Here is a 116,691-nt window from a genome sequence, read left to right as displayed (position 1 = left end):
TGCAGGTAGTCAGCAATTGCATAGAGTGAATGGAAATAATAATAATCACACCCTCTAATACTTACTGCACTAGTTTCAGAAACCTACATCGAACTGACTTAAACCAAAAAAGCTTTGTTGGTTCATGATACTGGGAAGCCAAGGAATGAACTAGAGGCCACGGGCTCAAATAGTCATCTCTCCGCTATTTGTCTCTGCTTGGCTTTCTTCCATCTGCAGCTGTTTCTCCACAGCAGCCCAGACTGCCTCTCTCCTCTTTGAGCAACCTAGCAGTAAAATCATTTTACTTTCTCCCAGGGGTTAATTCCAGGGAACACTCTGTATTGGTTGTGAAATACGGTGTAGGTTGTGTCCAAGGTAGGCCATGTGACCATATGGGGAACCAAACACCATGATCACAGACCACATGGAGAGGCTTCCTAAGGCAGGCAAAGGTACATCCACCCTGGCCAGCATTTATCAGAACGAACTTAGTGTCAGGTTCTGAGCTCTGCGTGTCTCAGACATCTTCCAGCCAGGTGAGTTTTGGTTTGAGAGAGGGTCAGAATCAAATGGAGAGCTTGTTGGGGCCCAGAATTTACATTTCTAACAGGTTCCAGGTGACAAGTGGAAGGACAACCGCATGAGAACACTGCTGTATACTTTTAACTAGAGTGCAGCAGTAAAGATCAACAGGAAGCTGATGAGAAATGCAGGACCTCAGGCCCCACCCAGACCAACAGAATCAAAATTTGTTTATTTATAAGATCCCAGGCAGATTTACATGCACAGATTGAGCAACACTGGTGTAAGCCCCAAGGAGAGAGCCAACAGCACGCGCTGAGATGACGAAACTGACTAGAGGTCATCGTTTCCGATCCCAGACCTCACAACTCCAATTCTTTCCACATGTGGCTGCTGGTTGGTGGCAGGGGTGGGGGACACACAGGGCAGGAAAGGTCTAGACTGGCTGGAGTAAGAGGAAGGGGTGGGTGAGAACCTTCCTGATGGCCTCCCTGCCATCTCTGCACCCCCACCCCCAAGTCGCACAACCAGCTGCAGACAGAGCTGACCAGGCTGGGTGAGAAGGTCAAGACCCAGGCCTTGTTGGAGATATGTTTGTTACCTCAGGAGCTTCCTGCAGGACCTGGGCCAGACCCCTCACCTCAGCCCGCCTGGACTTGGCTGGTCGGCACAGGGGTTTCCCCTCAGGGCCTAAAGGGCTGTAGCAGGCCAGCGGAAAGAGCCCAAGGGGCTGGGGGCCTGGGCCAGTGGGTGCAGCAGCAGAACTGCTGGTGGAGATGGAGCAGGAGGCTGTTCCCCCTTGGAGTGTGGAGCCATCTAAGGGGAACCTGGGGCCAGAGGGGAGTTGAGAACTCAATCCTGATGGCTTTCCCTGGCTGTCTCCCCAGACCCTGGCCCTGCTGTAGGGTCACCCGAATGTCCTCTTTCCACTGGTCCCCCCCAGCCCGCCCAATTCCTTCCAACACATGCATGCGTGCCCATACACGCACACACTTTCTACAGCTCTGGCTGTTTCAGCCTAAGATCTGGTTCAGCCTGTAACACAGCTGGGACAGCAACTATTATTCGCTAACTTTCCTGGTGCACTACTCCATATAAATTGGCATTTTGTGACACCTATTTTATAGACTAGGAGACAAATGCAGAGTCATAAAATGACTAAGGTCACAAGGGAACAAATTCTGTCACCCCACTGCTCAGCCCTATAGCCTATCAGCTGCTTCTATTCCCTGGAGAGAGGAGCAGGGCAAGAACCCAGATCCTAAACCTGTCAACCTGACCTCTGCCGATCCTGAACACTTCCAGCGCTACAAGACAGCAACTTGTTAAAAAAAACCCCAAAATGTATTTATTTAATATATTCATCACAAGGGCTTAACCAGACACTTAATTTAAAAAACAGAAACAAAACAAAAATGACACCACAGGTAAGATACAGAGTCTTATACAGAAATCAAGGAAAGGACAGTCCATCTAAGGGAAAAAATGAGACGACGACACAAGGAGAGAGCTGGACAGCCTGGGTCAGGGCTCTTGGCTGGAGACCTGCTTTGAGTAGGTTTCTTGCAGGTACTTCTTAAAGGCTGGAAGAGAACAGGCAGGCTGGTGAGCGAGGGGACAGGGGTTAAGATTGACAAGAGGGCCGCAAGGATACAAACAGTGGGAAGAGTTTGGGGGGTGGGGGAGGGGTTTCTCAGCACAAGGGATTCTCCCTCTGCCAGGATGGGCTCTGCTTCCTTACTAGCAAGCAAGTGAGCAAGTCATTTGCACAAAGCTTTGCCTTCTACTTAAAAAGGCCTCCAACTGGCATTCATGTGGAAAGAGTTAATTTTCTGATTTTATAGCAAACAGGCAAACCAGAAACACCAAGGAAGAGGTGGAACTGGGTTACTTGGGTGAACTCCCCCAACCCTGCTGTCAGCAGGACAGATTCCCAAGTCACTGGAATCCTTTTGTTGTTTGAGGGAGCCTCTGAAGATTGGGGAGGGATGGCCTGGTGCCCTGAGGGTAAAGGACCCACCTGTGGGGTTTTTCCAGAGCTCGGCTGCATGTGTGTTCAAAGGGCTATCGATGTTGGGTTCTGCGGGTGGAGAGAAAGAGAATGGTCAGGTGAGGGTAGAGGAAGCTGGCCTGAGGGAGCCCTGACAGGTCCCCAGGTTGCAGGGGAAGGGGCTGGTCTCAGCAGTCACCTCCAAGCAGGCTCTGGATGGAGAGCAGGATGGTCCTGACGTCGTACAAGGCGGACCACTTGTCCTTCAGAATGTCCAGGCAGATGTTACCCTGGGTGTCCACGTTGGGGTGGTAGCAGGGTGTGAGGAACTTCACTGTGGGTGCGTTGTAAGGGTAGCCACTGGGGAACTCCAGGGACAGCTTATACCTCAGGTCTTCATATACCTTGAGAAACAGATCGGGAGTAAGCCTCCCAACTTCAGCCTGAGTTCTCAGTCCAAGCCTCACATAAGGGGCTTGCCGGGACTCCTGAGTTTGTCTGGGACTTGACAGAAGACAGAGCATTAAACTGGTCTGGTGCTTTCTCTCCTTTCTGGAGGGGACATCAGTGATCCTTTGGTCTAAGGCCCACAGGCCTAACTAAGTCCTTGACTATCCTTCATTCTCTTCCTTGCTATCTGACCCCCTGTAGCCATCTAAGATGGAGAGCCCTGCCTTAAACCCACCCTCTCACTCTGCAGAGGGAGATCAGGGCTACAGGCTCAGGGCACAGACATGGGGCAAAGACGTGGAAGCAGACCCAGCACTTGGGTGTCACCTCCCAACTCTTCCTAGACTCAGCCAAATCACACTTCCCATCCCACCCACACTTACCGTGCCAGCTGCTCCATGGATGGTCCCCACCCACTTGAAAAGGTTGTCTGACTCGGGGAAGGCAGAAATCCCTTTGTCACCAGACATCTGGGGAGGAAACACAACACTGCTGGGCTGTGTTCTTGGGGGTCAGTGGGTTAAACACCTCCTTTTAACCTCGTCACATTTTGATCCAAAATAAAGCCACCAGACCGAGTTGATAGGCTTTTCTGAGGGAGTGGCTAGATTCTAGGGGCTGAATATGCCCCTCTGGGGAATATTGGGATTAAGAGATCCATCACCAGGCTAAGGAGGGAGGACTGTGCAGGGACGCAGAGGGCAGCTCTGTACCCACAGTTTTGCTGGTTGCTGGGAATTCAACAGGACATTTTTTTTTTAATTCAACATGGTTTTTAAAAAAATTGAAGTATAGTCAATTTACAAATGTGTTAGTCTCTGGTGTACAGCATAGTGACTCAGTTATACACATACAGCTTTTTCATTATAGGTTACTACAAGATACTGAATACAGTTCCCTGTGCTATATACAGTAGTACCTTGGTGTTTATCTATTTTATATATAGTAGTTAGTATCTGCAAATCTCAAACTCCCAATTTATCTCTCCCCCTATCCCCTAACATACTATTGAGTGCTGGTTATATACAAAACCCAGAGACTATTCACAGACCGGGAAGATAAACAATATGCGCATTGAAGGATGTGAGTTGAAATCCAGGGTTAAGGTATAAAGGGAAAAATTTACGTAAAAAGGGAACAGTATTAGAAATATTAAGAAGAGTGGAGAGTTGGGTGTGGATAAATCTCAGGGCAGGGAAGTAGGGTCAGGCAGGACAGGAAGGCCTTGAATGGCTTCTGGGAGCTGTATTTTATGGGTAGCTTCATTGTTGGGGGATGGCACCTGGAGTAGAGACTGCTAGGAGAAAAGGTGTGTAGGTGGGGTGTATTAACTTCTTCCTAGCGGAGAGCAAACTGGACTCATCTTTTTACCTCCATGTCTATCAAAGACCCTGATAGAGGAAAGGAGGCTACTGATACGTGACCAGGAGGTAGGAGGGCGGACCAGTTGGTTGGGGATCTGGGATTTAGTCACTCACCATGAGGGTCATCAGCTCCTGCTGTAGCCTGCAAAAAGAGCATTCGGGGTCACCTGGGAGCCTAGATGGGCCAGGGCTCCTGGTGGTACATCTCCTCCCACCCCAATCTCTCTGGAGCAGCTGTCATGAGGCTTTCTCTTCACCCTAAGGTCGGACTTAGCTGGGGGCACGGTCACCCCCATTTCCACAGGAGAGTCCTAGTGAGTCCTCACTCTCCCTTAATTCCAGGTTCCCGTCCCGCAGGACAGCTCTGGCTTGTTCTTAACCCTCTCTTTTCTGGCGTTCTGTGCCGGATCTCAGCTTATCTCCTCTCCCCCGCCACCGCCTTCCAGCCAAACCACTGAGGGTTCCCGGCGCATCCTCATCTTGGCTTACCCTCAGAGGATCCTGGCAGCGTCCCTACCAACCTTCTTCGGGGGGGGGGGTCCTCTAAGAGCAGACGAGCTCCTAGTGTGTCCCTCCACCTCCCATATCTTACCCGCTCCAGGAGGAGGTGGGGGTCCCAGAAGTCTTCACTCTCTCCCTCAATGCCCAGGGCGTGCCAAGCTCGGAGAGTTTTACCTTCACACTACTCACCTCTTGCCCACGGGGCCCCGGGCGGCGCCCCCACTGGGCTCGGCTCCTTTACGAGCGGCGGCGACACTGGCAGCGGCTGGGTCACGGTTCTGGGAAGCCATCCGGACGGCGCTGGGAGAGAGACGGGAAACTCAAAGACTGAGACCACGGCTGCAACTGCGGGGCTGCGGGAACGCCCGCCCGCGTTTGAATTGTAACCCTCCTGCAGCCTGGCCAGTCAGCGTCTCGCTTGGGTTTGATCCAGCCAATAGGACGAGCCAGAGCGCTCTGTCACCACGCATCTGCTAGACCCACCCACCAGTGCATCGCTATTGGGCGGCGGGATCCTGCTTCTGAAGAATGATTGGCAAGAGACGCTGTCATTAATTAACGGACTTGTAACGGATTGGTGGCCTTTGGAAAACGCCGACCATTAAAGGGTCCAGGAAAAGTCCACGTGGGATGAACCCCTTTAGGTTGAACTTCCGGCTAGGATGCCTACTCCCAAGGGAAGGGAAGGGTTCCAATCTCGTGGCCCTGGCACTCTTCCCTCAAGCCAGAACCCGAACTCCCCAACGTATTATTAATGTCCTGGACACTCTGGTTAGTGTCTGAAAATTCAGGCAAGGGGAAAAACTAGGGGCTGATGGCCAGAGCAGGAGACTCCCTATTGGAAAACAGGTTGAAAGGCTGCATCTCCAACGGTTTGCTGTGTTACCTTGGGCACATATTTAATGTTTTAACCTACAAAATAGGGGTGATAAAAGTCACTCAACATTTTTCTTCTGGTTTGTCATCAACCTCCCATGGTGCCAGCCATCACATTCTGCTACTTCCATACCTTAGTTGGGTGAGGAAATAAAAAACAGAGGGACTGGGAAGGCTGGCAAGGTACAGGGTGTTCCCAGCTTCCTCACAAAACAGACATGCATGAGGCACTGGGCTTCCTGGGGCTAAGCAGGGATGGGGGAGGGGTGCCTCGTCATTTTTGCCTACACCCACTTCCTCCAGAGCCCTTGATGTTCTGTCAGCCCCCACAGGCAGACCGCACAGCAGGCTCACCATCTGTGTTTATTACAAACTGTTTAATTGCTTCTTATCCCAATAACTTTACAAATATAGAACCACATGCCAGTCTGGGGGTGCTCTGCAGTGAGTCACTACAAACTAGCCCAGGCATAGCTTAATGCCGCTGAAATCCAATGGAGCAGTCCCAGCATTGACCTCAGCCATGTGGGTAAGAGGGACTTGGAGGAGGGCTGCCAAGAGTAGCTGGGGATGTGGGTTCAGGTCTGCGGAGGTGCTTCAACAGTGCGATGCTCATTTTCTGTCCGTAGTGTCTCCATGTACTTTCGCATCTTCTCAACCATCCAGGAGGGTAGGACAAAGGATTTCAGTTCATCTAACTTCAAGTCCAGGCATCCTCTGGAACAGACAGTGAGGAGGAGAGTTGGAGCAAGGGAGGATACAGGTCCAGGTTCATCCCAGGGGCTACTGTGGGGCAGGGGGAGGGTAACGGACAGATCACTGGTTTTACCTATAGTCATCACTGGCAGCGAGGTCCCGGATGTCCTCCTCAATGAGAAGGTAAGCCTGGGCAGGAGCAAAGGAGAGTCATCATTGCTTGATTCATTTCAGTCCAATTCAACACTTTATCAAACATTTGCTTAATGTAAGGGCTGGAAGCGAGGGGGTGTAGTCATAGTTTATAATTTAGCAAGGGAGAGTAAGTAGGGGGAGACTGGGGAATAGTTCCCTGAGACAATCTTCCACTCAAGTAGAAATTTTATGGGTGGGAGAATGGGGAGTGGTGACTAATTTATTTATAGCCACTGCCTCTGTTGAAAAAAGACCCTGAGGTGGCTTAAAATGAAAGGGCCAGAGAACAAGCAAAATATACATGGAAACAGGAAATCAGGAGGAAACCATATGTGAACTCTCGAACTACTTTGGTTTTGAACTTTGTGGCAAAAGGGAAAACATGATAAATTGCACTGCTGTCTAGTAACTGGGCTGTGTTGTCCTGGGACCCACAGAACTGCTCTGGCACGATACCATGGTTTGCAGCGGGAGAACCCTCTTGTGACCTTACCATAGGGGGAGTGTGGTTCATCACAAGAGAGTCTTCTGTGGGAGAGACTTCTTTCCAGTGTTAGGGTCAGGAATCACTGTGTGTCCCTCGAGTCATCTGACTCTTCATCTTAGGGGCACTGTGAACTATGTAGCTGATTAGGTATTCCTGAGTAGGCCCTGGAGCTGAATTTGTGAAAACCTATAGAAGTGCATAGGTCTCCCAGGTCGGGAATTTAAAATAAAACTCGTTTTACAACAAGTCTTGCTTGTGGCTTAATTTTAGATCCTGCTTTTCCTTTTTTCCCTGTTTCTTATTTATGTTATGTGTCAATGGTAAGCTCCCTGAAATCTTTTTTGAAAGAGTATAGCATAGAGTAGAAAATACAATAAAAGCAGGGAGGGGTAGCTCAGTGGTAGAGTGCACGCCTAGCATGCACGAGGTCCTGGACTTGCCATTGAAAAATAAATAAATAAATAAGCAAACCTAATTACCTCCCCCCAACAACAACAAGAAAAGATGGCTTTCATTGCCAGAAAGGAGCTGGCACTCTGGTTTGCGAGGCCATGAATTCTAATAGGAGCAGTCCCAGTGGAGAGACTGAGTGAGTCTTCAGGTGGGGGACACTGCATGTGATGGACAAAGCCCTCCATGATAGTCCTGGAACACAGGCAACCATGATTTTCCTAAGGTTGTTGCTTGATATGGGCTGAGAACTCTTTAAGTAGAGGTAGGTGATTCTGGAAGGAGCTGCCAAGTGTGGAAAACAAGTTCCATCACATGTGCTAACTCCTTCCGAAAAGGGGTGCTGCCTAAAGTGCTGTGCTGACAAGGGTTCCACAGCTGCGTCTGGGGAAGAGTGCTGTGATCCATGAGTGGAATCTGTCAGTGAGCAGCAAAGTGAGGGAAAAGTAGTGCTGTGTCTTGTACCTGCTATCCTTGTATACAGATAATATAGTATGACTATGAGGGGGTGAAGTGGGAGGGTGAGGGGCAGTGTGCGGGAGACCGAGGGGCAGGGAAGGGAAGCGGGGATTACAGTCTGGTCTTCAGCACGAAGGGATGGGTCCTCTCTACCGTTACAACGCTCTCTTTCCATATTCGTTGGGCCTGGAGAGTCTCTCATATTTGGAGGTAAGCTGTCACCAGTAGCCCAAACCCTGGTCCCTGGGCTGGGTGGCTCTGTGGCAGTGGCATGTAAGAACAATGCTTACCATCTTCCCCCCTGTTGCCCGCATGTGATGCTGCTCGGCCAGCCAGTGCTTGTCCTGGGGGTCAGCTGCATACTGTGAGGAAGTCATGGGGGAGACATTAGCCTAGTGTGATGGGCTTCTCGCACTTGATCCCAGAATATACTCTCAGCCCTTGAGCAGTTCCTGCCAATAGGACCTTGTCTAGCCTGCTGGATGCAGAGCGCTCACCAGACTCTGCAGAGCAAGTGGAGCTGAGCCCAGGCAGCCAGAGCACGGGACCCAGTTTCCAGACATGAGTATATTTCTAATTCCTGCCTCTTTCCCTTCTGAAAACACAGCATCTCTGGCAAACTGGTGAGCACTGGTGACTATTATTTTAGAGCTCCACTCCTGTTTGCAGAAATGAAGTAACTTACAACACATGTGACTACTATGGAGACCGTATTTTCTAAAACAAAAATCATACTTCATGTTCTGGGGGAGGCAGAACTTAGTTTTGGGGTTCAGAGCTCAGCCTACATGGAACGTGCATGGCAGGCAAGGGTTGTAGGCAGGCCGCATACTCTGCATGCGTGGGCAGCCAATCCAGCCTGGTGGGCCTCTAGAGGGTGGTGTGTTAAAAAAAAAAGAAAAGAAAAGAAAAGAAAAAAACTTGGTTCAGAAATTCTGGTTTTTGCTACTTATTGAATGGTGTAAATCTGGGCAATAATTTCCTCGAGATACAGTTTCCTTATTTGTAAAACAGAGAGTATTAACACTGAGAGGGTTGTTGTCAAGAGTAAACAAGACAGTGCATAGAAGGTGGTAAATAAAGTAACTGACACATAACTGACTCAGTAAAGGTAGGTTTTACAAAATAAGCAGAACATTTGAAATGGAGACTAAGCTGGGAAATCTATATAGTTACTACCTTTTGAGTTTAATTATGTCACTTCCCATGTAATATAGATATTAATAAAAAAATTTTAAAGTATGTACTTTCTGACTCAGGAATCCCATTTACAGAGATTTATCCTTCAGAATCACCCATACGTGTACACAAGGATGTTTGGTGTAGCATTCTTTCTAAAAGCAAAATTGTTGGAAAAACCTTAAAATGTCCATAAACATGGGAACAATGTAATAAATGATAAAATATCTATTCTATGAATTCTACACAGCTGTTAGAAGTAAAATGAGGGAGACTTAATAACATGGACAAATCTCTAAGATATTATCCACTAGATTTACAGTGGTCAGGGCCAGTTAGTAAATATTTTAGGCTTTGCTGGCCATAACATCTTTGTCACATATCCTTTATTAAAAAAAAAAAAAAATCACCCTTTAAAAATGTAAAAACCCTGAGTTGGACAAAAACAGGCAACAGGCTGGATCTGGCCCACAGCCCATAGCTTGCCCATTAGAATGTAAGCTCTGTGAGGGCAAGGAGTTGTGTGTGTCTGTTTCGTCCATTGCTGTATCTCTGGCACTTTGAGAATGCTCGGTACTTGATAAATATTTATTCAATGAATGAATGAATCTTGGGGGTGAAAAAAAAGTCAGAAAATCAGAGAAATACATATATCGTATGAGCCCAATAACAAGAACAAAATATCACTAAAGGACCAAGAAACACAAACACGCACACATAGGGAGGGGTCTGAAGGATGCTACCATGTTGTGGGGGAGAGGGGAAGTGATCTCTAAAAGCGGAGAGCCAGAGTCAAGGGTGAAAGGGAACTTTGTGTTTTGCTCTCTATTAGCTTCTGTGTATTGTCTGACTCTTTTTATAACAAGAATGGATTTGTATATTATTTCTATAACTTAAAAAAATTAAAAAGGAAAATAAAAAATTGAATAATGCCTTTAGAAGGATAGAAAAATGGGCAGAAGTTATAATAGGCAATTTACAGAAGAAATACAAATATTGACTTTAAATGGATGAAAAGATGCTTATCTTCACTAATAGACAATTAAAAATAAAACAATGAAAAACATTTTCCCCCACTTAGTAGACTGGAAAGATTAAAATGAGAGGTAGCGTCCCCTGCTAATGAGAGTGTGGGCTGGGAGTGCATTACAAACGATGGGTCTAAGACCTGGGGTTTATGCTGCTAATAATGATGGCCGTTTGCTGAGCCCTTGCTATGCCAGGCGCTGTGCGCGGTGCTTTACTGCCCTGTCTTAATTCTGCTAACCCTAAAGGTTGGTTTGCATCATTCTTCCTTTACAGATGACAAGACAGGCTCAGAAATGTGCAGCCACTTGCCCACTATCACACAGCTAGTACCAGGACTGAAAGGACACTCTTAACTGTCATGCAACAGGAAGTGAAAGTGGGCCGAAGAGCATATCCATTTGGGGGATGATGCAAGCAAGGGTCTTGAAGGCACGCATCTTACAGGGTATCGGGCAGAGAAAAGGGTGAGGGAGGAAGGTCATCAAAGGGAACCACAGGAACGAAGACACTAAGAGAGAAAATTGAAGTAGCAGCAAGCAGGCCAAACTGGGTGTTGGGAATCCCAAAATATAAGACCAAAAAATTAAGAGGAAGTATGTCTGCCCTTCAAAGAACTTGAACTTGCACAGAATGTAGCAGACAAAGCTCATGATTCTGGGACCCCAAGGAGCTGTGTAGTTCTGGCAAGGGGCACCAAATCTGGAGTACAGGGGCAAAAAAACATGTCGTGAACACATGCACATTACTATTTTTCTAGTATGTTTGGACTGATAAAATACAAAAACTTTGAATTTATGCTCCCCCCACCTCCATTATTTTCTCAAATAGCGGTGACCAGAGCACAGCTCAGGAGAGGTGTCTTCTCTGAATAAGGTTAGGACTGCTGCCTTGCTCCAAGCTACTTTACAGACAACTGAATAACGCCATGGTTAAGAGCTCGGGCTTTGCTGAACACAGACCTGGATTAGAATCCTGAATCACCACTTATTAGCTGAGTAATTTTGGGCAAGTAACTTAGCCTTTCTCAACATTTGTTTTGTTTAATTTTGTTTTAAATTTGTAAAATAAGGATAACAATACCTATCTTAAAGGACAGTTCCCTGAGATAACATTAGCGGAGCACTGAAACCCTCTCTGGTACACAGTAAACACACAAGGAAGGTAGCTGTCATCATGGAGGCACAGAGGTGTTGAGTAAATTACAAAAGGCAAAGGTTAAGGGCACAGGGGCAGCTAGACCCCAGATGTCCTGACTCCTGGATCAGTGTTTATTCCAAGCTTCTCTGTGCCACCTACAGCTCCCAGTGCCACCGACTCCACTGCAATGGCTTGCCTAGCTCCCGGCACGGCACTCACCTACCTTAAAGAGGTGTGGGTGCTTGATGTAGATTCTTCCTCTGGTGCCCCCCATTCCCAGGGCCCTGAAAAGTAAGAGATGAGGGGTAAGCATTCCAGCAGCTGCCATCCTAGTGGTGGACCCCTGAGCTTCCCCCACCACAGCACAAAAGCTCTTTAGACTTACTTGTTGGCTCGAGATCCCAACACAAAGGTGGTCGATTCATTCAGCCGAGCTGGGTCCCACTATGCAAAAAATAGAGAGGCTCGAGGTTGAGGTTAATCTGGTGGGCAGGATAGAAACACTCCTCCCCTGCCCTCTCTGACAACGACCCTAGTCCATTATTTAACAAACAGTTCATTCAAGAAACTGAGTACTTCCAATATACGAGGCCCTGTGCTACATACTTGGGGTAAGGGAATGAGTAAGAGACAGTCTCTGTCCTCCAGGAGGCCTCAAACGTACATACAGATAATCTACCATCCTGACATGGGCAATGACATGAGGTGGGTGCAAGGAGTGAGGGGAGTCAAAGAGGCGGTAACAGGAAGAATTCCTTGAAAGGCTAATTCCTAAGTTGATTCTGAAAGGGTGAGCACCAGCTGGACAGGCTAGAGGGGAGAAGAGGGGGCAGCGTGAACAAAGGCTGGTTAAGAGTTGGGTTAGCTTGTTGGAAAAGCCATAGTGAGTCTGTGTTGCTGAAAGAGGGTGCAGGTTAGGGAGTGGCGACTGATGAGGCTGGAGAGGGAAGCACAGAGGGGCTGGGGCCCTACTACACTACGTGGATGGGTTTTATTTATTCTGTAGGCAACTCTCCCTCTAAACAGGGAGAGCCAGATGTGTGTTAAAGACAGCTCACTCTTCCGCAATGAGGCTATTGGATGAGAAGGTGCAAGACTGCAGGCAGGGCGAGTGGTTCAGAGACTATCGTCATAGAGCAGTTTTGAAAGATGGGGGCCTGAGCTGGGACAGCAGTAGGACAAAGGGGGGACAGGAACTGTGTCCGTAAGGTAGGGCAGAACACTCCTGAATCATAGAAGGGAAACAGAATCTATCTCATAGGGTTGTTATAAAGTTTAAATGAGATAATCCACACGAAAGATTTTGGGCAGTGCCTGTGCCATATTAATACTGAGTAAATATTAATGACAACTAGCTTTTACAGGGAGAATGCATCAGCAAAGACCATGCCTTCTCTGTTTTGCTCCTAATTCCAGTCCCTACTTGGGATCCTTCTGAAAGGCCAGCGTTGGCAGGTGGGGTGAGAAGGGAAAAATGGGACTGGACTGGTGTGCACACACCCTTCACCAGCCCCGGCCCCTTTCCCTCACGGTGGGGCCCACAGCCTGGGAGAGCGGTCACCGCCATGCTCACATGATCGTACCTTAGGGCCTTCCCGGCGAATTGGTTCGCAGGATTTTGGCTTCCATCTGATTGGAAGGAAAGAAGAAGGGTGAATTTTCCAAGGTCAGGTCGAGGCCTGGAAGAAAGCCTGCTGCTGGTGGGAGTCCCTCCTACTCCCTCAGTCTGGCCCTGGGCGTACTGCCTCCTGGTTCCCATTAGAGGAGGTCCAAAGGGAAGAAAGCACGGCACTAGAAGCTATTAGGACTTGCTCTGACATCGCCTAGCTGTGTGTGCAAGTCCAGGAACCAATCTGGGCTGCAGTTTTCACATCTGTCAAAAGGCGGTAACAACAGCAACTCCTTATCTTATCTAAGTTAGGAATGAACTTGCTTCAGGGAGGCGACAAATCTAAGGTATGAGGATTACTACAAGTCCATCTCCTAGGCTAGTGGTTTCAAACTATCTCCATCCCTCTTAACCAGACCAGTGTGGCTTTATCCGCTTTATATATTGGGCTTCCACATAAAGATCTGTTTGAAAAAAAGATTCTGTTGCTTAAAAAATCTTTGAAAATGACCATCCTGGAGGCAATGTAGTATATTTTGCCCCTTATTAGCTGTGTGACTTTGGGAAGTAATTCTGAGTCTGTTTCTTTATCTGCAAAATTAATTATATCTTCATTAGAGAGTCGCTGTAAGGATTAAAAGGTAAAATACTTAAGGTGTTGAGCCAGTTACAGCACATTTATAAGCATTCAATACACACTACTAATAAAAAACCAAAAAATAAACCTCTGGTGTTTAATGAAGCTGGGCTGAACTGTTCTGGGGCAAAACCAGGACAAGACAACCTCCTCCTCACTGCCTTCTTTCCCCGCCACTCAGACCAGAGTAACTCTCCTCCACGGGGACCGAACCAGATGGATCTGATTTCACCAGACACAGAACTCTGGCCTCTTCCTCTGGGCCCACTCCCTCCCTGCTCCTCCCTTTGGCTCTGTTGGCCTGTACTCACACCATGCCTGCGGCTGCCCGGTCATTTGACAGGATGTGTCCAGGAGGCCGTCCCTTCCTCTGCCACAAAGAACAGCTGTCAGAGGCCTGACCCTGTGGGAAGCCCCCATGCCACTGGCAGGTCCAGGGTCACTCGGTGGAAATGGTTTTCCAATGAGACCAAATGACACTTGCAAGTGAACGGGGAGGGTGACGGTTCCCAAGGTTCCTGCCTCTCATGCTACTTAGGCCCAAAGGTGCCCTGAGGAAGCCCACCCCTTCGGGAGCTGCAGGGCCTTTTCCCAGCCAGAAAACGAGGAGATGGTCTACCTTTTTGGGAACAGGGCTTCCTCGATGGGCACATTCTTCTTCTGTCTGCCGGCCACGCTGGAGGAAGAGGGGAGGGAGTCAGTGGGAGGCCAGTGCCCTGGAGCTGCGGGTCCCCTGGGGTTGCATAAGGCAGAGCCCCTGGACCACACCCTCTAGCCCTTCCCTAAGCCGGGACACAGATACCCTCCCAGCATGATGCTATTTGGACCTGGTCCCACAAATGGGCAGTTCGTGGAGCCTCCCCAGAACCACAGACTTTACCTGTCTCCCAGTCTAATCAGTCTCCCCCGCCAAGACCCTAGGACCCAGTGACTCTGACCTTTATCCCCGGAAGCTCATGGGTCAATCTGGGTATTACTTTTTCTCCATCTGAAAATAGTAGTTTAGCCTGAAGAGGAAAGACCAAGTGTTAATAGTCGTTAGCTTGGTGCGTGAGCCTCTCTGCCTCCATTTTTATAGACACAACTTCAGATTGGGTTAAAACTCTTTCGTGGTCAGTATAAAGGCACTCTGAGATATGCATATAAATAGGTACCTATTTTTAAAAAAGACATGAGTGATTAATGATCATTGTTGAAAAATTAGAAAAAGTAAGCATTAGAAAAAACTCAAGCCAGTCCTTGTGGCTATGGTTATGAAGAAATTTCCATCTCTGACATCTAATGGTTTCACAGTCAAGTACAGAATCTGGGTGATACTGACAATTCCTATTAATAACAGCAGCTGACACATGAAAACAGGTTCACTACTATCTTGAGAACACAGCCATTTCTAGACCTGATGTCATGCCTCCTGACCACACCTTGAGAGGCAGGGAGGCAGAAAGGCTGCTAGTTCTCGTGATACCAAAAGGGGTTATGACTACTTGGAGGATCAAGTCACCAAGCACTTGCAGAGGTGAGCCAGACCTTAGCTACTCTGCCTCTTGCTTGTTCTAAGCCACAAACTAGGCTTAGAAATTAGGGATGAAAACACGCCTTCTGCACTGGGTTTCTTCTGAGATGTAAATGAACTAATGCAGGCAAAAGCATCTACCACAGTACTTGGAGTAGCCACTTCTGTCCCGTTCTGTTGGCAACAGCTCCAAGCCTGATCTAGATGTAAGAAGCTTGCTGGGCCTCCCCCGACAACATCACTGATGATGGGACCACATTTCTTAGCCGAGCCCTGAGGGCCAAGCCTTGTGCCTACATCTCTTCTCTTCGGTCTCACCTGCTCCAGGCAGCTCCGACAGGCCTCCTGGATCAGCTGCTCTGCGTCCACTTCTTCCCCGATGTTGTCTCGTACGTTCAGTGCTGCTTTCTGGAAGAACTAGGGAGAAGTACGTACGATAGAGGACAAGGTCAGAAGTCCTGCTGATTTGCATCAAACTTGAAGGGAAGTGAATAGAAAAGAGAAGCTTTTATCCTACCCGCACAAAGAGGGGAAAGGTAGTTATGAGCATGGCTTTGAGGTCAGCCAGACCAGGTTCATATCCCAGGTTCTACTTCCCCACTCGAGCCTCTCTTAAGGAGAATCATCATGGATGTGCCCAAAGGAGGGTCGTTCCAGTGTTAATGTGTAGACAGTATAAAACTCAAAAGATAACCTAAATGTCCAAGCACAACTCAGGTAAATTATGGAATACCCACACCATGAAGAAATACAAAAATATTGGAAATCACAGTAAGGATAGTATAGGAGAACATATCTTTTGACATGAAAAGGTATTCACGATATATTGCCAAGTGGATGAAAGTTATAAAATAGACTGAGATAGTGTGAGCCTATTTATGTAAAATAGCAAAAAGCAAACACGGAGAGACAAAATAACTCTAAGAACATACTATATGAGAATAAAACAGGTGATACAGTGACTGTTTCCTTTTTTTTCTTTTGCTTACCCATATCTACTCAATTTCTATACCGTATTTCTAGAATGTCTTACTTCCATAGAAGAAAAATAAAGAATGGCAGTGCCCAAGATGAACACGTCAGGGTAGGCCAGAAAAGATCCAGAGAGTAGAAAAGCCTAATAGAATTCTGACTTTGCCCAATCTGAAAGAAACATCTGCATGGTGGGAGGAGTAAGACTTGGCCAGGGCCCCAGGATATCAGCAACCCCCAATGGCCAGGGATAGGGAAGGCAGAAGGTTCCTCCACTGGGTAAGAGGGAGAACTTGAGCCTGAAAACACCAATGGACAAGGTGATGTGAGGCCCCAAACCGAGATACTGGGAACACACTCATAATGCGAGTTCATGTCTCTAGAAGAAAGTGTCGGTTCTCTCTGGGGAATAGAAAAATCCTGGAACCTATAACCAGTGCTTCTCCTGCGGGAGACAACTATAGGGAAGTACAATCATTTTATATTTAGCAAGGTCAGACACCTTTGTTGTTGACATCAAACCAAGGAGAAGAGTGTGAAAGCACTGGATTGGAGATCTCAAGAATTCAGGAAGAAAATTCTGCAGGCAAAATTAAATGGAAACATCAGATGAGTTTGACTTCAAAACAAAAAACTAGAAACTGGAGATTAATACTGGTGTTCAATGTTGACTACTGGCTAAGTGACAGCTAGTTAAAATAATTTGGGTATTTTACAACCAACCAATGAGATGGGCAGCGCAATGAATATACAGGGGTAAGTGTAAGTTACTTCTTGACCTGAGGATGAAATCCAGTCATGAATAAGAAATTCTCAAACGCTACTGGCAGAAATGCAAAATGGCACCACCTTTCTGGAGAGAAATTTTCTTGAGGGAAGAATACCCCGACTCCATCTTCAGAAATTTATCCCCCAGAAATATTCTCATAGGTTAACAAAGATATACATTCAAAGTGTTCAATGTAGCATTGTCCGTAACAGAGAAAAATTATAAACAATATGAATGTTCTAGGGGCTAGCTAATTAAACTGTGGTATAGCCATACAACAGATTACTTTGCAACTATTACAAAAGAATCAGGGTCAGCTATCATGTGCTGACCTACAAATGGGACCACAATATACATATATATTTATGTACATATATATACACATATAAATATATATATTAGTATTTTTGCCCCCAGGGTTACGGACATGACAGGTCAGGCATTGCTGGTAGACTGTTTCTGCCATTCTACAGAAATCTTCCTGCCAATGTCTATTTACAAATGGAGTCATCTTAAACACACTATGGTGGGTGAAGGAATGCAAGGAGGTAAAAAGAAGTGAGGTTTATCAGGGAGCCAGGGGAAACTAAGACCAAGCAGCCTCTCGAGCCATGTCTCGGGTTTCCCAGAGCCCCGACTGTTTGTTTAATGGACAGAATGGACTTGAGCCACGTGTGCCATCATCTTTCAAAAGGATGCTGTGGCTGCCGTTGCATGTAAGTCAGTTAGGGAATCTCGCTGATACTTGGTTCAGTCCCCATTTTGATGACAGACAACACTTTACGCCAGGGCAGAGAATATCCCATCATTGCTGGAACACTTTGCATACATACCTGTACAGACACAAGCTGAAGAAGGGCTTCATGTTCCCTCTTATTTGACACACTTACCATGTCATTGAACCTACCAAACACCTACTTAGTTTTCTCTCTCTCTTTTTAATGAGAGAGAACACATTTTTGAGCTATTTCAGGTGCCCCCTCATCCTATATCGTATCTCAAAGTGAGTTCTAAGTCAAAAAGACTTTACCTGTCGTTCAATTTTTTGGCAAGTTTGTCAAAAATATCAAAAAGATTATAAAGCTCTTAGTCATATAGGCCACTGTGAAACAATGCCTCACTAGCCACAAAATATATTGTTAAATGTAAAAATCGAATTGCAGAACAGTGTGTGTAAAATGACCCTATATATTTTTTAAACATGCATGCCTGTGCACACACAAATAAATTCAGGAGACTATGGTCACTGTTAACAGTTTGGTATCTGTGGGAGGTGAGTATTAGTGACTTTTGATTTTTACTTTTCAAATATTTGTATTATTTTTTTCCCAATATTTTATGAAAAATTTCAAACATATGGAAAAGTTGGAAGAATTATTCAGTCAGTGACTACTAATACCTACCTACTTAGAGTCTATAAATAATATTTTGCTATATCTGCTATCAGATATCCATTTGCCCATCCCATTTATCCACCCATCAATCCATTTTATAAGCTACCTTACTAGACCGCTTTTTAAAAAGGGCATGTACTTAGTAATAACAGAAATAAGTCAATAAAATTAACAAGTCTTGGATGAGAACAGGTATTTCTAGAAGTTATTATTCTAAGGACTTTTAAGAAAATGGGTAGCTGGGATTTGGAAACATCATTAAACAAAGTCATCTGATGAGGTCAACCAAGAGTGCGGACTTATCTGAAGCTGTGATGTAATCAGGTCATTTATCTCTTGTCTAAAAACAAGTGCGGCAAGTCGGTATCTTCACAGACTATGTGAAGCTACAAACTGTTTATCCAGCATTTGTCCAGGAGAGAAAGTTCCAGAATTGTGGTATCCACTACTGGGACAAGCAACAAGGAAGTGCTCAGAGGCAGACAACCCCAGACTGGATCCTGGTCTAGCCTTTTCCCAGTGGCTTAACCTCTTTATTGCTGCATATGTAAAGGTACAGAGGCATGAGAATACATGGCGCATCCTGAGATGTGCAAACATCAGGGATAGGAATAACTAGGGTATACAGTGGGGTGTGGCTGGGGTCTGATCACAGTGGGCCATATACACCACGTTAAGGAATTTGGATCTCACCCAGAAGATAACGGAAAGCCATGGAGGGATTTTCAGGAGGGAAGCGGCACTGTTGGATTTACATTTTCGAGCTGACTGGCAGCCGTGTGGAGGGTGGGCTGTAAGAGGGGAAGAACAAGAGGCAGTGAGGGATTAGAGGGAGACTGAATGAGAAACCACGAAGGCCTGAACCAAGGCAGAGACAAGGAAGAAGGCACGCTGGACAGCGTGTGAGGCAGGATGTACGGGACCCCACGACTGGATACGGAATATGGAAGAGAGGGCAGAGCCGTTGGCTTCTGGTTTCTAAGTGAACAGTCATCCCATTCAAACTTGTTCAAAACCGAGCTCCTGATTTCCCTGCTCGTTCCCACCTTCCTCATATCAAGTCAGCGGCAATTCTATTTTTACTGTTGCCCCTGGCGAATAACTGGGGAGTTGTTTACCTCTTTTTCTTTTATTCTGCATAACTGAATCATTAACAAATCCTGTTGTCACCTTTAAAATACACAGACTCTGACTCTTTTCCATTATCTTTACTGCTAACACCCAATCCACTACCATCAAGCCTCCTCACTGGTCCTCTTGAAGACTATTCTCTATGTAACAGTGACTCGTTAAAAATGTTCAGCTCATGAACTCTGCTCAAAACTCTCTAAGAGCCTCTATTTTACTTGTAATGAAATCCAAAGTCCTTACCATGGCTTCAAAGTTCTGCCTGAGCTGAGCCCGTTACCTGCCTCATCATCTAGCCTACAACTCTTCTTCTGGTTCGGTCAGCTCCAGCCACACTGGCCACTGTGCTGCTCTGGAATGTGCCAAGCACGCCTGCCTCAAGGCCTTTGCCCTTGTTCCCTCTGCCTGACTGCTTCCCCTCTCCAAGTATCTCTATGGCTTGTTCTTTCCTCGCTCAAATGTCCTCTTACCGGCGGGCTTTCCTAGCCACAGCCTATGAAATAGCACCTCTGTTCCCTGTGGATCACTCTCATGCCCTTTGCTCTGGTATTCCCTGACAAAGTACACATTTGCTTAACGAGGGCAAGGACATTATCCATTTTATTCGCTGCTACATCCCTAGTGCCTAAAATAGCACCTGCATTATTGTAGGCGCTCCGTAAATACTTCTGGAATAAATGAATAAACACAAGAGGAAGAGATTTTGGAAGAAAAAGAGTTCAGTTCTGAATGTGTTCGGTTTGAAGCATCCACATGGGACATTCAGGGACAGCCACAGAAGTTTATTTATAGGTCTTGAAAAGAATTTCAAATAGTAACAATGGTGATATTATTAAACAAGTACTAAAAACACTTGTTATGTTTCAAGCACAGTGCTCAGTACATTAAAGTCATTTCATTTTCATAAGAGCTTGGCAAAAGAGGTATTCAAATTACTGCCAACAAGGGAAAAACGTTCTCAAGGGTTCAAGATTGGAAAACTTTACACAACATTGTAAAATGACTATAACTCAATAAAAAAGTTAAAAAAAAAAAGATTGGAAAACGTTAGACATCCATGTGCACTCGAGCCAGGGAGACTGTGCTACAGGAAAGGACTGCCCATGAATCTTTCTCCCTGTTAATTTTTTACCTTTTCTTCCTTCTCACCTTCATGTACTTGTTGAAGACAGTCTGGATCTCCTCATTGATGCTAGGCTGCAGGACAGCTCGGAGGAGATCCATGGAGATGGCAGGATCTGTGAAGCTGCATTCAGGAGGGAGACACAGGTCAGGAGGCATGTCCCAAACTTATCCTTTCCTAGTCTGCCCAGCCAACTATAGACATAGGATCCCTGAACAACAATAACAGACAGCTTTTACTGACAACTACCTATTGTCCAGGTTCTGTGCAAACCACACAGATGCACCACTTCATTTCATTCTCATAACTCTAGGAAATGGGTATTATTTTAAAAGTGCTCTATGAAGTATATTAGTCATGCAGATAAAGTCTATATGCTTTAACAGTTTTAGTGAACATTCATTTAATCACTACCCAGGTCAAGAAATATATATAATCAGCATCCCAAAGACCCATCCTGTGCCCTCTCTTCTCCCTGAGATGAATATTATTAGCCCCCACATTTTTCTTGTTTTCTTTTTTAATTGCAGAATAGTGGATTTACAATGTTGTGTGAGTTTCTGGTGTATAGCACAGTGATTCAGTTATACATATATTCTTTTTCAATATAGGTTATCATAAGATATTGAATATAGTTTGCTGTCCTATACAGTAGGACCTTGTTTATCTAAGCCCCACATTTTTCTTAACTTCCATGCTATTCTGACTCTTTGAAGCTTTCAAACACAGAGCCAGTGAATGTTAGGGATCTTAGGCATTGTTTAATCAACCTGCCCCCTCATTCTGTACATGAATTCAGAGTGGGAAGTGACTTGATCAAGATCACACATAGAATTACAGAATCTGGGTCACCTCTTTCCTAGTCCGGTGCTCTTTCTACTGGCGGACGATCTCTTCTCAGCACTGTGCAGAGGAGACCTAAAAGCTGCCTTCCATGCCAGTGCCTGGGAGGGAAGTCCCAACCAAGGCCAGCCTTACCTTGTCGTCATCTGTGAGCGGCGGCCCCTTCGCTGCACCTGCCGGTGCTTTATCATTATGTTCCAAGGGTTCTGTGGGGACCAAGGGGGCAGATGTCATAGAGGTCCGTGACACTGGGGTGAAGGTGGAGGGTGGGGATCATGTTAAACCCAGACATCCCCACCTCTCAGGTGCTGTCACTACCTCTCCCACCTTGGGGAGAGGGCGTTGGTGGGCAGCGGTTGGAAGGCCCTGACAGAGAAGAGGAACTAAGGAAAACTTTCCTCCCTCCAAAGTCCCAACCCCACCTTCTCAGGAACCTCTGGAGGAAGGGAACCAGTGTTTACCGAGGACCAACTCCGCGCCAGATGATGTGCTGGGCGCTTTACCGGCAGTTATATCCCTCCCCACAACAACTTTACGAGGCAGGTACTAAGCATCTCCATTTTCGAGAAGAGGAAACTGGAGCTCAGGGGCTCGACAGGACCGGCCCACGTCACCTAGCTAGGAGGGCGGCACCAGAATTTGAAGCCAGGTCGTCGGACTGAGACAACGCCAACCCCCTCGGCAGCACCAGCCACCACGTTCTCTCGCCCGCGGGCCAGGGTCCCCGGGAGCCCGAGGCCCTGCCCCGCCCGAGCCCAGGCCTGGCCGGGGCCTCCTCGGGAGCACCCTCACCGTGAGAACCAGCTGCCCAGCTGAGCCCGTGTCTCCCAGCTCGGGACCGCCCCGCTCTGCCCCGCCGGGTCCCCGCGGCTGCTCGGCGTCGCCAGTGGCCCCCATAGCGCCCCCGACCCCACAACTTCAGCGCGACTCTGCCACCGGCCGGAAAGTGGCCCTGTGACGTCATTGGAGAGCGCCGCCCGCCGGCCCCGGAAGCGGGATGCGGCGAGCGGCTGGGTTACCTGGGGAACCCAACCGCCGCGCCTCGCCTTGTCCCAGACGCTTAAAAGCCTTGAGTGTCTAGGTGGCCGGGCTGTCTCCAGGGAGCGGCCGCGCCTCGGGTGTGGACTGTTGGGTGTTCAGTCAAGGATTGTTCTCTGGCCCGGCTGCCCGTGGAGAAGCGCGGGGCAGGAGGCGGAGAGCAGGTTTCCACCGGCTGGGGTTGGGGAATGGAGGGCAGCGTTTCGTACCGTGGCGCCTGCATTAGTCTTTGAAAACGAGATTTTAATATGCCTGGCACTCAGCCCCCGGAATTGGATGGGCCTAACGCGGGGACCCGGAAACCCAACAAGAGGAGGTCTGGCCCATGCCATCCCAAACACTCACCCACCGGTCTCTCCAGGCCTTGACCCCAGCAGTTGCCTCTTGGCGTCTGAAGGCATTAGAATGAAGGTTGAAACTTGGACCATGTACCCCCTCAATCCTCAGGGAGCTGAGTTTCATTCCCCAGACGGGTGATTCTGGGATGGGCTGAGAATGCAGGGGTTTAACAGCTGTGGAGTTCCCCAGAACCCCTTTAGCTCTGCGTTAGAGGTAAGATGTCCGTGAATAGAATTGGATCCGACTTATTGATGGTAGAGAAAGCTACTCTTATCAGGTCACAATTGGGAGTAGTAGAAAGTGCATGAATTTTGCAGTTAGAAAGTTGAGTTCAAATCCAATGTGATATGGTGATTAAGACCGTTGACTATCGGATTGGGCTGCCTATCTTTGTTCTACCACTCATTAGCTGTGTGATCCACTTTTCCTTCTGTGCCTCAGTTTCCCTATCAATGGAATGGGGATAATAGTACCTAACTCATAGGGTGCAGTGAGGATTAAGTGAGTTAATTCATGTAAAGTACTTAGAACTGCGGCACGAGTAAACCTCCAAACAGTGCTATGCCTCATTTACTATTATTAAATTCCAACAGCCACTACTTACTAGCTTAAAGACCTAGGCACTTTCCCTTCTGAACCAGTTTTCTTACTTCTGCAAAATTATTATGCAGAATAAAATAAATAATGTACATAAAGCACATATTAGGTCATCAAGAAATGTTAATTATCTCTGTGCTCCAATATCAGCCTTAAAACAATAAGACAACTTCCTGGGACCAAACTCTTTGGCCCTGTTAAGGAGGTTTTTACCTTGAGTCTTGAATGTCCCCTGCCCTCTAACCTCATTAGGCAAAGCAATGCCAGTGGACACTATTTGGTATCATGGCTGACCGAAGTCATATGCAGGACAGATAAAGAAAAATTAAAAGAAATGTAGGAGGAAGCGATAAAGAAAGGGAGTACATATGGTCTACATTACTACTTGAGTCATAGCCACTATTCTTTTGGGTTTTGTCAACTAGCCTTCATACAGTCCAAGAATGACCTGTGTGGGCTAGAGGAACCAAGGTGTAGGTTTTTGGTACATTCGTATTAGTTCTGAGCAAACTCAAATACTGCCTTTCTGTAGTTTTTGGATAGTTTTTAAGTAGTCTGTTCCATCCTCTCTCTTCTAGGTTGCTAGGATGGACAGGGGCCACAGTGCGTTTTATTATCTTTGGCTGTTTTCTTTAGTCATGTCTCTAGTCCTTCCCTCTGTCGTTTTAGCTGTACCTGTGTCCTTACAAATCCCTTTAGGGCTCTCTTTGATCCTTTATCTGATGCCTATCCCCCCATTTCCCAGCCTCCCACTAGATTCCTTATCCTTGTCCAGGGGTGTTGTGTATTTTACAGAGTCTGATCATTTCCACCACATGTGTCTCTTGGTAGTGCCAGGAATTTTCCCACACACCAGCAACCAATCACTTTTCTTCTTGTCAGAAGAAGCCACCCTTGGGACTATTGCGAAAGGGAAGACTTTGAGGCTGGATTGAGTCTTAGCCTTTCCATTCCCTTGCTTGATACTCTGGGCAAGATGTACATGTCTGACCTGAACTGAATTCTCGTCTCAACTCTCAGCATCATCATCATGCTGAGCTGCCTCTTCCTCCTGAAGGCACTTCTTGCTCTTGGGTCCCTGGCATTCTGGGTGGCAGCAGGAGAGCATGGTGAGCTATCATTTGGGACCCCTGGCTAACAGTGACAGAAAATGACTTGAGCAGAAGTCATTCCTTGCCTCCTCCCAGAGTGAGGGTCTTCGTGTAGGGAGATGTTCTCTGTAGGACAGAACTGGATGCATAGATTCTCGGGGCAGTCAGGATAGGTCTTCCTGGCTTTCTTTATCTTCTCTGGATAAGGAGACAGGACTTCCACTCTGGCTTACTAGAGGTTCTGGTTTTTCCCTAGGGCTCTCACTGTGGGTGAGAACAGGATCACCCCATCCTTTCTGCCTGTATCTGCAGAATGGTTGGTCCTTTAATGGTGCTGGGTGCCTGTTAGGAGTTGTGTGGGAGGAGGGGAAAGTGGTTGCAGAGATATTATAGATAGGAATGTTGGAGTCAAAGTGCATTTGACTTCCATTCCCCATCTCTTGAAGCCTTGCCAGTTACCCTAACCTTTCATGATATCTCTTGCAGTGAAAGAAGGAGAATGCCCTCCAGATAAGAACCCGTGCAAAGAGCTGTGCCAGGGGGATGAATCCTGTCCGGCCGGGCAGAAGTGCTGTAGCACAGGCTGTGGTCGGCTCTGCCAAGGAGGCATCCCTGAGGGTACGTTGGCTTGAGTGGGCAAAATCCAAGTGTGCCTTCTGATCTGGCCTCTAGATTAGCTACACACAGTGAGCTTCCCGTCTCCTGGGTTGGCTCCTGAAATAGCTCACCTAGAGCACCTCTTCTTTCCCCTTTGGGGGTCTCTGCTCCCTTAATCACTCTGTGTTGTGTCCTCAGTTCTTTGCCTTCTAGCAGGAAAGGACTCACCATTGATTATCTGTGTCTTTTACTTCTGAACTCAGGGTTACTGTGAAAGGCTGGAGGGCAAAGTTGTAAAGGGAAGCCCATTTCAGGGAGTGATGAGAAGAGTAGATCTTAGAGCCAGATAGACCTTTTTGAGCCTGAAATCATCCTCAAGTGGCTCTTTTTAAGTGTTATGCTTTTAAAATGAGGATCATTGTTTATACCTCATAGGTTTGTTGTGAGGACCAAACAAAAGGTTCCCGGTATAAGGGAAACACCCGTGAATTGCTGTAAGTGTGAGCTGTTACCATTGTGGTGGTTGTTGTCTCTTGGCTTTAGAACCAGGATCCAGAGTCTTAAATGGAGCCTAGGGCTTCCTTCCTCCGATTTTTCCCCTTTGCCAGGCCTATGAGTGTCACCAGGCACCCTTACCTCTTTTTTTTGTGGCTGTTTCCCTTTTTGCTGCAGGGAGGAAAGGAGACTGTCCCAGGGTTGCTCAGAAACAATCCTGTGTTAAAAGGTGCGTCACTGATGAGATGTGTCCAGGTGTAAAGAAATGCTGTACATTTGGCTGCAGCAGGAGCTGCATCATCCCAATCCCTAAACAGAAGCTGGGTAAGAACCTCCCCCCATGCCCCACGCTCTGTTTGCCCTGCTTGTTTCTTTCTCACTGATGCACACACCATCTTACTGTTGGTCTTACTTTACTTCGAAAAACAATAATTAAGTGACTGCCATATTCTGAAAACTTTTCTTAAAAAAAAAAGGTATAAAAGGGGTACCCAAGCTGTAATGATTTGTGATCTATGGTCTAGGCTGGCAATTTGAGAGCTGTTGGATAATTCCCAGTTCCCATCATCTGTTTCAGTGTTCTCTATTCTGATCTTAGCTCGAGGGTCTGCAAAGAGATAGCAAAATAGATTCTTCCTACTCATCTGCTTCTGAGACTGTGTTCCCTCGGTCCACACATAGGACAGCCATCTTCTGTTGGAAATGTGTCCTATTTTATTCTGGTTCTGGTAGAGAGGTATTTGAAAGAGATTTCTTCTCCCTCTTACAAGGTCCCCATGACCAAATTCTCCATTTATATATACTTTCTTCAACAAATACTTACTGAATGTTGACTCTGCCAAATTCAGCGATGGACTCTGGGTATATTGCAGTGAACAAAGTGGATCCCATCCTGATCTTCATGGAGCTCCAGTCTAGTGGGAGAGAAAGAGGTTTAACCAATAAGCATGCAGATAAATATGTAATTTCAAATATGATAGGGACACAAGCAAGAATTAAAGGATGCTGAGAGATAGGATAACGGGGGACTCGCTTTAGATTTGGGTGGTCACGGAAGGCCTGTCTGAGGTAGTGACATTTACCCTGCAACCTGGGGTTGAGGTCAGCCAGGCAAAAGGTGTGGTGAACATTCCAGGAAAAGGGGGAAGCAAATGCAAAAGGCTGAAGATGAGAAGTTTTGCCACGTTTGGGAAACAGCAAGAAAGCCAGTATGGTTAGAGTAGAGATAGGGAGGAAGAGAATGAGTCCAGGCGAGGCAGAGAATGAGTCCAGGCGAGGCAGGAGTCCAGTTAGACTAGGGAGGTGGTGATAGGGAGGGAGAAAACGTGGCGCAGTTGAGGATTCGGAGGTAGAAATGGCGGAACTTTGTGCTTGATTCCTTGCCTCCTCCCTCGTCCCTGTGAGAGGCCCCCAAAGGTATTCTCATTTTTCTTTTGTTTCAGAATTTTCATGGCTACTTTTGCTTGTTTGTGTTTCCAAATATATTTTAGTATCATGTTGTGTGCCTACCCCTCCAATACTGAGGTTACTTTTATTGGAGCATGTATAAATTAAGTTAGGGAGAACTGACATTTTTAACGTGTGGAACCTTTATATCTTCCCATTGTTCAAGGGTATTTGGTGTATTTCAGGGTGTTTTATACTATTAAATTATTTCTTGATAAGTTAATACCTGGGTTATTTTAGTTTTTTCTTTGTTATCTTAAATGGGATCTGTTTTTCTTTTTTTTTGTTTGTTTATTTTTAACTGAAATATAGTCAGTTTACAATGTGTCATTTTCTGGTGTACAGCATAATGTTTCAGTCATACACATGTCTATATTCCTTTTCATATTCTTTTTCATTATAGGTTACTATAAAATATTAAATATAGTTCCCTGTACAGTAGAAACTTGTTGTTTATCTATTTTATATACAGTAGTTAGTATCTGCAAATCTCAAACCTCCAATTTATCCCTTTCCACCCCCTTTGCCCCTGGTAACTGTAAGTTTATTTTCTACGTCTGTGAGTCTGTTTTGTAAATAATTAAATGGGGACTTACATTATTTCTTCCATTCCATTTCCTAAAGGAAGTGGAACCATTCTCTCATCTGAGTGCACGTGGCTACATGTTACAGGGGGAGAGCCCTAGGTTTGATTGTCAGAGACCTGGGTTCAGGCCTGAGGCTCACCAGTTACTGGCCTGTGGGTCCCTGGTCAAGTTTCTTCCGCTTCTCTGAGCCTCAGTTACTTTGTCTGCAAAGTAGAAAGAATAAACCTTGGAGGCTGCTGTAATGACTCTAAGTAGGTACAGTGTTCGGCCCTGAGAGTACATTTGCTCCTCTCCCCTGGCCTCCTAGGGTGGGCTTCGTCAGGAGTACAGTTTCTAACCAGCCCCCTTTTTTATCGAGGACCAAGATTGTTTCTTCCTCCCCTGGTCACTTCCTCTCTGAGATCCTGAAACTCCACAGCACATGATAACCTTCTCCTTCCAGCCAAACCTGCCCAGGTAGCCGGCCCCTTCCCTGTACCCAGTGAGGCTGTCTGTGCCTGGCCTATGCAGCTCCCTTGGGCAGCCTGCCCATAGAAGAGAATAGAGGATTGTAGTCGGTGCCAGGACTCTTGAGGCCCCACTTTGGAACCAGAGCCTGGGAATCTGTCTCACGCGGGTCACTCACTGTCAGCTTGTAGGGCCTGGTACAATCTTCCCAGTGTTTGAAGGCAGTGGCTGAATTGCAGGGGCTGAGGGTGAGGCTGGCAGCCAGGCACGGCACCTTTGTGAGCTGCTCTGGGCCCTGGCCAGCCCAGATGGGGCTTCCCCTTTCCTTGGAGCTAGGCAGGCTGGAAAAGTGATCTCCCTGCATGTCTCCCAGAGCCCACTGGCTGAGTAGGGTCCCTAGTCTGGTGGGAAGTGATATTGGCTGCTGTGCTATGAGTTAACCACTTTTCTGCAGTTCCAGTCCTAGAGGAAGGCTGGGCCACTTACCCCATGGGACTGGCCGCTCCACCTTCTGCAGAGGAAGCTCTCCTTCCCGGGCTATGAGCAATTTCTGCTTTCCTGAAGCTCTGATTTGCCAGAGGTTTGCCATCACCTGTGCTGGTCTGTTTGGTCAGGTTTCTCAAGGGCACAGAGCAGACACTGGGACCTGCTCCCCTGAGGCAGTTCTGGTCCGAGTTGGGGACTGAATCCCGGCTCCTCTGCTGGCTTGCTATGTGGCCTTGGGCAGGCCCTTTCCTTTCTCTGAAGCTCATTTTTGTCATCCCTAAAATGGAAATAAGGATGTTTATCTTGTAGAGTGATAATGCAGTATCTGTCCACTTGGGCTGCGATATAGAATACTAGGCTTGGTTGGCTTCTAAACCGCAGAAACTCATTTCTCCCAGTTCTGGAGGCTGGGATGTCCAAGCTCAGGGTGCCGCAGACTTGGTGTCTGATGAGGGCCCGCTTCAGGGCTCAGAGGGCCCTTCGTGGTGTAAGAGGTTTGAAATTTCACTCTTCTGCCAGCAGCTGGTGTCTTCCCCTCAGATATAGTGGAGAGTTGAGCTGGGGAAACAGTGAAGACTCTATGTGAGTATTTCCTAGGCTTCGGGTTTTTTATTCCACTTTTTTCGTGGTAGCTCGGGGTCTTGGGATGGGCGCATGTCTGGAGGCTAAGGATGACCATCTCCGTTCTGGCCTTTATTCCTATTTCTCATCCTGATTCCTGCTGAGATAACTGAGATGACTGGAAGCCATGTGATATGAGGAACTGAGCTTACCTAGCCTGGCAAAGCCAAGACAGTGAAAGGCAGAGGATCCTGCCTAAAGGGATGACTCGGGCCACATATTTACAAGGGCTCTGGGGATAGGAAAAGGACCAATGGATAGAAGCAGATTTCAGTTGAGTATAAAGAAGGACTTCCTTACACATAAGGCTGTTTAGCTTAAGGGTAAGGATGGCGTAGTCTGGCTTGGAGGTAGTGAGGCGACATCAATTCCAGATGTTCAGGCTGAGGATTGGGGATGGTTTGGCAGGGGTTCAAGCATCAGACAGGGTGTCAGACTGTGTGGCCCTCCTGGGCACTGGTCAGAGGAGATGTGCTGTGACCCTCAGGGCATCAGCCTCTCCTCCAAGGGTCCCATCATTGCTTCTGATACTTGACAGAACCCTGGGGACCTCAAGGAAGCTCGGCCTTTGGTCTCTATGCCTGGTCCTGGGGGCAAAGGTAGCAGAGTGCTCCTGGCATTGCTTATGTCAGAGTCAGACCCAGCAAAATGGTGGAATTTGGGAAGTGTGGTACTCTAGGCCTCCACTTTTAGGGTGCAAGGTATAACTTCATGAGAGGTTTATGTGGCTGGTTATTTTCCCCCTACCGGAGAGTTTTTGTTTTTAATGCCCAGCTTTCTCAACGGTGGAATGAAAGGCTTTGTTCTTTGTTAGATGGATTTGAGTGTTTGTCAAGCAGGTGGGGAGGTGCCGGGTGGTACATCTGGTGGTTACAGGGACCATATTTTCTGAATTAAAAAAACAAAATCAAGACACATAGTTTAGATGAGGGCATAAAATATTTGTAGTAGGGGCTGTTCAGGGAAGTCCTAGGATGCCAGGTTATTGTACCTTTTTTTTAAAAAAATATTTTATTTACTTATTATTATATTTTAATTTTTTTTTATTTTGGGGGAGGAGGTAATTAGGCAATTATTTTTAGTGGAGGTACTGGGGCTTGAACCCAGGACCTCGTGCATGCTAAGCATGTGCTCTATCACTCGAGCTATACCCTCCCCCCAGGTTATTGTACCTTGATTGTTTAGCTGTGTGTGTTCTCCTTGGAGTCCAATACTTGTTTTTTCCATCACGGCAGACTGCCCGGAGCCAGCTGTGTACAATTGGATGTTCCTTCTCAGAGGCACTGGGCCAGTCCCTCTTTGGTTTTCTACAAAGCCTTTAATTGCCTGTCATTACCCCTTCCATTTAAAAAATTTGACATAAACACTGAGGAATGAGTCACGGTGACTGGGTTGGTTTGGTTATGACTTCTTGGATGTGCCTGCTCCCTCGGACCTGGCCTGTCGCCCACGTGTTTTAAGGATGGTGTAGTAGAAACAGTGCTTCATTGCAAACCGAGAGGTTAAATTTTGTCCGGCTTCGCTGCTGACTCACTCAGCAGTTCTGGGCCAACCCTTTTTCTTCTCTGAGTTTCGTTATCTTCGTGGTGGCCACAAGGGGCACATCAAGAATGTGTTCAGCTACCTGCAACAGAAAGTGAACTGAACAGGGGTTCTTCTTTCTCACATAAGAAGAAGTCCTGATGGAGGCACCGGGGCTGGTGTGGTGGCTCCGCAGTGAGGCTATTTTTCTTTCTGCTTTGCAGTTCTTGACTTTGTCCTCATACTAGTTGCCTCCTGCTTGAAAGAAGGCTGTTCTGATTCCCTCTGATATGTCTGTCTTGGGATTGGAAGAAGAAAGAAGCAAGGGGGCAGTTTGGCAGGTGTATTCCCTGACTCAACAATGCTTAAGTTTCCCCAATTTATGTCCTAGTTTGTGGTCACCCCTAGTTATAAGGAATATGAGGGACACAAGTCACTTTAGCAAGCTGAGCTCATTGCCTCTCAGAACAAGCCTGAGGTTCTGTTAACAAGTGTTTCAGTTATCTTTTTGCCACATAACGAACCATTCCAAAACTTAGTGGCTTGACAGAACAACAGTTCATTCTTTCTCACAGTGTGTGGGTTGGCTAGGCTTAGCCAGGCAGTTATTATACCCAGTGGCACAGCTGAGGTCCCTCCTGCTGCTGGGAGCTCAGTGGCGAGCTCCACTGTAGCTGGGATGTCCAGGATGGCCTCTCCTCCTCCAGGTTCTCTCTCCAGGGGGCGTCTCATCATTCCGCAGCCCAGCCCAAGCTGCTTTCCAGCATGGCGGCTGGTTTCCAAGAGGGAGTGTTCTAAGAGGACAAGCCCTGGTAAGCAAGTGTTGATCAAGCCTCTGCTTGCATCACACTTGCTGATATCCTGTTGGTCAAGACAAGTCACACAGTCAAGCCCAGAGACAGTATGGGCAGGGGCTACTCCAGGGCGTGAATTACAGCAGCCACCAGTGTTGATGTCCACTACAGTAAGCAAGGAGGGAGGATGAATGTGGGGGTGGCAACTGGTATGTTTGCTGCAATGGATTGGATCTCAAAGGTACTTTTTAAACTGTGAGTCTGGCAATCTATTTAGTAAAATAAATAAAATTATGGCCAGCATTAAAAAAAGAAAAAAATAGAATATAAAGTATCAGCACTGCATATACATATGTACATAAATATGTACATTTTAAACCTAAGTGTATATTAAATACACATGGGAAGCAATGGGAAATGTATTTTGTACTTGGAGTCCCAATAGAAATAACTGGAAGCACTGGGCTTGAGCACCTCTGGGCCCCAGTGCTCTGATTCTGTGGCAGAGTTTGAAGGTGAATGTCCTGCCGACCCACTTCCGTGTGAAGAGCTGTGTGATGGAGACGTGTCCTGTCCCCAGGGGCATAAATGCTGCAGCACTGGCTGTGGCCACGCCTGCCGTGGTGACATTGAGGGAGGTATGTCAAGCTGTTTGGGGAGGGCATCCTTGAGTGCTCCTTGGGTCCCAGAGTTGGTATGGGAGGGAGCCATCTGTGGCCTTCTCTTCCTGGGAGGAATCAGAGTTCTCACTCTTCCTGCCCTCCCAGCCCCCTAATCCAAAGCAAACCTCTTCCTAGGGCCAAGGGGCCCTGTGTTGGCATTAAAAGAACTAGGGGAAAGCTGTGTGGGGTAGCAGGAAACCCAAGCATATGGGGAGAGGGTGGTGCTCTGGGAGACTTGCTCCTTCTTCACCCCACCCAGTCCCATCCCCAAACTCACAGAGGTATCAAACTCCTAGGTATCTCTAGGGAACTCCCTGTGGAGTTTGGAAACCGTTAGCCCACATGTCCTCTTGGGGTCCTACAGGTGCTTAAATCTTCCAGTTTCAAGGTTTTCCAGCCAGATCTTTGGTTGAGATCTAAAGTCAAGGGTGGATTCATCTGGAGCCTCCCTGTCTAAGTTCCAGATGGGAACTTGGAGTCATTGGAGCTGACCGTTCTGTCTCTATACCTGTGCCTGTTTACCCTGCAGGGCGGGGTGGCGACTGTCCAAACATCTTGGTGGGCCTGTGTATTGTCAGCTGCAGGGTGGATGAGAACTGCCAAGCTGGGGAGAAGTGCTGCAAGTCAGGCTGTGGCCGCTTCTGTGTCCCGCCAGTCCTGCCACCCCAACTGGCCCTGAACCCCAACTGGACCATCCAGTCTGATTCTGAATTAGGTGAGCACAGTCCATCGTTACCTGTAACAATGGACTTAACTGCTGTGTACAAAGCCCTGGCTTAGGTGCTGGGTGGGGACTCCGGAAGGTCAAGGCAAAGTCTGTGCCCTGGAGAGAAGAAAGATCAGATGTCACAGATCAGAATCCTTGTATAGACAGTCCGGGCTTTCGGAGTAGGTGTAGCTTCTTGGGAAGATCCTTCTGCTAGAAGCAGGATTTGACCTGGACCCTAAAGACTAGGCAGGATGTGACAAAGGGAGGAGAGCAGAGAGAACCTGCTGGGCAGATGGTCTGGTGGCTGTAGCAAAGGCACAGAGAGTGGAAGGTGTGTGACCTGCTTGGGGAGCTGGGATGGGGGTGGTGTGAGAGTGGGTAAGGGAACAGACAGGCTGTTTTTATAACAGGAAATAGAAGGTTCATAACTGAATGATAAGAATCTTCCATGCCAGTTTGGACTGGATTATCTAAGAAGCAGGGAGCCATTTAAGGCCATGAGATCAATAAATATATGGCAAACTTCTCCAGGGTGGAAGGGAAAAAAAACCATGTTGGGGAGCTGGAGCCAGGAGGGCACAACGTGACTTGATGTTTCTTCTTCTTGCAGAGATCCCAGGGCCCTCGCTGTCCTGATATGTCCTGAGCTTCTTTGGTGACTCCAGGGAGCTTGTCCAGCCAGCCAGGAGAGGATGCTGTCCTGGGGCTTGTGACCCTCCCAGGGGCTTTCACTGCCCTCTCTGCTCTGCTTCTGTTCCTGCCGCTGCCCCGAGCATGGGAAACACAGCCCTGGGCTTGGGCAGTGGGGATGTGGTGCTTCTTTTCCCTAATAAAGGCTGGTGCTGACCCCCTGGTCTGTGCTGTTGGAGGGCTAAGACGAGGAAAGAGAGTATGGGGTTCTGACCATGGCTGTGGGATTATGGGACTGACTTCTTTAGGAAGGAGAGGGGACCTGAGAACATCGAAAATGGGCTGGTTGGGTGTGGCCAGAGAGGAGATGGGTGGAAGCCCAGGGTGACTTGCCACAGATGTCTAGTTCAGGCTCCAGGAGTGGGATAGTCAGGCCTCTTTTGAGACCTGCTGACCTTTCTTTTGTTGGAGAATGTGGGCTGGGGATGGAACTGGGCTAGTTTTTTTTTTTTTTTTTTGTAGTCTCTTGGATGTTCCCACCCTGGGCCATCTTCCTTGAGGGGCCAGCCCTTGGCTCCAAGATAGGTGGTTTGTCCTCTCCAGGTAGCTTTGCTATAGGGAGGGGATGTCTTTTGGCTCTTGAGACCAAGATAATTTTAAAAAATTGTATTTTTTTATGTATACAAAATGGATCATATTCTGTCTTGGAGATCTTTTATGTCATCACATTCTTTTAATAGAACTCGATGAAAATAACCAACTAGTTATCTCTTGTTGGGCATTAATATCCTTGAACATGTAAAAATCTTGGCCTACTTTTGCAGGTAAATCTGGGTAAATTCTTAGTAGTAGAATTCTAGTTTCTTAAATAGAGCCTGGCAAAAAGCCAGGCTCTCAGTAAATATTGGTTGAGTGAATGAAAAATGAATGTAATTCCCAAGACTAGCCCATGAGGAATTTGTTGGTGTGCAATTCATTGAAAACCCAACTGACAGTGGCGTAGCCAACAGAGACATTTAATTTTCTCATGTCTGAGTCTGCAGAGGCAGTGAGGCTGGTTCAGCAGCTCAACCACAACACTCAAGGCCAGACTCATTCCTTCCTTCACCATCCTCAGTGTGCAAAAGCCAGTGTGCTGGCTTTTGTCCTTGTGCTGGTCACCTCACAGGTGTGAGAAGGTTCCTTTTGATGTCACAGCAGGAAGAGGGTGTGTGTAGAGCACAGTGGCGAAAAGACCCTGACCTCAAACCTGCTCTCCGTTTAATGATGAAGGCTGTCTTCCCCAGAAACCCACCCTTCACACGCTTCCCTTGTCATTGCACTGGCCAGAACTCTTGCTGCAAGAGAGGCGTGGAAAGCAAGTGTCTGCCAACACCAATGGGAAGGTGACCATCTTAGAGGAAACTTGCATCATCCCTGAGGCTGAGGGAGGTGCCACATGGCTATAAATATCAAGGTTCTGTTAGGAAGAAGGAAGGGAATGTTTGGGGTATAGGTAGGTATTATACTGGGTCAAAGGACATAATGCATTTATTTTTTATTTTAGTATTTTTCCTGGGCAAATTTTCAAACAACTTTATTATATAATTTCTACACATATTTCAGATGTACAATTTGACGAATTTTGATAGATATATACACCTATGAAACCACCACCACAATCAAGATACCTAACATTTCCATCGCTTCCCAAGAGGTGCAAATTTTAAACTCCCGATTTATCCCTTCCCACCCCCTTGACTCCCGGGTAACCGTAAGTCTGCACATATGCATTTAAGATTCGGACAGAAATTGCTAAGGAGGCAGAGCAAAAAAGGTATCACTGCTCACAATGAATGCTGCAAAAATACTTTTTTGTAATTCCCAACTTTAATGGAAAAAGGTGAAGTATAAATTTTAAAAAATTTCTCACCACTGCTGGGGTTTTGTGTCCCCTTTCCCGCCTCTGTTTTTCTGCTGGCATGTGGTATTCTGGTTTCTGCTGGTCTAGAACATTCACCTCTGTATAGAGGAGGCATATTCCAGCATTTCCTGATTTGAAAAAAAGCAGCTGGCACGAGCCTCGCGGTGGTTGTCCAAGGGACACCCACACCTCCAGGCTCACGTTGCAGGGAGCTGGGAAGGATGGGGGACCATGTGATCGGCAGCTGAACATTTTGACAGCCCCTCCTCTCCCCTCCCATTCCATTGTTTTGCTTATCGTTTATTTGATAATGTTTATTTTAGGTATTTTTTTTAAATGAAAATCAAAATAATACATGCACTTAACTCGGTATGGAAAAGCTTTTAATGAAAGAACAGTCCGTGGAATCTTAAAATACTGTACGATGATTTTCAGCTGGATGGGGAGTTGGACTTGAGAGGGAGGTGCAGCTCAGGCTGAGCACGGGGAGAGGAATTCCTTCTAGATCTTTCCTTCGCATCTGGAGCAGCCTGTCTGCCTGGGAGCTGCTGACCTGCCTCGTGGTAGCAACGAAATGAGAGAGAGAGAACATGAGCTAAAAGGCTGAATTTGAACTTGGGATTGTGTTGGACCTGGAGATCAACGGCTGAGACGGGGCCAGATTCTACGCTTTCCCTCACCCCTCGCCGCTTCCAGGCCTTTCTAAGCAGCTTTTCCCACTGTTGTACTGTTGCAGAAAAATGTGTTACAGCTCAGTTGTAACAGCAACCTGCATCCAGCAAGAGACCAGCACTGGGAGAGTTGGAGAACACGTTTATTACGCCAACAAACCCAGAAGAATTAACACCTCAGGCTCTTAACCCCATTTGTATGGTTACACAGGCCTTTATAGGCTGCCAGTTTTACCCTTTGCAACATCATATGCAAATAAAGTATAACAGAAGTTGACCAACCAGGAACAAGCTTTGTAGAAATAGACCAATCAGGAGTGAGCTCCATGCACATGAAGTACTACAAATGGACCAATCAGAAGTTAGGGAAGTGGACCAATCAGAAGTAAGAGTAATAACCAATCAGGAGTGAAGGAAATAACCAATCAGAAGTGAGCTCAGGGAACCAATAGAATTCTAGGTGTAAGTTAGCCGCTTTAGAGGCAAAAAGTGAGATAAAGCCTCTGGGCCAGGGAACCGGACGGTGCTTGGAGGAGCGCAGTGGCCCTTCCTCGGGGTACTGCCGGTCTTTTTACGGGGATTCCCACCTCAGTACCCTAAACCAAAGGAGCCACCTGAGCCTTTTCTTTCTCAGAGTTCAAGGCCTCAGTGGACCCTGGTCCTACTCCCTAACCTTGCACCCTGAAATTAGCTTATTTCTGATCATGTAGAAAAGCCACACACCTCCCCGTCTCTGATCCCAGCTTCCCATTGGTTGACCTTGGGAGCTTCCCCGGGTGAAATCTGAAACCAGCCTCTCACTCCAGAGGGCACACAGAGGGCAGGGAGAGGAAGAAGAAAGAGGCAGACCACTCTCCTCGGCAGGTGGCAGTTTTAATAAGCAAAGGAACTGACACACGATGTTTATTTTGGGCAGCCCAAAGATGAGCGGACTTATGCACCTGCCTCCAGAAGCTGAAAATGTTACAGAAATCCCTTAACTGGGTTCAGATGTGCACACCGTGCACAAGGTCTCGACAACATTACTCTCTCAAGGCTACGTCCTTGGAACAGTTCCCACTGTGAAACTGGTGGGCAGAAGGTACATTCCAAGGACTAGGGAAGGGGTGGGGAGCCTCCCATGGCCCCCCAGCTCACGGGTCAACCAGCAGTCACATCCTCTCGATGACCTCTTTTAACCGCTTCTTGCGGTGGGCAGGAATTTCTGGGGCTCCGAAACTTGCAGTCCTCAAGTGTAGGTCAACCAAGGCCTGTTCTTTGACCAGAGCCAGAGGGGTCTCAGCTCCTCCCTTCTCCATCACTTTCCCGGCCATCTGGCGGTAGAAATCTCTGGTGCCCTCAGCCCCAGTGGCACCATGGACCCGTGCGTCTTCTCCCCGTTGCTGTTCTGGATTTCACTGCTCTCCGGTGGGGCACAACGTCATTGGTAAGTGGGGTATGTGGATGAGAGGGGCAGGAGGCTCAGCCCATGTCCCTGGCAAGGGGCCCTCTTGTCCAGGGGATCAGTGCACAGAAGGCCAGCCCCATTTAGATTCACAAGCATAAGTAAAGAAGGAAGCCCCCATAAAAGTTATCAGTTGACACTTAGCTGCGCATCATGTCCCAGGTGCCGAGCTAAGGAGTTTCCATGCACTATCTCATTTAATCCTGAGCGGCCCTGTGATGTTGCCGCGTGTTTCAGCTGAGGAAACAGAGTCAGCAAATTTAAATAACTTGCTCGAGGCCCTGGAGTAAGTGGCAGGGCTAGCTTGAACCTTGGTCTGTTTGACCTCAGAATTCTTCTAACTTTGATATTCTTTCTCTCCCTATAAAGTTGTGGTAGGCTAGTGGTTTGGGTTCAGCTGACAGTTTGGTAAGTAAGAAAAAGAGGGACAGGCAGGGGTTAACTCTGGGGTCTCGTCAGGATTGGCTGCATCATACTCTCCCTTTCACACTTTCCCATTCATACTCTGTCATCATGTTCCTACATACTGCCCATCAGATAACAGCTCTTGAGTTGTTTTCTTCCAACAACGACCTGGACCCCAGCTCCAGCCTGGACCAGGATGCCAGTGCACCCAGGACAGGAAAATGAAATGGAATTTGTGAAGGTAGGGGCAGAGCCCAGATACTGAACACAAGGTGAGGGTGTTCAGTGAGAGCTCAAGACCTAGTGGAGTTGGTGGGGGGCTCAGGTGCTTCTCCTCTGGGACCCCAGACCCCAAGATTTTGGCGCTGGGACTTTTGAGTGTATTCTTTGCTGGTGCTTTTATGCTCAGAAGCACCAGAGGGCAGCAGAGGTCTGTCAGAGACATTTCCACACAAGAGACGTGATGTTCTAGAAGCCTAGTTAAGACGAAAGTCTGAGTTCCTCCCAACTTTTTCAATCCACTTTGAGAAAAAGTTACCTAGCTGGCTACACCCTAGATCCCTATGGAATTACACGTAATGAAGTAAGACCTAACATTATGCTCTTCCTTTTCATGTGATGTGGAATGCTTCTGCACTTTTGGTGACATTTATCCACAGTGTTGTATCAGTGTTTCTTGTACAAAGCCATGGGGCATAGTCCTTGTGGAGCTGGAGATCAGGGCAGTTTCCCTCTCATGATGAGCTGTTGTGAGAATGGGCAGGGAAAGAACTTGTTGGACATCACTTATGTTGCCAGCCCCTGTGAAAGGTTCTGTCTAGAGGTGGTGTTTCATTTTGGTTACTAGGAAGCCAAGAACTTGGGTTGTGGAGTGGGGTCTGGGTTTGAATTTAGACTCTGATGCTTACTATCTTGGTGCAAAATGAATAAGGATAATAAAATTATCACATTGCCTACCTCAGAGGATTACTGGAAAGAGTCAGTATGTAAAGAAATGCTGAGCACAGAGCCTGACAAAATGCACGCTCAATAAATGTTAGCTATTGTTACTTGATTTCTTTAACAAAATTAATCTCTTCCTGTGACTCTCTTTTATTACTTGTCTCTGCTGTTTTTTTTTTTTTTCCTTCTTTACTCTCGGCTCAGTGATTTTCAGTTTCAGGCAATCAGTTTTATGGTATTAAGTTCCTCAAATCCTGTTTGAAAGAAAGTGGGGTATACATAAGTGAGAGGTTGGTACCAGTTAGAATTTTTAGGCAGAAATATCTGGAGCAGCACTCTCCAGTAGAAATATCATGCAAGCTACATATATAATTTCAAGTTTTCTAGTAGTCACATTAAAAAAGTAAAAAGTTTGGTGGTTCCTCAAAAAGTTAAACATAGAATCACCCTATGACCTAGCAATTCCACTCGCTGGCACGTACCTAAAGGAATGGAAGACAACGGTTCAGATAAAAACTTGTATATGAATGTTCATTGAAACATTATTTGCAATAGCCAACAAGTGGAAGCAACCCAAATGTCCATCGGTGGATAAATGGATAAGCCAAATGTAGCATAGCCATCTAATGGAATATTATTTGGCCTTAGAAGGAGTGAAATAGTGATATATGCTACAATATGGATGAGCCTGGAAGACATTATGCTCAGTGAACGAAGCCAGACACCAAAGGCCGCATATTCTATGATTCTATCCATGTGAAATATGTAGAATAGGCAAGTCCATGGAGACGGAAAGCCCATTAGCGGTTGCCTGGTCTGGTTTTAGAACAGAATTACAGTTGATCCTTGAACCACATGGGTTTGAACTGCACGGGTCCACTTATACATGGATTTTTTTCGGGTGGGAAACTCTATAGTGCTGGTTGGTTGAATCAGAGCATAGGGAGCTGTGGATACAGAGGAAATGCGGAGACAGAGGAACTGTATATGGGGAAGGCCAACTACAAGTTATATTTGAATTTTTGACTGCTGCGGAGGGTTAATGGGGGAGACAGTTAAGCTTATTTATTTAATGGAGTTACTGGGAATTGAACCCAGGACCTCATATATGCTAGGCATGCTCTCTACCACTGAACGGTACCCTTCCTTCTTCAAGTGAGCTCTTTAATATGCAGATTCCCAATCCCTTCCTTTCCAGATATTTTGATTCAGTAGGTCACAGCTGGGGCAGGCCCAAGAAGCTGCTTGTTTCTTTATTAGTAGCTATTTTTTTAAAAAGCTCCTCAGGGGATTCTAACAGGTGATCTGGTTTGGGATCTCTGAATTAGAAGTGTATGAGGGTTGGGAACTGATGGCACTCTGCAGGGTCACGGGGGCGGAAAGCATCACGTAGGCAGGAAGGTCATCTAGGCTGGGTCCTGGTGGTACTGCTGTGGGCAGTCTGCTGGGCGTGGCTGGCCCTGCTCTGGTTGGTTGCCAGGCCCTGCCTTGTGTGGAGGCTGCCAGCCCATTGGTGGGTGGGGCTGGGTCTCAAGGCAGCTGGCTGTCCGGTCCAGGGGATCTCAGGCCTGGTGGCAGCCTGCTAGTGGGTGGGTAGCCCCTGGAGAGATGGGGGATTCTGAAATGGTGCTTGCCTCCTGGTAGACTGAGCTCCAAATTGTGGCTGCTGACAGCATCTGTATCCCTACAGGGAGTCCCAGTTGCCTCCTGCCTCCTCTCCAGGAGGCTCTCCAAGATCAGCAAGTGGGTCTGACCCCGGCTCCTTTCAAATGACTGCTTCTGTGCTAGGACTCAGAGCATGTGAGATTTTGTGTGTGCCCTTTAAGAATGGAGTCTCTGTTTCCTGCAGCCCTCTGGCTCTCCCGTGGGTGCTCAAGCCCTGCTGGTCTTTAAAGCCAGACATTCTGGGTGCTCATCTTTCTGATGCAGGACCCCCCCAGGCTAAGGAGCCTGATGTGGGGCTCAGACTCCTCACTTCTTGGGAAGAACCTCTGTACTTGTGACTATCCTCCTGTTTGGGTGTCACCTTCCTGGGAGTGGGGGTCTTGACTCTCCTGTGAGTCCGCCCCTCCTACCCACCTCATTGTGGCTCCTCCTTTACATCTTTAGTTGTGGAAAATCTTTTCTGCCAGTATTCTGGTCTTTCTCATCAATAGTTGCTCCACGAATAGTTGTAATTTTGGTTTGCAACGTGGGAGGAGGGAAACTCAGGGTCTTCCTATTTTGCCATCTTGGCCACACCCTCCCCAAACCTTCACCCTCATTTGTGACAACCAAACACGTCTCTGGATGTTGACACATGTCCTCTGGTGGAGAAATGGCCCTTGGTGGAGAACTTAGGTCTTTAAAAAATTAAAAAAAATTTTTTTTGTTGGAGTATAGTCAGTTTACAGTGTTGTGTCAATTTCTGGTGTACAGCACAATATTTCAGTCGTATAGGACCATACATATATTTGTTTTCATATTCTTTTTTTACCATAAGTTACAACAAGATATTGAATATAGTTCCCTGTGCTATACAGTATAAACTTGTTGTTTATCTATTTTATGTAGAGAACTTAGGTCTTAACTCAAGTGCCGCCCCTTCGTGGTGAGATGTATAGACAAAAAGTTCTGGTTCCTTGACTTCTGACGTCTGTTGTGATTAGCAGACACCACATGAGACATTGTAGAATGGAGGAAGAGAATTCCCCGGAAGGAAATGGGCTGCTAATGGGAAAGAGAAAGGGCTACGAAGCAGCTTGCTCTCAGCCCTGAGGGACATAGCGGTCCCTGTTAAGAGTCTTTCACATTTTATGGGTGGAAGTCATAGACAGCTGATGCAGAAGAAGGCTTCATTCTAAGAGGCTCTGTCAGGTAGACAGCCTCCTGGCCTTTCATAGGCTAATGCTTGTGACAGGAGAATACACCTCACCAAGGGGTCTTGTTAAAATGCAAATTCTGGTTCAACAGTAGTCAGATGGGCCCAAGAGCCTGCATTTCTAACCAGCTCCCAGGGAGTGCTGATGCTCCTGGTTTTCTTTCTTTTTTTAAATCATTTTCCTTCTTAGGTTATAGTCTTCTCCCCCACCCCCCAACCATGTAGTTAAAAATAATTCACAGAAGTAATTCTTTGGAATACCAGAGTATAGTTCTGAAAAACTTCCAAGGAAATTATGCTTGAGTCGTGTTTCTATAACATTGTGTTTCACAATAGTTGGAGGGAGGAAAATCTTCCGAATCCATGAGTGGGCGCCAGGTAGGTTATACCCATGATGTCAGGCCTAGAACAGTGTTTTATATGGACTCAGAATGGTTGGGATACTAGACTCTGACTCAACAGAGGCTACTTTCCTGTTTCATTTGTCCCTTTTTGCACAGGAGTGATTCCTGGGTGAGGGGCTAGGATGACATCTCTAATCTATGCTTTTTGCCAACTCCAACTTGGATTTCTTCAAGGCTATGCTTATAGTCCAGAGGCAGGGGTTGCCATTGAGGGAACTGAACTAGAATGTTCACATCCACTGGGGCTTTACCCTAATACAATTTCCTCTACTGTTTATGGTCCTTAGAATATTGGCCTAGTTTGCTCATATCTCTGAACTCATTTGTGAGGCTGAGTCCTTGATAAGAATATGCATCAGGCCGTTAGGGCAAAGGGGAATGATCCTCTCTACTCTGACTGTAGAGGTTCAGCTTGGTTTAAGACTTGTATCTCCCAGCTGTAAAGTCACAATTTCTGTATTACTGGCACTTGGGGCACTGGGGACATTTCCCTAGAATATGAGCATTACTGGGAGTTGAATGGTCATTGATTTGAGGCAGATGAAATAATTCAACGATGATTGTTTTAGTGCCACTTCCATGGAAATCCACTAGTCAGTGACAAAATACAGAAACAAAGTCCTCAGTTTTGGAAGATCAGGCCAAGGAGATAGCAACAGTGATTGCCTTTACACAGACTGACTAATTACATGGGTAGGTTGGTGCCTTCAGAGAGGTCATTTGTAGTTTATGTTGGTGGATTTTAGGATGGAAGAGAGGAATGAATTTAGGCCAGGGCTGACATACAGAAATTTTTCAGTTAAAATTTTCTCTCTCTAATCAGTGTGAAAGGCAAATCTGGGCAAGGAAATAAGGAAGAATTTGAATTCAAAAAACTTCTGGCAATAGTCTAATTTATTTACTCAGAATAATTTGGGCATACTTTTTTTCATAAAGAACGTTTCTTTCTCCTTGTTGCTTCTCTCTGTCATATGAAGAACGGTTAACCATCAACTCTGTCCCTGTTAACAAATAAACAAATTTAGTGATTCATAAGGTCATTGGAAGAATCAATGGGTCTTTTACGTGTCCGCAGGGCTTCAATACTAATAGCTCTCCGATCCACACATCTATCTATTAAATATTAGTGAGCAGATATAGTACTGGACCCTGAGGATAGTCAAATTAATAAAGTGATGTCTCTGCTCTTGAGCATAAGTCCATTGTTTAGACATTCACTATGGATACTGGACCATGATGCTAGATTTCCCCTGCTCTCCTGACACTTCCAAAGCTTCTCTTTTAACTGCGCAACAATAAGGTGTTGGGCAGGCTCTCCAAGACCTGAGGCCATCATGGTAGTAGTGAGATGCTGATTGGAGAGCTAGGAGGGTCTGGATCAAAGTCCTTCTTCTAAATGAGCTTGGCAAGTCATCAGCCTCTCTGGTCTTCCGTTTTCACAATTTTAAAAGAGTTGCATTGGACTAAGTGACTTGAGACATTGAAATTTGTGCTTATAAACGTCCCCAACCCAAGTATAAGTTCTGGTCCCCTTGCTCAATTTCCCCTGACCTCTCATTTGATTCTTCTTGAAAGACCATGGTTCCTAGTATTTGGTGTCATTGGAAGTGAAGGAGGGAATTGTTGAGAAGTTTACCTTTTAGAAATACAAAATTTTTCACAGATATATTTGTATTTAAAGTTGTTTCTGTTGCCTCCACAGCCAGAGAAGATGAAGGGCTCACACAAAAAAGTCAAGGTGTTGTAGTAGAATCTGGTCAACTTTAAATGGCAGACACCCATCTTTGGAGGATAGTTGCAGATTTCTGCACATGAGAATGGCAGAGTCAGGTGATCTTTCCACGGCCAAGTTGGCATTTTTCTCTTCATTGACTCTGGCTATTCACACTCATCAACCCATGGGAATCTGTCTGATCCTTTAACCCTGGGAGAGTCCCTTGAGCATAAATTTCACTGTATATGTGATATGGGGCAATGATTCCAGACTCCAGCTTGGGTCCGTGACTCCAATACATAGCTGGAGGACAACAAGGTAGCTTGATCACTTTAGAGATGAAAGCAGAAAAGACCTGGGGGAGGGTGTATAGCTCAGTGGTAGAGTGCCTGCTTAGCATTCATGAGGTCCTGTGTTCAATTCCCAGTACCTTCACTGAAAAAAAAAATTAAATAAAAATAAACTTAAATACCTCCCCTCCCCCCTCAGAGACAATGTAAAAAAAAAAAAATCTTAAAAAAAAAAAAAAAAGCAGGAAAGACCTGAGGCTGCTTCCATTCATTACAGTATTCCTTCTGGATATGAAGTCTGTCACATTTCCTGCTTCTCCACATGCTTTCCCATGTCACCAGAGGTGAACATCTCATCTGTTCCCCCAAGGACAGAGGTCAGAGCCCTTGCTTCACCTCCGCAGAGTCTCTGCAAACACATAAGCTAAAACGGCCTTTGACTCTCTCCATCTACTGCTGAGGGATAGGCTTAAAATGTCTAGTCTGGCAGAAGAGCTTCCTTTCTTCCACCAGAGTCTGTGTCCTCTTCCATCCAGCCCCCCTTTTGAACTACCCATTCAGACTCACCTTGTCTCACTGAGACCATGGAGATAGGTGGTTAGAGCAGGAGCGATGGTGACCACATTGGAGACAAAGAAGGAGTTCTTGTCAGTCTTCTTGAAGTTCAACTACAGCCCTTATCCACAACTGGGAATTTGCTCTGTTTACCCTGAATTTGCTCTGTTCATCCATGTCCGTTATAATGTGAAAGGAACAAATTAATTTAAATAAGTAGAGTGTGAGTGCCCTAAGCATGTGAATGGTGGCCTCTGCTTCTCTGTGTCTGTAGAATGTAACACAGTGGTCCTGTGTATATGTGATAAATAGAACTGAAACTCATCTAATATACACACTCACTCACTCACTCACTTACACACATACATATCCACACCAAATAAAGGAACTTCCTGGACACTCCTGACATCAATCCAATTTTCATAATCCCCACTCCTCTGACACCAGAATCCCTTGGAAAAAACATAAATAGATTCTACTTTCTGTCTTCCTCCTTCTTGCATTTGTAGGCGGAACTCAATGTAACTCCTGAAATCAGATGCTCTAGGACCATACGGATTGAGATAGAAGAAGGACTTGATTCCCGCTTATTGGCAGCAACTGTTCCCCCGGCTGCCTAGACCCCCCTTCCCCTTCACCATGCCCTCCCAGGTTGCCCCTCCTACTTTGCCTTACTTCCAAGATGTCCACTATCACACATTTGTTCTTTGAAAGCTTTAGGAAACAGGACACCTGAAAGTGTATGGAGGGGCATGGTAAAGATGAGGCACAGAGAAAAGTAGGTCCATTCAGACTTCATGGTGTTGCAGATAGCAGATAAGGAGAGTCCTGGACTGGGCTGATCTTGTATCTTAGGGGTGGAGCTCCTTCTCTTGAGAGGAGTTGAACCCATCTCTGATTTCATCTCCCCAGGGCCCAAGCCTGGGCAAGATTTTGGTGCATCTAGAATCAGCCTAGTGAGCAGGACAGTAAGTACCTGGGTACCCAGCCATGGAGCTTGCAAGGTCACAGTTTGTCAAAGCTCTGTGGTGAACCTCAGCCTGCCTGTCTCTCCTCCACATCCAGGGATCATGACAACTCATGGCTCAGGACATCAGCAATCACATCAGCATCTCAATAATGAATAGTTGTAAATGAATTATTATCAGCACTTTAATATATAAATGGAAACATTGGAAAGTAACAACGTAGCCTTGAACTTAAACTGGAACAGAAACAGCAAAATAAATATAAAAGAAAGTAGACAAAAGATACTGATGAGGATAGTTAAAATGAATTAGAAAAAAGAAACAGTAAAATTGCCAAATGAGAGTTTGTACTTTAAAAACACATTTAAAATGACAAAACATGAGGGGAGGTATAGCTCAAGTGGTAGAGCACATGCTTATCATGCATAAAGTCCTGGGTTCAATCCCCAGTACCTCCTCTAAAAAATGAATAAACCTAATTGCCTCCCCTACCTACAAAAAAAAAAAAAAGTTAAAAGTAACAAAACGTTAGCAAGAATGGTCAAGAAAAACAGAAGAAATAAACATCTTCAATAATAAGAATGTGAAAAGGCTAGAACTCTAATGTGGAGGAGATGAAAAATTCACTAGGAAATAGTTTATGTGGTTTTTTTTATGGTTAAAAGTATAAAAATCTCTATAAAATGAAATTACTTGAAAGGACTCAGTGTATAGCAGAATGCCTGAGTTCATTAATAAACATACATGCAATTTAAATTAATTCTGATTTTACTGGTGAGATGATTACACTGTTAAGTTCTATCAGACATCTGTTAATAATTTACTGTCTTTAAAACCTTACAAGAAAAAAATTTAAAATTACAGGAGAACAAAAATGTATTTATCCCTACCAATTTCTTTATTGAATTTGAGAAAGTAAAGAAAGTCACTTCTCTCAGTCCCTTCATCCAACCTCCAAATTTTTTCCACGTGCTCAGAAACCTATTTCCAGGTGACAGTGTTGTTTGCTCCTCCAAATGCTAGAATCATACTTTTGAGGATAAATTTTGTTTTAGCCATCTACTACCCATGCCTCTCAAGGTGGGAACAATATATTTTATATAGGAAATGGAATGCCAGTTAATTCATATATCAGTTTGTTTCTGATAATCACAAATAATACTGTAGTGAATTTTCTTATACATGGGTCTTTATGTACAATTATTTCTGTAACATAAATTTTTAGAGGTGGGCTTCTAGGTCAAAAGCATATACATTATAAAATTCAGCATATTACCCAATTCACCACAGCCTTGCTGACACTTATTTGTTTGTAAATTTAATGGGTAAAAAGTGACAGGTCATTAATTTATATTTCCCTGACTACTGGTGGGGGTGAGAATATTTTAGCATGGTTATTGACATTGTGAATTTTTCACTTGCCTTACCTCTTCTTACACTTTGGTTATTTTTATCTTGGGTTATGTTTTTCTTATTGATTTACAGGAGTACTCTATAAATTATGAGTCTCAAACAAACATATGGGTTCTGAGTTTTCTGTCTTTCTCAGAAAGTCCTCCATCACCCCAAATTTAGAAAAATGTTTTCTTATATTTTCTTCTATTAGTTCATCATTTTATTTTTTTACGTTAACAACTTTAATATGTTTGAAATTTATTTTTATTGAATAGGGATCTAATTTGACTACCATATCAAATGAATAGCAAATTTCCTATCATTTATTGAAGAATATAAAATTTCCCTTGATTTGAAATGCTACTTCATCATATTCTTTATTATACTTGGCTCTATTTCTGGATTTTCTATTTGATTTATTTATGAATATTTCTATTCCTGTATAAGTACCACACAGTTTATTTTTAAAATTGAGATATAATTTAAAATTCACAAATCTAAAGTGGTTTTCAAGATAGTCACAAAACTGTGCAACCATCACCACTATCTAATTCGAGAACATTTTTACCACCTCAAAAATAAAACTTATATCCCATTCTCTCACTGCCTCAGCCCCTGACAACCAGTAATCTACTTTCTGTGTCTATAAATTTGCCTTCTCTGTACATTTCATGTAAAAGTAATCATTCAATTTGGATTCTTTTGTGTCTGGATCCTTTCACTTAATCTTTTCTTTTCTCTTCCCTTCCCTTTCCTTCCTTCCTTCCTTCCTTCCTTTCCTTCTCTCTCTCTCCCTCTCTCCCTTCCTTTTTTTTTTAGAAATTTGAAATAAAACTATTCTGATTCTAAATGAAAAGGAATGGGAATGGTAGTAACAAGATTTCACCACTGAATATCATGATGTGATGGTAGCAGTTTATAACTGAAACTAAAGGAGTAAACAGCAGTGTTCTAAAAGACCTAAATATGCAGCTCCAAAAAATGAAGCCTTTTTTTTTTTTTTTAAACTCCACATTCACTCTGAAGCCTGTTCCTAGTCCTCATTGTTGGGCCAGGAGACTAGAGGTGGCTTGCTCCATGGTTCCAACAGAGGTAACATTTTTGTTTAACATGCTAACTAGCCCAGCTCCCGATAAGGAGAAGCCTGGGTGATGGCAAAACTGAATGGGAAGTGGGTCGGGAGGATATAGCTCAGTGGTAGAGCATGTGCTTAGCGTGCGTGAGATACTGGATTCAATCCCCAGTACCTCCATTTAAAAAAAAATAAACCTAATTACCTCTCCCCAAAATTAAAAAAGAAAAGCTGAATGGGAGAGGGCCTAGGCTATAATGAGCTAAATAAACATCTCCCAGGATGCTGGATACCTTAGTGTTTTGCAAGAAGTGTCTCCTACTGTCATGTATAAATATGGCAGTGGAACTCCTGCACTGCAAGTCTCTGGGGGGGAGAAAGTGAGATGTTCTATTTCAGTGGGAGGCATACAGTATAAAACTTTAGATGAAAGAGAAGTGAGGTAGAAAGCAATGAGGGTCATTAACTTTCCTTTATTCTTTTTTTTTTTTTTTTCGGAATTGCGTTTTCTGCTCTGTCTGGTAGAAAACTAATAGTTGAAGTTCTTGAGAAATGCTTGAGGCACCCATGTACCCAGTAGCATTCCAGTAGAGAGAAGAAGGGGTTTGTATTGGACTAGGAAATTTCATTGTAGGTGTATTTCACTCCCGGCTATTCCTGTTTTTGCTGTGTTGTCACAGCTTTCTTAATGCACATGGATAGCCTCAGTGGGAATTCTCATGTACCTGGTAAAGCAGGAAAAGAGGGGTAGTGTTTTTACCTAAAGTGAATGAGCCTGACTGTGAAGGGGGATATGGTTAATGCTTCACTGAAGGAACCCTGAAGCCCTAAAGCATGTATTGTACATCATTCTTAGTGATCAAGTTTCATGGAAGCTAGAAAGCATGAAAGCCTGAAAGATGAAAAGATTAAAAGCTACCCAGGAAATCCCACCATGAGCTCATATTTCTTCTGTCTAGAATGTTAATTTGGGTTACCCAAGATGAAAAGAGCCCCGTTGAAGAGAGGTTCTGGCCAAAGATGGGGTATTATTAAAACTAGCTAGAACCTTATAAGATATAGCACAAAGATGCCACGTATTTTTCCTTCCTTGTATTACAGAATTAAATGAAATTCTCTCTTTTGTTCCATTTAACCTACTGTTTTATTAAAGACATGTTGGTTGATATTGAAACTTGTCATTTGATATACTTGTCGCACAATTTCCTGGCAGGATTCAGACTGTGCTAAAAGAGAAGACCCTAGGCCTGAAGTTAGTTGAGGTAGTGAATGGGATTTTGATGGTCTCTTTGGTTGTGGGTAAATGCTTTTGGCTGTTTGTGTTAATCATAAGCTTTAAAAAAGCTTATGAATGGAAAGCAGCGCATATGAGTTGAAGAGTCAAGGGGTGGACTGTAGTATGTTTGGTTTTGTCTACTATCCTCCATCTGGCAATAGCACCCCAATTTTTCTTTGTAGAGCTTTCCCTTCACATATTGGGCTCTAACTCATGATGTCTTTTCTTTCCTGTAAGTGTGGGCAGGAACAACTCATAACTGAGAGAAGTGGGAGCAGTGAGTATTTGGGGAAGAGTCAGGGAATCTAGGGTTTTAATGTTCAGGAATTTTGGTTCATATTGGGCAAATCTTCATTTTATTATCTCATTGGTGCCAGGATATTTTCTCTTTGCTAAGGTAATAAATTATTATTTTGTACTTGGACATTGTAAATGGGAAAGGATTAAAACACTTCAGCTTGTAATGCATAAACTATATGAATTCTGTTATATATTATGACTCCACATGTCCATATGATTAATAATATATATTTTATGTGGCAACAAATCTAACCTCAATATCGATATAGGTAGAGAATTATTTTTGAAAAATGTTAAACTTATATATTAAAATTTCTGGTAACCTTTAAATGCCTTGCATATTTGATTTCTATTGTGTAGTTATGATCCAGGCTTGTGTTGATAATGTAATCAACATACAATAATACATAATTACTTATTTCTCTGCTATGCAAAGTCATTTATTGTTAGAGGAAGCCAAATGGGACATAGTTCTTTTTTTTAAGGCTTTCATAATGAAATTGTGTAAAGGACTTGGAACATGATTTAATAGTTAATAGTGTCTTGTGTTGGCTGGAGTACATTCTCCACAGCATGGAGCGAGATCAGGGGCAAAGGCTGGAGTAAAGGGAATCTGAAGGTTCTGGTTCCGTGTTTCCAATAAGGTCTACATCTTTGCTTCTGATCACAAGCTCCATTGTCCCTATTAGGACAAGGCTGAATAGTGGCAGGGCTGAGTGGGAGAGGCCCTAGGCTATGAAAGAGGAATAAATATGTTCCAGAGTGCTAAATGCCTTGCATTTTCCCCCATGTGTTCAGAAGAAGAGCTACCTGATGACACTATTATTTAAATATTGGGTTCCTGAAGTTCCTGTATGGTCATGCACGTGGGAGTGAATGTTCTGAACTGCAGGTCCTCAGGGAGAGAAGATGAAATGTTCCATTCCAGTGTGTGGGGTCTAAGACATTGAGTGAAAATGTTATGGGGTGGAAAACAGTGAGGGTCATTAACTTTCTGCTTTGTCTGGAAAAAGCTTATGATAGAAGGATGCTTGAGAAAAGCTTAGAGTTCTTAGTAAACTTATTAAAAGTCCATCTAAATAAGGAAGGAATCTACATTAGACCAGTTATGAGATGGCCCCAAAGACACAAGTAAATTTTATGAGCAGGCAAATTATACTCTCAGCCCATGAAATGTACTATTTTTTTTTGAAGGAGGTACTAGGGATTGAACCCAGGTCCTTGTGTATGCTAAGCATGCACCCTACCACTCACCAAAATACACTCTTCTTGTTGTGTTGTGTTGTCACAGAATTTGAAATCCACACTTATGGCTTCTTCAGGAATTCTCAAAGACCAGATGACTAATGGTGAAAAAACTGTCTCATTTGCACAGTCCTTCTCTGTATGTGTGTTAGGACCAACTGGAAACAACTGCTTCAACATTTATAGCTCTATTACCCTGAAGGACAGTGAGGAATGGACATTTTCCCAGTGAGCAGAGCTTGAAGAAATATCTCTTTGTCCACTTTACCTGGAAGCAAAGACAGCCTAATTCATGGATTTACGGGCAGTTGTAAAGATCTGCCTGTATTGCAAGAGTAGTGAAATAAGTAACATTAAAAGTACGTGAGAACTAGTTTTAGAGAAGGAAATAAAAATGGAACTTTCATTATGACACATAGTTTCCTCTCAAGAGTAATTTATTGAATAAATGAATCCATAACATGAGACTACTCCTGTTCATTAGAGATCCTCAACATAGAAGGTATTCCTAATAGTCTAATGGACCTGATATGTCACTTTGTAAATGTCATGATCTTCTGCTTGAGCAGCCCATCACTTGGTCAATAGACGTAATAATCATAGTCATAGTCTTTTATGTGGAAACTATGCATAAATTTAACCAAAGAGACTTCCAACCTCCAAGTGTCCTGTTTGCTATGTATTATTTTATTATGATTCTACAATAGGACCAAATACTAGATCATTTGGGACATATGTTATATACATACTGTTATAATGAGCTTGGGTTTTTATTGTGGTAAAACATACATATCATAAAATTTCCCAATTTAACCCGTTTTACATGTACAGTTCAGTGAATTAAGTACATTCACGTTGTTGTGCAACCATCACCAGTATCCTTCTCCAGAACTGTTTCATCATGCCATTTTGGTCCATTATATCTTTGTCAATACCAACCTTAATGGACTTAATGAATGCCTTATAGTCTTCCTAGTAAAGAGTATTATATTGTTCCTGACTATTTTAGGAATTTATTTCCCAACACAAGAAGTAAGAAAATATAATAATGCCTGTAAATTCACTTACTTTATGTTTTCCCATCTCTAGAGTCATCTTGTATTCTCAAAACTTCCTCCTACACTTCTTTCCCCTACCTTGTGGAGCTTATTTTAGTTTCTTATACCCATCACTTTCTCTTCAACCACAGGGTTTTTGTAGGTGGTGTTCTCTCTGCTTGGACTGTTCTTCCATATCTCATCACTTCTCAGCTTCATCCATCAGGTTTTGGCTCAGTTGTCCTTTCTTCCATTAACCCTTCCATGGCTTCCCTGATCAGGTCAAGCCCTCTTTTCTATAAATTTATAGCATTGTGTCCCTATCATTGGGAACACTTATGAAAGCTGTACTTTTATTTATATTGTATTTATTTATAGACTGCTTGATTAATTGTCTAATTAATTATTTGATTCCATCTCATCTACTAGAATAAAACTGAAAAATTATGATGATATCACTAGCTAAAAGACTTTGCAACTAAGGATATTTTCCCTTATTTTTTTTATCAGCCTCAGAACATGGAGGGATTCCTTCCAGATGTATCAATTCTTATGATTTAATCTCTGATGGGCTAGGTATGTCCTAGGTTTAGAGGAATGGAGAGTGGGTAGAGGAACACCAAAGACTTAGATGACATGGTCTCATCACTCAGGGACCCCAAATTTGGCTATGGAGAATATATTTATATTTATATTTATATTTATATTTATATTTATATTTATACTTATCTATAAGTATACAATGCTAGGAAAACATTCTATTAAAATTGCTTAATAAAGTCATCTTTGGTGCAGTTCCTCTATTCTAAATACATAACAATAATAGATAAAATATTTGAAAAAATGTTGGAAGGATTGTAAATGTCTCTGTGGACCACAGATGGGATAGAGATACAAGGAAATACAAACAAGTTGTGTGTCCCTGGCCTAAAGGCCCTGGGTCTGCAAACAGGTAGTGGGGCCAGAATTGGATTTTTTTGAAGGTAATAGGGCCAAAAAGACTCCCACCTTACACTGGGCATCAGTCCTGGGAACATTGATTGGATCCAGGGTCTTGGATAGGGTTTATTTCCATGAAAGAAAACTCTAAAACTACTCAAAGATAGTTGACCAGGGCCGACAGGGAAAATACTAAGACAGAGACTCAGGACGAGAAAATAAACAGATGCCTGCTTGATCATCATTGCCTCCAGGCTGTTGTTTAAACTCCGGATGGTTCCAGGAGGGCACCACTGAGCCACTAGTCAAGAAGGAGGTAAGAACAGAGGAAAACCTAAAACATACCATAAACTACCAACTCAGAAAAACTTGGGATCAAAACTCCAAAATATATAAAGATATCTGATGCTAATAGCAGCCAGTAAAATCAACCAGAAAAATGTAAATTCATGTCAGATGAATTATTATCTTTTCAGAACAGTCTGAACAAGACTAAATATTAAGCATTTTAGGAGGCTTAAAGTGATAAATGAAGGAATAGAGTTATTTAAGAGGAATAGAAATTATAGGAACGGACTCCCAGCCAGATATGAAAAAAAAAAATTACAAAATCTCAGAAATAATAAATGACACTGAAATAAAGTAAAAACAACCAGTCATGGGAAACCAAAAAATGTTCACAGTCAAAAAGATGATTGAATTAGAGGAATTTATCCAGATTTCTAGAGGGAGAGAGAAAAAGAAAAATAAATTATAGTAGTTAGGATGCATGCAGTATATGCTGAAAATCCAAGACATGGTCATAGTTCCTAAAAAAGAGGATGGAGCGAACTACAGAGAAATGATATTTGAAGTGATAGTAGCTGAGACCTGAAAATATCTGTTCTTTCACTTAGTGAATGACACATTCACCTAGTTGACCAAGATCAGCTAGGAGTCATCCGTACTTCTCTCCAACATATAACCCCATAATCCTGGGGGATTACAAATCCTTTAAATTTTATCTCGAAATTTGTCTCCCCTGTGTTCAAGTCTCCCCTCTCTGCTGCCCCTCTCTAGCCCATGCTATGATTATTCAGCATTTGGATGTCTACCAGAGCTCTCAACTGGTATCCCTCATTCCAGTCTTGATCTGCTTTAGTTTACTCTCCATATAGAAGCCAAAGTGATGAAAAAAAATAACATTTTATTTTTTTTCATACTCGCAGAAGCATTATAAGCATGGTATGGAGAATCCTCTTATGCCCTTTGTCTGGAGGACAATTTGCCAGTTGTCCCAGGATCCTCCTTTTTAACAGAAAGGATCAATCCAGGATCATGGATTGCATCTAGTTGTCACATCACTCTAGTCCTTTTCAATCTGAATCCATTTCTTGGTGTTTCTGGACTTTCATGACCTTTAAGTTTTATAGACTATATATAGGCCAGGCGTTTTGTGCAATGTTCCTCAATTTGAGTTTTTCCAGTGTTTCCTCATGACTGGACCTAGGTTAAATATTTTGACCAGAATATTGCAGATGCTGTGTTCTTGTCATTGCATCATATTAGGTGGTTGACAATGTCCATTTGCCCTATAATTGGTGCTAATAATTTTGGTCACTTAATTCAGATGGTTCCTGCGAGGTTTGTCTTCTGTAAAATTGCTCTTTCCTTTTGTTATTAATAAATATTTTGTTGGGGAGATATTTAGAGACTATGCAAAAATTAAATTTCTCATTGCACTTGTGCTGACAATAATATTTTTTCTCCATTACCTTGTCAATCAGATTTTGGCCTGTATCCAAATGTGAGAGTGTAGATGTAACAAGGGTAGTTTGGGTGACAGCTAGATTTTGTGTAATGTTGCATGACCCTAGCCCTACCCAATCCTTTCCCTTGGGGGATCTTGGAACTATCATCATTCTTTTTTTTTTTAATATTGAAATATAATTGACATATAATATTGTGCAAGTTTAAGGTGTACAACTTGTTGATTAGATACATTTATATATTGCAATATGACTACCACTGTGCTGTTAGCTAACACCTTTATCATGTCACGTAATTACCATTTCTTTTTTGTGGAGAGGACAATTAAGATCCAGTCTCTTAGCAGCTCTGAAATTCATAATACAGTGTTGTTGACTGTAATCACAATGCTGTGCATTAAATCTCCAGGATTTATTTATCTACTGGTTTCAAGTTTATACCCTTGAGCAACATCTCCCCAGTTCCCCAACTCCTCAGCCCCTGATAACCACCATTCTACTGTTTGTTTTTGAGTTCAGTTTTTTTTAGTTTCCATATGTAAGTGATATCATACAGTATTTGTCTTTCTCTGTCTGACTTATCTCACTTAGCATAATGCCCTCCAAGTCCATCCACATTGTTGCAAAAGGTGGGATTTCCTTCTTCCTCATGGCTGAATAATATTCCATTGTGTGTGTATGTATATTTGTGCATGTATATGATATATATATTTATATTATATATAATCTCACATCTTCTTTAGTCATTTATTTTTCACAGATTCGTGTTGTTTCCATATCTTGACTGCTATGAATAATACTGCAGTAAACATGGGAATGCAGGTATCTCTTTGATATCCTGTTTTCATTCCATTTGGATGTATACCCAGGGGTGGAATTGTAGACTACAGGGAGATGGTAGGGGAGGTGTCCACTGGTTTCCCTGGTCTCTGGGGAGGGTCATGGCCAGCCCCTAGATGTGTGCTAAATTATAAGCCTACCATTCAGACAGTGGTTTTCAATGTACGCAGATGGACACCTTTCCGGGAAAGACTGGGAGGAAGCGATTTTGCCTGCTCCCTCTGCTCTGAGCACTGGAGGGATAGTCCCAGTGAGATACGCCCATGAACAGCTGCGTTTTTGTTTGCTTGGGTCCTGTGGGTCTCATGGATACAAGCTTTGCTGGCTTTCAGAGCTAGAAGTTCTGGAAGCCTATCCCTCAGGTGGGAGTCTTAGAAGCTGGGGCACTAAATTTGAATTCTAAACACTTTGCTCCTCAGGGGGAAGCTGGGAGTTGCGAGTTCCTTCCAGATTGTATGGCCCAGTGCTGGGGGTGGGGTTTATGAGAGTGTGTCTCAGGCTTTTCTGCCTGCTTCAATATGGGTATTTTCTCGTTCACGCAATGTGTAAGAGTCACTCAGCTAGTCTTGGGGTTTCTTTCAGAGGTAATTGTTCCACGTGCAGTTGTACTTTCAGTGTTTGCAGGAAGGGGAATTCAGGAGCCTCCTATGTTGCCATCTTGGTAGATTCCCCTCCTCCCTCACTTTTGAAAGACAGTTTTTCCAGATATAGGATACTCAGTTGAAAGGCTTTTTGTTTTTTTTTTTTTTAAAATTCCTAGCATTTTGACTATATTGACCCACTGCCTACTTGTTTCTCACGTTTCTGATAAGAAATCTGCTGTTACTTTATTGGCAATCCCTTGTATGTGAGATGTTGCTTCTCTCTTGCTGCTTTCAAGATCATCTTTGTCTTTAGCTTTTAACAGTTTGGTTATAATGTCTCAGTGTGCATCTCTTAGAGTTCATCTTGCAGTTTATTGAACTTCTTGGGTATTTATATTCATGTCTTTCACCAAATTTAGGAAGTTTTCAGTCATATTTCTTTATATATTCTCTCCCCCTCTCTCTGTCACTCACTTCTCCTTCTGGGACCCCCACAATGAGTATGTTAATATAGTTTGTTGATGTCCCACAGGTCTTTTTTCCTTCTGTTCTTCAGACTTGATAATTTCCATTGTCCCATGTTCAAGTTCACTGCTTTTTTTTCTTCTTGCTTAAATTTGCCTTTGAATCCCTCTAATGAATTTTTCATTTCAGGTATTGTACTTTTTAGCTCCAGAATTTCTTTTCTGTTTTTATTTAGTTAAAAAAAATCTCTTTATTGATATTTCCATTTTGTTCAAACATTTTCTTGACTTCATGTTAGTTCTTTGATCATCTTTAAGACAGTTGTTTAAAAATCTTTGTCTAGCAGATCTGCTATCACATCTTTTTCAGAGACAGTTTCTATTATTTTATTTGTTTGGGCCATACTTTTATATTTCTTTGCATGCCTTGTGATTTTTTTTTTTTTGATGAAAACTGGACACTTAAATCTAGTAATGTGGTAACTCTGGAAGTCAGATTCTCCCCAAGGTATTCTCTTTTATTTCGTTACAGTTTTTATGAGTTTTGTTTTGTTTGCTTTTGATTGCTTTAGACTGTTCCTGTGCTGAGGATCAGCCTGAAATGTAAACTTAAGGTATTCTCACATGTTTTCTGAGCCCTTTCCTGGGCATGCATGCTCACTTTCTAATTTTCCATACATATACAGTTGTTTTTTTGAATGTCCTAGTCTTTAATGTCTGGCTCCCAAAAAGAGGAAAAGGGAAAAATGAAGGGTAGGGAAAAGGGCACTGGCCCTTTAAATTCCTGGAAGTCACTTTGGCCTGAGGGGGAGGTGCTTATAACAATGAGAGGAGGTGCTTCTTTATGTGATCAGAAGCAGTGGTCATCAGTCGGAGCACAGATCCCTGATATGTGGAGAACAGAATTCTTTTTGCCCAAGTTGGCTGTCACAGCATGTCTCCCGCAGCTGATGGGGCTAAAGAATGATTATAATTCTAGGGCCTTCACCAAAGTTGGAATATACACATGTTCAGAGTAAACTCTATCTGGACAATGGTCTGATCTGGAAGGAAGCAGAGTTTTTGCAGAAAATCATCTCAATTTAGGGGATTGGTTTTCTTATTTTTAAAACTGAGTGGAGACCAGGCTTGCAGGACTTGCTGCAGGATCTCGCTGGTTCACGAGGCCTCTGATGCTGGCCCCGGCCACCAGTAGTCCAGAATGTGATTCACAGGTGAGAGGCTGAACTTTGTCAATAAGATAGACAAGGAATGTGTGCAGAGAAGGGATTCAGACGTAAAATGATCAAGCTGAGTATCCTATAGCTGAGAAGATCATGGCCATGTCGAACCATGTCGAACCGAGCATTATATTCAGAAGACTTGGCAGACAGTTTTAGAATGATCATTCTCTTGGTAGCTTAAACACTGTCACTGAACTGAAGTTGAGGGTTCATTTCCCAGAAGGACTGAGAATAGCCAAGTCCAATGTCAATGACTGAGGTACTAAAAATATGTCCAAATAATTACGATAAATAGAGATTACACCAGCAGGTTAATTAAACTAGTTGTGACTCCTGGCTTGGTGAACATGAATCAGGAACCACCACAAAGAAAAATGCATTATGAGTGCAAGAACATTTCATTTGGGAATTTCTGCTCGGTTTTATTTCAAGGACAAAGGGTAGCACAGATTTGGTGCTTTGGTTCTATTTAATAGCTCAACCTAAGAGGGGAGGTGATTCAAACCTGTATAGATTTGGCTTGTCACACCTGTGACAGTGAAAGCATCGAGTGCATGCATGAGGAATGGTTCAGGAGGGAGTGGGGAGTAATGGATAGGGTCAGCTGAGATTCCAGCCCTGGATAAAGTTGGGGAGGGGAGGCAGCGAGATACTCAGAGAGGATGAAGGGCTGACTTGTAAAGTTCTTTCATTTTAATGGCTGTACAGATATTTTTCAGCAAAGACAAAACTAAAGTCAGGAAAATAGCGAACGGATGAAAATTTCAAGGATTATCAAAATATTTATTACAAAGATCTTAAAATTGGTCTGATTTTTCCTACATCTATGTTTCAGATGGTGTATCAAGTAGATCCAGGCTTTGCTGTTCCTGTTCAAACAAAAAAACCACAGATCTGTGTTAAAGGTTTTGGAAAAATCTCCCTGGACTAATTTAAGTCATTTTGATCTCAGGGGAAGCCCAGACAATGCCATCTCTTTCACTGTCCCTCCTGTTACATCGATTAATCTCTCATTCTTTCATTCTCTCAAAACTTAGTCATTGTCTTCTATGTGACAGGTACTGCCAAGAGTAACGAGGAAGATTAAATAAATAAAATAAAACTTCTGCTTTTGGGTTACTCCTAAGGCCACTCTCCATCTCGCTCTGCTGGAAATCAGCCACACCATAGCCCTGTTACTTCCACAGATCTTATTCTATTTCCTATGACTAGGAAATGGTAAAGTGAGGGCTGGGAGCTTAGTTGTAGAAAACAGCGTGTTGCTATGGAAAGTTCACAGGCCTGGCAGTTCAAGGATTGGGTCTGGGAGATTTTGTGCATGTGAGATGATCCAGCCCTGGGTGACCAGATTTAGTTAGAAATCTTGCCATGCCATTTAATTATGTGACCTTGGGCCGACTGGTTACCACTACTGGGTTTGTTTTTCTTATCTGCCACATAAAAATAATGGTGCATATCTATCTTAGGGTGATTTTAATTTAAAATTCTATCAACATATGTAAATTACTTAGGGTAGTACCTGGCACATGGTAATTGCACAATAAATGATGGCTTTTTCTCTCAGGGCTTTTGATTTCCTAACTGCAAAATGACAAGTGATTCTGAGATCCAACCCAATTATTAAAACCTCGATTTTGACATTCCTCCCTCTTCCCATCCCAGGGTTTGTTCTGGAGTCTCAGAGCCTCTCCTTTTCCTCTCCCCAAGGATCGAGGACAAAATTGAATTCCTTACGTGTTCTGTATGTTTTGTCGCAGGCTACTTGACATTCTATTTTAAGCTTGTAGTTGTTAAGGTTGCCATCACAGCCAGAGTAGATAAAATATTCACAACGTTTGGAGGTTTTGTTGTAGAAATATCTAAAGTGAATTTCAAAGCAGCTGCCGTATTTGATGTCCAAAATGCAGGGATCTGCAGGAAAGGTTTCCATTGAGTTAGGGGGGAATTAGAGATCTTGTCTTCATGGGCCCTTAAAAATTTCTCACATTAATCTAGAAATAATCCCATATTCAAAGTCACTGAAAGACTTTTGGTTTTCTCTTGGATTTAGGATCACTTGGCAAGATTGCCTTTGGGTATGCAAATTGGTTAAACTCCAGGTTCTAGCAGTGACTTGCAGAGATAGTGAGCAGTGAAAAAGGAGATTCTACCGGTATCTTTTACAAAGTGATGAGGTTCACCTTTCACGTCTTACGTATTATTAAAGCACAGCCTCCTGCTTCTCCATGCTTTCCTCTTTTTCTCCTCTTAACTGCCCGCATAGGACATACAATGCAGAATGCTCACGCCCGAGTTTTCATAGACTCATTGTACTATCTGTGCCCCCCAGATTCAGGTAACTGTGACTGCTGCTCTCCTCAAAGGAGGATACATGCCAAGATGCATAACCCTGAGGGTGATACTCTTTTACCCTCATCTGCTGTCATCCCCCGCTCTGTCCCCTTCCCAGAGGCAAACAGGGACCATGTGTTCAAGGGTTCAAATGTTCTCTACTCACCGAGAGCCCAGATATTGAAAATGCCTGTTTTCTTAGTTTTCCTCTTTTTCTCTCATCTTAGTAGATGTGCTTGAATGGCCTGGGATCTTTGAAATTTGCTGTGAAACCCTAATTCAGAATACTTCTAGGTCTCTGCATCTCCTACAAAAGAGACTCCTATCTAGAAAGGAGTTCTTTGCATCATAGTTTGTTTTTTTCCCATCAGACTTCCACAGGATGCCTAGTAAGTAACGCCCCAAGCCAGGGAACTAAGAGTTTATGGGTACTGACATAAAAGGAGAACCTTCCTGGACCACCTGGATATCAAATTTTTTCTTTCTCCCTCATTCATAATTCGTCTTTGGATTTATTTTCTGCTTCAAGTTCATACCTTTTAATGCTCCACATATCATGTCAGCAAGTCTAGAAACCCCACCCATCAATGGGGTCGTCAGCACGAAGAAGACGAAGAGCCCCAGGAGAACTCCCAGCTCAGGAGACTTCATGGTACAGCCAGCAGCAAGGAGGAGAGTCTTGGTATCAACTGATTCTATATTTTGGGTCTGATACTTGAGAGGGCTGAGCCCACTTACCCCAAGGGCCAGGATTGGGCATTTCTAGGTATTGAGTTGGACAGAGAGTGCTTGGGTATCCAGCCATGAAACTGAAGGTCCCAGGCTGATTCGACCCCTGATAGTGAGTTCCATGTTTATCTAGAATGCGGAGCTTCTGTGTATGTTTAACCACGGAGGGTAGAGCCATCAGAGTGTTGAATTAAAAAGGGATTGCTTCTTTTCCTCACTTCTACCTTCTACAGCAAGGAAGAGACTGATCCTGGTACAACAGAAAGAATGTAATAAACACAACAGTAATGACAGTAACTAACCTCTGCAGTAATTCCTTCAAGTAAAGTACTATTTAAAGAGATTCTCTCTCTCCCTCACTGAATTATCACAAATACCCCATGAGTTAGGTGCAATTGTTATCATCATTTACAGATGAAAAAACTGAGGCCGAGGTTAACTTATATGTACAAGGTTACACATCTATTATGTAGTGGAAGCAAGATTTGAACTCATGACACTGCATTACCTAGGAATGTGGGACAACTTGATTCTGCCTTCTTGTAAGACTTTTAAAATTTTGACTTTCACATTTGCACCTTTAAACCACCTGAAGTTGATTGTTTTTTGGTAACGTATAAAATAAAGGTAAAATTTCATTTTTTCAATGGTTCCAGACCCATGTATTGATGAGTTCCTCTTTTATCCTATTTCTGAACGCTTTATTTCACTCCACTGTATATTTCTGTTCCAAAGTCATACTTAATTGCTTGAATTTTGTATTATTTTAGGATTTTGCATTTTCATATACATTTTAGAGTCAATCTGTATCTTTTCAAATTAGAGTTCCCTCCGGATATATGCCCAGGAGTGGGACTGTAGGATCATACATTAACTCTATTTTTAGTTTTTAAAGGAATCTCCATATTGTTCCATAGTGGGTGCACCAACTTACATTCCCACCAACAGTGTAGGAGAGTTTCCTTTTTTCCACACCTTCTCCAGCATTTATCATTTGTGGACTTTTTTTTTCATTTTTCAGCTTTATTAGGTAGAATTGTTACAATTTGACTGCACATATACAATATATTGCATGTAAATACATATACACAATATACTGCACATATTTTTAAAAATTTACATACATGTACTGTTCATTGTTTTTAAGAATATTTAGAGCTTTAGCTTTTTATTATTTTTTTCTTTTGGAGGGGGTGGTAACTAGGTTTATTTATTTTTAATGGAGGCACTAGGGATTGAACCCAGGACCTCATGCATGCTAAGCACACATTCTACCACTGAGCTATACCCCAGAGCTTTAGCTTTTTAAACTTACATATTTACCAGAGGGGTAAAGCCAAACACAAAATAAGAATTAATTCAAAAAGATACATACACCACGCTATTAACAGCAACATTATTTATAATTGCCAAGATATGGAAGCATTCTAAGTGCGTGTCAATAGATGAATGGATAAAGAAGATGCAGCATATATATGTAAAGGAATACAACTCACCCATAAAAAGGGTATTTTGCCATTTGTGGCCCTTCATTCACTTTTTTTTTTTACTTCAAAAACCAGAATTTTATAACTGGCATAAACATTTCCATTGCATCAAAAACAGCAAAACACTAAGAAATAAACTTAGTCAAGGAGGTTACCTATACTCTGAAAACTGTAAGACATTGATGAAGGATGATACAAAGAAATGGAAAGATATCTTGTGCTCTTGGATTGGAAGAATCAACATTACCAAAATGGCCATACTACCAAAAGCAACCCACAGATCCAATGCAACCTCTGTCAAAATACTCACGACATTCTTCACAGAACTAGAGCAAACAATTCCAAAATTTATGTGGAACCATTAAAGCCCCTAAACTGCGAAAACAGTCTTTTATAGGTCTTTTTTTCCCCTCTTTCTTCTTTTTTGTTCTCTTTTCTTATGATTTGATGACTAGAGAAGTTCCTTTAACATTTATTGTAAAGCTGGTTTGATGGTGCTGAATTCTTTTAGCTTTTGTTTATCTGTGAAGCTTTTGATTTCTCCATCAAATCTGAACAAGAGCCCTGTTGGATAGAGTATTCTTTGTTGTAAGTTTTTCCCTATTATCACTTTAAATATATCGGGCCACTCCTTTCTGGCCTGTAGAGTTTCTGCTGAAAAACCCTTGTATGTTATTTGTTGCTTTTCTTTCACTGATTTTAATATTTTCTCCTTATGCTTAACTTTTGTCAATTTGATTACAATGTGCCTTGGTGTGTTCCTCTTTGGGTTGATCCTGTGTGGAGCTTTCTGTGCTTCCTGGACTTGGGTGACCGTTTCCTTTCCCAAGTTAGGGAAGTTTTCGGTTATTATCTCTTCAAATTTTTTCTCAGGTCCTTTTTCTCTCTCTTCTCTTTCTGGGACCCCTATAATGCGAATATTAGTGAACTTCATGTTGTTCCAGAGTTCTCTTAAACTATCCTCATTTCTTTTCATTCTTTTTTCTTTTTTCTGTTCTGCAGTAGTGATTTCCACTGATCTGTTCTCTAGCTCACTGATCTGCTCTTCTACCTCATTTAGTCTATTCTTAATTCCTTCTATTGTGTTATTCATTTCAGTGATTTTATTCTTCAACTCTGGGTATTCTTTATATTTTCCAACTCTTTGCTAAAAACTTCACTCCATGCATCTATACCCCTCTTGAGTTCTCTGAACATCTTCACCATCATTACTCTAAACCTTGTAGCTTATTTTATACATAATAAATGCATTGCAAGCCTCCTGTGTTTTGATGCTCTATTGTTAGGTGCATACACATTAAGGATTGTTATGCCTTCTTGGAGTATTGACTCCTTTATATGTAATGCCTTCCTTTATCCCTAATAGCTTTCCTTGATGTGAGATCTACTCTGTCTGAAATTAATATAGCTACTCCTGTTTTCTTTTTTTGAAATTGGAATATAATTGACAGATAACATTGTGTAAGCTTAAGGTATACAATGTGTTGATACTTATATATTGCAATATGATTACTACAATTAACATTAGCTAACACCTCCAAAACATCACATAATTGTCATTTCCTTTTTTGTAGTGAGAACATTTAAAATCTAGTCTCTTGCTTTCTTTTGATTAGTGTCAATGTGATAAATCTTTCTCCATGTATTTACTTTTAATCTTTATGTATCTTTATATTTAAAATGGTTTCTTGCAGACAACAGGTTGGGTCTTGCTTTCAGTCCACTCTGATAATCTCTGGCTTTTAACTAGTGCATATAGTCCATTTACATTTAAAGTGATTACTGATATATTGGATTAATATTTACTATATATATTTATTGTTTTCTACTTGTTTTCCTTGTTCTTTTTTCTTATTTTTTCTTTCACTTTTTTGTTTTAATCAAGTATATTATATAATTCCATTTTCTCTACTTTCCTCAACATATCAGTTGTACTTTTTTTAACCTTTTTTAAGTGATTGTCCTAAAGTTTGCAATGTACATTTACAATAATCCAAGTCCACTTTCAAATAACACTATAGTAATTCACAGGTAGTGTGAGTACTTTATCATAACAAAATAATCTTACATCCTCCCTCTTATCCCTGGTATCGTTGCTGTCATTGATTATACTTATTATATAATTACATGTTGAATACATGTATAAATTGAATGCATTGTTGCTATTATTATTTTGAACAAAGTGTTTTCTGTTAGCTCATTTGAGAGTAAGGAAAAGAAAAGTTTTTGTTTGACCTTAACTTAGTCCTTCTCAGATACTGTTCTTTGTATAAAACCAAGTTTCTGACTTATATAATTTTCCTTCTCTCTTGAGAACTTCTTTTGCCATTCTTGCAAGGCAGAGCAAATTCCTTCAATTTTTTCTTTATCTCAGAAAGTCTTTATTTCTTCTTCATTTTTGAAGGATAATTTCACAAGGCACAGAATTCTAACTTGGTGGGTTTCTTTTTCTTAACAGCTTCCTCCCAGGTGACAGAAAGGGAAAAAAAAAAGTCTCTTCATTCACTCTGTCCCTCAAGTCTCATGACTGACTTGGGATAGCCCCCCTGAGAACTGAGGGTGTGGACTTTCACTGTCTCTGCTGGTGTGGACTGGGAAGAGAACTCCCAGGAGTAATCTACAATATATTCATAAGCATCATCGTCTTTCTTGGCCCATTTTATTCTGGCCATAATTTTAGCCAAACTCTTGTCCCCCAACTTCCAAACCTATCTTCTTCTTCTCCGTCTTCTCCCAGATTCCCCATTCTTGCACTGGTTCTTTAACAAATTAAATAAACTCAGGCTTGGATGAAACATCCCTTCAAGAGACTCCATCCCGGAAATTCAGTCCATTTTTGGGGGGTATATGTGCCAGGTGCTTTCCAGTCCAGTCTTGTCCTCCTCAAAGCAGGTCATGGTGCTCAGACTGTATTCATTGAGGGAGGGGATGATAATCCATTTTCGTTCTTCCTTAAAGCCATTCTTTATATCCCATCCTTTTCCATAAATTCTCAAGTTTTTAATTTTGATGATAATCATAACAACTCATATTTCTTTCACAGTCAGTAGTATACAATGTATTTTTATGCTTATTAATTTATTTGCTCTTTCTCTTTGCTTAATCCTGTGGAAGAGGAAGAACAGAACTGCTCATGCCATTTTCTTAAAGATGACACAGAACTCAAAGAGACAAAGTTGGAAGTGATGGAGCCAAGCAGAGAAAAGAACCCTATTTCAGAAAAACAATGCAAAACTACAAATACAAAATTAGGTATATAAGTGAATATTTATTTGGAATGAGAAAAGAAATGACAACAAATCACAAATGTACAAAAGCTTACAAATGCATCAAACATCATGAATCTCAAAAAATAACATCATTATTACTATTTAAGACATCTTTACAATACCCTTTCCCCACATTTTGTGGCCGATTATTCTTTGATGGCTTTGTCTTATGAAAGTGACTTTTACACCTCTTTTCTAAAACTGAAAGAGAATTCAGGCGTTGCTCTAGCATGGTTGATCAAAATTTTAGTTATAGTTCTGGAGAGCTAATGCACAGCATAGTGATTATAGTCAACAATACTGTTATAATCTCCAAGTTGCTAAGAGACTAGATCTTAATCACTCTCACCACAAAAAAGGAATGATGACTATGTGACTTGATGGCAGTGTTAGCTAACACTATGGTGGTAATCATATTGCAATATTTAAATGTATCAAATCAACATGTTGTATAACTTAAATTTATACCATGTTATAGGTCAGTTATATCTCAATAAAAATTAAGTTATTGATTGTTTAGAAAAGATTCTTTCTGGGCTCATAAGATTGGTAATTCCGTATCTGTAGCTTTCTCCATAGTTTCTGTCTCAGGTGGTGCTACATGCCTGGGGCAAGACCTTGGAGAATTATATAGCGCTTTGGTCTGGACCTAATAGAACAAATAGCCACTGATCCAGCTCTACCAAACCTTCCCCACCCCCATTCTGCCTGTCCTTGGTTCATGGAATGTCCATGAAGCCTTCCTTGAAGGCTGGCCCCAAGCAGGTTGCAATGCAGCATCTGATTCATATTTCTCCCTGAGGTCAAATATGGGATCAGTTTGCTCTGTGAGTGCAACCAAGGGCAGAGTGTCAGTCAGGGTTGTCCAGATGTGAGCACAGTAGTACCTTAAAGCCACCATTAGGACATGCAGTATACCCCCGGGGTTGGGGTAATGCTGCCTGCCTCCATTGCTCCTTCCTCACCTCACTGGGAGGCACTGAGCCTTGAGAGGAGCAAGGGTGGGGCCTGATGCTTAAGCTTCATTAGTTTCATGGTAAATTAGCCTTTACAGCCAAGTTCAAAATCTATTTGCCAACCAGATCTTGTTGGGGAGAGTGGTCTCAAATTTATTGCTTCTCAATACCTTCCTAAAAATGGACTATGAAAAACAATATTGTGGAAACCTATGGGGAAAAGGGGGATTAGTAACCAATTTTTTCTTCTGGATTCTTTAAACACATTCATGGATTATACCATGTAGGGTGTCCCAAGAACTATTGAATTGTGTATTGTCAGCCTGTGTCACTGGATTGTGTGTTGTCAGCCTATGCTTAATAACCTTTAAAGAAGTAGCCACAGGAAATTCTTTCTGGAATCTAAGGGAAGCTGTCTTGGAGAGTGGGGTTCACCTTACCACGCAGCGCTTCCTCTTGGAGGACATGTAGAAGAGCTTGTCTCTTTCACCATTTATTACTATAAACATTTCTACTTTTCTTGAGTGTCTTCTTAAGTGAACTCACGCTTACTCTTCACTTTGTAACAGGTGGTTCTCCCCTTATTGTGCAGTTGTTGTAAAAGCTTAGAGCCAATTTTATGACATCTCATAGCAAGTGTAACTTGCATTCACTATGCTAGTCTCCTTCATGGTTCTACCCTACTCCATTATCCTTATATCTCTTTAGTTCTATCTTTTTTATATAGGCTAAATGTATTTTTAAAAAATATGATGTGTTATGAATCTTGGTAAGCTGTCATAAATCCTTCTGAAACAAGATTGAATATCAGTGAGTAAATGAATAAACCCAGAAACTGACTTGAACCCGGGTCTTCATATTGAATTAAATGGTTCTTTTTCCAGGACACCATGCTGCTTTGGAGGTGGAAACGGTGAGAAGGGGCTTTGGGAACACAAGGTCTTTGGTTCATTAGCTTCATGGCTGGGTACCTGGAACATCTTGTCTTGCCCCAGTGGCAGAAAGGTAGTGAGGTGGGGGAAGATGAGAACTAAATGCCAGTGGAGCCACCAAGGATTTAGATCTCAACTTAAAAGAATAGTCTCATCAGAGAAGATATCTCCCTCCTTCTCCCAATATTATCAAGCAGGAGGTTCCTCTGAACCCTTCTTTGTGCTTTACTTGCTGCTCCAGATGACTAGGAAAGATGGTAAGAGCAGTAGTGAGACACCAGGAGGGGCTATCTTCCTGCCTTGGTCTTTACCCTGAAAGAGAATTAGAATACTACAAGGCTAGACTCCAGGTGAGGGTTTCCTAATGCCCTAGGAGGTTTACTCTTCCTGAAGTCAAAACCCACCATTGGTGTTCCCAGTTCAGGAGGGAGCACCTAAATGATGAGAAAAGATTGTGGGACCTATCTCTGACTCTACCGAGTGCACAGTTTTCTGCAAAATGGTCCAGGGGAGTAAGTAGGTACTTTGTGTTTGTTTAGAGCTTAATAAACTGACACTAGTCGATGGCAAGAACAGACACGCCAATGGCACAGACAAATCCACCTGAGTCAGGAAGCGTGTGCCTGGAAGAGGACCACTGTGAAGCAAACGCTGTCAGAACTTCATGGAATCCCATCTGCTGCCCTGCCCACTGCTCCTGATACATCATCTCTCTTTCAGCATAAGAGTTCCCTGATGAAGTCTTGAAAGCTGGGCTATGGGCAAAATGGTCAGGTGACATTTTAAAACAGGATTGTGTTGTGAGTACATGCCAGAGATGGAGGAGCTCTGCCTGTTAGAGTACAGACACTGTGTGATAATAGCAAGGGGAGTGAACTACACGCTTCTGTGTTAAATGCTGTGCCAGGCCCATCAAGCTTATTAGAACAAAACAAGACCCAAGATGTACTTTTTTTTGGTAAATTAAAGTGTAATTGATTTACAATGTTAGTTTCAGGTGTACAGTAAAGTGACTCAGTTATACACATATATGTACATGTATATGTGTGTGTGTGTATATATATATATATATATATGTATTCTTTTTCAGATTCTTTTCCATTATAGGTTATTACAAGATATTAAATTTAGTTCCCTGTAAAGGTAAAATTGTCACTATATGCAGATGACATGATACTCTATATAGAAAATTCTAAAGACTCCACACAAAACCCACTAGAACTCACAAATGAATTCAGCAAAGTGGTGAGATACAAGATTGCTGTACAGGACTGTGCGTGCTGCATCCCATAGATTTTTGTATGGTTGTGTTTTCATTGGCATTTGTCTCACGGCATTTTTCAATTTCCTTTGATTTCATCATCAACCCATTGGTTTGCTTGTTTGTTTTTTATGCTGGCAATATCTTTTACCCATTGGCTTTCTTAGTAGCATACTGTTTAGCCTCCATATAATCAAGATGCTGTAGTTTGAGTCTACCAATGCTCCTTTTTTTTTCTAAGTGGCCTTGAATCCATCCTTTCCCCTGGCTTTTAATTACTGTAACTGTAAAATGCAGGGATTAGACTAGATGATTGCACAGAATCCTTCTGATTCTAAAACTGGGGGGAGAAGGAGTGTGAATTGTGTCTGTGTCCAACTACAAGTTTGAGAGTGAAAAAGAAAATAAATCTGGTATGGTGGGTAATAAAGGCAAAAAAAAAAAAAAAAAAAAAAAACCAAAAAAACAGTACCAAGTGGGTTTAGAAAAGTATCTTAGCTGTTTGGCATTGTTATGCTGGAGATTAAGGCCCAGATACAGATGAGACTGACCATGAAAATCTTGATGCCAGTTTGTTGGCTGCATCAGGAGAGATGGGGATACAGATTTGGTATTAGGTGGAATCATGAATTCTTTATAGTCAAGGGATCTGAGGCCAGCTTCTGGCTGTTGTGGGCCTGGTCTCCTTCTCAGACCCTGGTACATGTATCTCCTTTTCCTTGGCAAATCCCGGGCCCTTGGAGTTGGCTGATAATGTGTACAATATCTGACCCAAAATTAGCATTTAATATCTTAGTTGTTGGGATTTTGCTTATTTTATTATGGGTTCTTTTATGAGTCTTTTAGAGAAAGGGACCCTTTGGGTTCCAGCTTATTCCCCACCAAAATAATACTTCCCGGCTTTCTTCCTGTAGTACAATGTGCTGAACCCAGGGAGACTGGGCATTGCTCTGAACAGCTATCCAGATGCTACTTCGAACTTGATATCCTCAACTGCTGGAACTTCACAAAGGAGGATGCGGTGGTTATAACTACAGCTTTTTCACCAAAGAGGTATGTGAGGACACCTGCACATTTCCTAAGTAGGAATCTCATGATATACAGGAATTCAGAGGCTGAGAATCACCTAATGTCCCACCTCTGGGCTGTTAGGTTATAAGAGCTGTGAATAAATAAGCCAAAAGATATGGGTTTGATAGGGGGAGGGACTTAACATGAGTGACGGCCCTTTGATTTCTAAGTGAACAGGGACATCTAGTGCCAATTGTTTGTAAAATTTTGGCAAACTCATGATTATAATTCCATGTCTCTCTTCATATCTGTTCCTGTTAAGGCTGCTTGAGTTGTGTTGCTGTCCTTGTAACTTCTGAGATTTCCAAGTGCAGGAGTTCATCCTCAGATCCTTAATTCACTGTTTACCCCACAACTCATCCCTTGTGCCACCATATTATATGACTACGGTGAATGAGGGAATTCCAAGCAGACATCCACGAACCCAGGGAGATTTCAGCATTTGAGCTTCAGAAAGAAGCTCCTTGATTTTCTGTGGACAGGTCTAATTTTCAGGAATATTCTTAGCTCACAACTGCACCCATATTGTATACACCCTATGTATTTCTCCCTTAGGACTGTGTCCCTGGGCTTCTGACCTTCTTCCGTCAAATATCATCTGGAAACTTTCCAGGCTGGGTCACTAGAAGCAGAGCACACAAGGCTAATTGGGAAGGAATCTAAGTTCATCAACTCCATACAGAGTTTCCTCCCCATCTCACTGTGACTTCTTTCCGCCCCCTTGCAGATGCAAGATATTTTATTTATTAATTTTATCTATGAGCCTAATACTGCTTACTGACTTCAGGTTAAACAGCTCTCTCCAGCACTGCTCCAAAGATTCTCTGGATTTGTCGAATGAAGTTTCAGCCATCAGCTCCTTCCTTGGACATCCGCCTTCCAGGACCAGGTTCCCTGATTGGTTACTGCATTAACGTTTTCTTAAGCAACTCAGCCATACAAATACACTACTTTACTCATCTATCTTGAATCAATACATGTTTTTCAAAATCTTCAAGTTATTTCACAGTTTTATTATATAACATTCCTGTACAGTATTCAACCTCCCATCTAAGACCTTTAACTGAGGTAGTTCTTTGTACACAGGCAGTTATTCACTTAGCTCTGGCTGCACTGAAGTAGGAAGTTTGTTCGCATAAGGATGTACTGATGGGATGTGAAAGAACTTAGTGAATGTTCCCATCAGGAGAGTCCCAGATTCCAGCCAGGGCTAAGACTCCGACCCCTCTTTTTGGTTTCACCACCTTCCCTTTACTCTTAGTTTTGCTCTTTTCAATTATAATTTCTTTCATATTCCACCACTACTCACCATCTCTATAGAGAATACCTTGTCAGCTTTCTTCTTTCTCATTATTTCAATGGTGGTTATAAGAAGTACAACATTCTTCCTTGTCCTCCTGCTTCAATCTTTCTCGCTCCCCTCCATCCTACCCATTGCTTCTGGTATAATGTTCATAAACACTGTTTCGACTATCATAATTTTCTAGCATGTTCAGAGTCATTCAAAAGGGACATTTCGCAGTTTTGAAAAGCAAAATGTGAGGACGTTAGATGCATTATTCTTCTGTAGTATTTAAGTTACTCTATTTTTAAACCTGATCACATTGATATTATTATACATCTGCTTTCTTACAATGACCACCAGGTGGACAGACTGTACTTCCTCTGTACTTCCTGTCTTCTTGACTTTGGACTTGGTCCTGTTACTTGCTTTGGTCAAGTCTGAAATGGTCTTGCAGGGTTGGATTTCCTCTTTTCTGACTTCTGCATTTTGCCACGAGAAGAGTGTTTCTTGAGAAACCAGTGGTTGAAGAAGAATGAGAGACACATGGATCAAAGTGAACCCTACCCTCAGTCTGCTTCTAAGCTCAGCCAAATCCAGTTTAAATTAGTTGGATCTCTGCTTTTCTGCTGATGTGTGAGAGAGAAATAAATGTTTATTTTTGCCTGCCATTGCGATTTTATTGGTGAGGGATTGTTACCCACGCTGACAAAAATGCTGACTAAAACACTCATAAAAAAACTATGATTTAAACATTACATACACCCATATATAATAGGAGGTAGAAAAGAACTAAAGTAAATACACCCCTACATCACATGAATGACAATTATATACCTCCATGACACAGGAAGGAGGAGAATGTTATGGTCCTCTTTTTTGACCAGAAAGTTGTGACTGATATTTATGGTTTTTCTCCTCACGCTATTCATCCACATTCCTTTTGCATCCAGCCGGCAATGGATCAGCTGTTGTTGTTGTTCTAAACCTAGTAGAATGTTTCAAATTCTCATCTCTGAGGCGTGTGAGCTCTTCATGGTCCTGTCTTTATTGGTTGCTCTAATCTATTACACTAGACTAGAAGGTTCCTATGTTCTAGGTCTGATTCCTGTTTTCATTGTTTGTAGCAGTCCAATTTCTCCTTTGTTTGTTTCTGTTTCTTTTTGAGGGGGTGAGGGAGTTAATTGAGCTTGTTTGTTTGTTTGTTTGTTTGTTTATTTATTTATTTATTTATTTAATGGAGGTGCTGGGGAATTGAACCCAGGACCTCCTGCATGCTAAGCATGCACTCTACCATTAGAGCTATACCCTCTCCTCCACCATTTCTCCTTTGTAATGGCAATTTATCACTACAGCCAGCAGGGAAACCCCTCTTGATTTGTTCAGTGAAATGAGGAGTATGAAACGGCCATTTGGCCGTCTTACCCCATAATCCAGGGATAGTTTTTGTGATACTTCCTGGAGGAAGTACATCCTGGGATACTAAAAAACAAAACAAAACAAAACCGCAAAACAAACAAACAAAAAAACCCATACTGATAGATCACAATTGCTATTGCTGGGGACGTTCTTGGGGCTTTGAAAGAAAGACCTGTGTTAAAACAGAAGGGGAACTGGGCGTCTTGGGTTGATGAGTTTTTGGAAGCCATTCAGTCTGTCCTTCCTCAAGGCATGTTCATATCCAATCCCCATCAGTCAAAGGGACATTTTTCATTTCCAGACTGTAGCCTTCCCTGTATGGCCACCCATGTTGTTGTAAATAGCAAGATTTCATTTTTTATGGTTGAGTAATATTCCATTAGATAGATAGATAAAGAAGATGTGGTACACATATACATGTACGTATACATATGTATAGATATGTATAGATAAAGAAGATGTGGTTTTGCATTTCCCTGAAGATTAGTGATGTTGAGCATCTTTTCATATGCCTCTTGGGCATTTGCATTTCCTCTTTGGAAAAATGTCTATTCAGGTCTTCTGCCCTTTTAAGAACTGGCTTTTTAAAAAAATGTTGAACTGTATGAGTCTTTGTATATTTTGAATATTAACCCCTTATTGGATATTTTGTTTGCAAATATCTCCTCCCATTCAGTAGATTGTCTTTTTGTTTTGTTGATAGTTTCCTTTGCTGTGCAAAAGCTTTACTTTGCTGTAGTCCCATTTGTTTATTTTTGCTTTTGTTTCCCTTGTTTGAGAAGACCTATTCGAAAAGATATTGCTAAGGCTGACATCAAAGAGAGTACTGCTTGTGTTTTCTTATAGGAGTTTTATGGTTTCAGGTCTTACATTGAAGTCTTTAATCAATTTTGAGTTTATTTTTTTATATGATATGAGAAAGTCCAGTTTGATTCTTTTGCATGTAGCTGTCCAGTTTTCCCAACATCATGTATTAAAGAGGCTCTCTTTTCCCCAGTGTATATTCTTGCCTCCTTTATCATAGATTAAGTGACCAACTAAGTGTGAGTTTATTTCTGGGCTCTCTATTCTGCTCCGTTGATCTGTGTGTCTGTTTCTGCACCTGTACCATACGATTTTGAATAACTATAGCTTTGTAGTATTGTATAAGTCAGGGAGTGTGATACCTCCAGCTTTGAACTTCTTTTTCAAGATTGTTCTGGCTATTTGAAGTCATTTGTGTTTCTGTACAGATTTTAGAATTATTTGTTCTAGTTCTGTGAAAACGCCATTGGTATTTTGATAGGGATTGCATTGAATCTGTAGATTGCCTTGGGTAGTATGGACATTTTAACAATATTAATTCTTCCAAGCCATGAGCACATCCATTTGTTTATGTCATCTTCAGTTTCTTTCATTGAAGTCTTATGGTTTTCTGACTGTATGTCTTTTACCTTTTTAATTAGATTTATTCCCAGGTATTTTATTCTTTTTGATGCAATTGTAAATGGGATTGTTATATTAATTTCTCTTTCTGATAGCTATTGTTACTGTATAGAAATGAAACAGATTTCTTTTTATTTTATTTTATTAATTTTTTATTTTTTAAATTAAAAAAATTTTTTATGCAACAGATTTCTGTACATCAATTTTGTATCCTGCAGCTTTACCTAGTACATGGCTGCTTTTTATGAAGTTTTTTTTGGTGGCATCTTTAGGATTTTCTATGTATAGTATTATGTCATCTGCAAACAGTGACAGTTTTACTTCTTCCTTTCCAATTTGGAGCCCTTTTATTTCTTTTCCATGTCTGATTGCTGTGGCCAGGACTTCCAATGTTGTATTGAATAGAAGTGGGGGGAGTGGACATACTTGTCTTTTTCCTAGTCATAGAAGAAATGCTTCCAGCTTTCCACCATTGAGTATGTTATCTGTGGGCTTATATATAGTCTTGATTATGTTGTGGTATGTTCCCTGTATACCGACTTTGTTGAGAATTTTTTTTTAATCATAAATGGATGTTGAATTTTGTCAAAGGCTTTTCTTGCATCTATTGAGACAACCATTTTCATCATTCCATCTGTTAATGTGGTGTATCACATTGATTGATGTGGATATTGAACCATCCTGGCATCCTTGGGATAAATCCCACCAGATTATGGTCTACAATTGTTTTAATGTATTGTTAAATTCAGTTTGCTAATATTTTATTAAGGATTTTTGCATCTATGTTCATCAGTGATATTGGCCTGTAGTTTTCTTTGTCTTTGTCAAGTTTTGGTATCAGGGTGAGGCTGGCTTCATGGAATGAGTTTGGAACATTGATGATTATCTTTAGCTATGAAATCTCAGCTAAGATCTATGAGATGATGGAAAAATTCCCATCCGTAGCCTATCATAAATACATTTGTTTCACACCAGGGATCTACTATGATTTTCCTAAGTAGTCTCCTACTGTTGAATATTAAAGTTGATTCAAATATTTTATATTCATAAGTAATATTGATGAACATCTTTGCCCACATCATTATTTCATCAGTGTATCTTTTAGTTATGATCTTCACTTGATGTGACTCCTGTGGGTCCTCCAGTCCAACACTCACCTAATCCTTCAAATATATGGGTCCATTCCTGTATCATCTCCAATTCCTGCAGTTGAAAAAACCCATATCGTAGGTGCCTATGAAACAAGAGATCTCCAATTCCCCGGGTCCCTTCACTGCCTGTTGCTGTCTCAGGCTCTGTTCATATCACACTCGTATTATACCCTGAGTAAAAAATTCAGATACATGCTTCAACAATTAGTACATATCTTGAAATTTTATTCCTTTACAAATAATTGGAATTAAATAAATTTATCTTGAGAAAAGTCCAGTTGGAGAGGATGGAGGATGTGATTGGAGGAAAGTGGAATCACAGGACTAGGTGACCACAAATTTCCAACTTGGGAACATTCACGTGCGACTTGCAGAGGGAAGCAACGTCTTCCGTAGTCTGTGGCTGTTTAGTTGAGGAATCAAAATCATTGTTAAATTAGCTGATCATTCATCATTTGATTTAATCACATGATGTTTCAGGGATGGAGTGCTTTCTGCAACTATGCCTAGTTCCATCTTAGAAGACATTTCAAAGATCAGAGACAGGATGCTTGTCTTCTTTGGGAGCTAATTTAAATGGAACCTAGAGAAAAAATTTTAAAACATAGAGTTTAAGCTGGTATGTACACCTTGTTTATTTTATAAAACAAGAATTTTGGATAAAAGAAGGATTGGGAAGACACGAATAATAATAGTAACATTTTCCTTAGACTCTCTGCCAGGCACTTTGGTATGTATTTTATCTCTCCCATTTCATTTTGTCTCATGACACAACTGGGGGTAGATGTTATTCAGCTCCATTTACAGATGAAGAGGCTGGGGCCCTGAGGACTTGGGGATACCCAGCATCCCCAGGTCAGCAAGGGCAGAGCTAGACTGAGTCCCAGAGTAGCCAGGACCCTTAGCACGTATTCTATCCTAATCCCCCTTGTGAATAGGATATTCCCAAGCTGTTTTTTTGTTTGTTTTTGAGCCTAAGTTTTCAAAATCAAATAGTCTTGAAGACTATAAGTTAGTCTTCAAGAAACATAATTTGTAAAACCCCTGAGTCCAGCAGACCAACTTGAAGCAGGCAGCTGATACCTGATGGGTTCTGGCCTAGCCAGTGAAGATTTTCTTTGTGAGAACAATTCATCAAATGTTAGGAGTAGTCTCCTCGCCAGCCTCCTTCTCATCCCCTTTGAAAAGTCAGAATTTTGTCCTCACTATGTGCAAAGCATAATGTTAGGTTCTAGGGTGCTGTGGTAAAGGGGTCAGACCCCGTTCCTGCTTTTGTGGGACTCATGTTCTACACACAGAAGATGCTAAGTCAAACAATTACAGTATAGTGCTATAAGGTTTAAAGTAGAGCCAAGAGAAGGTTCTGTGAAGAGACAGAGACAGCGAACCGGTCTGTCTGCTGTGGAACGGTGAAGCTTCCACGGAAATTTGTGTTTAACATGTGACTTGAAGCGTGAGTGGAAGCTCATAGACAAAAGGGGGAGAAAGACCCTCAGGGCAGAGAGAAGAGCTCCAGTCAGAGGAGAAAGCCCAGGTTCAGCGAGGCGGGTCTCTAAGTGTGAAAGGGAATGAGGAGTTCCAAAGCCTGAGTTGAACACAGGAGGAAGAGCATCAGTGGAAAAATTCAGGGGAAAGAGGGAATGTGAGAATGTGCTCCACAGAAGGCGGCGAGCCTTTGGGACTCGGGCATCCTGAACCTTGGGTTTATATGCTAACCCCGCCGATGACCAGTTGGCTAACGCTGGGCATCTTCCTTTAACTCTTTGCTTCTCAGTTTCCTTTGTCTGTAGACTGGGTATTGTGGTTGCTGGGAGAGCCCAATGAGATGAGGCACATCCCGGCTAAAACAGCTCACGTCGACAAAGTCAGACGCCCTTGACGACGCCCATCAGAGCCCAGGGTTCCTGGAAGGCTGTGGTAGCATCTGCCTGGACACCTCCATGCTCGGCTGCCACAAGAAGTTGGATGCTGCACTTTCTGGCAATAAGATCAGCATTTTTTTCCCAGGCCCTCACTGGCTCTGCCACCTCCTAGCTCGTCGGACCTTCCCAGCCAACACCGGGGTCTCCAGAGCAGTAATGGCCAGTTGAGGGGAACCATCTGCAGAGGACAGCCTGCAGGATCAGGGCGAGCAAACACTGTGACACGTGGACCTAACAGCTATTACAGTCAAAGCTGCACGGGCCCAGGATCTAGGTAGCAATGCTGATGCATTGATTGATGGCCAGCATGTGACCTGGGCAGTTAGTTAGTTATTCTCAGGTGCAGAGGAAGTTAGCATGGCTGACTCATCAGGACCCAAGCAAGGGTGCAAGTGGTACCCAGGCACTTAAACACCTCCACTAGCTTCTGCTTGCTACCATTTATTGAATTCTTTTGTACAGGGTTTCTAAACTGAAATACCAGGGTTCTAATTCGGACACTCTGGTGACTTCACAAATTGAACTGTTGAAACAAATCCTACCAAGATATGAATAGCAGCTTTGCTTTGGTGATGGAGTTACAGAAGGCTGCATTTTGCCCACCTTTCTTGTAACATTGGTAACATAATAAAGATAACCCCTCCCCCCTTTTTTTAAGAGGAAAAATCTGGAACCCGGAAAGAGCAAGTTCCTGGCAACTTCTAGCCTTTTGCAGAGTCTTTGCAATGACCGAGTTCTTCCATTCCACATGGCCTCATGTAATCCTCACAAAATGCAAAGTATAGATGTCCTCTTCATCTTTCCCATGAGGAAGCTGACAGTCTCAGAGACGCAGAGTGAGCTGACCAAGGTCACACAGTGTGAAGGGCTCAGCTCGACTCTCTGCCCAGGGCGCTGTCCACCGGGAGGCTGGCAGACCCTGTTCCCTGGCAAAGGCTCAGATCTAAGTGTTCTATGCTCCCCCTGGGCCATGACTCTTCCTCCTTAGGTTGCTCTGTGTTGCAGAACTCACCCTGGACCACATTCCCCCCCCCCCCCCCCAGGGAGCGAGGACATAGCCCCAGGAGGGAAGCCACGGTGCAATCAATGACGGAAGGCTCTTTGGGCCTTGTGGGAATAATTGTGTCCTTAGAGAGGCTGGAGAAGGAAAACTGCGGAAACCTCACCTGGGACTGTAACCCTAAGAGTTACAAAATGCTCCGGAAAACATGCTTCAGTTGCCAGCCATGATGTTTTTCAAGACCTTGTTTTTGGGTCTGTAGAAGAGAAATATTTTCAAATATTATGTGGTGAAGTTTTGTTCTTAGAGATATAATTGTTAAACAAATTTTCCATTATTTCCATCATTAAAACTAGACCATGAAGCTGAGTCCTCACGCCACAGGGAAAGTAGGACCTCAAAGAACCCAGGGACAAGAACAAATCAGACTTCTGCTGGGCCTTCCAATGTGGATCCTTGAAAGATGCGGAGTTGAATTGCAAGGGCCAGTCTAAGAGAGAAGTGGTTACCTAATTGCTAACATTTACTGAGTAGTTACCATGTGGCAAGCAGTGTTTTTAGTGATTGCATGGGTTATCTAATTTAAGCTCATTCATGTTCCAGCCTGAAAGACGAGGAAGCTGATGCCCAGAGAGAGGCTGATTAACTTGTCGCTCAGCTAAGAAGCGGTAGAGTCAGGATTTGAGTCCAGTATCTGGTTCTGGGCCCCTACTTCATCACTCAGTTCCTTGTCTCATACGTTGGCTGCCAGAGAAGGGAACATAGCAGAGAACGAGACAGCTTAGAAGCTCACTGGTTGAGCCTCCTGCCTTGTGGGTCTTTTGAGACCCCATTTGGGCCTTACTAACAATCTTCCAAGGCTGGAAAAGAGTCCTCATTTTATTCATGAGAAAATAAAAGACAAAAAAGGGGAATTGTCTTACTAAAGGTCATAGAAAGACATTGTTACAAGATAGGATTGGAAACCAGACATTTCATCAGCATTGGAACGCCCTTTCTCTGCTCTGAGAGTTCTCCCCATTCAGCAGAGTGGGGACCAGTTGGGCAAGTCACCAAAGCATCTCTTGGGCTGGAGGATCTCCAGGGCCCAGGAATACTGGGGCACAAAGGACGGTGTTTGGTGAAAGAGGGCCAAAAACAGAGAACAAATTTGCTTTGGGATTCTGGTGATGCAGCTTCAAATAGAGTGTCCCAGACCCTGGATCAAGGTGGATTCTGGAACAGGGCAGGGTCTGTGGATGGAATAGCTTATCAGTGTATTCAGAGAGGCACATTCAGAGATTGAGAGATGTGGTGATAAAGAGAATGATTAGGTAGTTTGGGAGTGGAGGAAGGAGGCTCTTTTAATCAGAACATTTATAGAAATTGTACTTTGTAAAGAGAAGGATGTTAGAGAGAAAAAGAGATCCATTGTAGTGGCTGGTAAGAGACTCTTCTGTTGAGCTCCCACTAGCAGCCCTAAGGTCAGGGACTGGGCATGAGGGGCCCCTTACCTTTTGCGGCTTGTATTTTTGTTCAGTGTACAGACTATCCCACAGAAGGCAGAACAGCACTGAAACCCGCGATGGCAATCTTCCTGCAGTGTGCAGAAATGAGTACAGTTTTCAGGGTCCGATCTGCAGGGTGGAGGTTCCAGGATATATCCTGAAACACAGAACAGGAAAAAGAAGGGCTTAAACCACAGGCTGGAGTGACATTCAAAACTCCCAAAGCCCAAGGAACTGCCAGCAACCCAGCGACTCAGATCCCCCTTGTGTAGTCCCCAGGAGGTGGAAAAAGATTTGGTCCTTAGCTCTTGCTTTCCTCTGAGTTCTCTGCAGGGAAAACCAGGGCTTGGATATTTGATCAGTTTGGCAGAACCCTGTGCCCACTGGTCATTCATCAGCCTTGCAGATCAAATACCAAGTCCCCACAGACCCTGCTTGGGTCCAGTTCAAGGGAATGAACAGGGTGTGAGCAATAGAGGGGTGTGGATGTCTGTTTGCACTGACTCACATGTAGTCTCAGGCAAGACAGCCTCTCACTAACAATACGGTTTATCCCAGGGTTTGACCTAACATGTTAATTATGTATAGGAAGAATGAGTGAAAGGGATGATTTTTCACTTTGATCTACACGTGAAGCTAACATTGTAAATTGACTACACTTCCATTGAAAAAAAAAGAATTAAAAAAAAAAAGAAAGGAATGATTTGGGGAAAGGATGAAGACTGCACGCTGCATTAAAGTTACTGGCATCAGAATGCTAGAACCCACATCACAAATGAGTTCTGGGGGTAACAGCAAATAGCACTGGAGGCGGGGTGAGAGAAGCCAAGCTGTTGACAGTTTGGCAGAGGTCAGTCCTCAGCACTCACCCAGGGCCGCCCAGTCACCCCATGGCTCACTGGGTCAGTGCAAGATGTTGGAGAGCTTGGGGCTCAATGGAACAGTGTAGTGAAGGAATCCATGAGCCAGGAATCTCAAAGAGGTTGACCTTCTCAAGTTTTGCCTCTTCTTCTGGGTATCTGGTCCCAGTCTCACTATGGTACTTACAAGTCTTTCATAAAACCTCTTGTGTCTCTCTTCAATTTTCAGTCCTTGGTTCTCCAATGAAGTCTACCCTGGATACCCCTGTTCTCTGGCAGCTTGTTTAGCCTTCCTCAGTCTTACAAACTTGCATGCCCTCTCTGAGATCCCTAAAATGAGACCTTGCCTCCCTCCACACATGAGATACCAGGCATAGCCCTCTCCTGAGCTGCCAATATTCTGAAGATGCTCTCTCCCCAGAAGATTGCAGATGTGATAAATAATAGCTCATTTTCCACTTGGTTTTGGTTGTCAACGTAACTGTGGCCAGAGCTCTGGCTGGGGTGGGGGGTGGCTGGGCAATGGTGGCTGATGAGACGGACTCTGCACCATCCTGTTGATGCTCGTGACTGATAATTGTGCCGATACCTCTGAATTTTTAACACGTGAAATGAAATGCAAAACTTGGTTTCCTTGCCTCCCCAGATGTCCTCCAAGGCTGAGATTATGTAGGTTCCAGCTTGAGTTCTACCAATTTAATTTTCCTCTCTGTTTTAATGCATGAAAAGTTGACCCAAGCATCTGTGAAGGAGCCAAGGGTAGCAGGTGTAAGCTGGATGATGAAGCTGATAACATTTACAGTAGTTAATACTTACTGAGCTTTTACCGTGGTCCAGGAAGAACGCTCTGTCTGCAAGCATTATCTGAGTTTCTCCTCCCAACTACCCCACTGTTGTTATATCCATCACAAAGATAAAAGCCAAGGTCCAGACACTTTGCCCAAGATCACTCAGTAAGCGACTGAGCAGGGATTCAAACCTAGATCTTGTTGACAATAAAACTTGGACTCTTGAACAAGATGCTGTATTTTTTTTTTTCCATGAGATGCACCCAGGCTGTCAGCTCTCAGATTTTCTCATCTCTACAGATGCTTCATCCCTCCCCTGGTCCCAGACCCAGCACCTACTCATAAAATGTTGCTTGGGACTCCCGGACACCAGCTGTGGTGCTGAGCGAGTCAACAGCAGGAGCTGGAGAAGCAGCGCGGGCTTCATGCTGCTTGTGGGACAGGTGGGTAGGTCCTGGTTGAAGCTGTGACTAGGCACAGCTTAGAGGAGGAGGCAAAGTGAAGGCCTTTCACTGTGTACTCTGATCAGGATGGGTTGGCAGAACCCCAAGCACCTCCCAACGATGCCCACTCCAGGCCCAGGCAGTGTTTTCAAATCCACACCCCTATCATCTCCCTAATCTTGACCTTGTTAATGTCTCTCATCTTTCTAGGTCTTGTTAATACCCTTTTACGAAATTTTAATAATTGTTTCCATGTAGAGTTCTGGCATGTCTTTGCTATATTTATTCCTAGAGGTTTGAATTTTTAAAATAAAATTGTAAATAGTAGCGTAACTTTTTAATTATTTCTTTTTGTTGGTTGCTCATGTAGATAGATAAATTTTGTGCATTGATCTGTAGCTAGTTACCTTACCAGACGCTCCCAATGTTTATCATAATTTCTTGGTGTGTCCTTTTCAGTGTTCTTTGTAGTCAGTCATCATCTGCAAATAAGGACACTTGTATTTTTCCTCTTTGAACTTGATGCCACTTATAATGCCACGTGGTGCAGCCCAGGACCTCCAAACATGGTTGTGCAGGCGTGGTGACAGTGTGTGTTTTCAACTGATTCCTGATTTAAAGTGAAAGCTTCTTAAATCTCCCCTTTTAAGATGGTGTCTGTTTTATGTTTCTCACAAACGTCTTTCATCGAATTTAGAAAGTTCTCTTTCATCCCTGACATGGAAAGAAAATTTTCATTAATTTGTGCAAAATTATATCTGTTCTTTCCTACATCTGTTGCGATGATAGTATGATTTTTCTCCTTGAATCTGTTCATGTATTGAATTACATTTCAGATTGTCTAACATGGAATCGTTCTTTCATTTCTCCAGGAATCTGCTTTGATCGTTGCGTGTTATCATTTTTATATTTGTTTGGTTCAGTTTGCTATTTTTATGGAATTTTACATACATATTCATAAGGGAACTGGGCCTGTAAACTTTCTTATACTGTCCTTGCCTGGTTTTGTAGCAAGTTTACATCGACCTAGAATGTGTTGAGTAGTAACCCTTCTTTATCAATTATTTGAAAAGTTTTATATAAGATAAAGATAATTAGTTACTTAAATCCTTAATTTTGCTTTTTTCTTGCACAAATATGCTCATTTGCACCTTGTTGTTTTCATTTAACAATATATCCTGAAAATTACTTTAAGGCAATTCATATATTTCCCCTTTATTACAGCTGTATTCTACACCACCATGTGCACACACCATGTGCAGGCAACCAGTCTCCTAAAAATGGGCATTTCCTTTTTGGATTGTTCATTGCTGGTGTACAGAGACACAACTGATTTTTGTGTGTTGATTTTGTACTCTGCAACTTTGCTGAATTCATTTATTAGCTTTACTAAGTTGTTTTGAGGATTGCTTGGAAATTTCTTTGTATGGGATCATGTCATTTGCAAATAGAGGTAGTTTTATTTCTTCCTTTCCAATTTGGATGTCTTTCATCTCTTTTCCTTGCTTAATTGTTTTGGTTAAAACGTCTAGTACAGTGTTGATGAGCAGTGATCAAAGTTGCATCCTTCTCTTATTCTTGATCTTGGGGGAAAGCTTTCACTCCTTCACTGCTAAAATTTATGATAGTTGTGTATTTTTCATAGGTATCCTTAATTGTGTTGGATAAGTCCCTTCTATTCCCAGCTTTGTGAAGGTGGGGGGTTTTGTGAATGCTTTTTCTATATCAGTTGAAATAATCTTGTGATTTTTTTTTCCTTCATTCTATTAAAGAGGTGTATTTCATTGTGTTCTAATACATATTTTCATATGTTTAACCACCCTTGCTTTTCTGGTATAAATCCCACTTTGTCATGGTGTATAATTGTTTTAATATTGTGTGGGACTCAGTTTGCTAGCATTTTATTGAGAATTTTTGCATCTATATATTCATAAGAGATATTGGCCTGTAGTTTTATTTTCTTGTGGTGCCTTTGTTTGGCTTGGTATCAGGATAATGCTGGTATCACAGAATGACTCAGGAAGTGTTCCCTCTTCTTCTATTTTTTAGACTTAAAAAAAATGTGAACGATAATAGCTTTATTTTATACAACTTTTTTGTCTGTATAAAACAATATAAGTAAAGAAAACATGAGATTACATAGCTGATTATATTACAAAGGGGGAAAAGATTAATGTTAATTCTTCAAATATTTGGTTAATGATCACCTCCTCCTGGAGAATCCGCCCTGAGCCCTTAGCTAACAGGTCCCTTTGAGCTCTAAGAATTGAGTGTACACCACTGTTCTTCCCATGTCCTCCTCTAGTGTTTCTTTCTTTGATATATTAATTAATAATACAGAAATTATATTTGATACATTAATTAATAATAAAACTTATATAGTATTAATTAACCAATCACATCATATGCATTACATTATATTAACAAAGCTGGAAAATATGTATGTGTAATATATACATAATTATATAGGTAATATATTAAGTTTTCTAGCTTTATTAAGATACAGTTGACACAGAGCATTGTGTAAGTTTAAGGTGTATAACGTGTGGTTTGATACACTTATATATTGCAAAATGATTACCAATGTAGCATTATCGAACACCTCCATCACAGCACATAATTATCATTTCTTTTTAATGGTGAGAATATTTAAGATCTACTCTCGTCACCACTTTCAAGTATATGATACACTATTATCAGCTGTAATCACCATGCTGTACATTACATCCCCAGAATCTATTCATCTTATAACTAGAAGTTTGTACCATTTCCCCAACATCTCCTCTTGTCCCCCAGACTCCAGTAAACCACAACTCTGCTCCGTTTCTCTGTGTTCAGCTTTTTTAGATTACACATATGTGACATCATACAGTATTTGTCTTTTTCTGTCAGCACTTATCATAATGGCTCAAGTTTCATCCAAGTTGTCATAAAGGCCAGGATTTCCTCCTTTCTCATGGCTAAATAATATTGCATTGTATGTGGATATACCACATCTTTTTTAAAATTAAAATTTTTTTTTATTGAGTGATAGTCATCTTACAATGTTGGGTCAAATTCCAGTGTAGAGCACAATTTTTCAGTTATACATGAACATACATATATTCATTGTCACATTTTTTTCGCTGTGAGCTACCATAAGATCTTGTATATATTTCCCTGTGCTATACAGTATAATCTTGTTTGCCTATTCTACATTTCGAACTCCCAGTCTGTCCCTTCACACCCTCCTCCCCCTTGGCAACCACAAGTTTGTATTCTATGTCTATGAGTCTGTTTCTGTTTTGTATTTATGTTTTTTTTTTTTTTAGATTCCACATATGAGCGATCTCATATGGTATTTTTCTTTCTCTTTTTGGCTTACTTCACTTAGAATGACATTCTCCAGGAACATCCATGTTGCTGCAAATGGCATTATGTTGTCAGTTTTTATGGCTGAGTAGTATTCCATTGTATAAATATACCGTCTCTTCTTTATCCAGTCATCTGTTGTTGGACATTTAAGCTGTTTCCATGTCTTGGCTGTTGTAAATATTGCTGCTATGAACATTGGGGTGCAGGTGTCATTTTGAAGTAGGGTTCCTTCTGGATATATGCCCAGGAATGGGATTCCTGGGTCATATGGTTAAGCCTATTCCTAGTCTTTTGAGAAATCTCCATACTGTTTTCCACAGTGGCTGCACCAAACTGCAATCCCACCAGCAGTGTAGGAGGGTTCCCTTTTCTCCACAGCCTCTCCAGCATTTGTCATTGAAACACCACATCTTTTTTATCCATAGATCTATTGATGGACTTAAGTTGTTTCCATGTCTTTTAAAAAATGTTTCTTTCTTTAATTTTTCTATAAATTATTTTATCATTATAATATAGAAATACTGTTTCCTTCAGGAAAATACTCTGTTTGCAAAAGGAGAGGGTTGGCTATGTGACAGGAGAAGTCATCTCTGCAGAAGCCCAGGTCCCACATGAACACGCCATGGTGCGGGCAGGCAGGGGAAGAAACAAGGACTCCTTGCTCTGCCCTGGCTTGGCCAGCAGAGACAGGGAGGAGCCCAGGATAACCTCTTCTTTCCTGCTCTGTCCACACGCAGCTCTCCACGGGAGTCCGGGCCAGACTGAGAGTTCACTACTCTGGTCAGAGCCATGCGAGCCCAGGCTCTGCTACCCACCCTGCTTCTCTGTGTTCTGCTGCTGCAGGCCCAGGGAGGGCACCGTAACCTGAACAGGAATCAGAGTAGGTGATGGATGAGGGATGGGGAATGGGGAGGAGCAGGCTGTGTCCAGTCTCAGGAGAACCTGGGAATCGGAACCTTTCAGCGCACTGTGCTCCGACCACAGCACTATCAACACGCTGGTTCCTCCCAGACCATGGTCCTCCAGCCCCTTTATCTGGCCCTGGAAATAGTGATGATGATGGAAAGGAAACTGACATCTTTTTATTCTCTATCCCTCAAATCCAGAGACAAATGGTACCTACAGTAGTGAAAGAGACACTGGAGCTGAGAATCAGGAGGGAAAACAAAACAATTCTTCTTTGATTTATGCCCACATGTGGTGGGTGAACATCCAGAGATGTTCACCAGAGTAGGCACAGAATGAAAGGACATTGGGAGAGCAAAGTTGAGGGTACACGAATCAAGTTAAAATTCTCTCAGAGGGCGCAGGACAGTGGCAGTGAAAGGGAAATATTGCAAGTGGTATTTTCTGGGAAGGGCCAGGGATGCTGCAGACAGTGACAGTATGAGAGGAGAGAGAGGGTGAGGAGGCACGTTCATCTACCTCTCCGGTCCCTGCAGATTGTGGAGAGTTGGCAGGATGTCCTAGACTTCGTTGGGTTCTCAAGGTGAGGGTGTAGATGGATGTGGGGAGTGGGTGGAATTCACCAAGGCCATGATTGATGGGGGATACCGGGTCCTGGTGGCAGGGGTATGGAGAGGGTCTGGGAAGTCCAGGCATTGAGGTCTACTGGGGGAGGAGGGAGGAATAGGATTTAAGATATTACAGATCACCAGAATTTGGTGAAGGACAGAGGGTGAGTTCCCTGAAAAGTCCTAGAGTGTCATGAGTGGGACCTGAGTTCTCAGGTCTTTGAGGAGGCTTTAAACTTGAGAAGACTGCTCTGTTGAACCTGGTTCCCTTGACCCTCCTCCTACTCCTGCTCCTTTCAGATATGAGAGCCTGTATGGAGCGACCCGACGAATATCTTTGCAGCAAACACTGCTCATATTTCCTAAAGTGTCCAACCAACACCACGTGCTGCACCACCTTCTGTGGGAACGTCTGCATGAACATCCTGTGAGTCAGGGCGCAGGCTGGGCTGTGCGTCCTGCTCCCCGAGCCCTCCATCCAGAGACTGTGCCTGTGATGGAAACACAAGGACCTCACACCCGGGCACAAGGATGTCAATAGGAATGCCACCCTCCCCACTGTCTGAACTGCTTGTTCCTGTTTAATAAACCACAACAAATGCGCAGGGACCTGCCTGTTTCATTCCCAGTGCTTGGGATCATTGAGCACCTGGCGCAGACCCCAGAGCGCACCCCCCAACCCAGGTCCAGGTCTCTGATCTCTCCCCTTGTCATGCTTCCCTGCTCTCGCTCCCTTCGGCCTCCCTCCAGGCCCCTGCGGGCTCAGCTCCCTTGTTGCACTGCTCACTGAACCAGTACTCCAAGGGAGAAACTGCTCATGGGTGGCATCTCCCAGTGCCAAGGAGAACATTCCTCATCCTGGAGCCACAAGGGCAAGTTCAATGTGAGGTGGGTGGAGGTTGAGACCCTGGGGCCCAGGGTGGGAGGCCCCTGAGGAGGACTCTTTTTAAACTTGGTCCACCCCCATCCCACTCTCCTCATCCTCCTTGGGAGTTCGGGTTACTGTCTCTTTCCAGTGAAGGAAATGAATCCCAGGGAAGTTAAGTGGCAGGTCCAAGGCCAAAGGAGAGTGAGAAGTCATGACATGGCCAGAGGAGGATGTTTCCTCTGCCCTCCCTGCTTGCTTACTTCCTCTCCATTACGGTGAGACCATGGACATGGAAGCGAGTGCCTGTGCTCACCCTAGATACCCCCCATCTCCATCATCCACCAGTATGGTCACCCTCATAATGGGGTGGTGCCTTCCTTTAACTCAGTGGTCCCTACCTTTCCCCAGTCCTCTTCCTTACAGTCTCATTCTCTCTCTCTCTCTGTTTTTAATCCAAAGGGAAGCCGTAGGGTGGAGGTACAGGTGGTTCGTGGTGATGCGGCTAAGGATGAATTGGCACAGGCTGGCTGTGGGTCTTTCCTGTGGTTTCATGATGGGTCAGTGGGAATTAATCACTGGGGTTCAGGGCCCCCGCTACTCTGTGCAACCATAACTCCCCTGAAATGGTCCTGGGACTAAATCCAGAGACCGGGTCACATGTAGCCAGTGGGGACCTGGAGTCAAGTGTGAAGAACTCGGGCAGGCAAGCCATGCTGGATGTGCAATGTTTTGCTCCAGGCCAGTGCTTCCTGCCGAGCATCAGTGAAGGAGACACCAGAGGCCGAAGATGCCTCCATCAGGCCCCTCTGACCCACCTCAGAAGCATCACAGGGCTCCTGGTGTTGGAGGATCTCCTCCACTTCTGCTAAGAGCTACCCTTGGACAAGGGGCCTTAGGAAAGAGACCATGACCCACCACCAAAACAGATATTATTAGAGGCAGTTGAGTGGTAAGGGTCTGCTCTATGGGAACTCTTATTTGCTTCACACTCCAAGCATCTTCCCAACCCTCGGCCATGTCCCAAACACCTCAGGAGAGACTATTAAGAGAGGCAATCTGCCAGGGGCCACATGGGGAATGACCTCCCACAACCAAGTCCGGTACTCCCTACCGTATGTGCGTATCATAGGTGCCAGGCTGACCTATTCCTTGCCACTGGTAGGAGCACCAAGGACCATGAATTTTACTAGAAGCAGTGACCCTTCTCCCTTGTGGTAACTTGTACCCTGACCCTCTCTGGACTCTCCACTCTGCCTTCAAGAACTGAGGCTACACCTAGAATGCTATGGCTAGGAACAGTGCTTGTCTGGACATCAGTGCATGTTCTGTGTTTATTAGAACAACTCTGTGCTTCCGTGTTATGTAAAGGAGAGGAGTGGGGACCCCCAGAAAACCTTGAAACTAATGGTGGTGAAGGGGAAGCAAATGCAGATTCTGCCATGATCTGGGCCTCTGAAATGTCAAGTCCCAGCCTGCAGAGAATCACAGAACGGGGCTGGTCTGTCCGTGACCAAACACATAGCCTCATGGTTGCTGTGGCTTTTGCATGATTTGTTCTTTTCTCAAGCTCCAGACCTGCTCCTAACAAGTATTTTCCTTCCTATTCCTATCAACCAAGATAATCAGAAGTAGCTTTCTCGTGTGTATAGATCTAGCAATGTACCTGCACTGCCTTCCCTCAGGACTAACTCTTCTCTTTGGTTCTTTGACTTAATAGTCTGAAGAGGCTTTGATCACTTGCTACCCCAGAGAACATCATGCTCGTTCATCACGTTTATTACGTTATGCTCACTGGCCCTAGAGAGTGGAATTAGCAGGTAGCCTAGGTGCTTAACCACATGCGTGCCAGAGGGTGGGAGATACGCCTGCTACTAGTCCAGGACTTGTTAGATCGGTGACATTTCCGGAGATCCAGTTGTCCGGGACATATAGGGATAGTCCCTCAGGCAGGGGACAAGTGGCTGCACCCTGTACTGCCCACCATGAAGAAAGACACAACGTTTGGTGGGGCTCTTTGGAGTTTGGACACAACAAAAGTCCCCTTTGGGGCATTCCCCTCTTAGCTATTTCCTGCTAGTTTTGTGTGGAATCCAGATTAAGAAAAAATTCTGCAACAGGTCCAGGATGGTTTGAAAGTTGCCTGCCCGTTCCATTGAGACTTAATTTGTGGTTTAAAATATGGTCTCTTATAGAAAATGTCCCATGTGCCCTTGAGAAGAATGTGTGTGCTGTTATCGTTGGGTTGGGTGATGTGTACGTGTCTGTTGGATCTTGCTGTTTTACTGTGTTACTTAAGTCCTCTATTTTCTAACTTACCTCCTGCCTAGTTGTTCTAACTGTTACTGAGAGTGGGGGATTGAAGTCTCCAGTTATTATTGTAGAACTGTCTCTATTTCTCACCTCAGTTCTGTCAGTTTTTGCTTCATATATTTTGATGATTACTAGGTACATAAAAGTTTATAATCGTTACAGCTTCGTGCTGTATTGAACCTTTTATTAATACAGAGTGTCCTTCTTTGTCTCTTGTAACCTTTTTTGATTTAGGCTCTATTTTGTCTGCTATTAGTATAGCTACCCCTGCTCTCTTTTGGTTTCTATTTGCATGGAACATCTTTTCCCACCCTTTCACCTTCAATCTGTTTGTGTTTTTGGATCTAAAGTGAATCTCTTATAGACAGCAAATGATTAGATCATGTGTTTTTTTTTAAATCTATTCTGCCAATCTCTATGTTTTGATTGGAGAGTTTAATCTGTTTATATTTAAAGTAATTAATGATAAGGAGGGGCTTACGTCTGTCATTTTTTGTTTTTTATTTGCCTTACAGCTTTTTAGTCATATATATGTAATACATACTTATATATGTATATACACAAATATGTGTGTATATATAATATATGGATATACACAAAAATGTTAGCATAGTGTGACAAAATTAAAAATTTTAAATTTCTTTGTCATTTGCATAGATTTGCAAGAGTTATGCACTAATCTATGGCTTGCTCTTTTAATAGCACAAAAGCAACAAATGATACTCTGGAAAGAAGCCATCTTTTTCTATAGAGAGAAGTGTATGGGATGAAGTGATGAGGGGCCCCGTGAAGAGGTTGAAGCCAAGGATTTGTTGTAAAGTGGGAAGAGGCCAGGAAACAGACCCAGAGAAGAAGATGTTCAGGCAATCCATAAAACTTTGCTTCCCTCTTGCTCCCCATCCTTCCCATTCTAGCCACGCAACTCTGGGAACACACCGAGACTCAATCAGAACTCACACAGAGGTATCCACAGTCGGCTTGGCCCCTGGACTTCCTCTTCCCATTGTGCTCCTTGCTAGTGTTATAAAGGCAAGTGGAGAGAGTGATGTTGGTGATGGGAAATGGGTCCAAGGAGCATCATGGCTCCCAGTCCCAAGAGATCTGGGGGCTGCACCGTCTGGCTCACATGGCTCTAGATTCACTTCTTTTAAATCCTGTACCTGGCATTTACTAGCTGTGTGGCCTTGGGAAAGTTGCTTAACTCCTCTGTGCCTCAGTTTCTGCATCTGTAAAATAGGAATTAGACTAGTATGAAACTCATAGGGTCATTGAGAATATTAGTTAATACATGTTAAATATCTGACACATAGTGAATTTAGTATTAAACTGGGTGATGCTTGACGCTTCACTGGGTAAATGTTTCATTTGTTTATTTAATAAATCTTATAGTACTGCTTGTATGCCAGACATTAGCTCTAAGTGCTTAACAAATAATCATTCATGGAACCCTCACAACAACCCTCTGAGGGAAGTACTGTCATATCCCCACTTTGCAAAAGAAGAATTGACACCCAGGGAGGGTTAGTGACTCGCCCAAAGTAAGTGGGAGTTGGATTTGAACCCAGGTTAAGTTGTGTTTTAAATCTCCTCAAATGGCCTTTCTAAGCTCCCTTGGCAGAGCCCTCTCATTTCATCAGCTCAAAAACCACAAGGCACTGGTGATAATGTAGTGTTAGGCTGATGCTAGCAATGGAGAAATTAATATAGAGATAGATGGGACCTTACAAAAGTCATCACACAAATGTTAGAGAAAAATAGCCCTACAGATCCCCCCACCTCCACAGTCACCCAGACACCCAAGAAATATGTGTGCTGGGGGAGGGGAACCCAGATACCCAGGAATTGCGTGTGCTGGGGGAGGGGAGGCTCCTGCAGTTCTACAGTGTTCTGCTTCTGCCTGTATTAACTGCAGCAAAAAGCAAAAAAGAAAGTACTCCTTGCATAGGAATTCAGTGATAATATTCTGTGTGTACCCAACTTATGGCTTGGGGCAGAACCCACAGATCTGCCACAACCAGAATCGTGATTACATTTTGAGTCTTTAAACTCACTTCTGCTCATCAGCTTGCCCCTGTGCAGAGGCTCTGCGGTCCCCAGAGACCAGGAAGAAGGGTCACCAAACAAATAACCAGCACTTCCAACTTTGACATCTTCCAAGGTAGGTGGAGGTCAGAGTCCTGGGGCTGGAAGTGCAAGCCTGAAAAATGCTTTCATCTATGGCTTGATAGGGTGACTTCCCTGTCCAGATCATACTTCCAAATCATGCCAACACCATCCCTCTATAAAAGAGATGATTGTCCTTGTTGTTCGAATGGAGAAACTGAAACAGAGAAAAATGACGCGGATGGACACCGGGTCCATTTTACAAGTGATACCCCGAGGACACTGTGTGTTGCCTACAGAGTATTCCCACTGAGAATGCCTGACCTGAGTCTAATCATGAAGAAATTTCAGACAAACCCCAGATAATGAATGTTTATTTAGAACAAAAAATTGGCTGTGTTCTTCAAAAGTTTCAATGTCATAAAAGACAAAGGGCATTACTGGGTGAATTTATAAAATGGGAAACTCGTGGTTGATTAGATAAAAGTATATTTTATAAATGTTAAACTTAATGAAGTTGATAGTTGTATTGTGATCATATAAGAGAATGTCCCTATTGTTAATACTCACTGAAGTATTATTCCTTACTAAGGACCATGATATATAATACTTACTGTCAAATGGTTTAGAAAATATGTATATATATATATGTGAAAGAGAGAGGAAGCAATAATTAGGGGTCAGTTCCTAACATAGGTGGATCTGAGCAAATGGTATACAGCTGCCCTTTGTACTGTTCTTACTCTTGTAACTTTGAAATTATTTCCAAATAATAGTTTTTTAAAAGTTAAAGGCAACCCATCTAATGGTCCACATGCCTCAAATTTTGTTTTCCTATTTTATAATCTTTTACATAAACCAAGAGGAGAACAAGCTAGAGAGTTTTGCAAATATTAAAATGTCTCAGGGTGTCACGCCTGCTTTTGAACATTTGAGAGAATTTTAACCGATGCATGTGGGTTTTCTTTTGCTTGGTTGAAAGTGTTGAAGTGAGAATAAAGACTTTGATGGAAACTTGGTTATTGGCAGGGAAAGAGACAATTTCTCCATTGTGACTGTTTAATTCACAATAACCAGACTTCTCCTTTGATTTTGCTTCTTGTAGCTTCCTTTCTTTTTGGCTTCAGGAGCCTGAAGCACCAGGTTGGGAGTGAGAGAGGAGTGGGCAAAGGGCTGGGAATTTTTTTGAATGGTACTTAACCTCTTCTTTCAGAATCCCAAATCTCACTACCATGATAAAATAATAATAAAATAAAATAATAGCCTAAAATAATAGCCAGAACTTATTTGGCATATTCTGTGTTCCAGGGGCTGGGACCTCCTCTTATTTTCTCTCCTGCACATTGAGCACCGTCTGTTGTTACGCATTTCTTTTATGTATCTTGTTTATTGTCGGAACCCTCTACTAGGATTAAGCTTTATGAGGGCAGGGGTTTTGCCAGCTTTGTTCAGGACTATATTCTTGGTACTTAGAAAGGTGCCTGGCTTATAGTAGTCACTTAATATAAATCTTTGCAGGACAAATAAATTTAAGACAGATGAATGAAGGATAGAACCTCATCCACTCACCAGAATTAATTCCAAATAGGTTAAATAGTTTAAAAAATTTAAAAAGACCACAACAAAGTTAATAAAATTAAATAAAATTTGAACCTAGAGGTTATGATATTGAGTGAATTAAATCAGACAAAGACAAGTATCATATGATATCACTTATATGTGAAATCTTAAAAAAGTGATACAAATTCTACTTATAAACCAAAAACAGACTCACGGATGTAGAAAACAAACTATGGTTACAAAAGGGGAAAGGGCGGGGAGGGATAAATTAGGGTTTGGGGGTTAACAGACACATATTATTATATAAAAAATAGATAAACAACAAGGACCTACTGTATAGCACAGGGAACTATATTCTATTTCTTGTAATAACAGATAATGGAAAAGATTTGAAAAGAAAAAATACATGTGTATGTATGTGTGTAACTGAATCACTTTGCTATACACCTGAAACTAACATTGTAAATCAACTACATTTCAATAAAATTGTTTTAAAAATTCAATAACTTTCACACCTTTGGAGAGGAAAAGAGAGTCTGGGCATCATCATCATCATCATCATCATCATAACAATAATAATAATAACCAACATTTATTTTGCACCTTCTGTGTGCCAGTGTGTTATATAGTCAACATTTGCTATGAAGCTACTGTCACCCCATATTATAGGTAGGGAAACTGAGGTTTTGAGAAGTTAGGTGATTGACCAATCACATAGCTAATATTAAGCTAGATGTGTTGGGGTTGGTTTCAAGCCCAGGTCTCTCTGACTCCAGTGCCCATGTTTTGTTCACTGTCTTCAGTATGGTAGCAAGTGGGAGAGAGTTTCCCTCTTATGGTTAAGACCACATGTGTAGACTGTTGGTAGAATAAACCAGTCTTAATGGAGGAAAAACTGGCAACAACCCTACCTAGGGTTTGAAATAGGTAGTATCTTTGCCTAGGACCTCTAGATCTACAAATTTGTGCTCTGAAGCTAATAATGGATTTAATCACATTTTAGTTGCAAGGAGGTTTCCAAAGACATTTTTCCCCTCTAAGGAAGAGTAATCAGATGTCTTATGATCCATGGGGAAATAATGATATGTGTAACTAGTATGTTGGGGAAATACTCATGGGGAGAGTTACTGTTAATATGTTGAAAGGCTAGTCCTTTGTCTCATTTAAATTTATTCAAAAGAGCTAATTCTTTCCCTGACTCTGTATGAGGGCTTGGTTATAGAACTTGACTTTTTTAGTCACTGCCTAAATTTAGATAACAATATTTTATATTATTAATTGATAGAATATAATAAATTTAGAAAAAAAAAGTCGAAACCCATATAATAGTCAAAACGCTAGGCTTGAATTTAAATTGTGGCTTCCTCCGCACCCAGAAACCTGCAGTTGGGGAAGAGAATGGTCGATTTCCTTGCTCTTTCCTCTCCTGCAGGTGGCTATGTGCCACTTTGCAGGTGGAGGAGGGAGACAAGACAAAGGGGTCAGGATAGCTCTTTTTGGCAGACAGTGTTGTAGCTTTGAACTTTGTACTTTCTGGGCTTGATATTGCTTAAAGTTGACTCTGCCGTGGTTTCATAAGTTGAGTCTCCCCCAATCCCACTGATGGAAGTTTCTCACCTGTGGTTCTCTTGATCTGGCCGAATCCATCTCCTTTCTGGCTGGTTTATTGTGACATCTTTCCTTGGCCACTCACTTTCTACTTTCTTCTGTTGAGTTTCCATAGCTTTTCCAAGCAGCCTGTCTGGAATGAATCTGGCACAAACCCACATCGGCTCTTTCCTGCATCCTTTGCCCTATCAAATTCTATCGTGCAGCCGGTAGCCCCTCTCTTGTGGCTGTAGGTCACTTCAGAGAGTCTCCTTCCCTTTTGTGTTCTTGGATGTGACTTAGACACTCGCCTCCTGTGTCTCCACAATCACGTAGGGGCACATAGGGAGCTCCATGGGAGGTCTCCTTGAAGCCTTTCCAGTGACTTGGAATTAAGAGAGCTCAGTATTCTTTAAAGAAAATCTGCTAAAAAATCTCCTCCCTCAAATATGTTAAATCCTTGACCATTTTTCACCTTTAAAACAAGTGAGGATATTAAGGGTCATTTAACCACTTTGGGGCCATCTTTCTTTCTCTTTTGAAAAAGTCCTACAAGTTGGTCTGTCACAAGCTTACTTTAGGATCTATCCAAAGGTCTTGGCTACTTTTATTTTAATATCATGTTACAAATTTTTAAATAAAATGTCGTGATATACAACAGTAAGCCTAATGATTTCAATTTTATAAAAACAATTGATTTCCATATATCTGCACCTATAGAAGACAAAATAACTACACCCATATAGTGGGGTTACTAAAAGTACTTCATTGCCTGCTTTGTAGTTTTTATGCCTTAAGAATTTTGTATGGTGACAGATGGAAACTAAGCTTTTGGTGGCGAGCATGCTGTAGTGTATATGGAAGTCAAAATATGATGTTGTACACGTGAAACTTATATAATGTTATAACCCAAGGTTACCTCAAAGAAAGAGTAATTTAAACAATTTTGTAATCTGAATTTGAATTACTTTAAAAAATTAATTTATTATTTTTTAATTGAAGTACCATCAGTTACAATGTGTCAATTTCTGGTGTACAGCACAATGTCCCAGTCATGCATATACATACATTCATTTTCATTAAAGGTTGTTACAAGATATTGAACATAGTTCCCTGTGCTATACAGCAGAAATTTTTTAATTTATTTTTTGAATTACTTTTTAATCAAGGGAAGAAATACATTCAAAAAATTTTCTTCCTGCAAAAGGAAGGCATACAGCATGAGATGGAGAGATACCTTTTAGTGAAGTCAACATCCAGCTTTGGTGTGTGCATGTTGTTGGGTGGATGGAGGGCAAGGAAGAATAATTAGAAGACCAAGTGTAAAGAAATTCCATAAGAATTTCCTCTTGCTTCACAACTCTCTTTATTTATGTCTTTTGATCTCTAGCAGCAACTGGGAAAGAAAAAAAAATCCTGACAACATCTATTCAAACGTGTATGGTCAGCATCATGAAGCTCTGGACACCTCTCCTCATAATGCTCGTGTGTACCGTGCTCCTGTCTGTGCTGGGAGGAATGAAGGAAAAACATACCCACGGGTGATGCGGCTGGGCTGGGGAGCAAAAGGGGTGATGAGGCTGTGCTTGTTTCTGGACAAATGAAGGGGTCTCATGCCTGCACATCTGACTCAGGATCCACCTTCTCTGGATCACCTTTTGGAGAATCAGATAATTTTCTATACACAGAGATCCAAGAAATTCCCTTTAATGCTTTTTCTTCTAACCTTGAAAGTAGCAATGAGTATCTGTTAGCTTTTAGATACAGTCCGTAAGTTATAAGGATCTAATATTTTCCCATGTCACGCTATCTTTGGTGGAGGGTAGGGCACCAGTACAGAGCTGTCATATTTTCCTATTCTTCCAGAAGCTCTGTGTCCTACCTATGTGCAAAATGGACATTTCTTTTTGGTTTTTGTTTGTTTGTTTGGTTGATTTGGGTTTTTTTTTAATGGGTGGAGGGGACGTAATTAGGTTTATTTATTTGGTTAGTTATTTTAATGGAAGTACTGGGGATTGAACCCAGGACCTCGTGCCTGCTAAGCATAAACTCTAACCACTGTGCTGTACCCTCCCTCCCATTTCTTCATGTATACCCTTAATTAAGTGTTGGATATTTAAGAATGTGAAAAGATAGACAAGAGACGTGAAGTGAGTCCTTCCTGGGGCAATGTTGGGGGCCATATAATGAGAAAATGGAATCAATGGAGGGGGCCAAGAAAATAAGGTGAGAGAGATAAGAATTTGGAGAGAGACTGAGTTATTAAAGGTAGGGTCAGCAATGAGTGGAAGACAAGGGGAGGGAATCCATTTCTTACTCACCCTGGTCTAGCTTCCCGCACTATGAAATAGGTGTGATAATGAGGCTAGAGGATATCTCAGGCTCTGAGATCTCCCATTATAAAAACGTAAACTTCATAGGAGGGCACATGAATGCTGGGAGCATACAGAGCCCTGTCTCTAGGATGCTCAAAGAGGACCCAGAGTCCTGCAACACTGTAGGACTTGGGGGGCAGTGAAGGCAAAGAGATCAGTGAAGATGTGACGGGGTCAGTGAAAACTCAGTAAGGAGGCTTAGGAAGGGAATTTTTCATAGAAGGCAGATAGATACTTTGGTGGGGACTTGGGGCTGGGATTCTAGGAGGAGCTATTAAGCTTATGAAGGGCCCCTGTCAGCTTCTTACCATCTCGTCTCAATTGCAGGGAGGAAATGTTACTTGCAGAGTGCTGGGGAGAGCCAAAGATCCATGAATGTGCCAAGAAGTGTACCAGAACCTTTAAGTGCATAGAAAGAAATCACACGTGCTGCTGGACCTACTGTGGAAACATCTGCTGGGAAAATGCAGTGAGTTCGGAGATGTGTGCTTGAGTGTGTGTCTTCACTGATTCTCACCTTCTTCTCAGATGCTGTATCCCTAAACAGAGGACTGGGGTACCCCAAATCCTAGGCACAAAAGTAGCAGAAGACAATGTCCCCTAAACCTGGAAGGCAATTCACTGGCAAATAGACCAAGATACCAGCTTGGGGGCACCTTACTTCTTTCATTGTACAACAAATGCCTGTGCTGTCTTTATTGTATTTTTCAACAATTTGCTCTTTTCCTATTTTTTGGTCCAGATTGCTAGCCATTACTTCCATAGTCAGACTTGTCCTTGAGCCCTTTTAGCTCAGCCAGGACCCAAATCTCTACATTTCTTTGTTCAATGACCCAATATTCCCCCTTGTCAGAAGTGGACAATGCCTGTTGTTATATGAAGTATTTCTGTTCTAGTGAGTTTGAGTAATATTAAGCTTGGGAATGAATTCTTGTTTTTCAGACTTCCATAGCCTCTAAGCATCTCACCTTTTTCTCTTGTAGGTAATCAATGAAAGACTGCTAAAACCCTAACCTCCCACTGGGATACCCATCTATTCTCATTGAGGGTTGGGCAGGAGTAAATCCTTGGCAAATAAACTCATTTGCCAACAGTGGTCTTTGGGTTTTTCCCACTCCATTCCACCACCTTTGAATGCCCTTATCACAACCTTCTATATTCCTATCCTGTAGTGTACATAAGTTTCCAACTCTTGCTTCCATCTCTTCCTTCCCTATCTGATTACCCTAACTCATGGGCTTCACAGAATAGATGTTTATTTCTCTCATGCCATTTTAATGTGTGCAATTGGCAAGCAGCCTTTCATTCTGTTTTTCACAGAGAGGTCTCTGGTAAGTTTGTTTCTCACAGGGTATAGGCAAATGGCTCTAAAACTACTTTACATGTATAAAAGATTGAAAAACAAGTAAATAATTTGTAGGCAGGTTTCTGTTAGAGAAGAGGGGTTACAAATAAGCAAAAGGAAAATGCTAGAATGAGCTCTGGGGTACTGGATTAAAGTCAGAGATATCAACATGAACTCATGTTCAGCTTAATATATATATAGAGAGAGACAGACAGATGCAAAAATATTTATAGACACATGTGTATACACAGATTAGATACATAAACATATCTTTCCTAGATATGCCTGCTAAGAGGGCTTAGAAGTAGTGACAGCACAGTAGTAACAAGCACACAGAGCCCAGATCTTGGTTTCTAAATACCATTCTCCAGTACATGGGCCAAAGCTTCGTAGAGGAATGACTGATTCTAGAACTGGGCTTGGAAAATACAAGATGAGACTGGGACATCTTTTAGGATTAGAAAGTGAGGAAAAGCCAAAACCCCAAATAATGGGACAAAGGAACCAACCTGAAGAGCTTCCAGTGGCCAAAGCCAAAAATAATTTGAGCATAGAGCTGTTACTGCTGGTCTATTAAAATAAAATGTTACAAAGGTAATGGAAAAATAGTAAACAACTTCAGTGTAAACTACTATTAAAGAAAACAAAAAATGAAATTTGAAACATTTCTGCTGAAAAGAAATTCTCCCACTAGAACAACCCTGAGTCAGCAAAAAGGGTAATACAGCACTGCAACTTTAATTAAATATCTCTAAACAATCATTTTAACATATGGAAAAAATACATTTAGTCAGAAATTTTAAAAGTCAGCACATAAGTAGACAACAAAAATCAGGAAGACTTGAAATAAGAGGTTGACAGAATGTAAAAAATTGAAAGAAAAAGATACAAGTTACCTTAGAAAGAAAGATTGTTACAAGATATTCAGGACAGAATAAATTAAAATAACTATAATAGGCATTGAGGAAAAAGAATGAAAGAAGCCAAAAGACTAAAAATATAATGCAAAAAGTAAAAACAGTAAGAGAGAAAAAGTTTGAGTTTTAGAGATTTTCAAAAAGAAAACCTGAATCAACAACAACAAAAGAGACCATTATATACCCAGGAATAATGGCCCAGAACAGCCTCAGTTATCGGATGTTTGATCTGATCACCATGAACTACCTGTTCCTCCACCTTGTGGCTTCCCTCTGGATTAAAAACAGAGAGAGAGAGAGAATGAGACTGTAAGGAAGAGGACTGGGGAAAGGTAGGGAGCACTGAGTTAAAGGAAGGCACCACCCCATTATGAGGGTGACCATACTGGTGGATGATGGAGATGGGGGGTATCTAGGGTGAGCACAGGCACTCGCTTCCATGTCCATGGTCTCACCGTAATGGAGAGGAAGTAAGCAAGCAGGGAGGGCAGAGGAAACATCCTCCTCTGGCCATGTCATGACTTCTCACTCTCCTTTGGCCTTGGACCTGCCACTTAACTTCCCTGGGATTCATTTCCTTCACTGGAAAGAGACAGTAACCCGAACTCCCAAGGAGGATGAGGAGAGTGGGATGGGGGTGGACCAAGTTTAAAAAGAGTCCTCCTCAGGGGCCTCCCACCCTGGGCCCCAGGGTCTTGAACTTGCCCTTGTGGCTCCAGGATGAGGAATGTTCTCCTTGGCACTGGGAGATGCCACCCATGAGCAGTTTCTCCCTTGGAGTACTGGTTCAGTGAGCAGAGCAACAAGGGAGCTGAGCCCGCAGGGGCCTGGAGGGAGGCCGAAGGGAGCGAGAGCAGGGAAGCATGACAAGGGGAGAGATCAGAGACCTGGACCTGGGTTGGGGGGTGCGCTCTGGGGTCTGCGCCAGGTGCTCAATGATCCCAAGCACTGGGAATGAAACAGGCAGGTCCCTGCGCATTTGTTGTGGTTTATTAAACAGGAACAAGCAGTTCAGACAGTGGGGAGGGTGGCATTCCTATTGACATCCTTGTGCCCGGGTGTGAGGTCCTTGTGTTTCCATCACAGGCACAGTCTCTGGATGGAGGGCTCGGGGAGCAGGACGCACAGCCCAGCCTGCGCCCTGACTCACAGGATGTTCATGCAGACGTTCCCGCAGAAGGTGGTGCAGCACACGTTGTTTGCTTGGCACTCCTGGTGATGTGTACAGGGGCGCTTGCACATCTCTATTTTGGTTCTCTTCTTACATTCATTGATTTCTGAGGATACCTGCACTCCTGAAACAGAGCAGGAGCGGGGGCAATGGGACCAGACCCCTAGAGAACACCTCTCTAAAGCTTAGAGCCTCCTCCAAGACCCCAGACATGGTCCCATTCATAACACTTTTGGACTTTTCAGGGAACTCGCCCTCTGCCCTTCACCAAATCCTAGTGATCTGTGATATCTTAAATCCTATTCCTCCTCCTCCCCCAGTAGACCTCAATGCCTGGACTTCCCAGACCCTCTCCATACCCCTGCCACCAGGACCCGGTCTCCCCCATCAGTCATGGCCTTGGTGAATTCCACCCACTCCCCACATCCATCTACACCCTCACCTTGAGAACCCAACGAAGTCTAGGACATCCTGCCAACTCTCCACAATCTGCAGGGACCGGAGAGGAAGATGAACGTGCCTCCTCACCCTCTCTCTCCTCTCATACTGTCACTGTCTGCAGCATCCCTGGCCCTTCCCAGAAAATACCACTTGCAATATATATTTCCCTTTCACTGCCACCGTCCTGCGCCCTCTGAGAGAATTTTAACTTGATTCGTGTACCCTCAACTTTGCTTTCCCAATGTCCTTTCATTCTGTGCCTACTCTGGTGAACATCTCTGGATGTTCACCCACCACATGTGGGCATAAATCAAAGAAGAGTTGTTTTGTTTTCCCTCCTGATTCTCAGCTCCAGTGTCTCTTTCACTACTGTAGGCACCATTTGTCTCTGGATTTGAGGGATAGAGAATAAAAAGATGTCAGTTTCCTTTCCATCATCATCACTATTTCCAGGGCCAGATAAAGGGGCTGGAGGACCATGGTCTGGGAGGAACCAGCGTGTTGATAGTGCTGTGGTCGGAGCACAGTGCGCTGAAAGGTTCCGATTCCCAGGTTCTCCTGAGACTGGACGCAGCCCGCTCCTCCCCGTTCCCCATCCCTGTCCCCTGGTCCATCACCTACTATGACTCCTGTTCAGGTTACGGTGCCCTCCCTGGGCCTGCAGCAGCAGAACACAGAGAAGCAGGGTGGGCAGCAGAGCCTGGGCTCGCATGGCTCTGACCAGGGTAGTGAACTCTCAGTCTGGCCCGGACTCCCCTGGAGAGCTGCGTGTGGACAGAGCAGGAAAGAAGAGGTTATCCTGGGCTCCTCCCTGTCTCTGCTGGCCAAGCCAGGGCAGAGCAAGGAGTCCTTGTTTCCTCCCCTTGCCTGCCCTGCACCGTGGCGTGTTCATGTGGGACCTGGGCTTCTGCAGATATGACTCCTCCTGTTACATAGCCAACCCTCTCCTTTTGCAAACAGAATTTTAATTTTTGCTGAATGATGTAATCAATTTCTATTTTCTAGTTACCAAATAATTTAGGGGTATGGAAAAGAGAAAAATAATATTAAAAAATGTGGTAATCTCTCTGCATAGAATTAACATGAACCTCATTGTATTCTCTTCCTGGTTTATTTGCATATTTAATAGATAAAATGTTTGGTTTTCTCACATTTTGAATCACTCACCTTTTGTTATGCATCTTGTCCACCCTCATTTAATCATGTAACTATTTCACAGAACAGGGTTTCTCAAAATTGCACAGCTCTCACTTAAATATCTACTGTCAAGCATCTGTAGTATACTAATTACTGATTACCTAGACAGTATCCTTGCGAGCATTTTCATTCATAAATCCTTGATTTTTTTAGATTAAAGACAGGTGGAATTTGTGGCTGAAAAAGTAAGTAGATAATTTAAGTATGTATACACACACACACACAGAGCTATCCCCAGAAGTCAAGGACTGTGAGAGGAAATATCTGTATCTCTATCCATATCTGTATCCGTCTCTCTAGCTATCTACATCTTTCTCCCTCTCTATATGTACACACATATAGATATTATATATATAGGTTATATGCATACCGATGTCTTGGGAATGCATAATTCAATCATTTTAGGTTGGGCACCATTTGCAGTCCCCATCAAATTTCCCTCCAGTTTGCTCCCACATCTTCATATCCAAGTCCCCAAATTCTGCCTTTTGTCTCTGCACTGGTTCACCCTCCTCAGCCAAGTCCCCAGAATCTTGGCATATATTCTCCACTGCTCGGTGCACCCAACATATCCTGGGGGAAATCACTCATACATGGACATCTCCTGTGGCTGTATGGAACACTCCTGTCACCAGGGCTTGGGAGGTGGAGGTCTATTACTTGGGAGTCCCTGGCCCCTGGCCCTTGCCTGCATGATTCTTCTTTTTTCTAATGAGCCCCAAATCATGTGTGTGTGTGCCCAGTATAACGCCCGTCTCCGATATTTGTGAACAAATCCCCCAACCTCTCAACTCAACAAACCTGTGCCAAGATCTCAGTGCTAGGTTTGATCACCTCAAATCTATCTTTTCTAAAGTGGTCATCTAATCTTTTCTAAAGGTTTTCTTATTCAGTCTCTTTTTATCCACATAAAGCCATAGGGCATTTGGTGGGAGACAATGCTATGCGTTAATTAGCAGAGGAGAATCCATACAGGGAAGGGTGGGAACTTAAATAGCACACACAACAAGTCAAAGGAAAATAAAGACTGTCCTCCGCTCCTTACCTGTCGATGAACGCGGGTGCATCAGATAACGACTCTAGACTTGGGTCTGCTGAGGGTGGCCAGAGCTGCAACCCAGGTACACAATGTCCCTCCTAGCTTAGCAGGAGATACTGGTCACATCAAAGAAAGTCCAGGACTTCTGGCCGGGTGAGTATCAAAGGAAGGTCTGTGATGTGACGGGTACGTTCCTGGGTGGAAATTAAGGATTGGCCACAACCAAAAATCACTATTAAGTTCTAGGGCTTTGAACTTTGTTTTTCTCCTCTTCTGTCCCCTGTTCCAGGCCACACCCCCTGTCCCCCCACCTCCCCAAGAAGAGACCAGATAAAAGAGCTGTCAGCCTGTTACTGCAGACACTCAACTCAGACACCTCCAGAGGTAGGTCGGGGTGGGGATCTTGAGGCGTGAGCTGTTACTTGTGGCTTGATTGGATGAGTTCCCTGCCCAGGTGGTGTCAATATTATTCCCATGAGGTAAGGATTATTGCCTGTTTCTCAAATAAGAAAACAGAGAGAGAGATGGCATGAATTGTCTGAAGTGTCATAGGTAAAAAGGGGTAAAAGATATCAGCGTTCCCCAAAAAAGAGATACCAGCCTTCCTGACTCTAAATCCCCTACTCTCTCCTTATCATCTGGAAAGCCCAGGATCCTGAATTTGGGAGAGAGGGGCAGTTGTTCCATGTCTTTGTGATGCCTGGCGACCTCTTCATTGTCCCACACCCTGTCTCAGGATGGCCAAAGAATTCACCCAGAACTCTGTACGTGAGTGGTACCCAGCCTGGGCACGATGAGGTTTTTCTTTCCTAGGATCATTTAGGACACCAGAAGTGTGCAAAGAAGGGGGTGGGGCATCCCCAGGATCCTGAACACCCTTTAGGGGCAAGTCAGAATCTCTGAAACCGGACTAAGAGTGAGGCCTTTTAAATGAATAGATCTCCAAGCTCTGGAAAACTTGGGCCTAGAGTGCTATTTTTAAATACAAATAAACAACTTCATAGAACCCATTGCTTTGGATTTATTGTGTTTCTGTCCCTGAGTGCCAGTCTTCCTCCTTCTTTGTGCAAAAGGCAGGTGTCAGGAATCCAGAGGCCCATCTGGGCCCATGCCCACCTTCCCCCGGTTACCTCATACTCCCACCTGTAAGTGGAGAGCAGAGTATCGCCTGAGTTAAACTTCTGTCTTGCTATGTGCTGCTGCCTGCAGGGTATCAGAAGAACACTCTGAGCCAGGCTCCAGGACTGACTCCTACCGCTGCTGGCTGGCTTTCCTGCGCAAGAAGTGTGAGTGATTTCCAGGATATCTGGAAGCCCACTGCGCTCAAAGACAGTTCTCCTTTGGCTTGGAGCTTCACCAATTAAGTTGTATCCTTTGGTATAAACATTGCCCATCGGTCAGTGAGTCTCAATACATTAACTTAGCAAATTTCCTTCACCAAGCCTGGCTGAAGCAAGCTGGTAAGGATGTCGGTTCTGACTAGAGAAGGTTGGAGACCAGACATAAGCATCCAAGAGGGAATCCCCACCCCCACCAAATATCTGATCTTCTACATTTTAAGGGCTTCTCTCCTCCTTTTCTTTCTCCCCATAATCTCCGTCTCTTACTCTTGTTTCTCCTCAAAGTCTCCTAAATCCAGTTTGCCTCAAGGTCAATGTATCTAGTGACTGACATGCCTAAAACTTGCATTTTTCCAACTTCCAAATTGCACATCTTCTGAGAGGAGAATGAGTTTTCAAACATCCCTTTGAAAAAATTCTGTACCTTTTAAATTATCTCTGGTGCTACACTTGCTTTTGAGCAAAGAGATTCTGTGTGATTCATTTTAGAGGAGAGCTGTTCAGTGGAATTTTCTGTGATGATGGAAATATTCTATGTCTGGCCTGTCCAATAGGATAGCCAATAGCTACATGTGAATATTGAATGCTTGAAATAAATGGAAACTAAACTTTTTAATATTTTCATTAAAGTATAGTTGATTTATAACACTGTGTTGGTTTCAGGGGTACAGAATAGGTTTTTTTGCAGATTATATTCCATTATAGGTTATTACAAGATATTGAGTGTAATTCCCTGTGCTGTACAGTAAATCCCTCTTGCTTATCTTGAACTTTAAGTTAACTAATTTTAACAGTCGCATGTGCCTAGTGGCTACCATATTGGACTGTGTAGAGGAGTCTCTTCTGCTGGACTGAAAACTTTTGAACACATAAAGACTTTCAGGGAGAGAGACAATTCTCTACCTTGTTACTATGTGATTCATAATATCAGAATTTTACCCTTTCTTGGGCTCTTTTATTTGTCTTCCTGTTTGGTTTCAGGAGGGGAAGGCAGCAGAGAGGGCCCGGACTTCTCTAGGGTAATTAAGGTTCCTCCTCCCATGCCCCAGCTCCCCTCACCCCTCAATCGCCAGTTGTCAGCAGGCTATTTCATCTTTCTTCTGCTTCATTGTTTCCTCCTGGGTAGTAGAGGAGGAAGGACCAATAAGAGAGGATGGGGAAGTTCTTACACAGTAGCTATTATCATAAACTGGCCTTGTGCTTTGGGTTCTCCTTCATGGGGGGCTTTCAGGATTCATTGGAGACACAAAATGGCATCAGGCCATTTACGACTGAGATAATTCTCAAACTGTAGCCCTCTTCTCTGCTACTCCAGGTCACTCTAGCCCAATTCCACACCCTTAAGAGTCTTCTCAAACACAAGTCTACGGTGCCCCCAGAAACTTCTGGGGACACACAGTAAGCTCTGAGTAGTAGCCGCAGAGTGGTATCTCCCGACTTGGAAATGGAAGACAGCATCTCTGCCTCCCCGGGCAAAGCTTTTGCCCAAGATCTCCTTCAAAGTCCTCTCTTATGACTCCTTCAACTTTGGAGTGTCTATGGAGGTGAAAGTTTTAAAAGTCTTCTGAAGTTGTTGGTCGACAACTTTTCTCAAGTCCTGCTGAGTAATCTGTCTCATCCACTCCCTCTGGAATCACTCTGGTACTCCTTGTCTTCAGGTCTCGACAGAAACTTCCATTATAGCATCCTGTTACCTATGTTCTAAAATAAAAAATCAGGGCACTTCACGTGTTCTATTATTCCAATTCATAAAAATAATGATTACAACATAGAAGTATGCACATCTGCTGGTTATCTCTGGATAGTGGAATTACTAATGCTTATCTGTCTCCTCTTTGGATTTTTTTTTAAATGATGCAACCTGAAGATTTATTGCTTTTTGATCAGAAAAAGCAATGTGTTTTTAAAAGAAAGAATTTTGTAAAGGAAGGGATCCTAGTGTGAGGTGGGGAAGAAGCCGGGGAAGCCAATGGCTAGCTTGATGTGTTGTTAGGTGCCAGCGGGTAGAAAGGAAAAGTAGGAGGAAGAATAACGCAGTATTCACAAGCACTGTCTCTTTCTGCCCTACCCTATTCTCCTTAATTCCTATTCTGCCTCCAGCAGCATTGGGAAGACCTGCCTTCTGCAAAAACTTAACCCAAACACACGTAGAAACTACCATGAAGCGCTGGGCTCTCCTACACATCGTGCTCATCTATGGGCTTCTGATGCTCCCGCCTGTGCTGGGAGGCCTCGGGCACAGACCCTTCTGTAGGTGGTGTGGTAAGGGAGGAGGGTGCTCAGCCCAGGCCTGGGTTGCCTGGCATAACCGATTCAGGGCCCCCATTTCTAGGATCACCCTTTAAAGAACCAGAACCCTCCATAAAGCAAAGACATCCAAGAAAGGTCAGGTTGGATGTTCCCGATCTGGTGTCTCTTTAAATTTCCTCTCCCAGCTCAGAAAGCAATAGTGTATACCCACTATGGAAAGGGAGGGTTGCTTTTGCCCACATTCCGTAGGCTAGCAGGAAATATTTGCCAATGTCAGACCACCTTGGGTAGAGGAAACACCAACCCAGAGCTTCCCTCTGAACCCATATTTTCAGAATCTCTGTGCCTGATCTGAGTGAGCCTTCGTTGAATATCAAAAGGGTAGTATTTAACACATTCATTTAGTTTGAGGGGAAGAATCTTTCAGAATCTGAAAAAATGGAAAAGACAAATAAAGGGTCCTTACGGGTCAAAGTTTGGGGTCATATGATAAGACAATGCGATAATGAAGGGGCCTCAAGGGAGGGTTCTGGGCCAGTGAAGGACATGGAATCTGGGGAGAGGCTGAGTGCTTAGGTGGTATCATCACAGAGGTGAATGGAGAGAGGGAAAAGTAGGTTCCTATTCTTCCATGGCTCAGTTTTCCAATCAGAAAATTGGGTGTGGACTTTGGAGCTAAAGAATCTTGTAGGCCCTGAAATCTAAAGTTATATGGGAAGAGACTTGGTGAGGCAGTGTCATACATGATGAGGTTGTCCTAGGTCCTAGCTTTAGGGAATTTGGAGAAAACCCATGTGGAGAGAGGGAACTCACATCATATAAGGATGGTCTTCAGTGAAAAGCCACTGGCTAGAATTCACAGAAGGGGGTTCCCTTGAAAAGCAGAGAAAGACTTTGTGGCTGAGAGCTCAGGCTAGAGAGCTCAGGGATTTTTCAGCTTGAGGAGGGTTTCTCCTCCAAGTTGCGGGTAGATGGACATTGCCAACTTCTACCATCTCAATTCCAGCTGAACTAAGAGATACTGAGCAGTGCTGGATACAGCCTCCATCATTAAAGTATTGTGTAAAAAGATGCACTAAATTACAAGCATGTTCCTTTCCAAATCATACATGCTGCTGGACCTTCTGTGGAGACATCTGCTTGGACAATGAGTGAGTTGGTTGGGGTGGGGAGGTTGGGCCTGCGTATGGTTCCTCATTCCTCCTCATCCTCATTTAGAAGCTATGACCTAGAACAGAAGACGTAATCGCCCAAATCCTGGTCAAAGAAATAGGCACCCTCCTACCTCCACACCTAGGCTGCCACTCGCTGCAAAATAAGCCAAGTTACCAGCATGGGGGCCTCCACATTTTTTTTTCACTTTCATTTAGTTCCCCCTAAACATCATGCATCAGTTGGTTCATCCCTCCCTTGTCCAAGGCCCCAGTTATTGCCTCCTTATTCTGGCCTCCCCACTGGCCCCTTATCTCAGCCGGGTCCAAGGAGACCTGGTCTCTACCTGTCTGCTCAGTTGGCAAACCTCTCAGAAGAAATTGCTTAAAAGTGGTAAATCCTGATCTTGCAGGAAGAATTTCTGTTCCTATTAACTGGGGCTAAGGGTTCTCTTAAGTTTGGGAATGGATGCCCCGCCAGGGTTCCCTGACTTTTAACCACTTAAATTTTCTCTTCCAGAGAACCCTTTAAATTCATGCTAAAACCCTAGATTCTAGTTGACCCACCACTAGCGTGGGCTGGAGGTTGAGTCTGTGGTCTTAGAAGAGTGCTGCCCGGATCTCTGTTGGGATACCCAGTTGCTCCAGCTGAGACCTCTCTGTTTGCGCCTTGACCTCTCTATCCCGAGAAGGCTCAAGTCTTTGCCAAATAAACTGATCCACCAACCTGAGGGCTCTGTATTTTTTGGCCCTTCATCCCTGTGACTTCATTTCTCCCATTACAATTCCCAGTAGCCCACACAGGTGTTCCCATCCCACCATGGGCACAGGCACCCAACTCCGCCTTCTGGTTAGACTTATGTTTTAGGTATGCTAATGGCTGTAGCAAAAAATACAAAGATTTATTAAAAAAAAAAAAAACAACTCATGGGATTAGCATGATGAGAGTATATCCTTATTCACAATACGTTTCAGTGAATAGCCACCCATGCATTGAGTCAAGGACCCTGGCTCCTTCCATCTACAGCTCCACTATCTCCCAGGGCCTCCTCTGAATCCAGATAGCAGATGGAAGAAGAAAGGTACATGGAGACTTGTATAGAAGGTTTTTAAGGGCCAGGCCTGGAAGTGGAGTTTATTATTTCTCTCCACATCCTATTTGCCATAATGTAGTCATTGGTCCTACCTACTTGCAAAGAAGACTAAGAAATATAGCCTAGCTGAATGTCCAATAAGAACAGAAAAAAAGGATTTGGTGGACACATGGAAGACTCTGCCCTGCCTATTTATGCAAATGCAGACTCCTTAAGTAAGATCCAAGACCCTGTTCTCCATATCACTCTGTCCCAGGGAACAAGAAGCTGGATCTCTTGTCATCAGAGAAAGCATTCCTGCCCTCAGGGTGGCTACTCCTGCTTCCAGAATGATTCCTCCTTCTGCCATCCCAAGTGTCCTCTTATTCCTGCCAGGTCAGTTTTGTCCGCCTGGCAGTTTTACCTGGGTAACATTCCTCATATCCTGAGATTTCAGGTAACACAAGACAGGCTTTCCTGCCCCTATTGTTTCCCTAAATTATATCTGAATTTCCAGCATTTGTCATCAGTATCTTGAAGATCATTCAAAACATATAACTCCTCCTGGATGAGGAGTACCTGCTGTATATTAAGCCTTGTGTCTCTTCCCAGCCCAGGGGACAAGATATTCCCACTTAGATGGATGAGTCAGTTTAACCGGATAGGTGAGTCACACCTGTCACCTTAGAGCCCGAGGAAAGGCTCGGGAATGTGAAATAGCAAAGACCAAGTTCAGGCGAGGGACTAAGTCTTAATAGAACTGGTTAGTACCCGAAAGCCCAGAGTAATGAAAAGGGACAATGTTTCAGGAGTTAAGGTAAACATCCTTCCTGAGTGAGGCTTTGTCTTGACCTTTAGGGGCTTGGAGCTCTTTAGAGTGAAAGTAATTATTTCTAACAAAGAAGTAGAGAAGAATAAAAGGTTAGGGACCTTTAAAGGAAGAACCAAGGAAGAAAAAAGGTGTCTTCTTGGGTATCCTATTTTGAGATCGTATCTCATCCATGCCTTCGTCTGCCAAACCTGGATCATGAGAGGCAGAAAGGAGAGATACTGCTTGGTCAATCTTAGCAAAAGAGTAACTGACACAGAGAAGTGGAAGGACACCAAAGGGGTTAGAAAAATGTGGACATACAGACAGCACTGCCGCTCCACCAGCCACACAGATGCATACACAAGGGGTTTGGATTGTGTAGACTGAGTGTCAACTGAGCATTGACACATTGTAACTATACTTCACATTGACTATACTTCAATTTAAAAAAGATAAATAAAAAATAATAGAAAAAATTAAGTATGCTTAAACAATAAAATGTGCTGGCATCATATAGGAGTTAATTAGAGTGAAAAAAATTGTTGGGAAATTCAGACTTAGAGTTGTTTCACTTCATACTTTACGACTGATTTTTAAAAATCTCTGATGATTTTTTAAATTTTAATTTACTTATATTTACTGATATTTTTAAATGGCTGTTAAAATACAGTAACACACTTATATAATAAATAAGTCTTATGTTTTTTATTTGGGAGTTTAAAGTTATCTTTTCAAAAAGATAAATGACTCTAGTCTCTATCTAGTTAATGGATAACTGATAATACCTCATTACTTTTCTTTGTACTTTTCTGTGTTTTTCAGATTGAGAAAATAGAAAATGATTAAGTTACAGAGTTCATTTCTGCAGTGAGAGGAGTATAAAGTATAAAAGAAGGAATCCTTTCATGTCACCCACAAGACGTCAATGCCCAGCCAAGGAGTGTGCACAGAGGAGAGGAGTAAGAACCCGATGGGGCAGTGAGACACCAGTCATATGTTCTCCCAGCTCCTTAGCCTGAACCCCTTCTCTACCCTCAGCAGAAACTGGCCAAATCCTGGGTCTCCTACCAGTCTTACCTTCAGATACCCAGGGTCAACTTCATGAAGTGGATGGGTCCCCAGTTAATGATGCTCTCCTGCATGGCTATCCTGCTAGTTTCAGGAAGCTGGAAGAAAAGAATTGATTCTTCCACTGAATTTCCAACTAACAGTAAGTATTCTGGCTGGGCTTCAAAATGAAGAGGCGTAGACAACAGAAGGACTTTTCCCTTTCCCAATTGCAGACAGGAAACAGGCACTGGCATAAAGGAAAGCATTGGCTTCTCTTTAAAGCCAGGATGGAAGCTGAGAAAAGCTGAATGTTTCGTTCTCAAGCTTGAGGGGCTCCCGAAGCTACAAGTAATGCCTGTTTTTTCTGTGTGTATATGGTGTTTTTGTCCAGCAGGGCACTTAGCAGTGCAAAGCTCCACAGGGTCCAGAGCCTGGCTTCAGGTACCAGGAGTCTGTGTCCTCAGGAGTTCCAAGGACCAGCACTAAACTGGAAAGGGGCTATTAATTATTTCTTGAAATATGCCCTTTGATTAGGGACCTGAGTATTTCAGAACATTGGGCATAGAGTGCAGAAATAAAATGCATGCTTGATGGATAGAAGTTTGGAACCACTGATATAAAAAAATGGACTTCTGGACGGTGGGTATAGCTCAGTGGTAGAGTGTATGCTTAGCATGCATGAAGACTTGGGTTCAAACCCCAGAACCTCCGTTACAAAAAAAAAAAAAATTGAAATCAGTAGAATTCAGGGAAGAATAGTGAATGAATAACTAGTGATAAAGGTTTCTAGGGAAGAACTAGGCGTTGAGGGCCTTTTCAGCCAGGGGTGGAACAGTGGAGAACCAAGGCAGGCTCTTCTCCTGCTCTGGGACTCCGTACCTCTCACCCCGTAAAACGAGAGTGGGGAACAAGAAAGTCTCTTGGGCCTCTTTGTTCTGAGAATTGGGTTTCAGGACCCAGGTTCTGTGAGCTGAAATTCTGCAGGGGTGACTTCCCGGTGGCTGCATTCATTAGGGGGAGGTGGGAGGAGGATCTTGACTCCAGATCCTTGTGCAGGGAGAGAAAGAAGGGAAATCAGTGGAGTGGATTCTGGGGGCTTGGAGGGGCTGATAATAGTGAGAAAAACTCTTCTTCTGGGAGGCAGTGCTCATGTACTCCTTCTAAGTTGTACCAAAGCCAAGACTGAAACCCTGCACTGAGATTCCCACCAATGAGCGGTGTGCCGTTGACGGCAAGCTTCCCAGAGAGTGTCAGATTGTTCATCACTGCTGCGGCGCCTTCTGCAGAAAGCTCTGCGTGCTTCTCAAGGGAAGTGGTAGGATCGAAGAAGCACCTTTTCCCTTGTCATTCAATTCTCCAAGACTTGAACTCCCGAAATGTGGGAAGACAGAGAACAGGAGATGAAGCCCCGCCAGTCCCAATATCCAATCCAACCGGGGAACCCCTGCCTCTTCACCTGTCTCAGAGACCCCACTCTCCATATATAGACCTACCTGATTTATCCAAACTTCAGGGGGTCTGACATTCATGCCTCTTTGCTCATTGGACTTCAAATATCCTGGGAGAAGCCTTGTGTGGGGATTCCCTACACCACAGAAAACATCCTTGCCCCCAGGGTTTGCGGGGATCTGCTACACTTGAAAGAAATATGTTTCTCTAGACTGTGTGGCTGCTGAGTACCTATCTCTTCTCTCTTCCAGTGAGCAGCAGTCCTCACCACAAAATCAGCAACAAGGCCACTGCTGAGCCCGCAAAGCACCAGTGGGAGCTGGCGGGTACCTAGGAGACTTGGGAAGACTGCCACGTGACCCCCAGTAGGATGATCTTGCCCCAGCTGTGGGCTCAAGGCATTGTCTCTCCTACCTGCCAACCCTCTTCCCTAAGCTATGTCATTATTGGTTTTAATTCTTTGGCAAATAAGCTGTGAAAGTAAGCCAGAGCGCTGTTTCTTCTTCTAAGCTCAAGTACAGAGGCGTTTGGAGAAAGGGGTCTATATAATCATTTGTCATCAACTTGCTGAGTAAATTTGGGTAGGTTCAGTCACCTGTCTGTGCCTGTTTGTTCTCCTTTGCTAATTTTGGCAAACTATACTTATTTTTTGCAGGTTTTAATGGGTACTGGTATACACAGACCAAAAGGAAAAGGTAGCAAATTAGAACATGCTAGGGTCATAGAGCTTAATACCAAATTCATGATCTAACCTTTCTGCAACTTCATCTGTTGCTGTTGGGGGCAAGGGGAGGATAGGGCATTAGCTTCCTGAAATACATCTGTGTCATGGGCCAGAGATGTGCTTGTAGGAAGCGGTCTGGTGGGGAATAGGGTTTGGGAGGGGCACTGTGCAGAAAGAGCATTAAGTGAGACGGACGATGGCGGACAGGTCCTTACAGTTCCCCTGGACCAGCAGGGGGTGACTGCCTAAGGCAGAAACAAAGAACTGTCCCCTCCTGAACAATGAGAAAAAAGCAGTTGAGAAAAATTTCTGGAACCACTTGGCAGATAGGACATTCTCATTCACCCCCAGGTGTTCTGGGAACACACTGAGACTTTGCACTCGATTGCCTTGCTTCACAGCCTGGAGTTAACTCACTCTGGAAGTGGGAGGTGATTAGCATTCAAAGGTGTGGGCTGGGAGTCCCCTGGGGGATCTCATTTTGGCTTTACTGGAAGTATTGGTCCCAGGTAAACTGGCCAGTTTCATGGCCACAAGCATGATTGACCAGCAGACAATTTTAGCATACTTCTCTTGGTAACTGATAAAATAAGAAGACCAAAAAAAAAAAAAAAAATCAACAAGGATATAGAAGATTTGAACAACATAAATAAAAAAGTGACTAATCAACTTCTATCAAAAAGAATTCTTCATCGCTGCGGAATATGCTTTCTTTCCCAGAGCACGGGGAACACCTAAAAATGTCTCAACGAATGTCAGTACATTGGAATCAAACTGACCACAGTGGAAATTCAAACTGACCACAGAAGTAAATAAAACAAAATAGCTAGAAAATTTTCCATGTGATTAAAAATTAAGCAAGGCAATTCTAAGAAACCGTGGACCAAAATGAAATCATGATAGGAAATAGAAAATATTTTGAACTGAAAAATGAAAATGTGGCATACCAAAACATATGGATATAGAATGATATCAATAAAATAGTGCACTGTCCTCTGTCCCCCCAACAAGGAACAGCAATTAGATGGCTATCCATGAAAAAAAAAAAAAAAACAGCTCTGGAGCCCACTTTGGAAACTTCAGCGACACAGTGTAACAAAAAAACCTGAGAATAACCTTCTAAGAAGAGAAGGAAGAATCATCCCATCCCCCAAGCTGGCATTGCTCAGCACCCCTCCCAGCTGGAAAGAGCTCCCATCCCCGGGAAAGGAAGAGCAGGGTGAAGGACCAACTTCCCCAGCCCTTTGGGGCAACATACAAAGGTCCAGCTTTGGTTTCACCCCACTCAGACTGACAAAGCTGAGACACATAGAGACAGCTAGAAACAAAGAAGAACGCAGGGGCTGCCAAGAGCAGCCACATAGTCAGAGTCATCTTGGTAAATGGTGACCTCTCTGCAGACAAACCTAGCAGATTTCACCAACAAAGAATCCAATGGCCAGCATGGCCACCACAGACCCCTGCAGATGTCACTAGCTTTTGTCCTACAGCTATTTGCATTCACTGACACCAGCCATCTAAGTCCCTCCCTACTCATTACCTCCTGGCCCTCCCACCAGAGCCCAGAAACCACACTGGTAGCCAGTCCACCCTCTGTGGCTTCAAGGACTAGAGGATGCCAACCTAGACCCCCATGGCTGATGCCCACAGCAATGTGCACACTTGGGGCTGGCTCCTCCAGCTGTGTACTTCCATGCCACCGGCCTGATGCTGCCTGATCACAGGCCTCCACTGCAGTGTGCACACCCTAGGAGAAACCCTGAAGCCACAGGAGATTGTGCTGACAGCCAGGGCCCCTGCAGCTTCTTGTCATCCCAGATTAGGCTCTGTCTTCAGTCATAGACCTGCACCACTGCATGCACCTGCAGATAGCCCCTCTAGCTGTGCAACTGCACACCCTCCAGCCAGACCCCCATTACAGGCCTCCACTGCCATTGTTACCAAGGCTGTCACCCTAGAATCATGCCCCTGCCTTGCCCTCAAATACAAACCAATTACTCTTATCTAAGTTTCAGGAGGATGCTGCAATGAAAAAAAAAAAAAAAGATTGGTTAAAACCAAACATGCCCAATATGGTAGAAGATTTGACTTCCAGTAGACCTTGAGCTTCATTATATGCTCATTGTAATACATTAGCATGCTAAATGGCACACCCACCAGCACCATGACAGTTGACAATTGCTACGGCAACAACCAGAAAAGCTCATACAAGACTGAAAAGGAGAGCCGTGTCTGTTCTGGGTCCAAACCACACCCCTGTTCTCAGAGAACTCATGGATGTCCCTCCCACTCTTTCCAATTCCCTCTCTATTACCTTGACCCTCTTATATATTTAGTGTCTCTGCCTGACTTGGGTTGAGAAGTTGATTTGAGAACCAGGTTCCTGGTTCTCCATTCTTTGGCCATTGAATAAAGCTTGTGCTGTTCCAGTCTCAGCATAAGTTTTGTTATTGGCTGCGTGAAACTGATCGGAAATAGAACCTCCCTGGCTGAGACCAGGGGTCTCGGCCTGGACTTGGACCCCAGTGCAGGTGCAGCCGACCAGTTCGGTAACACCATGTGCCCGTGGTAAGACCCAGCAGCCATGACAGTGCGTGCTGACAAACAGGGCCCCTGCAGCTGCCAGTGAGCCTAGAACTGGCCCCAGCCCTTGCTGCATGCGCTGGTCCCCACCACGACGGGTGTGTCTGCGACCAGCCCCTACTCCTGCACAGGCACCTGCAGCTGGCGCCTGACGCCAAGTGTGTGCACACCAGCAGCTCTGGCTGTCACCACTGCCTGCCCTGGTCCTTAGCTGCTGGACCTGGAGGGCCAGCATTTACTTCATCTTGGAATTGGAGTCTGTACATAGTCTTTTCCTACATGAGCTAATATTTTCCTTTCCTTCATATGCTACGTAATTTTGGATTATATTTTGAACATTTTGAAAATTGTGTTATGAGACTCTGGATCTTGTTTATATCCAATTGAGAAGGTCGAGATTTTGTTTTCAAAGGTCATTGAAATGGTTAGGTTCAGGCTAAAAAGTTCAGTCTGTCTTCTGTGGGTTGTGGTTCCAAGGTCAGTTCGGTTTCTAAAGCTTTGCAGTTCATTCAGTAACTTCCCTGCATAGGCACCATCTAGTGGCTAGTCTGGGACTTGGATGGTGGTGTGTCAGTTGATTTCTCAAAGTATGTCAAGTAGGATTACCTACATGCACGCACAGCTTGGAGGTGAACCTAAGAGTAAATAAACAACTTTATGGGTTTGCTTTCCTGAGTTCCTTTCCCTGTAATCTCCCCAGTACCTTCTGTTTCTCCAAGACTCCAAAAAGCTGGGGCTTTGGTTACTCTGCTCTGCTTAGCACTTTTACAACCTCATCCACATCTAGGGCCAAGTGGTAGGAGAACAAAGAGAAAAAAGAAATAGGAGACAATGGAGGTCTACCTGCTCTCCTAGAATTATAGCTGCACCCGACAGAGGAAGGTTTCCCCTCCTCAGTGTTTTGGCTCCTTCAAACTCCCATACCAGTGGCAGCCATCACTACCATAGAATTTCTTAGGGGCCAAGGTGCAGAGTAACAAAGAAAAGAAAGAGAAAAACAAACCCAGGGGATTTCTGCACCC

At 43.3% G+C, this 116,691-nt stretch overlaps 7 protein-coding genes, 1 long non-coding RNA gene and 1 other non-coding gene across 14 annotated transcripts; 4 read left to right on the top strand and 5 right to left on the bottom strand.

Annotated features, from left to right (window-relative positions):
- Nucleotides 1-1,826: 1,826 nt before the first annotated feature.
- On the bottom strand, nt 1,827-5,902 carry UBE2C (ubiquitin conjugating enzyme E2 C). Of its 2 annotated transcripts, XM_010958671.3 has the most exons (7): nt 4,999-5,902; nt 4,423-4,450; nt 3,304-3,414; nt 2,962-3,033; nt 2,694-2,751; nt 2,525-2,584; nt 1,827-2,087 (listed from the first exon to the last, which is right to left on the bottom strand). In XM_010958671.3, exons 1-7 carry the CDS (start codon nt 5,097-5,099, stop codon nt 2,029-2,031), a joined length of 489 nt encoding a protein of 162 aa, XP_010956973.1. In that variant the 5' UTR covers nt 5,100-5,902; the 3' UTR covers nt 1,827-2,028. The 2 variants fall into 2 exon arrangements, with proteins under 2 accessions (XP_010956973.1, XP_010956971.1); XM_010958669.3 differs by lacking the exon at nt 2,962-3,033 and having other exon boundaries at nt 2,694-2,898; nt 3,328-3,414; nt 4,999-5,264.
- Nucleotides 5,903-6,043: 141 nt separating this feature from the next.
- DNTTIP1 (deoxynucleotidyltransferase terminal interacting protein 1) lies at nt 6,044-22,238 on the bottom strand. Its single transcript, XM_010958672.3, has 13 exons — nt 22,098-22,238; nt 21,441-21,511; nt 20,489-20,585; nt 15,395-15,493; nt 14,502-14,570; nt 14,183-14,239; nt 13,875-13,933; nt 12,901-12,946; nt 11,703-11,761; nt 11,541-11,601; nt 8,263-8,334; nt 6,515-6,570; nt 6,044-6,402 (listed from the first exon to the last, which is right to left on the bottom strand). Exons 1-13 carry the CDS (start codon nt 22,200-22,202, stop codon nt 6,264-6,266), a joined length of 990 nt encoding a protein of 329 aa, XP_010956974.1. The 5' UTR covers nt 22,203-22,238; the 3' UTR covers nt 6,044-6,263.
- A 129-nt stretch (nt 22,239-22,367) lies between these two features.
- Nucleotides 22,368-33,581, top strand: WFDC3 (WAP four-disulfide core domain 3). Of its 5 annotated transcripts, none has more exons than XM_074347345.1 (7): nt 22,368-22,507; nt 24,162-24,388; nt 24,857-24,988; nt 25,640-25,786; nt 31,823-32,002; nt 32,556-32,741; nt 33,346-33,581. In XM_074347345.1, exons 2-7 carry the CDS (start codon nt 24,310-24,312, stop codon nt 33,369-33,371), a joined length of 750 nt encoding a protein of 249 aa, XP_074203446.1. In that variant the 5' UTR covers nt 22,368-22,507; nt 24,162-24,309; the 3' UTR covers nt 33,372-33,581. The 5 variants fall into 5 exon arrangements, with proteins under 5 accessions (XP_074203446.1, XP_074203447.1, XP_045375288.1 ...); XM_074347346.1 differs by having other exon boundaries at nt 22,454-22,895; nt 31,871-32,002; XM_045519332.2 differs by having other exon boundaries at nt 22,454-22,895.
- A 3,196-nt stretch (nt 33,582-36,777) lies between these two features.
- WFDC10B (WAP four-disulfide core domain 10B) lies at nt 36,778-87,559 on the top strand. The gene is made up of 4 exons (XM_010958778.3): nt 36,778-37,365; nt 69,524-69,662; nt 85,549-85,691; nt 86,626-87,559. The coding sequence occupies exons 3-4, from the start codon at nt 85,601-85,603 to the stop codon at nt 86,754-86,756; spliced, it is 222 nt and encodes a 73-aa protein (XP_010957080.1). The 5' UTR covers nt 36,778-37,365; nt 69,524-69,662; nt 85,549-85,600; the 3' UTR covers nt 86,757-87,559.
- TRNAD-AUC (transfer RNA aspartic acid (anticodon AUC)) lies at nt 45,907-45,979 on the top strand. The gene has a single exon. It is a non-coding gene; the product is annotated as a tRNA-Asp (tRNA).
- Nucleotides 59,323-60,626, bottom strand: SPINT4 (serine peptidase inhibitor, Kunitz type 4). Its single transcript, XM_045519396.1, has 2 exons — nt 60,512-60,626; nt 59,323-59,555 (listed from the first exon to the last, which is right to left on the bottom strand). Exons 1-2 carry the CDS (start codon nt 60,624-60,626, stop codon nt 59,323-59,325), a joined length of 348 nt encoding a protein of 115 aa, XP_045375352.1.
- WFDC13 (WAP four-disulfide core domain 13) lies at nt 78,047-81,475 on the bottom strand. The gene is made up of 3 exons (XM_045519334.2): nt 81,354-81,475; nt 79,373-79,523; nt 78,047-78,135 (listed from the first exon to the last, which is right to left on the bottom strand). Exons 1-3 carry the CDS (start codon nt 81,439-81,441, stop codon nt 78,093-78,095), a joined length of 282 nt encoding a protein of 93 aa, XP_045375290.1. The 5' UTR covers nt 81,442-81,475; the 3' UTR covers nt 78,047-78,092.
- A 3,818-nt stretch (nt 87,560-91,377) lies between the features above and the next one.
- On the top strand, nt 91,378-104,599 carry LOC105071985 (protein WFDC11-like). Its single transcript, XM_074347344.1, has 6 exons — nt 91,378-91,661; nt 96,144-96,294; nt 97,456-97,597; nt 103,528-103,622; nt 103,890-104,002; nt 104,448-104,599. The coding sequence occupies exons 2-4, from the start codon at nt 96,194-96,196 to the stop codon at nt 103,570-103,572; spliced, it is 288 nt and encodes a 95-aa protein (XP_074203445.1). The 5' UTR covers nt 91,378-91,661; nt 96,144-96,193; the 3' UTR covers nt 103,573-103,622; nt 103,890-104,002; nt 104,448-104,599.
- Nucleotides 100,149-104,454, bottom strand: LOC105071900 (uncharacterized). The gene is made up of 3 exons (XR_006726244.2): nt 103,245-104,454; nt 101,624-101,766; nt 100,149-100,685 (listed from the first exon to the last, which is right to left on the bottom strand). It is a non-coding gene; the product is annotated as an uncharacterized LOC105071900 (long non-coding RNA).
- Nucleotides 104,600-116,691: the final 12,092 nt, after the last annotated feature.

The sequence above is a fragment of the Camelus bactrianus genome, chromosome 19, assembly GCF_048773025.1.
Source record: "Camelus bactrianus isolate YW-2024 breed Bactrian camel chromosome 19, ASM4877302v1, whole genome shotgun sequence".
Lineage (NCBI taxonomy): Eukaryota > Metazoa > Chordata > Mammalia > Artiodactyla > Camelidae > Camelus > Camelus bactrianus.
The sequence above is the reverse complement of the archived record's forward strand: the minus strand, read 5'-3'. Positions and strand labels throughout refer to the sequence as shown.

Bases quoted from the DNA above. Each gene is read 5' to 3' on its own strand.
- SPINT4 (XM_045519396.1), bottom strand. From the start codon at position 60,626: ATGAAGTCTCCTGAGCTGGGAGTTCTCCTGGGGCTCTTCGTCTTCTTC. The intron at 59,556-60,511 runs GTATGAACTTGA...CCTTTCCTGCAG, and splicing joins GATATGTGGAGCATTAAAAG to ATCCCTGCATTTTGGACATC.
- LOC105071985 (XM_074347344.1), top strand. From the start codon at position 96,194: ATGGTCAGCATCATGAAGCTCTGGACACCTCTCCTCATAATGCTCGTG. The intron at 96,295-97,455 runs GTGATGCGGCTG...TCTCAATTGCAG, and splicing joins AAGGAAAAACATACCCACGG to GGAGGAAATGTTACTTGCAG. The intron at 97,598-103,527 runs GTGAGTTCGGAG...CCCCTGTTCCAG, and splicing joins ACATCTGCTGGGAAAATGCA to GCCACACCCCCTGTCCCCCC.
- WFDC13 (XM_045519334.2), bottom strand. From the start codon at position 81,441: ATGAAGCCCGCGCTGCTTCTCCAGCTCCTGCTGTTGACTCGCTCAGCA. The intron at 79,524-81,353 runs GTAGGTGCTGGG...TCTGTGTTTCAG, and splicing joins TCCCAAGCAACATTTTATGA to GATATATCCTGGAACCTCCA. The intron at 78,136-79,372 runs GTAAGGGGCCCC...TCTCTTCTACAG, and splicing joins AAAAATACAAGCCGCAAAAG to ACCCAAAAACAAGGTCTTGA.
- DNTTIP1 (XM_010958672.3), bottom strand. From the start codon at position 22,202: ATGGGGGCCACTGGCGACGCCGAGCAGCCGCGGGGACCCGGCGGGGCA. The intron at 14,571-15,394 runs GTGAGACCGAAG...TTTCCTCTTCAG, and splicing joins GTCGGAGCTGCCTGGAGCAG to GCTAAACTACTATTTTCAGA. The intron at 6,571-8,262 runs GTAAGCATTGTT...GCTCCTGCCCAG, and splicing joins GGGCAACAGGGGGGAAGATG to GCTTACCTTCTCATTGAGGA.
- WFDC3 (XM_074347345.1), top strand. From the start codon at position 24,310: ATGCTGAGCTGCCTCTTCCTCCTGAAGGCACTTCTTGCTCTTGGGTCC. The intron at 24,389-24,856 runs GTGAGCTATCAT...TATCTCTTGCAG, and splicing joins GGTGGCAGCAGGAGAGCATG to TGAAAGAAGGAGAATGCCCT. The intron at 32,742-33,345 runs GTGAGCACAGTC...TTCTTCTTGCAG, and splicing joins CCAGTCTGATTCTGAATTAG to AGATCCCAGGGCCCTCGCTG.
- UBE2C (XM_010958669.3), bottom strand. From the start codon at position 5,099: ATGGCTTCCCAGAACCGTGACCCAGCCGCTGCCAGTGTCGCCGCCGCT. The intron at 2,899-3,327 runs GTAAGTGTGGGT...CTGTTTCTCAAG, and splicing joins TCCATGGAGCAGCTGGCACG to GTATATGAAGACCTGAGGTA. The intron at 2,088-2,524 runs GTGGGTCCTTTA...GTTCTCTTCCAG, and splicing joins GCTCTGGAAAAACCCCACAG to CCTTTAAGAAGTACCTGCAA.
- WFDC10B (XM_010958778.3), top strand. From the start codon at position 85,601: ATGCGAGCCCAGGCTCTGCTACCCACCCTGCTTCTCTGTGTTCTGCTG. The intron at 85,692-86,625 runs GTAGGTGATGGA...TGCTCCTTTCAG, and splicing joins TAACCTGAACAGGAATCAGA to ATATGAGAGCCTGTATGGAG.